The following is a 124,298-nucleotide window of genomic DNA, read 5'->3' on the forward strand; positions in this document are numbered from 1 at the left end:
TGCCACATTGATCAACCTTCATGGGAACCCACGGCATAGTGGGTTGTCTCCTCCACATCATGTTCTACAAAGCTCTCGTAGTAAGGCTTCACGCGATGCCCATTCACCTTGAACTCTTGACCTGTTTTGAAACTACGAACTTGGACTGCACCATGAGGAAAAATATTAGTAATAACAAAGGGTCCAATCCAATGTGAACGTAGCTTACCCGGAAATAGACGAAGACGAGAATTAAACAACAACACTTTTTGTCCAACAGAGAAGGACTTGGTGCGAATCATCTTGTCATGAAAGGCCTTCATCTTTTCCTTGTAAAGTCGAGCATTCTCGTAAGCTTCATTCCGTATTTCCTCAAGTTCATTCAATTGAAGCTTACGATGAATTCCCGCCTCATCTACATCCATGTTGAACTTCCTCACGGCCCAATGGGCCTTGTGCTCCAACTCCACAGGTAAGTGACATGGTTTTCCATACACAAGCCGAATGGGGGACATTCCTATGGGTGTTTTGTAGGCAGTCCTATAAGCCCACAATGCATCTTCTAACCTCAAGTTCCAATCTTTTCTTGTTGGCCCAACTGTCTTCTCTAGAATCTGTTTTATCTCCCGATTCGACACCTTGGCTTGCCCGCTTGTTTGAGGATGATAGGGTGTCGAAACCCTATGTGTAACGTTGTACTTCTTAAGCAGTGCCTCGATTGTGCGATTACAAAAATGTGAACCTCCATCACTTATAAGAACTCGAGGCATTCCAAACCTAGCAAAAATGTTAGACTTCACAAATTCTGCAACCACTTTGGAATCATTAGTCCGGGTGGCTTTTGCTTCCACCCATTTGGAAACTTAATCCACCGCCAACAAGATATAAAGAAAACCATGTGATGACGGAAAAGGACCCATAAAATCAATTCCCCACACATCAAATATTTCAACAGAAAGTATAGGGTTTTGTGGCATTTGATCCTTAGCACTTATATTACCCATTCGTTGACAATGATCACATGTAAGGCAAAATGTCCTAGCATCCCTAAAAATGGTTGGCCAATAAAACCCACATTCTAAGACTTTAACGGCAGTACGTTGGGTGCCAAAATGTCCCCTACATGCATATGAATGACAAAATGTTAAAATAGATTGAAACTCAGATTCATTCACACAACGGCGTACAATCTGATCGGGACAAAATTTCCAAAGGTATGGATCATCCCAAACATAAAACCTAGCATCCTTTTTAAGCTTATCATGTTGATTCCTATTAAGTGTGCTAGGGATATGTTTAGACACCAGGAAGTTCACCAAATCTACATATCAAGGCTCACTTACCTGAATAGACATTAATTGCTCATTGGGGAAGGTTTCAGAAATTGGCGATGCTTCCTCATGCACCATTCGACTTAGGTGGTCAGCCACCACATTCTCCACGTCCTTCTTATCCCGAATCTCAATGTCAAACTCTTGTAGAAGCAACATCCATCGAATTAGTCTAGGCTTGGCCTCCTTTTTCGTGAGCAAATACTTGAGAGCTGCATGATCAGTAAAAATAATAACTTTAGTACCAAGTAAGTATGATCGGAACTTATCTAATGCAAATACCACAGCAAGTAATTCTTTTTCAGTGGTGGAGTAATTTAATTGAGCATCATTTAGTGTCCTAGAGGCATAATAAATAACATGAGGTTGTTTGTTCTTTCGCTGCCCCAAAACAGCACCAATCGCATAGTCCGAAGCATCGTACATCAACTCGAATGGAAGGCTCCAATCTGGAGGTGTGATAATGGGAGCCGAAGTAGGAGTTTCTTTTAATTTTTTGAATGCCGTGGAGCATGCATCATCAAACTCGAAAGCCACCTCTTTTTGAAGCAATCGACATAGTGGTTGTGCAATCTTAGAGAAATCCTTTATGAAACGCCTATAAAAACCTGCGAGACCAAGAAACAAACGAACCTCTCTAACCGAAGTTGGAGAGGGTAAGTGACGAACAAGGTCTACCTTAGATTTATCCACTCCAATGCCTTCTTCAGAAATAATATGTCCTAGAACAATACCTTGCTTAACCATGAAGTGACATTTTTCCCAATTAAGCACAAGATTCGTATCAACACAACGTTTCAAAATTAAGGTCAGATTACTCAAGCAATGATCGAATGAATTACCAAACACGCTAAAATCATCCATGAATATCTCAATAATTTTCTCCACATAATCAGAAAAGATACTCACCATGCATTGTTGAAATGTCGCAGGGGCATTGCACAAACCAAATGGCATGCGCCTGTATGCAAAGGTGCCAAAGGGGCACGTGAACGTTGTCTTTTCTTGGTCCTCCGGAGCTATCACAATTTGGTTATATCCGGAATATCCATCAAGAAAGCAATAAAATTGATAACCGGCTAACCTTTCTAACATTTGGTCCAGGAATGGCAACGGAAAGTGATCCTTCCTTGTCATGGCATTTAACTTCCTGTAATCAATACAAACACGCCAACCGGTCACCACACGAGTGGGTACAAGCTCTTGTTCTTCATTCTTCACTACCGTGACTCCGGACTTCTTTGGAACAACCTGCACGGGAGACACCCAACGACTATCAGAAATAGGGTATATAACACCACAATCAAGCAATTTTATAACCTCCTTCTTTACTACTTCCAACATGGGTGGATTAAGGCGACGTTGAGCCTCCCGAGATGGCTTAGCTCCCTCCTCCAAAAGGATGCGATGCATGCACGTGGTGGGACTAATGCCTTTGATATCCGCCAAGGTCCATCCAATGGCAGATTTGTGCTTCTTTAACACCCTTATCAACTTGTCTTCTTCTTGGGCCGTGAGTGAGCTAGATATGATGACGGGTAATGTCTAATCTTCTCCCAAGAAAACATACTTCAAGTGACAAGGTAATGGATTCAACTCCAGTGTAGGTGGCTGCACAATTGATGGAAGTAACTTGTTAGCCAAAACCGAATCTAAAATTGAGAGTGGAGACTTACCAGATTGTGAGGGTAACGACGCGAGGGCCGCGACCATTTCAAATACTTCACCACAAGGGGGCACGTCAATATGATCAGATTCCATGCCGTGGGTTGCAAGGATTCCCCCACCCTCATTTCTTGCTCCTATGCCGTTCACTAAGGCTATTTCAAGTGCATCGTCATTCATTCGATCCAAATGTACCTGTGCCAAAGAATCAACAATGTCAATAGCAAAACAAGAATGGTCCTCAATTGGATATTTAATGGTTTCAGAAAGATTAAAACGAATAATGTCCCCATCAAACTCCATGGTCAATGTTCCTATGAACACGTCTATCTTTGTTCTTGTTGTTTTCATGAATGGTCGGCCTAGCAAGATTGGCAATGATGGAGCATGGCTCGAATTCTCCATTTCTAAGACATAAAAATCTGCAGGAAAGATAAGATGATTGACCTGCACTAAAACATCCTCAAGGACTCCCTTGGGATATGTGTTAGAACGATCGGCCAATTGAATTATAACACCATCCTGTTTTAACTCACCAAGGTTCATTGATGCATAAATGGAATATGGCATAACATTAATAGACGCACCTAGATCTAACATGCATTGTTTAAATCTAGTGTTTCCAATTATGCATGGGATAGTAAAGCTCCCTGGATCCTTACACTTTGGAGGTAACTTTCGTTGCAAAACCACGGATACATTTTCACTTACTTTCACAACTTCTTTAGTTGAAATTCTTTTCCTAGTTGTGCATAACTCTTTTAAAAACTTTGCATACCTGGGCACTTGCTTAATAGCATCAAGTAAAGGAATGTTTACTTGGACTTTTCGAAAGGTATCCAAAATGTCCTTTTCGCTTTCTTCCTTCTTCGATTGTGCAAATCTGCGAGGGAAAGGAATATTTGGCAGATTAGTGTTCGAAATCACAACATTTGGGACAATCTTACCTGGGGTGGACGGATGGGAGGTCTTAGATGGCTGAGGCATGGGTGATGCTACCCTTGCCGTGGGGTAAGTTTGCTCCTCTTCTTCAATTTGTATCTTCTCATCTTCCTTGTTTCTCACTTCTTTTCCACTCCTTAGTGTGATAGCTTTTGTAGATTCGAAACCACCATTGGGATTGACCACCGTAGTGCTTGGTAACTTACCATTTTCACGGAATTGTCCCAAAAACTCGGCCATTTGGCCCATTTGCTTCTTTAGCTCATTAACCTCCTTTGCTTGGTTCTGCATTCCCTACGCCAGTGTGGTTAGTAACTGATATGTTTTATCGTCATTCATAGACGTACCTGTGTTGGGTTGGGATGATTGTGCTTGAGGAGGTGGTTGTGGTGCCATTGGCCTCGGAAAGAAACCCGGGGGTTGTCGGAATCCACTTTGTTGGCCATATTGTGGTGCATCTCTCCATCTGAAATTGGGGTGGTCACGCCATCCCGGATTGTATGTATTAGAGAAAGGATCACCCCTTGGTTGGTTTTGATTCCCATAACCCACAGCATTGGCAGATTCCCACCCTCCATTCTCAATTAATTGAGGGCATTGATCAGATTGGTGTCCTTGAATGGAGCATACACCGCAGATTGTAGTTCCTTGCGCTTTGGGGCCTTCAACAAACTGCGATAACATAGACGTAAGGTTAGCCATTTGGGATTGTAACTTAGAAATAGAACTTACCTCATTTACATGATGTGTCCGTGGGGTGTCTCTTTGCCCAACACCTTCATATTGTTGTGCATTGAGTGCTCGATTAGCAGTGAGAGTTTTGGCATCCCTATGTGTCTTGTCCACTAGAGCACCTCCCGCGGATGCATCCAACATTTGTCATTCAAGTGGTAAAAGACCTTCGTAAAAATATTGAAGAAGTAGCTCCTCCTTCATTTGGTGCTGTGGACAATAAGCAACAAGAGCTTTAAAACGTTCATAGTAAGTTGGAAAAGATTCACCTTGGCTTTGCTGAATTCCACTAATCTTCTTGCGAAGAAGAATGACTCGTGATGTCGGAAAGAACTTCTCTAAGAAGGCTCGCTTCATACTATCCCATGATGTGACAGTTTCGGGAGCCAACTCATACAACCAATCCTTGGCCTTATCCAACAAAGAAAAGGGAAAAGCTTTCATCTTCAATATGTTGCTATCCACGTTCACCGGTGTCATACTTGAGCATACTACTTTGAACTTCTTTAAGTGCTTATTGGGGTCCTGAAGGAAAAATTTTGTCCTAGCTAAGAACAAGTAAGAACATTTGAATACATATGCAAACTATTAACACTTTAAAGTAGGCATGCATTAAAAAACAATTCATAAAACCCATGACTTTCAAAGCCTAGTATATGGTGAACCAATAAACTCTTTAACAACATTAAAGAGAAGTAAAGATTTAGAGTTTCTTTACCCTTGAAGCTCATCCTTGTTTACACAAGGGATTCACCCAAGTGGAGGGCCTTCAAGTCACCTCCAAGCTCCTTGGATATTCCTTGTGATTTTCCTCCTTTTAGTGCTCCTTTGCTTCTTTGAGGATTTGAGGATTTGTTCTCCAAAACACCAAAAATTTGATGTCTCTAAGTCTCCACACCAAGGATGTATCTTGTGAAGATAATATGGATGACTTAGGGAAGAAGAGATTGCTAGATGTCCCTCCCCTAAGTGGCCGGCCTCTTTAGAGAAAAATGAGAGAAAGTGTTTCACCCAATTTCTTTAAGAAAACCCTTATGAGAAATAAAGCTATAAAGTTCCTTTTATACTTCATTTCAAGTGAGTGGCAAACTTGTAATTAATCCAAGCTTGCCCATTCACCCTAATGGCCGGCCATATTAATGTTATTGGGCTAATTGCCCATTTTGTTTTAGTTGTCATACAACTTAAACATAATGGGCCTTGTGGACCAAAACGCTTTTGAGACCCGAAGCCCAAAACCAACTTAAAAGCCCAATACGAACCTTTCGTAAAATTAATTAACTAATTAATTAATCTTGACCATTCATCAATTAAACCATTTAATTGCTTATCCATTTCATTTAATTTCCTCACATACATCCTTACTCGGTGTACGATCCATTAGGTTCCAATTAGCGAGGTAGTGGGCGATTGTTACTCTTAACGATCGATTGTGAATTGAAACCACATTTCAATTCTCCCTTAATGATTAGTGTTTGCTAATCATTTAGGGCTTCCACAAACCATGAGTGACACCTAGCAGTATGTCATGGTTACCCAAGCTAAGTAGAAGTGGTTGGAGAACCTATCCAGTTACAACTACAATGCAATACGGTCCTTCTCTAATACAATACTCTTAATCACATTGTTTGAGTGATAGTTTGTTTCATGTCTACTATCCAATGTGATACTTATCTATATGATTCCCTTGAATATGATTTGGAACAAACTTCCTAAGTCATATTCATATGCTTTGGCCAAAGACTTTAGAATCATATCTTAGAGTATTCTCCTTCCACCATGGAAGGTTAGAGATCCCTTGTTGTGCATTCATATGCCTACATGACTAGATAGCTTGACCCCAACAATGTCGTGGACACTCCAATGGAATGCCATTTAATATGATCAAAGATCAAGGACCTAACCATTAGACATCTATGATGCCTCAGGTCAAAGGACTACTTTGCATATTGCAACTTTCGAGTTCTTACATGACATGTATGTTCGAACTCTCTTTTGATCGTTGTTCAGTGTACTCGATTACTCTTTCGAGCACCTATGTGTTTGTCTTAGTGTCCAACACTAAATGACTTGAGACTAGTCATACTCACGTTTGAGTCAACATAACACATACTAACCTTAGCGGATTGTCAATACCCAATTGGCAATCCTATGGTTAGGAACGTTTTAGGAATGAACATAAGAGAATGGTCTCGTTAATCTAACTCACTTAGATCACTTGTCTCTTATATCAAATACATCTCTCGGATTCCCTTATTGTTTAAACACATGGTACAATAAATAGTGATTAACAATAAGCTTTGCCCTTCATTAAACATATAAAAGTTTAATACATTAAGTATTCCAAAAAGCTATTACATCAAATGAGTGGCTTTGTGGGCATACTTCCAACAAGTCCTCCATTGATAACCTATGGAACTTGGGTATATGATGTAGCAAACTTGACTTCAACTCAAATTCATCGGTCTTCTCAGGATCTGCCCTAGGGTATTGGATGCAAAGAGGGGCTGCATTGGCCAAACCCGAGGCAAAAAGCTCCTTGATGGTTCGATTGTCTACTGCCATGGTTGGTACTTCCTCTTCACACCTTGCTGTGGCCTCCTCTTCAACCTCAACTTCTTGCTCTTCTAATTCAGATTCGGGACTAGGAGGATTAGACTTTTGCAACCTCTTTTTCCTTCTCAAAGTCCTCTCAAAATCACTGTCAAAGTCGAAGATATGCTCACGAATAGGTTGTGAGCTGCGGGTCATAAGCTAGTACCTACACACAAGAGCAAACAAAGTTAGTAACCAACTTAATAGACTCGGCACAAGTAAGGAAATAAGGTGCCTATACACGGCACAAAAACAAAACACACCCACGGTGCAAAATTAAAACAAAACAGAAACTAAAAAATTTAAACAAGACTCAAGACAAGGGATTAGCGACTTTGTCAATCCCCGACAACGGCGCCAAAATTTGTTGCGTAAAATAACTAAACACACAAATTAAACCCTATTTGTGACAATTGTAGTAATGATGTAAGTAGGGATCGTTCTAACCGGGGATTAACTAGGGGTGCTAATCTAATGTAGATTGATTCAAAAACACAAAAACTAAACTTAAAGAATCTAACAAGACTACTATGACTCAAAATAGATTTAAAGCACTCAAAACTGCCTAAAACAATCAAATTGACTAAAAAAGAAACTAGAGCTTGATTTGGACGGAATCCAAAGTGTTTATGACTCCAAATGCTTAAGAACACAAAATAACACAGATTTGAATGACTAGGACTCAACAAAATATGGGGGAATTGTGTTTGGACGAAATTAAATTAATTTAGTAGATTGTAAAGAAAACAGATTGTAAGACAAATTTGTGATGAATCAATGGATGATGGAATAGCTAAGGGTTTCTTCTCCACACATGAAATATATGCAACGTAAATCAATTTCCAGTTATCAATTCAATAAGTTATGAACCTCGACACTCCAAGTTAATTAGGTCCGCTTAAATTAACCTTCAGATTTCCCTAGAATCATTGAATTGGATGAATATGCATCGCAAACAAATTATTCCTAACAAGTTCTGTATATGAACAGCATGATAAAGACACAAGTTAGAATCATTACATTCTTTGGAAATCATAAGCATCGACAAGGCATTTGTAACTATGAAAAGCATGATACTTTGCCAAGAATCTACTTAACACGATCGTGACTAGCGACCTTCACTACTTGCGAATATAAATTCATAACGATTAGGTGAAACAAATTTATATCCTAGCACCAAATTCAAGCATGCAAATTAAGCATGCACTCTTAATCAACATGCAAGAATAAGTTCTAAATCCAACGGTTAAGCAAATTGTATTCACGACTTATGCAACGATAACTGGAAGTAATCAACTTATTTCACATATATAATCATGGTTTTGAGTACACCCTTAGCCAAAACAAAATTAGCCAATCATACTTAAAGCAAAACAAAGATTACATGAATTAGACATTAAAATCCAAAGAAAGTAAACACCTAGAATGCTCCAACTTGGCAGCAAGTGCATCCAAGATTTCTCCTTTCCCTTGCTTGCGGCAGATTGGTTTGTGGACAGGTTTTGGGTAGTTTTATGGTGTAGAATGGATGGGGAATGGTATGGAAAGGTTTAGGGTGAGTGTGGAGGAGTGTTTGATGGTTGGAGGGTGGTGGAGAACTCGGCAAAGAGGGTGGAAGAAGGTGGAGTGGCTGTTATGTTTTATGGGCACTAGAATTGTGTTTTTAGGGTGTTTTGCTGCCTAGGGTGTGTATGGACGAATTTTCTGTGATGAATGATGAATATGGGAGGTCATCCCTTGGCCAAGGGGTGTTAACATGTATATATAGGCCCCAAAAACCCTAGAGAATCAGGTTAGGCAATGGAGGAAGTGCACAGTAATGAGGGTGAATTTGTGGTGTGCAATGGTCCAAGGATGAAAATGAAGTAATGATGCAAAGTATGGAGGGTAAAATGGAGTGGTGTTGCAGCTAGGGAGCATGAATGATTGTGCATATTGCATAGAAATGAAAAGGGAGGGGAAAAGTTTCAGAAATGAGTCAAAGGTGCAGCAACATGTGTTGCACACGGCATGGGATTCCAAAGGTGGCTGATGGAGCATCAATTGGTGCATGTAATGGTTGTGAAAGTTGTATGAAATCTGATGGGTGAAGGGAACAAGAGGTATGCAGCAATTGAGTGTAATAATTAAATGTATTGAGGCATGAAATCAGAAATAATGTAGGGGACAAGGGTGATTAAGCATGGCATGGGAATCCAAAGGGAATACAATGGTGATTGCACGGCAAGGAAGGTGCATTGTCGAGTGACACCCTTTTGTGGCTGAGTTCTTTATCCTTTGTACAATAATTCTTCACATTCTTAGCCTCTTTAGTCTTCAATTTCGTCCATCCACCTTTCTCCATGCATTTGCTATCTATTCCAAACCCAAAACTGCTCCAAAGGCCTCCAAAATGCATCTTCTTGCATACTTTGTTCTTAGAATCTGAAAACACACAAAAATGACTTTAAACACTAAAATAACTAAGAAAACACAACGTAAATGCGCAAGAACAAGCTAACTAAGTCGCATAAATATGCTCCTATCACAAGCTTCCTTCCTTCTATCCCGATCTACCCCTAATATCTAGTGAGAATAATATAGGGTCGGGCAAACTTGGTTCCTAGATCTCTTCCTCTTCTAACTGACTGGTTCCATGCTCCTCATTCTTTTTCACCTATCATTTTTTTCCTCAAGCAAGGGAAACAAGGGAATCACTAGCTTTTTCTCAAGACTTGCCTTTCTCATCATTTCGTTAGCATGACCATCTTTTGGGGTAGAGTACTCCAACTTTAATATCCTATACTGACTCCCTGTTAATGAACAAAGTCTGCTGACCTCTCCTCTAGCCTCCAGAGAGATCTTCTCCATGCTTTTCAATACTTGCACCATGGTCGTTTGCAAGTCTTCATTTGTAACTTTTCCGCTTGACTTCTCAAAAGAAGTTGGGCTTTCTAGAATCACAAGGCCTCGTAGGGAAGGAAAATCTTCCGGGTGATCTGTCATGTCTGATCTTGTTAGACAATGGGGTGGCCATACTCTGTATTCCACCTGAAATTTCGCTCATTCCTTCTTCTTCTTGGTATAGAAGACTATTAATCCCACTGGGCATGCCAAAACTATGTTCAAGGCAAAGATGGATTGTCTTTTCGCACAGTTGCCCAAGGGTATTGGCACCTGGTTATCAGGCTTGCACTTACTGCTTGGTGTGTTACAATATAAGCTTAGAATTAGTTTGAAAGGTGCCTTTGTGGGGCCTTAGGTGTAGGCCTTGAGGCTCCCAATCAAAACTAACAAAGTGTTAGGTGTGCCACTGTTATCTCAGTATAATAGATGTTGAACATATATGATTTAAGTTGATTACTTGCGCCCCAAGTTACTCAGACTTCTTGTTATCAAAGGATTGTCACATATGGGTTAAGTATGCATTGAGTTCTTTTTCTTGCCTTGTAAACAAGGACTTTTAGTTCATAATCTTGTATGTCGGAAACAAAAGGAGTTCAGGGCCCTTTAAACCATTTCCTTGGTCACAGTTTATTTTAATGAAAATAGGCTGATTAACTTAACCACATTTGAATGTAAATGGGATTCTCAGGTAGAAAACAGTTGGAAATGACTTGAATATATACTAAAAATTACATGAAGTGACATATCTACTAAATGAAAGTACAAATTAAGAGACTCGGGCAAGATTTAACCTTGTCAGCCAAGGTTGAACTTCTTATAGCCACTCTCTTTGGGTTTACAGAGGTTGTATGCTAAAAAGGATGGATGGTAAATAGGCTTTACACGAGGGAATCCATACTACAATACTACGGGAAGGTAGTAGAGCTTTTACACTAGACAAAATATAGCTTTTCTAAGGGAACTATTGCTAAAATGACTGAATCTGGGCGAGTTTCAGCTTTTTTGGGTATGAATTGGCTTGAGAGCAGAGTTTGTATGTTGATTGATTAGTTGTTTGAGTGTCCTTATCTTTGTTGTCCCTTTCCCCTTTTATAGGCAGTTTGGCCTGACTACCTCGGCTTTGTTCTTGGCCGATAACTCTCATAGGGCAATGAGTCATCATCTATTTACTATTAGTACCACTAGAAAGTGCTTTTTGGCTGATAGTGAGTTGGTCCCTGTCAGTTTTCACTTCAATCATAGGCACATGGCCTATGCTTTGGTCGGAAAGGCTTTAGTTTGCTTCAGGCTTCATTGTTGGGCTTTGGGCAAGTTCACTTGTTTTGGGGCCTTTAGGCTTTCCTTAACGATCATCATGGACAATGATTTGAAGGTCTCCAAATTATTATTTAATCAAAAGGGCTTAAAATTTAAGGAAAACTAATGAAAATGGCTTGAAAACTTTGAGTTTTAATGATAAGGACAAAATAAAGGGTAAAGTAAATAGTACCAAGTTTGACTTTTTAGTGTAAAAATGTGGTTTTTCGTTAAAGTGAACAGTAACGTGAGCTTTTCGTTAAAACTCCCTAAAATTTAATCATGAGGAACAACTATTTATGTATCAAGCCCTACAAACATAACAACTCATGGACTGCATTAAAAATTCAAACAAACAATAAATATTTTTTTTCAAACTTGCCCCTATCAGAATCCAACCAAGCCCGTTATCCTATTCAAATCCAACTGTGATCGAAAATTAAATTCCATTTGCTTTTTCTATGACAAAGCATTAATGTTTACCTTGGTTTTTACACCATCTCTTTCTCTCTTTTTTTTTTTTTTTTTTTCTTCTCCAACCATCTCTTCTTCTCCATGAATCTGCATAAACTTGTCACCAATTTGTTTTCATTTTTTGAAAATTATTACACAATTTTGGAGCAATTTTGTTTTTCATGCCCAACAATCTAGAGGTTGCATAAAAGGATTATCATGTTGCTGGTGGTTTTTCGATATATAGAATTTGAAGCATGGAATCTTGGTTAGTTTTTTGGGAAAAAAACAAAAGTTAAGTTTGTAAATTTGACACAGCAACCAAATTCTTCTAGGCTAATCATGTAACTCAAGTTGCTGCTGCAGGGTTTAAGATGCTTCAAATTTTATCAAAACTAATCAAAATTTCCATTTGCTATGGTAGATGGAGAAGAGGAGAAAAAGAAAAAGGACAGTAGGAAGAGAAGGCATGAAAATAAAAGAAAACTAAGAAAAAGAAAGTTTGTCCGTTGACTACTTTCTTTTCAGACTTCTAAGGTTGAATTGATTTTTTTTTCTATACTATTATTAAGAGAACCTTCCTTGTAAATATTAATATAACTAGAACTTTGATTGCTTCCTTTTCAATTTATAGGGTCTTTGTGTATAAAATATCTTTCAGGTAGAATTGACTCTCTGGCTTTTTTTTACTCCTTTCGACCAAAAATAAGACTCAATTGACTGAGGCCAAAACAATTTAAAAAGATAATCGAATTTGAAATTAGTTGGGGTGGACATTTCAATACCATTAACATTGTGTTTGGGAGGGAAAAGAAATCGACCGATAATCTTTTAAAAGTTAGAGCCTATCATGTTAGTGGACTGAGGATCCTCTTCGGATCCTCAAATCGTGTCCGTTTATCGTACATCGTGCGGTTAAAAATTATTTTAAATACTTTTATTTAAAATTAAATATGAATAATACCTGATAAAAACTGGCCGCACGACGTACGATAAATGGACAGGATTTGAGGATCCCAGGATCCTCACAAAGAGGATCCAGAGAGGACCCTCATTCATGTTAGTGCATTCACCATCTTTACCTAATATGAAAAGGTTAAAGTTTTACCCTTCTAGAATTTCCTAATTTCACTATGAAACTGAATGTGCTTTCTTTGTAATTAAATCCAACATTGTACGTTCTATTTCCAAGAAAAGCAAATTCCACATCAAGCAATAGTGTGGATTATTTTGTTGTAGTTTCAAAAATAGTGTAAGTTATTTTGTTGTAGTTTCAAAAATAGTGTAGGTTATTTTGGTTCAGCTTTCAGAAATAATGTGTAATTTTGATATAGTTCCAGAAATAGTAGGTTATTTTGGATCAGTTTCAGAAATAGTGTATGTTATTTTGTTGTAGTTCCAAAAATCATGGTTATTTTGTTCTCTTTCATAAATAGTGTGAAATGTTTTGGTTTAGTCTTTAGAAATAGTATGTAAGTTTGCATTAGTTTCAAACATAGTGTGAGTTATTTTGGTTATGTTTCACAAATAATGTTGGTTATTTTGTTGTATTTCAAAAATAGTGTAGGTTATTTTGGTTTAGTTATTTGGCTATGTTTAAGAAATAATGTTAGTTATTTTGTTGTAGTTTTAGAAATAGTGTAAGTTATTTTGGTTCAATTTCAGAAATAGTGTGAGTTATTTTGCTGTGGTTCCATAAATATTGTGAGTTATTTTGGTTATGTTTCAGAAATATTGTAGGTTATTGTGTTGTGGTTCCATAAATAGTGTGAGTTATTTTAGTTGTGTTTTCGTAAATAGTGTGAGTTATTTTGGTTATGGTTAAAAAATAGTGTGTTATTTTGTTGTGGTTCCATAAATAGTGTGAGTTATTTTGATTATTTTTCAGAAATAGTGTAAATTATTTAACTGTATTTCCATAAATAGTGTGAATTATTTTACTGTATTTCCAGAAATAATGTCTATTTTGTTCCCTTCTAGAAATAATATGAGTTATTTTGGTTCAATTTTCAAAAATGGTGTGTACTTGTGTTGTAGTTCCAGAAATAGTGGGTTAGTTTAGTTCAATTTCATAAATAGTGTGGTTTATTTTGTTGGAGTTCCAAAATAGTGTTTATTGTGTTCCAATCCAGAAATATTGTGAGTTACTTTAGTTCAATTTTCAAAAATAGTGTGTAATTTTGTTGTAGTTTCATAAATAGTGTGATATGCATGAAACAAAAACACAATTTTAAGGACCCACAAATGCAAAACATAGGTTTCCTTCATAAATCCATATCTTTGTAATTTATCAGATCCAAGAAAAAAAGTCTTACATGAAAAATAACCAACCAGAAGTAATCAACTTTTGGATCAATCTATATAATGCTGCAAAGTTCTACAACAAATGTACATATGTGATACATGGTTTCCTCTCACAATAATTTTTCTACGTAATTAGTTTAAAAGACGATTAGAATGTGATGATTCAATTCGAAATTAATTGAACGAAAGACTAAAGTAGAGGGGTTTCTTTACCTATTGTGTTTTAATTGCACGAAAACACTAAACTCACCACAAATTAACATACATGTCTTGAGCCAAATACTATAACTTTATTTTTGAATATGAGTATACAACCGACTATTAAAATTAATAGTAAAAAATCAACTAATCTTTTTTTCTTGGTCAGAAAAACCAACTAATCTAAACACAAAAAAATTGGATCACTGACATAACATATAGCTATCTACGTGAACTTTTTTACATTTCGGTGAAGAATTCGCAAAAGCTTTAGTCACATCAAATAAAATTTCTCCATAAAGGTTAATACATTGCACAAGATAATGAGGACGTGTGGTCTTGATTCCTGTTATTCTCCAAGGTACCAATCACTTATGCCCAACAGCTTGGCAAAAGTTAATCAACAATAAAATGAAAAATCAAACTAGCAACTTTTTATTAATTTAAAAAAAAAAAAAAAGACAAAATGAAAGGGAGATTGCTGGAAGGAGGTTTTTGACAGCTTAATGGGACGACTCTGCAATCGTCTGCAAGATTCAAGCCAAGGCTTCAACAATCGCGGGATGAGACTTTTCGAAACGACGACGTCTATTGTTGGAGGCCGTCCTTAAGAATCGGTGTTGTTTACGACAGAAGACAACGAGTCATGATTGCTGTAGAAGAGAAGGGATTGGAGGTGGGTGATCGGAGAAGAGAATGATTAGTGTTAGGTCACTGGCAACGATCTCTCCTCTTCTTTCCTCTTCTTCTTCAGGAGGAGATCATATGCCGTCAGTCATGCAGAAATGGGGAAGACACAGCACAGCTGAGATATCCATAACGAACAAAGGCTTTCTGTTAAGGATAAAATAGAAAACTCATTTTTTGGGCCATTTTAATTGGACTAGTTTAGTGTTGGGCTTTGTCCTAACCATTAAATAAAGTTATTGCATGATTTTTTGTTAACATTCAAAGTTTTCAAGTCTTTTTCATTTGTTTTATTTTTTTTTACCCATTATAAGTACATTTGACATACATTTCCGTATTTCAATATTTTTTAAGCCCTCGTACCATTTCAATAATTAAAATTATCGTTTACAAATAATATTTTTAGTTGTTATCAGTGTACGTAATATAATATATTTGCTAAGAATTAATTTGTTTACTAACAAAATACCTCTCGAATTCTTGTGTACAAGATCTTCATGGATATGATTCGACACCTATTGAATTCAAATTAACTCACGGTTACAATTTCCATTCAAATGTTTTTTTTTTTTGAACAAACGATATTATCTATATTAAGGGGGTGTGAATTCAAATTAACTCACGGTTACAATTTCCATTCAAATGTTTTTTTTTTTTTGAACAAACGATATTATTTATATTAAAGGGGTGGGGGAGTGGGCTAAGCCTCACAATAATGTGGTTTAAATTCGTCTTTGGCGAGAATCGAACATAATACCTCTCACTTACTCTTGAAGAGGAATGCCACCTAATAATTATTATAATATATCTCCCAACATTATCTACACCTGATACTACCCTAACATGATGGATCGGCCATACGCGTCAATTGAAATTAAGGTTTCATCTTCGATTTCTTCTTCTTGGCGAGGGTTGGCTTCTTAACAGTTACCTTGGACGTCCGGGCACTCTCACTATCAGGTGCAAGAGGTTGCCTCCGCAGTGAAGCAAGAACGCGACACTGCGAACGGCGTCTGAGCCAACAGTCTTTACTAGGACGATAATATTGTCGGCTTTTCGGATCTGAACAGACCCATTATTGTAGCCTAATTTTTTTCATTGATATTTTTAAAAATAAAATTTATGTAGATTATCCTAATTTATTTTTATGAACATTGTAATATAAAATATTTAAATTCCAATTAAAAAATAAAAAATCACACAACCTACCTCATTCTTACACATTCCAATCATAATAAGTACAAGTTCATATACATATGCACCTCATGAAACATGAAAGTCTTGGAACAACATGAAACACATGACACTCATGCGCATAAAGCTATATCTTCATCACTTTGACCAGTAGGTCTTCTTACATGATCTTTGGCATTTCGAAAAATTTGGAGATGGGAAGAAATAATTTTGAAAGTGGGTAGAAGAATAATGGAAGAATTGTATGAAATAAGTAATTTTTGTATGGATGTTTGAACATACACATAGGTATTTATAGAGTTTTTAGGGTAGAATTTGAGTTAAATTATTATTATTATTATTATTTGTTTAGCAATTAAATTTAAATTAGGGCCGTTGAATATATATATATATATATATATATATATATACACTGTTAAATTTCATCTCAATTTAATTATAGTTGTTGGATTATAAGTAAAAATAAATAATATATAAAAACAGTTTGAAATATGACCGTTGGATAGACTTGTCATTCATGTCGTGTTTCTCGTGTTCGTATCGTTTTCGTGTCATACCCGATAGCTTAACGGATTATGTCGTGTAATATCCGTTAAAATAAACGGGTAATATGACCCAATCCGAAATTGACCCGTTAATACTATCAAGTAATATGACCCGACCCGTTATCCGATAAGAAAAATATATTCTTACATAAACAATTAGAGTAAGAGCCATGCTTTGTGTAAGTAGAAAGCAAAAGGCAACATGAGAATATAAAAACAAGGCTAACAACTTCTTATGGCAAAAAACTTAGTAAATGAGTGCAAACAGCAGTCCCGAATCTCAACCAGTAAATTGACCATGCTTCCACACGCAATGTATTGCAAACCTAAAAAAAGGTGGAGAGAATTAAGCCAGGACCCTTATTCATAATAACAAGAACTATGATGAACAATTAACCCATCTTAGAGACCAGATCTCCTAAACAAAAAAGAAGAATTCTATACACACACGTCCTGGTCACACCATATACACTATAAGTGGAAAAACTCTAGTGCTCAGAGGACACAATGGCAGACAGGGATTCATCATAATTCAACAACGTAGTAACATGATTTGGAAATTTATAGGAAAACTTAGATAGTTTCTTCTTCGTTTCTTTTCACCGCCTTTGAGCTCTGCATTTCAAAAACATTTGACTACAGTAATCAGCCTAGATATCTAGGGTCCGAACATAATCTATCAAAATACGATTGAACACTTGTGTGTAAAAGCAAAAACTATGCTTTCAACGCTGAGAGCAAAGCCAATGCTGCTTCTGTTGCTACTGCTGATCTTCAATGTTGAGGACGACCAACCCTCTCTGCTTCTCTATTGATCTCGCTAGCCAATTTTCAATTGGGCTGTGGTATTTAGGTTTTCTCCGAACGGTGAAAAACTCGAGACGAGCTTAGTGGGATGGGTGAAGCGAGGAAGATGAAGCAGATGGAAGGGGTAAAGCGAGGAAGATGTGGAGATGCAAAGACGTTGAGATTCCGTCCCTCTACCATTACGACTGCGGCTGTGGAGTATGGATGTGAAATGTGATGAGATTATTGAAGATTAGGTTTTTTTGGGATTAGATGGTGAAAATATTGAAAAGGGGAGGGGTATTTTTGTCCAAAAAAATATAATAATATAAGTGAAATAGAATTCAATGGTAAGGATTTAATCTCACATAAATGAGATTAAATCTATGGCTATTGTTTAAGTAAGGTTTTTTAATTAATGTAGAAATCTGAAAAATATAAAAAATATATATATACAAATGCTCGTAATGACAAGCTTTACAATTTTCATGAAAGACTCAACTCCGAAATAAGCCACTATAATCACATAAACTACAGATCTAAATTTAATCATTGATTATCGTTTACATTTATGCTCCATTCTTCTCACCAAATTTTTTTTTTTTGGATTTTCTTTTTTGAAAACATGATCTCTAAGAAGATGCAAGAAGATGAACGGTTCGAATCGTTGATATTACTTTCAGAGTTTTACCATTAGTGAAAATATAGCTCGAAGTTTATAAAGTCTTTAGAAACTATATAACATCAACTCATATTTTAGTTAACCATAAATATCAGAATGTCATATCAACGATCTGAACCGTTCATTTTTCTACATCAGCTTAAAGATCACTTTATAAAAAAGAAAATCTAAAAAATGAAATTCGATGAGTAGAATAAAGCGTAAACAACAATGGACGGTTAAATTTAAATCTAAGGTTTATGGATTATGGTGTCAGATTTCAGAGTTGACCCCTTCACGAAAGTTGTAAAGCTTGTCATTATGAGTGGTTCTATATTTTTTTTACATTTTTCACACTTCTACAATAATAATTATTAATTTTGCACTCAAATAAAAAATACTATTCATGAGATTTGGAGGATTTTAAAAATCTAAACGACCATGTAACCATCGTTTAAGTACATAATGCAATTATGAGCATTTAGTTTTGCTTTCACGTTTTTCAGACTTATACATTAATGATTATGAATTTTATTTATTTTGAACTCCCTTAAAAATACTATTCATGAGGGTTTGTGTGGTTTTAAAAATTCAAACGATGATATACCCATCCTCAAAGCGTAGAGGATGCAATTACAAGCGTTTGCATATTTTTTTTCACATTTTTCGCACTTGTAAATTAATTATTATAATTTTTTTAATGTGTTTGGTATTTTAAATTACTTTATATTTTTATTTTTAATGTGTTTTTTAATTTTTTAATCTCACTTTTTGCCTATAGTATACTATAAAATAAATAAATAATTTTAAATTTTAAAATTTATGTAGAATAATAATAGAATAATAATTAATAAACAATATATACATATCCAGTATATCTATTGTATTTTATAGTAATTGTTTTAAAGGAAAACTAATGAAAATGGCTTGAAAACTTTGAGTTTTAATGATAAGGACAAAATAAAGGGTAAAGTGAATAGTATCATGATTGACTTTTTAGTGTAAAAATGTGATTTTTCGTTAAAGTGAACAGTACCGGGTGCTTTTCGTTAAAGTTCCCTTGTTTTAATGGTTTAAAAAATTAAAATCATCAAAATAACTTTTTTCTTATCGTGTCGAAACAGGTTATCCGAGTGTCATCATCGTGTAAACTTGTTAAGGACCCGTTATTATCGGGTTCTTATTGTGTGACCCGATAACGACCCGATTAGTTATCGTGTTGATCCGAAACCTGTTATTTTTGTGTCGTTTACGTGTCGTGTTAACATATCGTGTAAGAAATTACCAGGTCTACCGTTGGATCAACCAACGGTCATATTATTTGGATCATTGGTTAGCCGAAGAGTCATCAGCTCTATTATGGAATGGCCGATAGGCCTGACCCCATGGGCTCACCATGCTTTCATCGTGTGAGTGTGAGGCGTTTGAGGTCAAAAGCGTAGGCCCACGCACGTTGGTGGGTTCGAGTGAGATATGAGTGAGATAAGGGTTTGTGTTGCAACTGACGTTTGAACATTATGTTACGGGATAAGTTTGTGTTGTGACTAGGGTTTAAGTTATCACAGCTATTACATACATTTCTTATACAACTCAACCAATAAAACATAAAAAACACACATACAAACAAAAAAATCAAAATCGTTTAAGCCTTCATTTGAGAGCAGTTTACATGACACAAATATATTGTTAATCTAACTTTTGGTGTTACTTATTTGGTTGCCTGACTAAACTTACGTTATTTATTCAATTGTTTGTTCCTTGGCTTAAGTGGGATTTGGTGATCCTAGTTGATGGGTAGGTATCTATTTTGACATAAAAAAGTAGACAAACACAAAAGATATAGATCAACACGTTGCGCTAATTGCCATATTATCGGATATCCTTTTTCTTTATGGGATTTTGAGATATAGATAGCCCTATTTCTGGTTTTTGTTGTTTTCAATGTCACATATAGTTGTCACGGGGCCTAAGGCTGCATTGTGGGGCTGGAGGTTGCATGTGAGTTGCGGCAGAAGACCAAGAACAAGAAGGCATCCCATGACCATTGAGTCTTGAGTTGTCCACTATAAACTTGCCCCTACTCCTCTTTTTTTGTTTGGGTTAGATATTGTTAGATGATTAGGTTAATGTTCATTTACTAGGTAATCACCGATTATGAATAATTATAGTAGTATGATACACATTCTCTGTTCTATAAACATGTTAGAATTTGAACATTCAATAGAAAAATATATGAAGAGGATTAAAACTTTATATTGCGATTCAATGCAATAAAATATACTTTTTCCTGTGATATACACACTTATTTAAATTTAAATCAAGTATGCAAACATGGGCGTAATCGAACTAGCTATAGCTATTTGACACTCTACATCAAAGTTAAAATCTCCTCATATAACTAAGAATAATGCTAATGACGATCGTCCACAAAATTTTCGGGTGATTTAAGACTATTGATGCATTGTGCGTTTTAGATGCATCATGCATTAATGATGAAAAGCCATTGAAAACACATGAGCGATTGACCGTAGTCAGCGTTCTCCAAACCGAAACATGGTATTTAGTAGTAAATGAGATTACTTATTCACCATCTCAATTGTAGGCTTGGAGCTACGGACAATATGGCCCTGCCCTTGTTGTTCGACATCGACAAAGATATTATGCATCAGTATATAGCAGAGGGGTGTATTTTTACTCACTATGTTCAAGTGCGGGTACTACTCATCATTATATCCACTATACACAAAATTCGAAATTTAAATTTATTCAACAATAAGCATCGCCATCGGGATTGGGAGCAAAACTATTGTCATAGTATAGTACCGGGCGATCCATGTCATATGTGATTGGGTGTCCATGTGGTTACAGAAGGATTGCCAGTTTCGAAAACGGTCACAAAATTAACGGCCAAATTTTCTTAGCCATATATCCCCCGCCCGTTGTACTCAATTTTTAGGCAGCTCTGCTTTCCGTGCCGTTGAGATTCACAAACGAACGAACTTAGACACCTCACCATTTACTGCCCCAATTTTTGCAACGTCAAACCCTATTAAAAGGAAATAGATAAAAAAAAAGTTGGAATTTTTATTTTCTAAAAAAACAATTTTATCTATATTAAAGTAAGATGGGCTTAGCCTCATAACGAGCTAGTAAAAATGTGGTTTAAATTCACATTTAGTAAGAGTGGAACATAAAACATCTCACTTACAAGTGCATGGGAATATCACTAAGCAGTAGTACTAAGTGGCAAAAAGTTAGAATTTTAAACTCAAAAAAATTTGTAAATGATTGAACCAAACAATAAAAAGGTCATATTGAGGAGAGATTTTGTCATGTCACTCCATATATATATACTCACATAAATTTGTTAAACCAATGAGAAATATAAACAAAAAATGTATATAAATCCAATGATCAAAAATTCAATTGTCCAAACAGAAATACAATTGTGTGTATAATGGCAACTAATCATGTTTCCGAACACAAATTCAGTCGACAAAATTATATTTAAACTGGCCAGTAATCAGTGTCCAAACAGAAATTCAATTGTGTGTATCTGTGATGCTAGACTAACAGTGTAATCACCGCTCGATGTGATTATAGGTTTATTAACTACTTTTATTTCTAATTTAACGATTAATTTAATCTCATATACCGTTATATTGCAACATGCAAGGCATACAGTTATCATATAAAACAACCAGCTTTTACTTGGTAAGAAAAAAAAAGGACCACCAACCTCCCCTCCCCAAGAAAAAAGTAGAAAAAATTGTATAAATAATTAGAAAATTGGACCACAACATTTAAATACATATATATACCAAATTCTATGTACACGTTGTTTATTGGGGATTAGGTGTGGGAACTAGATGAACTTAACAGAACAGCTAATGAAATAGCATTCCAAATAGGGCTGGAAAAAAGACCGAAAAATCAAACCGGATCTGAATCGTACCAAAACAGACTCGAAAAAAATATCAAGCCCATTATATTGAACCATTTGGTAACCGAACCGAAAAATTCCAAAAAAATCAGTATGTGTTTAAGGATTACAGACACGTTAGTTGGGGAAAACCGAACTAAACATAATTTAATAATATATATAATTTTAATTGGAAATTGTTATTGACACATTAAAATTTTTATTTTGCACTTTAAACTGTCTATATTTAAAAAAAAAAACATTTGTAAAGAGCATAATGAGATTTTTGAAGAACCAACCCTTTTTATTTTATGATAATTTATTATAGTCGTCAGATTGGTTGTGGTTTACTCTCAACCATTGAATTAAACTCAACTCTCTCTCGACCTCACCTCATAACTTGTGATCTTCTCTCTCGACTTAACGACTTCACCCATCTCTCTCTCTCTCTCTCTCTCTCTCTCACCCAATCACGACTACCACTCCTTTAGTTGTCTCTCTCCTTGTTCTAAACGGTGGCCAACCAACACCACTTTGTCCCGCTCGTCTCTCTTCTTCAAAGTAAGTCTAACTACGAATTGTGAAACTAAGAAATTAGGGATCTTCATTCTGAATTGGGGATAAATTTTAAATTTAAGGTTTTAATTTGGAATAAATTACTATGATCATGGGATGAATTTTAGGGTTTAAGAATTTGTGAATCGGAATTTGGGTCTTAATTTCTAAATGGGGGCTGTATTTCAAAATTTTGGATTTTAAATTGGGATAAATTATTAGGGGATGAGTTGAATTTGAGAGTTTAAGAATGTGAAGGTTGTTTCTTATTTGCAAGCTTGCAGCTAGTTGGAATCCTCCCGCAATTTCTCCTTTCTTCTTCTTTTTCGATATGCCTTTACCGAACCGATTCGATTTCCCGAATTTCTGAAAACCCAAAAAATACGGTTTGGTTTCAATACAGATTTTTAATTCTTAAACTAGTTTGATTCAATTTTTGGTATAGGTTACCAAACCGAAATTATTCTAGATAAATAATTAAGGAAAACTGTTGTAGAGTATAAGAAAATAGGATCTGAGCTAAGGATGAGGATCCTCCTGACCAAGAAGTATGGGCTATTATAATTATTATAACTTTAAAATGATCCATTGTTTGTAGCCGTTAAATTTTCATCCAATGGCGCACATTTCTTGATTAGGAGGATCCTCATCCTTAGCTCAGGAGAGGATCTTGATCCAAGAAAATAAAAACAAACCGACCAGAACATGAAAGCAATCCTTCTGCATGTCCTGCCCCTTCCAGAACCATCTCTAAAGCCATCTTCATTAAAATTATTCTAAACATTAATTAGCACTAATTACATTAGTTTCATTAACGACTATCACAAATAATATTTTTTATTATGGCAAATAATAATATTGGTATTTCTCATTACTTGTAAGTGTAAGATTTTAGATTGAATTATTGTGAAAAGCGAATTTAAACCACTTATTATTATCCCATTATAACACTAAGCATACCCATTTTTAATATAGAAAATACGTTCGTTAAAAATAAATAATAATAATAGACTGATATTATCCATCTCAGCCATAAAAGTTCGCCTTATATCTCAGCCTTTTCTTGCAACTCACAAAACCCGAGCTCTGAGTGTAAAACCAGATCACCTAGAGAGAGAAAGCTCAGCCATGGAGGGCAAGGAAGAAGATGTGAAGCTTGGAGCAAACAAGTTCCCAGAGAGGCAACCCATTGGGACCTCTGCACAGACACACAAGGACTACAAGGAGCCACCACCAGCTCCATTGTTTGAGCCAGGTGAGCTCACCTCCTGGTCCTTCTACAGAGCTGGAATTGCTGAGTTCATTGCCACCTTCCTGTTCCTCTACATCACCATCCTTACTGTCATGGGTGTCAATAGAACTACTAGCAAGTGTGACTCTGTGGGCATCCAAGGAATTGCTTGGGCCTTTGGTGGGACCATCTTTGCCCTTGTTTACTCCACTGCTGGTATCTCAGGTCTGTTCCTTCTCCCTTCCCATCTCTTCAGTTTTCAAGATTTTTCATAAAGTCGGTAACTTTCACTGAAAAAAATGCTTTCTTTTGGTGTACATTTCAGGGGTCGAATTTCTTCAGTTTTTTTTTTTTTTTTTTTTGGATAAATATTTTGTGCTTTTTTCAAATTACTTTGATATTGGTTTTCTTTATTTTTCTTCTCCTCCCTTCCCATATCTTCAGTTTTCAATTTTTTGCATGAAGTTGGGTAACTTTCACTGGAAAACATCTTTCTGTTGGTGTATATTTCATGGGTTTCGTCATTTTTTCACTGTTGGGTAATTTTTTGTACGTTTCTTTAAATTATTGGATATGGGTTAACCATTTGATTCTTTAAACTTTTAACTTGGATTTTCTACCTTTGATGCTTGAAATGTTGTGATAAAATACTTTTTGTGATAAGATCTGTGTGTTTTCAATTGCATGTAACAGGAGGGCACATCAACCCAGCAGTGACCTTTGGGCTCTTTCTGGCAAGGAAACTCTCCCTTACCAGAGCCGTTTTCTACATAGTGATGCAGACCCTTGGTGCAATTGCTGGTGCTGGTGTTGTGAAGGGCTTCCAGAAGAACCAGTATGAGCTTTTGGGTGGTGGGGCCAACCTTGTTAACCATGGCTACACCAAGGGTGATGGCCTTGGAGCTGAGATTGTCGGTACTTTTGTCCTTGTTTACACTGTCTTCTCCGCTACTGATGCCAAGAGGAATGCCAGAGACTCTCATGTCCCTGTAAGTTATTATTTTTACTAATCTTTGTTATCATCTCTGACTTATATATATGCTTTTGCAGCTTCTGGATTTGTTAATTGTTTTGCTAATTTGAATTAGAAGTTGATTATTTTTTTCATGGACCAGTACTTCTTTGAGATGGTGCTGAATCTTTTGGTTAATTAATAGTATGATGGATGAAATTGTTTGTTGATTCTTGTTTTAGCTGGTACATTCCAGAATTTGGCTTTTCTGAGATTATGTTTAAATGGGTATATAATTCCATCCAAGCTGCCCTAATGGATGAAATTGTTATTGGATCTAGTCAATGGGACTGTAAAATCTATCATTTCTCCAGTTCTGTGAATCCTGGGGAAACAATGATGCTTGCCATGTGCTTGTTTTTGTTTGTTTCTGGTGCCCTTAAGGTGGAAAATTCTGCTGTTACCCAGAAGGTTTCACATGCATGTGAGTCCCACACTGGTGTTTGGTGGGTTTTGTATTTGTATATATGTGTATAAATGAAAAAGGGGGTGTTAGGCAATGTGACCTACCATTTAAGAATAGCAACAAGAAATTATACATGTGATTGGCAATCCAATTTGTATGGTCTCTTACCTATGCTGCACAAATACTTTAAATTTGGACGAGGGTCAATATCCGATACCCACGATACGTATCGGATCGTTGTCCAAATTATGTTAAATGCAGGAGTTGACCAAATGATGACACTTTCAAACAGTTGTTAATTTTGTTTAGCCTAAGTTAATACTATATCATTCTCTGAAGCTCTGTGGATAGAAAGATCATTCCTTTGGAGTTTGGACTGTGATTTAACTTGGAGTGTATATATCTGTATGCAGATTTTGGCCCCTCTTCCCATTGGTTTTGCAGTGTTCTTGGTTCACTTGGCCACCATCCCCATCACCGGAACCGGCATCAACCCTGCCAGGAGTCTTGGAGCCGCCATTGTCTACAACAAGGAGCACGCTTGGGATGACCACGTAAGTGAATTAATCAAAACTAATTAGGCAATTTCGTGATGAATTTTCGGTTTATTAATGATGGTTTTGTATACAATCTATTCTGTTTGCAGTGGATCTTCTGGGTTGGACCATTCATTGGTGCTGCTCTTGCTGCTATCTACCACCAGATAGTCATCAGGGCCATTCCTTTCAAGTCCAGGAGCTAATTTTCTTTAACCTCTCCACTTTTAAATTAGTGTCCCATTCTCCCTTTTTGGTGTCTTCTTCGCCTCCTTAATTGATTCAGTATGCAGTACAACTTAATCAATCATGTATTCAAAGTCTGTGACATGTTTTGAATGTAGAATTTATTTTATGGGTTAAAGTTTATTTATTACTGAACTTGGCAAGTAAGTCTAGAGAGAAAATGGACCGCGTACTTTAATGCCACGCGTTAATCTCGCTTATATGATATTGTGTTATTAGATTAGGAGGTCCGTGGGAGTGTCTCCGGTCCACCTAAGTCCACCTCCAATAATTTTCTTTTTTTTTTCTTTTGGGCCAATTTTTATAATGGGTCAGCCATAATAATGCGATTCAAATTTGTCTTTGGCGATAATCGAACCTAAGACATCTCACTTAAAAGTAAAGAGAAATACTACTAGGGCATAGTACTAAGTGGTCCAAAAATTTAGATTGAAAGGAAAAACGGTGCTGCTAGGAAATATTTCCCAATGATGGCTAACCACAAACACAAGATATAATGAGGTTAACCGTAAGTTAGGCTCACTTCTGAGTGATCCAATATCAAAGTAAACAAGATTACAAATGAAGATAAAATAGGCTGTTCCTCTTAATTCACTCTAAATCTCATTGCTCTCAATTATTCTCAATATACGTATATAGACTCCGAAATTCCAACTTTGAAGCTCACGTACCCTTAGCCTCAGGTTTTCTCTTTTAAGTAACATATGGTACCCTACGAGAGACTAGGTCACTGTCTGTGGGTGACAAGTAAGAAATAGCTACTGGGTGAGAGAAACTTTTTTGAATTGGACAGGCGTTTATTAGAAAAAAATTGTGTTGGTAGAAATCTCCGGTAGGGCGCATTAAAGGCTATGAAGTAGTGAGCTTTTCAAAGCTCCTTTTTTACCATTAGCAAGAACTTGTTTCAGCTGCAGATCATAAGGAATTCGAACAACTGCTTCAAATACAGTATCAGGAAGTATTTGTGTTCAAGGGTAGGATCATTTCGAAATGAACACGGCACACTTGGGGAATTTGACAAGAACACGATTAGGGATATTAGTATAAGGGATATTACTACTTTAAATTACACTAGAATTTGGCGAAGATCTAAACCTGTGATGCAGTGAGTTCAAAAAGCAAACCATAGCTATTAAGGCAATTCACTACTTCTAACACACACGATTGTTAATTGCTTCAGTTTTTCCAAACTTGAAGAAAATACAATTATTAACTGTGTTTCATGATAATGGCACAGATGGTTTAAATTTTTAGAAGTATATAGCTATTTAGTACTATGGTTTAGTGATATTTTTCCTTCATTTGCAATAGATAAATATTAGGTTTGAACCTCATATATGTCAAGTTCGATACCAATTTATTATTCCACTTAAAAAAAGTTCTCAGAAGTATAAATTTAACTATCAATTATAATGTTAATAGGGTTTTATCATGATTTGGTCTCGAAAAATGAGTTTCACAAATCTATTTGGTCCTTCCATTAGCTTCCCGTTAAGTTTTACGTCAATTTGCTGATGTGGCACATGAGTAGGTTCCAACTATCCAATCATTTGGTGCCACATGGATTAATCCTACAAATTTTTATTTTAAGATTTAAAAGCTAAATTTGACAAAACAAAAACATAAAAGAGGATAATTGCATAAGTCGATGGAGAGAGAGAGAGAGAAAGAGAGAGAGAGAGAGAGAGAGAGAGAGAGAGAGATTGTTGGAACTAAATTCGTGCACCACCGCGTGGGGTGGAGATGCCCAAACTTGACTACTTGTCAAATAGCAAATAACCACAAAGCAACCTTGGCACTAGTGGGGTGCTGGCCAAAAACTCTCTGATAGCCAAGTTAGTAAGCAGTTGATAAGATACAACCAATAGGCAAGGAAATAAAGTATGTCATAATTGCGCTACCAGAATTGAATCCTAAAAAGGTGTACTTATATCAGTTGAGAGAAAGACCTTTTTGGATATAGAATCCATACTAAACTGGGATAATCCTAGAGGATATCTAAAAGTAAATATTAAGGGTGGGCACGGGCCAGGCCTGGCCCAAAATTAGAGGGACCAAACTAAACCAGTTTGTAAATGCAACGGGGTGGGGCGAGGCGGTGGTGGGCTTTTCAGAATCGGAACCATACCTAACTCGGCCTATTTAAAACGAGTTGTAACGGGTCAGTTCCTACGGGTCCACTGGTCTTTTATTTTATTTTTCCTTTTAATAAACATTTTAAGTTTCAAGAATTTCTCAGGCCCCAACCCAAAAGAAATCTAATAGGTGAAATGAAACGCACAAATCCAACACTTTTCAAGCATTTCTGTTACAACCACCCCCAAATAATTGTAATATTTGTAATTTTCACCCCTAAGCTGCCATGTGTTAGCCATCTAACCCTTTCTTTTCTCTCTTTCTGCCCCCCCCCCCCCGTGATCTCTCTCTTCTTCTTCTTCGTCCCTCTCTCCCGTAGCTCTCTTAACTCTCCCGTATCTCTCTCTCCCTCTGGACTCACGAAGATCATATCACCAACAGGAAAGACTCGCAACGAACCCAGGATCCCTGCCCTGTGAACTCGACGGCACAGAGCAAAGCTCCGGCGAGCTTTCTTTCCTTTTTCCCGTCGGGTAAGTCTCGAATCCCTCGTTCTCGTATGCATGTTTTAATAGTAGAAATGCATACATGAAAGACATGATTTACTGATTACGTTTTAGGAAACGTTTTGAGATAACATGCTTACTAAGGCTAGTTTGAATTATTACTATTTTTCCTATACACTATGTTCTTATAGAATATCCAATGGATGACGATATGATATTTAGAACATGTTTCGAACACCTCTTTATAGTATAGATGATGGATGACTTTATACTATGAAGTTGTTTTTCAATATATATATGTTCAGTGGTTTTGTACTTACCTAGTGGTCATTTCCTCTACGGGACGTAGGGATAGATTCCGGTCCGTCCCGGGTGATGGTTTGGTGTTGGCATAGGGCCTGGAGTGTGTTTCCTCTGGCTATTTAGCACAGGGACGGGGAGTCGGCATGGGGCCTGAAGTGTATTTTCCTCTGACTGTCTGCTCAGAGACGAGGAGCCAGCATGAGGCCTGGGGGTTATCGGACAATTCACTAGTGATTATTATATATACAAGTTATGATTTGAGACATTGCATGGCATGCTAGGTTTTGGAAAACCTATGTTTATCATTATATATGTGTTTTCATAAAACCTGGGGGTTAGTACGTGGATAACTGTTTTATTATATCTATATCAAATTGGTCCACTTATGTTTGTTTTGCATCCCCTTCAGGATTTAGAATCGAGGCATACAATCCCGGCATCCAGACACTTCCGCATTGGTATCTTCGAGTCCTCTCGGTGTAGGACCCACTTCTGTGTTCATTCAATTTTTATATTAATTCTTTTAGACTTCTAGATTAGATGTGTGCTCTGAACACGTTCCTTAAATGTATATTCCTTATTATTTTACATTTATAAGTTTTATCTATCCCTTGTTTTTAGCATTTGCACTCAATAAATGGCTTTCGTCACCCTCGGGTGTCGACCAGCACGAGCCTATCCTGGTATTCGGGGAATATCGGGGTCGAGGCATGTCAGATTGGTATCAGAGCATGGTTTGTTCAGAGCATACTTAGGATCTTCTCTTACTAAATTAGTGTGTCAGTTTTGACTTCATTTGGATGTCAGGACTTCTGGATTTTATGCCATTTGGCGTAGTTATGCAAATCTTCTTTGTTTGAATTGTCACATTCTGGTTAAAATACAAGAATTCGTGTCGGGATTGTGCCTCATTAGTGATGTGCTTGAATTATTGGATGACTTTCAGCTTCGGATCGATACTCTACGATGTGCATTCCCTGGGAATGACGGGCATGGTCGGTGTTACTTGAAGCGACTTGTTTTAGAAATCTCAATTTGAGGAAGTCTGGTCAAGACCAGCTGTAAATCTGAAATGGTGATGCCACTTTGCAACATGCGTTCCCTAGGAATGGCGGGCATATTCATATCTCTTGGAAATTACTCGAAACATTCAAAGTGCGTGCTAAATAACGAGTAAGTGCTATTGGTGACGACGGTTAGTAAGTGGTAGTTGGTGGGAGCAAATCAATGTTCTTGGACTCGTTTCCATTAAGGATATTCGTGTGAATCTTTAGAATGAATCTTCAGTGATTGTTCTATCGATAACCTTCTTGCTTATTCCAATGACGAAGTCAAGTTCACAAACCTTTGACCGTCAGCTTCACATCAAATTCTTCAAGTGTTGACTTCGTTTACATTAATTGTTTTCTTAGGAAGCTCCTCGGAAGCAGACGCTATTCTTACCAATTTCCAAATGGAGTTGCGATTCTTCTTGTTGTTGTAGTTGAACTTGGATGATGAAGACCCAAACTTGTTTGGATAAACAGACTCCTTGAATTTCCCCTGGGTCTGGTACTCGGTGGTAAACCTTAGCTCCTTGTTCACGTACCTTTCGGTAGAGGTGAACTTAGCCTCTTGCTTGTAGCTTAACTGACCAATGCTCTTGTCCATTAACTGTTCATCCTTGTAATTTTCAGTGAAATGGCTTAAGACTCTACCATATTCATCATTGTATGAAGATCGAGCTTTGCTCTAAACTTCTCTGGACTCATTGAGCTTTGGTTTACTAAAAGGTATCACTTTAAGGTAGCCAATTGTGTCACTGCATGCATACGCAGGCTGCTTCGTATCCTTCTTCTTCGTCATTCTGTTAATTCAGAGGTTTTATGTTTCATTTTTGAACTTTGAAACATCTCTCACAAAGCATTATGAATTTTGAAATGTCTTTGGCCTCGTCAAACCTTATTAAAAGTTCTTAACTATTCTTGAGATTAGACCTGTTCCTTTTGGCTAAGAAACTAGTCGACCCTATTGTGATGATTAGCCAAATAATCATAAACAGTGACTTCTATTTCTGCATCTTCATTTTCCTTCGCTTGTTTGTTTCTCAATGTGAACTGGATCATGTCGGAACAATACATCGAGGGTGAAAAAAAAAAAAAGTTTGTTCTCGGCATGATTTCTTACTCAACTAGATATCTTGTGCTATAAATTTAATGGACTTGTTTTGACCCTCAAATTCTTGAGTGTTCTTTTAGCCTTCTCGACATGGTTTCTCGCTCAATCAGTGAGGAATTCACGAATGATCGATTCGGCGGAAGTGTGCACCCAATTCTTATCGATTTGGACAGGAATGTTGGGAGCATAATATCTTGACAAGCTTACCAGACTTACCATAAAAAGTTCCACGTGGGTGTGAAGTTTGAGCGGTCTTTTAGTAAGAGTTGGTTAAAGGTTTTAGTACGGAAGGTCAGCATATTGTATCACCATCTTACTAGAATTCATAGGCATCACATCGGTTATTTTCCAACGATATGTGTCGTCTCAACGCATATTTTCACTGCTTCACTCCAAAACTCTTTTGTTGTGAGTACGTGGTTGTCGAAACACTTCTAGCAGATCTGTTTGGTGCACTCTGGGATGGCACCACAGCGTGGTCGAGGTGAGAATCAGAAGATCTTCACACTTCTCTCGAAAGGTGTGTACTCTCTTTTCTTTTTAGGTTGACCATTTGCGAGTCATTCTTTCCACCAACTTTGACCTTGGTTGACTAGAAATATGCAACTAAGCAACAATGGAGAGGTGGTTTGAGCACTACAACAGTTCCCAAGAGATACTGCGTGTTGAGGAAGATGACTTCTCATTTTCTGCTTGCTTGGTTCGAGCTTTTGGGTCTACTACTAACATGGTAGCCACTTCTCTTGAATCTCAAGGTACAATTTTCAAATGGGTTCTTTACTGGTGAAACACTAGAGTAGTTGGTCACATTTGGAAGAACTGAGGAGGATATGATGCTTGGTACTGGATGGAGTTGTTACGACGATAGTTTTTATTTTGTTGGTTGGGTACGACATTTTTGCGACATAGTACGAAAGTTTTCTACGGGCAACACTAGTTGACAGATGAGTATTGTGATCTGGTATTTGGATGATCGAATTTTCGACGTGTGAAATTGTGCACCCTCAGGAAATTACTGCTTGCTTAGCGAGACAACAATGTGTTGTCGATATTGCGGGCTGCAGACCGTTGTATCGATAACTTATTCGTTGGGTTTGTTAAGCAAGTGAGCAAGAAGATCCGTCTTCAGCAGTTGTGCGGAATGGTTATTCTTGGGACTCTAACCAAAGATTCATGTTCTCAAAGTGCGTGACGTTTCATATGCGTAGGCGAGACCCACTCTCATTTTTCAATTTTGGTTTTCAATATAAGTATTTTAACTTCCTTTACTTTAGTTATTTGTTTTTGGCGTTACAAATGTTTTGGGGGAAGTATTTCCGTTTTCAGTTTTAAGTTCAGCACGAGTTTTCGATCTATATGTTATTACTTATCTATTTTAGACGTTATCGTATTTTATGTACTTACTTTTGACCTTAAGTTATTTTGTGTTTTCGACCTTATATCTTTATAAAGTATGTTTTCTACTATTACTCTGATGGGGAAGAAAGTAGAAGCTTGGAGGCATGATAGAGGATTTTGCAACCCGCTCGCGACGGTGTGTCATATTCTCTTTGATGCACCCACTCTGACTTGATTACCCTTTATACATATATTTTCTTTCTATTTTCGAGTATTTTTCAGTGTAGTATGTTATTTTAAATTTCGAGGATGAAATTATTTTAAGGGGGGTAGATTGTTACAACCACCCCCAAATAATTGTAATATTTGTTATTTTCACCCCTAAGCTGCCACGTGTCAGCCATCTAACCCTCTCTTTTCTCTCTTTCTGCCCCCCCCCCCCCGTGATCTCTCTTTTCTTCTTCTTCGTCTCTCTCTCACGTAGCTCTCTCAACTCTCCCGTGTATCTCTCTCTCCCTTAACCTCTCGCATCTCTCTCTCTTTGGACTCACGAAGATCATATCACCAACATGTGAGACTCGCAACGAACCCAGGTTCCCTGCCCTGTGAACTCGACGGCACGGAGCAAAGCTCCGGTGAGCTTTCTTTCCTTTTTCCCGTCGGGTAAGTCTCGAATCCCTCGTTCTCGTACCTAGCATGATGCTTGGTTGTGTTTTAGGAGGTTGATCCTTCCATTTTTACGTAGGTTTTGCCTCGGGATTGTGTTGGGTGAAGCACACCCGTTTTCCCAAATTCAATTACTATTATATAGTTTTATTAATTGAGCCCTTTATGTGCTTTGGGGCAATTATAGTGGCATTTCTGTCTTCGCTAGCTGCGTGACTTTTCGACGGCAAAGTACTGTGAGTGGACCCCTTCTAAAAATGCATGTTTTAATAGTAGAAATGCATACATGAAAGACATGATTTACTGATTACGTTTTATGAAACGTTTTGAGATAACATGCTTACTAAGGCTAGTTTGAATTATTATTATTTTTCCTATACCCCATGTTCTTATAGAATATCCGATGGATGACGATATGATATTTAGAACATGTTTCGAACACCTCTTTATAGTATAGATGATGGATGACTTTATACTATGAAGTTGTTTTTCAATATATATATGTTCAGTGGTTTTGTACTTACCTAGTGGTCATTTCCGCTACGGGACGTAGGGATAGATTCTGGTCCGTCCCGGGCAACGGTTTGGTGTTGGCATAAGGCCTGGAGTGTGTTTCCTCTGGCTATTTAGCACAGGGACGGGGAGCCGGCATGGGGCCTGAAGTGTATTTTCCTATGATTATCTGCTCAAAGATGGGGAGCCGGCATGGGGCCTGGGGGTTATCGGACAATTCACTAGTGATTATTAGATATACAAGTTATGATTTGAGACATTGCATGGCATGCTAGGTTTCGGAAAACCTATGTTTATCATTATATATGTGTTTTCATAAAACCTGGGGGTTAGTACGTTGATAACTGTTTTATTATATCTATATCAAATTGGTCCACTCATGTTTGTTTTGCGCCCCCTTCAGGACTTAGAATCGAGGCATACAATCCCGGCATCCAGACACTTCCGCATTGGTATCTTCGAGTCCTCTCTGTGTAGAACCCACTTCTGTGTTCATTCAATTTTTATACTAATTCTTTTAGACTTCTAGATTAGATGTGTGCTCTGAACACGTTCCTTAAATGTATATTCCTTATTATTTTACATTTATAAGTTTTATCTATCCCTTGTTTTCAGCATTTGCACTCAATAAATGGCTTTCGTCACCCTCGGGTGTCGGCCAGCACGAGCCTATCCTAGTATTCGGGGAATATCGGGGTCGGGACGTGTCAATTTCATAGGCCCCAACCACAGATCTATTGAAAACAAAATCAACGGAAAATAAAATCATACAGAAATCAATTGAAAACAAAAGGTCCACTTGATAATCCACAAAGCCACAACATACAAATAGCAATATTGAATCCCTTAATCGAATAATTTAGCAAATTAACCCCTAATTCCTAAATCCCCAAATTCAAATTCAAAAAATAAAACTAAAATTAGGTGGCGAGAAGAAAAGAAGCAGGGGCCTATGAGGTGGTAAGGGCAAAGGTTCGATGGAGCACTAGATTCAATCAACAGAAGGAGGATGAGGAAGCAGCGGCGGCTGCGGAGGACTTAGTACTTACAGTTAAAGAGCATATCTGACGAGAAGGCTGGAAACTCAGCGCCTGGATTCGTGGACCAGCGGAAACACTTGACTGTCGACTATCGAGATTCAAGAATGAGGGTTGAGGAGATTTAGTCTGGGTTCATGAAAGAGATTGTGAAAGTGAGAACTGAGTTAGTGAGAAGACCCGTGTGAATTGTATGTGTGTGATACGGTCCAGGCAGGGGGCCCTTGTATTCAGAAGTTTGGATCTGCCCCACCCTACTATTTACTTGAACCCACCTTGCCCCGCCCCATTTTCTCTATAAATTATTTGGACCTACCCTGAACCCGCCCTGTTTGCCCACCCTAAGTAAATATTGCATCGTCTTAAGAGTGTGATTACTTGCGGCGCACACCAAATCCCTAGATTGTAGGAATTTCAAAGAATATAGAAACCTTATTTACTCCATACTAGATCAGGTCTATGTATTTTGCGGAACAAGAATGATCAATCTCAACAAAGTCGATGGACTTCACCCACTTATTCGGAACATGATGATGTTGGCATCGCTAATTCATTTATACAGCTCGATGAGTTTAGAGCTATTGATCAATTACTGGACTTTTGAGGTGTTGGAACCAAATTTGTGCATCACCGTGAAAGGTGGAAATGTACAAGCATGGTCAATCTCAACAATGTCATTGGACTTTGCTTACTTATTCTGGAACAGGATGATGGTGGCATCGTTGCTCTGTGTATTCAGCTTTGCAGTGGAGCATGTCGAGTCCATAACCAGACTTCAAAGGTACTTGTATTCTGATCCACCTTACTCCGGCCTTAGAACATTCTCGCTTCTCATATTAAGTTATAGCCTTGCACACCATGCACGCCATATGCATATAATGGAAAAAATTTCACAAATTTTTGCAATTGGACACTTGAAACAGAAATTGGAACATACCCAGTATTCTAGCATGTCAAAAGGTAATTTTTTTTTTCCACAACCTATAGGCCTCAACATGAAACACAAACCCTAATTTAACTTCTAAGTATTAGTTCATCTTAGAAACAACCCATTTATTCCATAAATTATTGATATAGAAACTTGGAACTAAACACCCTACCTTACTATGCCCGCTGAAGCTTCAATCGTAGGAAAAAATGGAACTTTCCAGACAAAACAGAAAATATGGCACAAATGTCCTATCTTTAAGTATGGAAGAATCTATTGTATTTGGTTATGGAAGAATAATACACATAGTTCACAGATCTAAGCTCAAACCCAAAACCCCTGACCTGACCTTACTTTTTTTCACTTCTCTCTTGACATCCCTATGCTTGAAATTAGAGCTATGAGCTCAACCCAAAATCCAGCTCACTTTTCCCATCTCTCTCTCGACTTCCTTCTCTTCGAAATCAAAGTTCACACATCTGAGCTCAATCCAAAAGCCCACACAGCTCACAGCTCTCCCTTTCTCGACATCCCCAACTTCGAAATCGAAAAATGGCACAATGAGCTGTGACTTTTTACAATTTATATGTGGTTATTTTTGTCATTTCACTTTTGTGCATGGTGTGCATGGCCGGTTTGTCCTATTTTGGTCCAAAGATTAAGAAAATGGCTTATTTATGTCAATTTCCATTTTTTTAAACTTATATAGAATAATAATACAACAATAAATATTTAATGTCCATTATATACACTGTGACTCTTGTATTTTATAATAAGTTTTTTTAGTAGTTTAACTTTAAAATCATCAAAATAATTTTTTTTCTTAATGGGTTGAAACGAGTTACTCACGGTAACTTGTGTAAACTCATTAATGACATGTTATTAACGAGTGACCTGATAATGACATGATTAGTTATTGTGTTGATCCGAAACCCATTATTTTGGTGTCGTGTTAGCGGGTTGAGGAATTAATTGCCATGTCTAAAACACATCATTTGGTTTATACAATTTGGTTTTAAAATTTGATCTCCCTAATATTACCCAAATTATTGAACCAAATTTTTATAAACCAGATGATGTGGATGTTGATGATTGGATTACTTCCTATTAGTGACACATCATTTAGTTTGCCAATTTGGTTTAAGAATTTGGTCTCCCTATTATGTTTTGTTTAAACAGTTAAGTCAACTAATTGTCTTTCCTTTGTAAACAAATAATTGCTTACAAATAATCAATTCCATAAAACACAAATAATTGCTTATAATAAATAATAATTGCAAAATGTATAATTATAAATGTTTTTACAATCAAACTATTTATATATTTAACGAATTTATAACGAATCAAATTGAATATCGTACTGTCTATGTGTACTCTGTGACGAATGATACTATAGTTACTAAGGAATTCCGTACCCGAACGAATCGCGAACTCGAACCGTACTCCGTATTTGGCAACAAACCGTACTCCATATTTGGCAACAATGGTTCGAGACTTAGTTGAAGCTAAAATGTTGAATGATCAAGTAAAACTTATATAGGCTATGGCCGAAGCCTTGTTGCCTTGTAAGAAAGCTGTCAGCATAGATATAAGCTGCTTTCTTATTAATCCCTTTGTTTTTCTTCTGATTTCCTTGGTTATTTTTCAATTAGATTATTTGCATTACCATCTATTAGTGATGAGAGATATTAGATACATAATTGTATACAATCGATAACACTGCTAAGAGCACTATTGACAGCCTTTCTTCAGGTCGTTTAAGACAAAGGTGTAAGCCTAGAAACCCTTTGTGGTACTTTGGCAGGGCGAGCGGCCCTTAAACTGAAAAGGGTTTGAAAACACCTCAAGAATCTCTTAGTGTAGATTAAAGTAATAATATTGCTCGTAATAAAAACGAATGTCTTATTTTTTAAATAGCAGAACAACATGACAAACAATATTGCTTAGGCTGGCTAAACAATTAGATAAAATTATTTAAATTAAATTTGGTATCTATAACTAGTGAGGCACACCAACCATAGCTTTGTCTTTGACATTCGCTGTAACTCCAAATCTCGTTGAAAATAATTCAAGAAAAAAGAACTCCATCACCTATGTTGCCAATTATTACTTCATATCATCGTCTGCGGAATCAATGGGTGGGATATTTAGCAAGAAAGGAGAATCTGGATTCTCTGTCTCTTCCACCGCGGAGAAAGTTACTCAAGGGATTGACGGAAGCGGTCTTACCGCCATTGTTACAGGCCATGTTCTTCTTTACGCTTTCTATAATTAACTTCATTGCCTGTGTCTCTCCAACTAAGGTTGTAAGGTTGCTAAATACTTTAGTGTGCGTGAACTTTGTTTATATTTCAGGAGCTTCAAGTGGTATTGGCGTAGAGACATCGCGTGTTCTTGCAGGGATTATGGCAACTCCATTCAAGCTCTCCAAAGACAACATAAAACTCCATATCGCAACTAACCATTTAGGTACGCTCCCTAACATGTCTAATGAATTTCTTCCATGAGGCCAATGGATCAAGTTTTTAACAAAGTTTCTTTCATCTTGTTACTTAATATTATTACTAAAACCATCCAATGTGCAGGTCATTTTCCCCTCACAAATCTTTCTTTAGAGACCATGAAAACCACATCACGAGAAAGAAAAACAGAGGGAAGACTTGCTAATGTATCATCGCTAGGTCATCGATATATATACCGTGATGGATTTTGTTTTGACAAAATTAGTGACGACTCAAGGTATACTTTTGTATATGCAGCATCATTTTGAAGAATTTAGGGTATATATATTCTGGTTTAATAAGTTGACATCTGTTTTTTTGTTTAATTGTTCGAGCCTTCGAGGTGTATGTTAGATAATGATCAACAATCTTCCCTTTTTACTTGCTAATTTTTAGATACCAGAAATATTATGCTTATGGACAATCCAAGCTTGCTAACATATTGCATGCTAATGAGCTTACAAGGCGTCTGAAGGTATTGAATTCCTTAAAATCATCAATCACCATGTCTTTTATTTCAGCATATATATTCATATAAGTTATTAATGCACTTTAAAATGACTCTTGATTGATACGGTAACTTATTTTCAAAACAAACTAAACAGGAAGAAGGGGCAGAGGTAACAGCTAATTCTCTTCATCCTGGAACAATGCTCACCAATTTTATGCGCTATGATTGCTTTTTATGGTGTAAGTTTCAGCTCCTATACCCTACAACTTTGATCACTTTTGAATGTTCTCGACAGTGCAACTTTTGTCTGGTTTTCGACTGATCAATTTATGTTCTCTTTGGCTTGACACAGGTCTGCTTAAGGTGCTGGGCATATTGGTCTCCAAAACAGTTGAACAGGTACTTCTTTTACCTTGAACTATTTATGTAGTATGTAGCAGCTGATTTTATTTTTCAGGCACAAACTACACATGTAATAACATTTTATATCATCTATGCTTAAAATTATTTCTTGAACATGGCTGTACGTGTAGGGTGCGGCAACAACATGCTTTGTGGCGCTCCATCCACAAGTAAAGGGAGTAGGGGGCAAATACTTTGTAGACTGCAACGTCACCAAACCGAGCTCTCAGGCAAAAAATGCAGATTTGGCTGCAAAACCCTGGGATTTTAGCTCGAGTTTGACCAATCCGGAGTAGCAGGAGTTAATGTTCTTTCTGAAGTGTCGTGAAATAAAATTGTCAAATTGTAAACTGCAATCAGATACTGGATCCAGACTAAAGTTCAGATTTGTACTCAATTGTCTTTAAAATTTAGTTATCAGGCATGTTACCATCAGCCAATCCTTACAAGATATGCTGAAGCAGCTTCATTGTATTTTGGTTGTCTTTTCATATATTTGGCATGACCTGTAGGGAGCAGCAACTGAATGTTCCGTGGCGTTGCATCATTATATTAAGGATTTCAACGGTGAATGTACCATGGACAGCAACAAAGCCGATCTGAGCTCTCAAGCTAACGATGCCGAATTGGCAAAGAAGCTTTGTGATTTCAGTTTGAATCCTGTAAATTTAGGACATAAACAGCAACAACTTTTTCCTTAGGATTGACTACACACATTGACATTTAAGTAGTGATGCTGAGAATGAATCCAATATTGATTGAAAAAGGAACATTGCATGCATCAGCGTATACACAATGGGTTCAAATAAACTTTCTCACAAAAGATTTGGGGCAGTTGCCAGTAGGAAAAAATTGGAAAGTGGATCTAAACCCGTTCAGCATTTAGTCTAGTTGAATTTTTTTTTTTTCCTTAGTTGTTTGAAAAGTCGGGAGGATATTTTTCGGGGACTAGAGTGGTTTGACTAGGTTGTGTTTCTCCTTTTTTGTCATATTGTCTACACTTTCTTCTTCATTTTTTCTGAAAATATGACTTTAGCCCCTGAAACTCAAGTTTCTTTACATAAAACCCGACATAGTCTTTTTATCTGAATAAAACCTAATGACTAGGCTCCACATAAGCAAATTCATTAATTTTGTTTGCCTTTACACATTTTACATTTTGCAGATGCCTAAAATACCCCTAATTACCGTTTTAATGTAAACATTTAAATCTATGCAAATTTGAAAGGAGAGATTAATGGAAAAAAATGCATTAATGTTTAAAATAATAATATGTCATAACAAATTGTATGTTAAGGAAAAAAAGAACTAATAATGTTATACTTTCCTTCGTAATTATTTTTCAAATTTGCATAAAATTAGACAATTTTAATTTAATCTTGTCATTTTCTTACCAAATGAAAATATGAAAGGGCACTATAAAATAATTTAGCTATATTTAAAAAATATAGGTAAATTATTTGGACATGTGTATTAGTAATAAATTTGCCCTGTATATGTAATGATACATGTAAAATAATTTACTTATAAAATAAAAAATGTTATTTGATTTCAAAATAAATTTATCTATATTTTATATAATAATATAGGTAAATTATTGCACACATATATATTAGTAGTAAAATGTGCCCAATATATATAATAATGCATGAAAATAATTCACCTACAAATAAAGGAAATTTGATTAAAAAATAATATATCTACTACTTTTTGTTTATAAATTTCAATTTCTTTTTTTTATATTACAAACATAATGTACCTACAATATAATTTACCTATTGTTTAATCCTAAAAGAAAATAATGTATCTACTGTTTTATTTTTTATTTATTTTTTGTCGAATAGCTACTGTTTTATTTTAGTAGAGATAATTTGTCTTGGTTTAATTCTTACGAAATAATTTAGGCACTGTTTAACTTTACCAAAATAATGGAACTACTATTTTAATTTACCTACAAAATAAATGCTATTTGATTCAAAATTAATTTACTTATATTTTACATATAAATATAGATAAATTATTTTTAACAAGCATATATGATAACAAACAAAAAATGCCTAATGTATGTAATAATCTAGGTAAAGTAATTTACCTACAACATAAAAGAATATTAATTGGTTCTTTATTGTTTTTTATCCAACAATATTATTTGATGCAAAATAACTGATTGTACAAAGGATTTTTTTTTTCATATGAAAAATTTGCCCATAATTGTTTATGAACATGGCTAAATTAATATATATATATATATATATATATATATTCCTAATATTTACCATACAAGAAAGGTGAACTTTTCCATATGGGGTTAATTACTAATCATAATTAGGGTGAGTAATAATATTTATTGACATAATTAGGGTTTTGTGGCATAAGTTGTAAATATGTGATAATAATTGGTTACATATTTGTCTACATGGTACTCTATTTGAAATTTGGGTTTTATTTGCATATTTAATATTAGGTGGGTTTTTGTTTGGAAAATAAGAGTTTCAAGGGTCTTTTTCTAAAGAACCCTAATATCTTTAGATCATTCGTGATCTATTTTGACCACATGGTCATCAGGTGATGAGTTGTGTAGCTATCTTCGGCTGTAGATTTTCTTTATAACTTGCAGTGTTTTGCTGCCACTGTTTTTTGTGCTTGAATCTGGAACAAAGTTTCAATCTTTCTCCTTCGTTTTTCCACAGTTCTGCTGTTTTTTTGCATTGAAAGTGCAAAATTTTATGTGTTTGTATCAAAACCTCAAGTTGGTGAATTTAAAATCAAGGGAAAAACCAAATTTCTTTATATACAACGATATATGTATATTAAGGAATGAGAAAAATTAAATGATATCAAAATCACAATTCACGACTCGCGACCCTCATATCCCTTTCTTCCCCGTTGCGCTCTCTCGCAATATGCGTTGACTCCATTGGAGCACGCAGGGTGCGTCAACAGCATGCTGGTTGTTTTTTTTTTCAAAGTCATGTGAAACTTGTCGAACAAAGGATATCCGAAACTCTATGGCTGAAAATCCAGAATTGGCAAAGAAGCTACAGAATTTCAGCCTGAGCCTGACTGATCCAGACTAGTTCGGAACTAGGCCGGTCCTGAGTTTTTGGGTGTCTAGTGCGAAAGCTCAAAATGTGCCCTTTTTTAATACGGAAACATATGTTAAAAAAAAAAAATATTTAACGAGGGTTGGAACCCAGTCGAAGCTGGGGGGCTAGGCCCTCACGCCCAAATTATATTACTTGAGAAAATATACAACGGGGGGATATAGTACCTAAACCCCGACAATCAAAAATACAATCATATACAACCATTCCTAGCAAAGCTCATTGAAATTTAACCTTTAAGAAATTGTCTTCTGGCATTTTTTGAAGCAAAATCATCAATTATATCATTATACTCCAAGTCTTCAATCTCATCATTTTCAATGCATAAGATTGCTAATCCATTTAGCCTATCTTGAGTAATAGTGGTCCGCAAGTAAGATTTTAATAATTTCAATTTTGAAAAACTTCTTTCTGCAGATGCCACAGTCACAGGTACAGTCAACAGTACATGATAAGCAATCAAGACATTAGGACACATGTCAGTTTCTTTTACAAAGTTTGCTATTTCCATGGATGTCCAAGGGTTATTGGAGAGAAATGCTTCTTCAGGTAACATCATTTGCAACACATGTAATTCGGAACATAAATCGGCTCCATCTACATCCATGGTATTTCCATGTTTCAAATGTGCTTCAAGATTCCTACAATTTTCTTTTAGCTGTTGCTTATCCAATGAAATTAACTTCGGTGCATCAAACAAGCCAAAAATAGATTCAAAAGCCTTTAATTGTTCAAACCTGTGTTTCAGTTGAGAAAAAACAATATCCACTATAACTAGAAAATAATCTGTTCTAAATGATTCTTCAGCAGACTGTTGTTCCCTCTCATTACCATCAACTTCATCATGATGTTTTTTTTAGGTCTATGACGTTTAGTTTGAAAAACAAGGTCAATTTCCGAATCAAGTGCAATTTCTTTAGCATCACGCATGACAGAAGCAAAACCAGTTTCTCTGTAGTTTTCAAAAAAGGTAACAAGTGCTTCCAATGCCTTTACAGCAACATCAAGACGCATGTCCTCAGATTGTAATTTTATGCTCACCATGTTAATCTTCAACAAAATGTCATACCAAATAACCAAACTTAATACAAAATCAAAACTAGAAAGTTCTCCTGATGCTAAACATCCTGCATCCCTACTCAATTGGGGATTCTCAGTAATTTCCACCAACGTAAACAAAGCATTTCTAACTTGAGCTACTTGGGATTTAATTGCTTTAACACTTTCAATGTGACTTTCCCATTGAGTAGTTGACAATGACTTCAAAGTTAAATCATCAATATGTTCAAGCAAAATATTCCAACGCTTTGTAGAGTTAGAAAACACCGTATATATGCATTGACATACTCCAAAAAAAGATTTTTCTTTAAGACATGAACTTGCCATATCACAAACTATTAAATTAAGACAATGAGAACCACATGACATGTAAAAGGCTCTGGGATTTATGTCTAGCAATCTTTTCTGGACACATTGGTGTTTCCCTCTCATGTTAGATCCATTATCATAACCTTGTTCCCTCACATTATCAATATCAAGATCAAGAGACTTTAGAACATCTTGCAACTCATTAAAAAGTCATTGTCATGATGTATCTTACGCACTTAAAAACTTCATGAAATACTCCTTTATATTTATTGACCTACTTGACAAGTCAACACATCTCAAAATTAAAGTCATCTGTTCCACATGACTTGCATCAGGAGTACAATCAAGAATGATAGAAAAAAATTTGGCTTATTTTACTTTTTTAATGATTGTGGTTTTGACTTTTGAAGCTAAAGTAGCTATCAACTCATTTTGGATTTTATGGCTCAAATAGTGGTGATGAATCTCTTTATTCTCAATGAGTCGAAAATGCTTTTTCATTATTGGATCAAACTCCGCAATCATTTCAAGTAAACCTAAGAAGTTGTCATTAGAGTCTTTATAAGGTCTTTCATTTGTTCCACGAAATGCTAAATTACGTATGGCAAGACATTTTACAACAGCAATAATTCTAAGCATCACTTGTTTCCAATGATTTGTCTCTTTCTTGATTCGCATTTGAAATTTTTATCAATTGTCTGATTTTTTTGTCAATCTACTTTTCAACTCAACCCAAGTTCTCTTATTAATGAGATGCTCTTTACAATTTTCATGTTGGTCAAGCTTCACACCAAGATGTCTCCAATCACTAATTCCATCTTTTGCTAACTCACTTTTTGAGGCAATTGTTTAAAATAATTTACAACAAAAGCAAAAGACTTTATCCAACTCTTTTGAGTACACAAGCCATTTCCTATCATAAATTTCACCCGTTGGTAATTTTCGATCATAGAAGTGTGAGGAAAATTTTCTAGAGAGTTTGTCCTTAGGATAAGTGAAATTAGTTTCTCGAATTGGTCCCTTTTCTTGCATTAAGACCATCCCAAACTCTTGGATCATAAATGTTTAAATGGAAAATAGGTTCATGAGACTCAATAGTTTCCTCTACACTAATATGATCATCATCAACATTTAAATCCACATCACCACCATTTTCATGGTCTTGAGACTCATCACCAACATTTTCTTCTAAATCACTACCATTTTCATGATCATGAGACTCCCCAACAACATTTTGTGACTTTTCACCAACATCATTTTCTCTCAAATTTTCAACTGACTTATTATTTGTAGAGAAAAATTTATTAAGAGATATCTTAAACTTTCGGCAATTTCGTTATCCCTTGCCTTTTTTTTCATTTTCATATTACCAAAGAGTTGTTTCCTAAAAAACATGGCTTCGATAATTTGTTTGCAAAAATTACCTACACATTATATAACAAAAATTTCCTATCAAAATTATCATTCCAACACATATTATATATTATAAAAACACTAACACATAGTCTAACATATTATAAAAATTGAACCTAAAAATTGGGTTTGAAATGAAATCAAATAATTCAATTCATCAACAACAACAACAATTCTATACCTCAATTATCATATAATTCTATGTCACTTGCAAAATTGTATATTAAATTATGAATTGATAATTCAAATTTTAAAAATTAGTTTACCTCAAAACTCAAAAGGGCTGATGATGATTGGTGAGTGAATGCCCTTGGTGCTGAGCTGAGGAGGAGGGACAGCCGGACAAGGACCTCATGTGCTGTTTGTCTGGGACTCTGGTTGCGTGCAGTAGCGTGAGGGGTAGGGATGGTAGGGGAGGGAAGAGGGGGAATTGGGGAACAAAGGGGGGGGGGGGTTGGGGAAGCGGGAAAATGGGGTAAGAGTTAGGGTTAAATGGGACCAAGTGGCCCCTCTAATGTTTTTGTTTTTTTATTTATTTATTTTTTGTTGTAGTGCCCAATACCAGGACCAAGTGGTCCCTAATGTCTTTATTTTTTTATTTTTTTATTTTTTGTAGTGCCCAATACCAGGACTGAGTGGTCCCTAATGTCTTTTTTTATTTTTTATTTTATTTTTTGTAATGCCCAAAATGTGGGCCTTTTTTCATTTTTCTTGGGCTCTTGCCCTCCGGCCCCAATTTGGGCTTTGGACTTTTTTTTAATATATATAGTTATTTGGTGCCCCCCTTCAGCTTTGGGCCCTGGACAGTTGTCCATGTGGCACTGGGCCTGGGTCGAGCTTGTTCTGAACAATAGGTTGGTCGTCAAACTAAAAATCTATTGTAAAATGCAAGTGCCTTTTACCGTTACATAATTTTCCTTAACGAAAGCTTATGACCTTGTTGAACCATATATTTTCACAAAGTAAAAATAAATAAATAAAAATATAAAAGAAGTAGAGTAGACGTGGAGATTTGTGGGGATTGCAAGTGCCTATTTTTAAGGAGTGAAAACAATATGGAGGTTGTTGATTTTTATCCCTAATATATATATATATATATATATATATATATATATATATATAAGGGATAATAAAACCACTTCACAACTGAAGGCGTGGGTGGTTTTCTACGGGTATCCCACTATGCAGCCTACATGGTAGCACTCACCCACTAACCATAACTTCCGCTTCCATTGTCGCCTATAAAAGGCACTAAGCCAAAGCAAGGTGGGGGGGAAGTGACAAGAAAATGCTGCAGAAATTGAGGGACAACAGAGAAGAACAGATGGCAGAAGTCTTGAGAGAGTTGGAGAGAAATCAAAGAAGTGAAATGCTATGGAAATTCAAGGAGACAAAGGCAAACAAAGAAGTGGATACACGGCAAAGGAAAGCAACGAAGCATTCAAAGGTACAAATCCATCATTCTAAATATTTCTTTGTTTGGTTTCTCTCGGCTCTACAGGAAAAAGAAAAAGAAGCAATTTGCTTTGCTCTCCGCTCCTCGCCGCTGCCAACTGCATGAATTTCTTCGGGGTGGTCTAAACCACCCCGTGAAGTTCCAACCAAGTCTAAGTGATCCAAGCTCCCCGCCATTGCTGTTAGTCCCATGAATTTTTTCGCGGTGGTTTAGACCACCCGTGAAGTTCTAATCAAATCTGAGTGATCGATGCTCTTCATCGTCCATGCTCCGTCCCTAGAAAGAAGTCGTCTGCGGACCTCGATTTTCACCAGAAAGTAGAAGGCGACTTCAAGTTTGGTCATCGATTACTGTACGTGTTTTGAGAAAGCTCGCATAAAACTGTTGCATAAAGGACTCTCTGGTTGCCTAGCGTTCGATGAAGTTCGTCGCCTTCATAAGCAGTGCCAAGCTTCAGACACGGCTCTTTCACAAGAAATCCGTAGCAAGAACAAAGACCACTAACTTCTTTCTCACATGTTGATCATTGCCCTAAATACCAAGACATGTTGCTGCTTTAAAGTTGAAGACATGTTGTTGCGGTTTTCTTATAAAATTTCATCAAAGACTTTGGAGCTTTCATAAGGTCCATGAAGAACGAAAGTGCAACTGTGCAAATGGCAGGTGTGATGGAATTTTTTGGATCGCCAGGCCCGCCCCACTCTAACGACACCGATATTGTCCCCAACTTAACCACCTACACAATCCTCAGGTGTGGGGTTTTACCACAAAAGGCATCGGTGTTAGTTAGAGTGGGGTAATACTATTTAAACCCCTTTGGTTTTCTTACACTCACCGATGTGGGACTTTAACACTCCCCCTCATGTGTAACCTCATTTAGTGGTTCACACATGGAGATCCATATCGGTAATTGAAACTCAGAGGTCGGCTCATGTTGGGCCCACTTGTTTTCAATGGAACTTAGCTGTCGTCTTTTTGTTAAGAGTTCAAACTTGTTTCCTTCTTGGTGACAAGCTTATTGGCTTGCACGGGCCAGCAACCGTGGGCTCTGATACCATGTTGGAATTTTTTGGATCGTCGGGCCCACTCTAACGACACCGATATTGTCCCCAACTTAACCACCTGCACAATCCTCAAGTGTGGGGTTTTACCACAAAAGGCTTCGGTGTTAGTTAGAGTAGTGTAATACTATTTAAACCTCTTTGGTTTTCTTGCACTCACCGATGTGGGACTTTAACACTCCCCTTCACGTGTAACCTCATTTAGTGGTTCACACGTGGAGATCCACATCAGTAATTGAAACTTAGAGGTTGACTCACGTTGGGCCCACTTTTTTTCAATGGAACTCAGCGGCCGTCTCTTTGTTAAGAGTTCAGACTTGTTTCCTTCTTGGTGACAAGCTCATTAGCTTCCACTGGCCCGCAACTGTGGGCTCTGATACCATGTTGGAATTTTTGGATCGCCGGGCCTGCCCCACTCTAACGATACGATATTGTCCCAAACTTAACCACCTACACAATCCTCAGGTGTGGGGTTTTACCACAAAAGGCCTCGGTGTTAGTTAGAGTGTTGTAATACTATTTAAACCCCTTTGGTTTTCTTGCACCCACCGATGTGGGACCTACTCTAACGACATCGATATTGTCCCCAACTTAACCACCTGCACAATCCTCAGGTGTGGGGTTTTACCACAAAAAGCCTCAGTGTTAGTTAGAGTGGGGTAATACTATTTAAACCCCTTTGGTTTTCTTACACTCATCGATGTGGGACTTTAACACTCCCCCTCACGTGTAACCTCATTTAGTGGTTCACATGTGGAGATCCACATCGGTAATTGAAACTCAGAGGTCGGCTCACTTTGGGCCCACTTGTTTTCAATGGAACTTAGCAGTCATCTCTTTGTTAAGAGTTTAGACTTGTTTCCTTTTTTGTGACAAGCTTATTGGCTTGCACGGGCCCACAACCGTGGGCTCTGATACCATGTTGGAATTTTTAGATCACCGGGCCCGTCCCACTCTAATGACACCGATATTGTCCCCAACTTAACCACCTGCACAATCCTCAAGTGTGGGGTTTTACCATAAAAGGCCTCGATGTTAGTTAAAGTGGGGTAATACTATTTAAACCCCTTTGGTTTTCTTGCACCCACCGATGTGGGACTTTAACAAGGTGGTGAAGAACGAAACAAATTGGGATGCCATGCACCTCATGGTGAAGGAGGAAGAGTTTGGCATGCCGTCCGTTTTCGTCAAAAGTCAAGATGGATGGAGACAAGCAGCAACGGCATAGAAGTGGTGTGTCATCCTTCCGTTTTAGCGGATGAACAAGCAAAGGCTGATGAAAAAAATAAGGTTGTTGTCTTCCTTTCATGAGTCTTCGATACACTGCATATTTGGAATAAGAATTAGGTCTTTCAAAAAGAATTCAAAAGACTTTGGGAGAGCTTCAGCAACAAAAACAGAAGGTGTTTAAATGCCTTTTTAGCTCGTATGGCATGAATCCCATGATTGTGGGAGGGAAATAGATATGTGTTTATTTTTCTCAAATGTAAAGTCCTACCGGACTTGAAAGAATTCAAATTCATAGAGAAGCAATAAGGGCTTGCTGACAACTCCCTAAGTCAAATGGAAAAGACACTCACGTGGCAACTTTAAAATGCCATAGCTCTCCATCATAAAATCATGTGGTTTCTCTTGAAAGAAAGTCTGACTATAAAAGCTTGACAAAGGTATTTATGAAAAAAGAGGTGCTTTGCCACTTGCTTTTATTAAACAATATGAAAGCAAACACTTGTTGTGCTGTTGTGCAAAGTTAAGAGGCGATAACAAAGTGACAGGCATGACGACGAAATGGGTTTCAAGACAAAGTAAAGGAAGGCAAATAAAAGAAAGAAATGATGCTCATCACGTGGGAGTCTAGTTCTCACCCTAAATGTACTAGGCTTTGAAAAGACATGGGTCATTCTTGTCAAAACCCATCATTTCATTTTTGCCAGTCATCATCTTTTGGGCACCTTGCTTTTGCCAAAATCTTAAGCCAAGTCTCCGAAACCCCAAATCAATGACAACAACACCGCTCTCATCTCCTTTGCAGCCTCATTGCCACATCAAATAGAAGAAAACTTCGAACCACTTCAAAATCCGTAAACGTGAACCACATCAAAGCACCAAGCTCGGTGAATTTACTCTACATCAAATTTAATTTCAAATTTCCAAAGTGGTCAAATGGCATGAAGCCAAGACAAAATCTCAAATGGCACAAAGCCACTCTAAATTCAAAAGGCACGAAGCTGTATCAAATATTAAATGGTACGAGGCCGCAACAAGTTTCAAATGACACAAAGCCACATCAAATGCTAAATGGCACTAAGATGTATTAAATTTCGATGGCACGAAGTTGCGACAAATCCCAATGGCACGAAGCCGTATCAAGTATCAAATGGCACGAAGCTGTAACAAGACTTAAATGGCACGAAGCCACGTATTGCTCCAATGGTTCAAAATCCTAGCTCGCACGAGCTAAAACTGCATAAGGCATCAAGTACTCCTTGCCTGCACGAGCTGAAACTACACAAGGTATCAAACCCCAACAAATACATAAAGAACTACGAGTGACTTAATCCCTCAACGAAGGTACGTAGGCAATCCAAGGCTCTACCAAGGTGGAGTCACAAAATCAAATAAACACCCAAACCCCAAAGTTACAATTTATTCATATTGGAATAAAATGGTATTCCTTTCCCAAAAGAAGGGTTGTAATTAATAGGCGCGTAGCCTAGAATGGCTCGAACTCAATTTAATAAAACTCTCTTAAAAAAAATGAACGAGGGTGAAATTGTGTCGAGTATTTGTTTACATATTGTGTACAATTTTTGCTCAACAAACCTATAAGCACTTTCAAGGGTTTTTTTGCTAAACTTAATAAAAATATGCGTTTGATTGTGAGATAGTTTTTCATCCTTTCCGCAAGATGCCTTTTCGTTAACTTTCTGCAAAGAGAGCTACTAGATCCATTTCATTCTCTTATTTCTTCCCCTACATTATTAATATATACGCACATATGAAATTATAAAATTGTCTTTTAAAAAATATAAACAAATAATTTATAAAACTAAAATTAAGTAACAAAAGCGAGCAAGAATCAAAGGGAAGAGAGCGAGAGATAGGAGTGTCCAAGGAAAAGTCTTCACTGACGTCAGAACTGAAGCTTAAAATTGCAAACAAGTCATACAATTGAACTTAAAATTGCAAACAAGTTTTACAATAGACCAATAAAAAATGAGAAACTTAAAAATTTTGGACAGCCACTGCACCAACTTCAATTTTCATCAAGCTCCACGGTCTATCTAATTATGGCAGTATTCCCTAGAATGGATATGAACTATTGTATACGAATAATGTACGGAGTAGCCCATTCTAAAGACCAATATCTTTTCCAGTATGTTGTTATAGGAGTAATTGGATGACATGGTTTCAATAACACCTGCATAAAAATACATTTATTTTATAAGCTAAGTTAAAGTAAATGCATTCAATCTTATAAGAACAGCAACAAAAAAACCTTCCAGCAATACAATCATTCAATGAAAAGTCATATTCTAAGTCCGTTGTGGTTGTTGTTGTTTTTTTTTTTTTTTTAATTTATTTAAATTTTTTATTTATAACTTTTTCTAAATGAAAGGAGATGGGAAGATGAGTTAGGATTTAAGGTAGATAGAGCATGGGAGTTATCATGCCCAAATGTTTTTGGGAAAACTTGATATTAGACCTGGCATTCGTGTCATGTTTTCCGTGTTCATGTCGTGTAACACCCGTTAAAATAAACAGGTAAAATGATCCGACCCGAAATCGATTCGATAATATTAATAGGTAACATGACTTGGCCCGTTACCTGTTAAGGAAAATATATTTTAAACCAATAAATAATCAAATGAAAAACATAATACTAAATAAGTATATACATATCATATTGTCACATCCAAAACATAAAAACACATTTTTCTTTTAAGTATATTTTCACTTACCTAAAGTCCTTAATAGTTTCTTAATTAATGTAGAAGTGTAAAAAAATATCGAAAAAATATATAAACACTCGTAATGACAAGCTTTACAACTTTTATGAAGAGCTTAACTTCGAAATTCGCCACTATAATCATATAAATCATAGATCAAAATTTAACTGTTGATTGTTGTTTACATTTACGCTTCATTGTTCTCATCAAATTTTGTTTTTTCAGATTTTCTTTTTTGAAAACTTGATCTATTAGAGGATACAGGAAGATGAACGGTTTGGATCGTTGATATTATATTCAAAGTTTTACGATTAGTGAAAATATTGCTTGATGTTTATAAAGTTTATACAAACTATATGACATCGACTTATATTTCAGTTAACCGTAAATATCGAAATGTGATATCAAAGATCTGAACCTTTCATCTTCTTACATCCGCCAGATGATCATGTTTTCAAAAAAGAAAATTTTAAAAATGAAATTCAGTAAGAAGAATAAAGCGTAAATGGCAATCGATGGTTAAATATAAATTTAAGGTTTATGAATTATAGTGTTGGATTTTGAAGGTGACCCCTTCATGAAAGTTGTAAAGTTTTTCACTATGAATGATTGTATATTTTTTTTTACATTTTTTACACTTCTACAATAATTATTATTAATTTTATTAATTTTTCCCTCAAATAAAAAACATTATTCATGAAGGTTTGGAGGATTTTAAAAATCTAAACGATAATGTAAGTGTAACCATTATCTACTCGTGGAGGAATAATGATGAATCACTAGTGTTTATATATTGTTTCACATTTTTCATACTTGTATGTATGTCTTCTTAGTTCTTGCCTATACAAATACTATAATAGTTTATTTTAATTTTGGACAACAACATGTTAAGTAAAATTTATCCTAATAATGATAATAAGGAACTCTCATAATAAAAATAAATAATGACTAAAACTTTTTTTTTTAAACTTATATTGAATAATAATACAAAACTATATATTTAATATAGAATATATTGTATATATTAATATGGTTATTGTATTTTATAATAAATCTTTTAGTAATTAAATTTTAAAATTATCAAAATAAATTTTTTCTTAACGGGTCGAAACGGATTACCCACGTGTTACCCGCGAGTATACCCATTAAGAACCCGTTATTAACGGGTCACCCGATAAGTTATCGTGTTAATCCGAAACCCGTTATTTTCGTGTCGTGTCAAAAACTGCCGGGTCTATAAGTCCAATTTTTTTAGCCAATAGTAGGAATAGTCCAATTTATTAAAATAAGTCAAATTCCTTAAATTTAATTATTTAATTATCAATAATTATCTATTCAATGATAGGATTTATTATAAAAATCAAATTTCTTCCTAATTATCTCTTTGATTATTTCTTTTTCTTTTTCTTTTTTGTTATTTCTTGTTCTTCCTCCTGCTTTAAACCCCATTTATAGATTTTATTTTTAATTTTTATAATCAACCTATATCACAAGTTAATTATTTTTATGTATGTATATGATAGATTCTTTTTTATAATCAATGTATCACAAATTAATGCGTCTTGCTTGTAGGTATATTATGTTTTTTTCCTACCTTTTAGTTAGGTTTCATATCTCACTTACAAGTATAACATATATTCATATATTTGTTACTTGAGTTAAGGTAGAATATTTTGTAGATAATTTATGTTAGTATATTAGTTATTTTTTGTTGTAAGATATTAATTAGATTTTTTGGAGTTGAAAAATGCATAATATTAGAAGATTTTAATTGATTTTTAATATTTTAAAAAAATATAAAGTGAGTGTCACATCTTGGCCCTGGTCCACCACTTCGGAGCCCGCTCTACCACCGTAGCATGATATTGTCCGCTTTGGGCTTACCATTCCCTCACGGATTTGTTTTTGGGAACTCACGAGCAACTTCCTAGTGGGTCACCCATCCTGGGAGTGCTCTGGCCTCCTTCTCGCTTAACTTTGGAGTTCCTACGGAACCCGAAGCCAGTGAGCTCCCAAAAAGCCTCGTGTTAGGTAGGGATGAGAATATACATTTAAGGATCATTCCCTTGGGCGGTGTGGGATGTTACAGTGAGTATAAAAGAAATAAAAACATGTAATTAAATAACTGGACTCACTTATAAAAACCATCTATGTTTTTGGACCTAGATCTAAAAGCCCCTTTTTTTTAACGCAAAAGAGGGTAATTAATGTCCTTATCAGTCAATTTACAAATGAACAAATTTGTAATTAATTAAAATTTTTATAAAAAGATGGGTGGGAAAATAAGACATTGAAGTGGGAATAATACCACTCTTTGCAAAATAGTTTTTCGTTTTGCAAATGCCAAAAAAAGTGCAAAATGCATTAGGCAGATTGTTTTGTGAATACAAATTTAAAAAATGTAAAATGCAGAAAATACTATTTTTGCCTATCTTTTGTAAATGTCTGTTTTTCAAGAACTGATTTCAATATAATAGAAAATAAAATATACAATACAAAACACATTTACTCTTTATTTCAATTGAAATTTAAACTTGAAAGACTAGAAAATATCTTTCGAGCTCCCTACAAAATTTATATTCCAATCATACTCTCCGATTAAGAAGTCATAATGGCTATGACCAATAAAAATAAAATTTGAAAAATGTTAAGAAAACTACATTTTTTGTACTATATTGGTGTACCATGTGATCTAACAAGTAATATGTACAAGTTATATTCCTATGAGTTTACCTCATTGGAAAAGGCCACGAAGACCACATTTATAGAATAATACTTGAGTACTGAATGATAAATAGACTTGGCAATTTCTTATATGACATGTAAACTCGATCTGAAACGACATGAAAATAATGAGTTTGGGTCAACACGTTAACTAAGCCGGTCATTATTGAGTCACACGTTAAGCTGGTTTACCCATGAGTAACTCATTTCAACCTGATAAGAAAAAATTTAGTTTGATAATTGTAAACTACTAAAAAAACTTACTATAATAGCAATAGTATTTAATGACCCATAAGTGAGATTAAAAAAATTCTAAAGCACATTAAACATTCATAATAATTAATTTACAAGTGTGAAAAAGAGTGAAAAAATATGCAAACACTTGTGATCGCATCATCTATGCTTTGATGATGGGTACATAGTCATTTGGATTTTTAAATCCTACAAATCCTTGTGAACAGTGTATGTAGGTGGAGTTCAAAATAACTAAAATTCATAGTAATTAATGCAAAACTATGAAAAATGTGAAAATAATACACAAACACTCGTGATTGCATCCTCTACACTTAGGGCTAAAAGGTCTACTACTTTAACTCATGTTTTGAAAATAGATCATTTGTATCTAACTGTTAAAACCATCCAAATTCTCATGAATAGTGTTTATCGTTTGAGTGCAAAATTAATAACAATTATTGTAAAAGTGTGAGAATTGTAACAAATATATACAATCAATCGTAATGAAAATCTTCATTAACTTTCATGAAGGCGTCAACTTTGAAGTTCGACACCATAATTCATAAACCCTAAATTTTCATTTAACCATCGATTATTGTTTATGCTCTATTCTTCTCACCAGATTTTGCTTTTCAAATTTTCTTTTTTGAAAACATGATCTTTTAACGAATGCAAAAAAAATGCATGGTTTGAATCCTTGATGACATTTCGATGTTTACTGTTAACTGAAATATAAGTCATTGTTATATAGTTTCTAGAAACTTTATAAACTTCGAGCAATATTTTCACTAACTGTAAAAATTTGAACGTGATATCAACAATCCGAGCCATTCATCTCTCTGCAAGCATTAGGCGAAAATTATATTTGAAAGTACCCTTCAACCTAAATACTGATTTAAGTTATTCACTAATGCGAGTCATGACAATTTTAAATCTATATGTGACATAATCCCTTCCATGAACCACAACACTAATAAATTACTCAAAACGGTCAATTAGTGAGAAGCAAATACGAAGGTCTAATAATTTCTTTGTTAGGGACTGTTCCTGTTATCATACATTCAGTCTCATACGTGTACACATATATTGCAAAACAAGAAATTTCGACCCGAGGATGAGACGATGGAGTAGCTACATGTAAGTACATTTAATTCATATTGTCCTTACACTTGTAAGTAGTATATAAATTAATTAAATATTAATTAATTATTAATAAGTTTTGTCTTATTATTACAGGCAGCGATGGTGAAGAAGAGTTTGGTTTTTTTTTTTCAAGAGGTCACATCACAGCTTCCCCGGACACCTTAATCTAGGCCGTGATTCCGGTCGAGGATGCGGGGTTCCAAATCCTCACAGAGACCCTTGATTAAACATTCGGTGAAAGGCTGGAAAATGTTTGTTGACGATGGGGAATGCCCGTCATCGGGACACTGCACCTTCTTCTTCCAAGCAGGCCAACGGCCAGGTCAGCGCGTTGACGCATGAAGTGGCTGACCTGAAGCAGCAGCTCGTGACCTAGAGGAGTCAAATCACGCTGATCTTACAGGCTATTCACTTGTCTGGCATCCATCTCCCACCAGCTTTTCAAGAATCGTTGACCTCTGAGTCCCTCTACCCAAAAGAGGCCCAGACCACCGACGTCGACGTAGTAGACCTTACTACACTTTTTATGTATTTTTTTTTTCTTTTCCAGATATTATAAAGAATTGGGTAAGTTACATCTTACTCCCTCAAGTTTGAGTGCAATTGTAATCTCACGCAACATCTTTAATACATTTCAATCACATATTCATCATTCATTTCAATATCATATAACCGTTAAAAAAAATCTGTTAAGTTAATGTTAAGTGATAACATGAAAAATATGGAGTTCATATTTACACTAATGTGGCTGCCAACTTTGCAATCAAATAAAAAAAATATTAAAAACTTTAAAAAAAAAAAAAAGAGAAGAAAAAAATAAGAGAGTTCATCCCATTCCACTCCCCCGTCTCACGCCCCACCATTCTTCCTCTCCCATCGTCCCACCAACGCCGTAGAAATTTCACTTCCCTCTGTTGAACTCGCTTGAGTCCCTCCAAGATCTTGGTCTCCGCCACAAACCCGCCACTGCTCTTTTGGCTTCAAACATTCGAGGTTTTTCGTATGTCGGTAATGTACAATTTCTTCCACAACTTTAAATTTCAATCGAATCAATCGTTGTTTAATGCATTAATTTCATACCCAAATAGTAGATTGGTATAAGAAGAATCATGGTTGTGATGTAAAGCCGCTTTTAGTGACTCGAGACTCACCTGGAGAAGTAATGTTGAGGGAAGCCCATTTGTCCCAAGCTTTATGCACAAAACCCCAATCCATTCTACACCGCAATTCGTTTGAGTAACAGTTTGAAACGGTTTCGATGGCTCAGATTCTTGATCAGAAATCGATTCCCTCTCCGATGCAATTTGGGAGGCGCTGATAGCGAGGCTCCAAAATTTTGGTTTTCCTTTCCCAATACATCCCCAACTCCCTCATCTACATCTCTCCCTTACTTCTGTGTTCAGGTAAAAGGACATTTTTCTTAGAGTTCTCTCCTCCAATAAGAGCTCTTCTCTCCAGGAGAGTCTTTCTCACCGTAGTGTGAGTTTCAGCTTTCTCATCCGTTTTCCTATGTAATCGCCTGCCCTGCTCTATGTTACATAGACACTTCGAAACATGCCCTGGACACGGGTTGGACACGGTCGAGACATGTTTTGGACACAGCCGTCGAAATTCCAGTGATTTTGGTATTTACAGTGAAATATCTGTCTTCTTCTTCAGTAAAAGATCTTCAAATTTGAGCAATTTAGGCCCCTGCTATGGCCAGGGTTGGTGGAAGTCTATGCTAAGGTTTTAAATGACGCTAGACGATAATCAAGCGGCAGGTTTGGGCTTAACGCTGAAGTGGAATAGGCAGATTTACATATATTTATTTATATATTATATAAATAAATATCTATTTATATTTAAAATATAATTACATTAAAATTTCAAAGAAAATAAAATACAAAACAGAAGAATACAATTTATTATCTTCAATATTAAAGATTGATTTTGTACCAATCTATGAAAACGCCTACAAAATGCAAAAGAACCCAAAGAGTCCACAGTGTTCACTACCTAAATAGTCCTACAACTTAGAGCAACTCCAGCGGATGCTGGTTGCTCGGGCGACAGGGGAGGAGAAAGGGCCTGAGGGTTGGTGGGAGCAGCTCCAGCGGGGAAGGGCCTGAGTGAGGGTGGGAGGCCAAGCGAAGGGGGGGTGGGGAGTCGACGGGGCTGTGGCCCGAGTGCTTTGCAATTTTTTATATTTTTTGTGTCAGAGAGAGAGAGAGAGAGAGAGAGAGAGAGAGAGAGAGAGAGGTTTTTTATTATTTAAACAAACAAAAAAAACTATTATTTTGATTGCTTATTGACAGGGGGGAGGGTTCCAAGGGTGGAGATGTAAATGGCAATTACTGTTCATTAATGGTAGTTACTATTCATTTAAGGCAGTTACTGTTTAATAGGGTGGATTGAATAGTGGATTGCCAGAGGGAAGGGCTCCATGGGTGGAATTGCTCTTACAAAATGCTTTATGTCTAAGTGACTTAGCACGCCATTTAGTACTATATTTTAGTGGTATTCCTCTTCATTTGTAAGTGAAAGATCATAAGTTTGACTCTTGCCAAAGACGAATTTGAACCACATTATTACTAGTATATTATGAGGCTTAGTCTAACCCTTCCCCTTTAGTTTAGATAATATCTTTTGTTGAAAAAAAAAAGCGACTTAGCACGGAAACTAAAAGGACTTGCATATTTTATTAGGATTCCATATGATTATCCACACCAGTTTAGGTCTGTATCTAGCAGCAACTATTAAAGAAAACAATAAAGAAATGTAAAATAAATAACATAGAAGATGGTGGGGACCATCTTAGTGAGAAACTGTGTCATTAAAGGAGTCATCTTCTTCCCCACGCAAGACTGGCTCTACAACAAGAGAATTTCTAGATTTCGATGTACTGCGTATACACCCACCTAACCTTCGTCTAATCTACCCAACTCTGCCCAGCTCTACCTAATACAACCTAGTTTCGCCTAGTCGTTTGCCTAAAATGCTTTCCGATTTTAGGACCGATTACAAGTTAAGTTAATCGCGGTGGTAACTGACTGTTTTGCGCCTAGACGCATCCTAAGCGGCTGCTTAGGTTGATTTTTAGAACAATGGTCCACACTTTTCCTGTGTTTTCTTCTTTTCTTTTTTCCTTTTTGTTGTCTGCAATAAGCCCACCCCATTTTTTGTCCTTATCTACACCCTTCTTGCCATTATTTTCACCATTTAGATCCCAAATTCCATATCTTCCTGATAGACGCATATTTATGCGACTTAGTTAACTAGTTTTCTTGCATTTACGTTATTAGTTCTTAGTTATTTTAGTACTTTAAGCCATTTTCGTGTGTTTGTAGGTCCAAAGGGCTAAGGTAGCAAGAAAGTGCATTTTGGTGCATTTTGGAGCAGTTTTGAACTTGGAATGGATTACATATGATATGAGCAAGATGGATGGACGAATTTGAAGACAAAAGAGGCTAAGAACATGCTAAAAATCTGGTGAAACAAATACAAGTTGCAAGAAGGGATAAATTTCTAAAAGGATTGGCCAAAACTTCACTCAAAACCATGCATACCCCATAAAATTCATCAATGCCGTGGCCTTCCCTTTGTTTTACTTCCACCAGATTTTTTTAGTGATGATGCAATGCCTATCTCACTATGACATTTGAGTGGATGATGTAATGCTTAACTCACCATGACATTTGAGTGGATGATGCAATGCTTAACTCACCATGACATGTGAGTGGATGACTCAAAACCTACCCTCACCAACAATTCTCCACCTTGCCATGCCTTACCTACTTCATTCCACCAGATTTTTGCATTAAACATGTCCATCCTCTTCCTATAAATACCATGGCAGCAACCTCATTCAAATCATCCAGAAATTAACCATTCTCCAAGCCTTTCCTTGCCTCTCCTACATATATAAACCCCTTCCCATCCATTCCTCCAAATAACCAACCCTTCAACATCATTCCAACCTTGTTGTGGCGGCAAGGAGAAGGAGAAAAGTCCTTGGACGCGCTTGCTATCCAACATGGATCGTTGGAACGTTTAGGTGCTTTCTTCCCTTTGTTTTTCAATGGTTAAATTTGTTTATCTTTGTTTTGTAATAATGAGGAACTAAACCCCCCTTGGCTAGGGGGGGATTCAAAACCATGTTTATGCTTGCTATATGATTTGATTACTTCCAATTGCGTTTCTTGAATTGTGAATTCAATTTACTTATCCGTTCGTATAAAAACTAATTTGTGTATGTTGGTTGAGAGTGCACGCTTAATTTTCATGCATGAATTTGACGCTAGAATATAAGGGAGTTTCACCTAATCGTTATGAACTTATATTCACAAGTAGTGAAGGTTGCTAGTCACAATCACGTTAAGTAAATTCTTGGCATAAGTTTCATGCAAATCATAGTAACGAGTGCCTCGTCAATGCTTATGTTTTTCATAGAACTTAATGATTCTTGCTTGTATCTCTATTATGCAATTCATGTAGGGAACTTGTAGGGAATGTTTTGGGTTGTCGTATGCAATCATCCAATCTAATAACTTGTTGAAAAACTGAGAGTTAATTAGTGCAATTCACGGTTAATTTGGGGCGTTGAGTATTCATAACTTATCGAAGGGCAATTGGAAATCATTTTGTATGCAAGCAAGACATGTGTGGAGAAGAACCCCTTAGCTAGCCTTCCATTATCCATTCAACCCAAATTTGTTTAAAATCTATTTAAGTTTTTAGTTTATTCGTTTTTACTTTCAACTTCACCAAACTCAAATCCCCCTTTTACTTTCTTGTTTTAAAATCTTTTGTTTACATTTTTAACTTTGTTTCTTTTTGTTTTTGAGTCAGTATAGAGGTTTTAGCAAGCCCTCCTAATCCCCGGTTTAGAACGATCCCTACTTACATACTTTGCTACAATTGTCAAAAGAGGGTTTAATTTGTGTGTCAAGTAATTCTCGCATCACTTCCCCTTCCTATGACATCCTTACCATTTGGCCTCATCATCTTTTACTGTCTCAATTCGATTTGCCTACTTTTCCTTGCGATTTTTCACATTTTAATGCGAGGGTGCATAGAGCTTTGGTTCGGGTGCCCACACCATCACCCTTGTTGACCTTTGTTGGTCTTTCCTGGTGTTCGCCCTTGTTAGTGATGTCACTCATCAGATATTTCTTCCTGCAGGTTTCCTTTGTTTCTGGGTGGCATTCGTTTTGGTGGTTTGTGGATAATGGTGCAACCTTCTTCTTCATCTTCAACTTTGGTTTTCTGGATGGTGATAAAGGTTGGCTTCTAAGCTTCGTTCTGAGGTGTGTATGCGGTGGAGGGAGTTTCTATGGTAGCTTTAGAAATTTAGGGTTGTGTTTTGTGTGTGCTCGACTACACTATATACTTGGGGTTGTTTGTTTTTTATTTTTTGAGGTCCATGTTGTTTTTGTAACTATTGTGGTTTCCTTGTGTATAACGTTTCGGTGTAATATTTTCTTGTTGGTAATAAATTTAGCTTTTCACTTTATAAAAAATTAAAAAAAAAAAAAAAAAAAAAACCTTTATGTTAAGGTTCCTATAGAAGAAGGTGGGTGTCCCCATTTGTTTTAATTTAGTGTTATTTTTATTCATTTTTTAATATTTAATTAATTTTATTTGCCACATCGTTAAAATATGTGAAGTTTATATTTGTCACATCCTCACTTAACTGTCAAATTAACGATTTGACAAATGAACATATGAAATTGTAATAAAATAATAGTAAATGTGCAATATTGAATTGTTTTAAAGATTTATGAGGTTGCAATTGCACTCAAACTTGAAGGATTAAAATATAATTTACTTCTAAATTTTTTTGCCTTGTATGTACATTTCCATATATTCTATAAATAAATAATAATTTTTATTTATAATTTAATTAATATAATAAAAAATATAATTAGTATATATTTTATTAAAAATTGAAAACGAACAAAAAAATAATAATAAAATAATATAATTGAGATAATTTTTGGGGAGAAAACTTGATATAAGTCCAATTTTTATAGCCAATAGTATGAAAGTCCAATTTATTAAAATAAGTCCAATTTCTTTAATTTAATTATTTAATTATCAATAATTATCTCTTTAATGATAAGATTTGTTATAAAAATAAAATTTCTTGCGAATTATCTCTCTGATTATTTCTTTTTATTTACTGTTTTGTTATTTCTTGTTCTTCCTACTGCTTTTGATCCCATTTATTAGTTTTTATAATTAACTTATATCACAAGTTAATTATATTTATCTACCTATGTGGCAGATTCTTTTTTATAATTAACTTGTCACAGATTAATCTGTATTGCTTGTAGGTATATTGTGTTTTTTTTTCTCTACGTTTTATGTTTATTTATAGATACAATATACATTTATATTTTTGTTATTTGAGTTAGGGTAGAATGTTTTGCAAATATGTTTATGTTAGTATATTAGTTTTTTTTGTTATAAGATATTCAAAGATTTTAATTGATTTTTAATATTTTTAGACAATATAAAAAGAGTATAAAAGAAAGAAAAACATGTAATTAGATAACTGAACTCACTACTAAAAACCATCTATATTTTTTGATCCGGATCTAAAAGCCCCTATATTTATTAAAATATGAAAACCAAACAAAAAAAAGTTAAAAATAACCTTTCGCAAAAGATTAAATGCAAGAAAGGTTGTCATTACTATAAAAATTAGTCGAATTGTATTGCATAATGGTTTACTCGACAGAGACCTTTGTCCCACGACGTCTTACCTAACGACGTTTTGTTGTTGCCATGAACTCAACATGACAACATAGTTTCGTACCCTTGTTATCTGCGCAACAATAGGCTTCGTTTCTTTACATTTTATGCGATGAATACCATTACTTCGTTGTGCAAACAATTTTTCACGAGCTTTGCCCAACGACTGCTTTGCGACGAAGTTTTTTAACCTGTGAATGCGATGGAATATGACTTTATGCAACAAAATTGTCTTTGTCGCAAAAAGTGTTAGTTGTAGTAATGTAAGTTGGGTGTAGACTAAGGTTATATGAGTTCAAATAAAATTTCCCTATTAAAATTCATATACATAGGGAAAAACAAATTATTCCCATTGATATACGGAAAAAACCCCAAAAACATAGAATAACAAAAATTGACCAAAATATATGCAATATTGATTCAACGGATTCATAATATCAATGACACACCCCGACCCAGAATGTCCACTAGGAGTCCGAATCAAGTTGTGCCGGTCGACACCTGGAAGGTGACGAAGCCATAAAGTGTGATGGTGTGGAAAATTGTGAATAATTTTAAACCTAAGAGTGCCTAAATACCAGAGTACACTGGTGAGCGGGAATGAACCCACTTCACACGTGATGTTAGAGTATAAGCAAGTACAGAAAAATGATATAAGAATCGTACCCTTGAAATAGTCTCCGATACTAAGAATCGCCATGAGTCTTTGGTGATAATAAAACTCAGCTAATAATACCTGGAGTGTGAAGACAAGACAAGACAAGGGTGAGTGGCCATGTAAGTAAAATACTAATAGAAAACATATAACACATGTAATCCCTCGTTACAACACCTGTATAATTTCTAGAGAAATCATAATGTACCACAACACAGCATCTCATCAATAATATCAAATAATCATGCGATTAATAACACATAATAGTACGCAAGTCGAAGTCACCTCTAGTGACCTATACGACATAATCATATCTCATCAATCATGGCTAGCATATAAGTCGGAGTCATCTCTAGTGACCTATACAACTTATTCATATCTCATCACATATCTCATCAATCATGGCTAGCATATAAGTCGGAGTCACCTTTAGTGACCTATACGACATAATCATATCTCATCAATCATGGCTAGCATATAAGTCCGAGTCACCTCTAATGACCTATACGACCTAATCATATCTCATCACATATCTCATCAATCATGGCTAGCATATAAGTCGGAGTCACCTTTAGTGACCTATACGACATATTCATATCTCATCACATATCTCATTAATCATGGCTAGCATATAAGTCGGAGTCACCTCTAGTGACCTATACGACATATTCATATCTCATCACATATCTCATCAATCATGGCTAAAATCGTATACTTGCTTGAATTTACTTAAACTTACCTGAACTCACCTGAATGTCCTACGTTCACCTTTGCACTTTAGAGCGCTCAGCAACACAATTATATATAATGCATCATATACCAATTCATATATGAATTATAAACTTATATGCATGGCATTCAAGGCATAATCTCATTTAAACATATTTCTGGGAAAATATCAAGTATATAAATATATACTGAAAACCAAAAGCCCATACACATTGCTCAATTCCTTAAACAAGGCTATGGTCTCAATTATTTAATCTCATTTCTTATATGGCTGCATCTAACGTCTTGTTAGACTGCTTATGTATCCTAAACAGGGATCAAGCCATTCGTAATTCGCAAAAATCATTTATAGTGATACGCATATGGATAGATCACGATGAAATCTACCTCAACCATTTCATAGTATTTTATAACATATATATATGTCATGGCATAAATTTCTTAGTTTTATTTCAAAACATTATAGAATTATCAATCATGAAACATATGATGAGCAAGGAAAGATCCACTCACCTAGAGTCCGTGTTACAACTTCCTAGAACAACCATCGGGGAGTCCCGAACGATCGGCGCCTACGGCCAATTATTAACCACATATCAGAATCCTCATCAATAGAATACGTAATTCACATAAAACACATCCTCAAGGACATTCTAAAATAGTTTGAGACCCATTGACCATAAGTCAATCGTCGATCAAAGATCGACAGTAGGGTCTACAACCCTGTATAACTCGATCCAGAAGATCTGCATATTAGATTTTCAATCTGTAAATTCCAAAGATACACATTATGCTTCTAGAATAACATACTAAAATTTCATTGTGATCCAACGGTCGGATCTCCGACAATTTCCCAAAACCAAGTGGCGGTTAACATTTATTTTATAAACTTACACATCCAATTCGGGATGATCCGTACGTCGGATTTCTGATCTATAAGTTTCTATGGTCTTTAAATATTACGTAATATAATGCATTAAATTTTGGTGACGATCCAATGGTCGGATTGTCGATTACTATTCTAATTAAATGGTGGACCTTAATGGGACTTTGCCTGAAATCTGCAGATTTTGCAGATTTCCTAAGCGATCTTTGGAACTCCATATCTCACTTGTTTTTCAACCAAATTTAACCTATAATATACCAAATCGAAGCTAGAGAAATTTAGAACAAAATTATACCAACTTGGAGTCCAAATGGTGGCCAGAGGTTGTCGGAAAATGGTTTGAAAGGCAGCTGTCTGTGAGAAAACTGGCAACTCACCGGAATTTCTGGGCAACCTTTCAACGTCCATAACTTTGTCAATGCTCAACAAAAAGTGATTCAAAAACGAAAATCATTGTTCTTAACGAGACGAAGAAATTGGTCTTACACGATGGCTATCTCGTCGTGATTTGGCCGGAAAACGCCTTGAAAGTGGCGGAGGTTGCCGGAAACTGGGCAAACATTAAATCGTTATAACTTTCTCATTTATCCACCAAATCACATGATCCAACATGAAAATTCATCTACACAACATGAGGAATCGATTTATACCTATGACCAAGGCCAAATAGGCCGGGAAGAGCTCCAATTTCACTCAAACCCGTTGGAACCCTAAGATGGGTGTTCTTTGATTCGACTTCCTTAATGTTCCAACCACCCTACAATTGATTGGGTCTTGTTCTTAGGTCCATGATCGGATCATATTTATATATATTTTTACTTCGAATTCACTCGTCTTTTCTTGGTTAGTTCCTTATATTTTTGAGCTATTTACGTTATTTTTGTGTTTATAGGATCTGTTATGCAATATTACCTTTTATTGTCACATGATAATATTAATTTACATTTTATAAACAAGGTTTGTCCCTCTCTATGTCTATATGTTGAAAGACAAGCAAAAAAAAATAATAAAAAGAAGCTGCCCAAGACAGCTAAGGGGAGAATTGAAAGAGGAATCCAAGGAGGGCAGCGGGAGATTAGGCAGACAAAGAAAACCTTTGCAGCTGGCGAGAGAAAGAGGAAATGAGAAGACTGCGACAAAGGGAATCCAAAGAAGAAAGCAGGATAATTAGAGGGGAGGAAATAAAAGGAAATCGGAGGTATGTAGAGAGGGGGGTCTTGGAGCGGGAGAAGGGAGCTGCCCTTTGGGCAGCTCGCAGAAGGACGAAGAAAAGAGAATAGGGGAGAGATAGGAGGGACTGTCAGCGAGACAGTCAGAGGAAGGAACGGGGCGCAAAGGGTCAGGAGGAAATGTGAGGTACGGGCTGCCCTTGGCAGCTGGGATAGACACGGGAAGAAGAAGCAGAAAGCTGCCTTGCAGCAGAACACGCGGGCAGAGGAGAGCATGGGCGCAGGGGCGTAGACAAACAGAAGCACAGTGAGGGCAGAGAGCAAAGCTTCACTTCCTTTTCTTTCGGTTTAATCTTTCCAAACTCCTATTTTATTTCTATTTTTAATAATGTGTAAATAAATTGATTTTGGCTAGAGGTTAATTCAAAGCCATGATTATATTTGTAATATGAATTGATTACCATCAGTTGTGAGTTATAAGTTGTGAATTCAATTTACTTATCCGTTCATATAAAAACTGATTTGTGTATGTTGGTTGAGAGTGCACGCTTAATTTACATGCATGAATTTGATGCTAGAATATAAGTGAATTTCACCTAATCGTTATGAACTTATTTTCACAAGTAGTAAAGGTTGCTAGTCACAATCACGTTAAGTAAATTCTTGGCAAGAGTATCATGCTTTTCATAGTTACGAATGCCTCGTCCATGCTTATAGTTTTCACAAAGTTTAATGATCTTTGATTGTATCTCTATTGTGCTTTTCACGTAGGGGACTTTTGAAGAATGTTTTGAATTGTTGTATGCGTTTTCCCGTCCAATTCAATAACTTAAGGAAAACTTGAAGATTAAAAAAGTGCTGTTCATGGTTAATCTAAAGTGTTGAGATTCACAATTTATTGAAAGAACAACTGAAAATCAATTTAGGTTGCATATGTGTCATGTGTGGAGAAGAACCCTCTAGCTAGTCCGTCATTTATCATTTTACCTTAATTTTATGTTTTTATCAATTCTGTAATTTAATTAAGTTTAATTTACTTTTCATCAAAACCAAACACCCATCCATTATTAATTTATATTATTTAGTTAGTTTTCTTTATTGTTAGTCTTTTAATTCAATTTCCGTCCATTTCAGTTCTTAGTGTTTAATCAGATCATTTTCATTATTTTGAGTCATCCTAAGTGTGTTTCGAGTTATTAGAGTTTTTAGCCTAGTTTTGTATCATTGAGTCTTGTTTAATATTTTTAAATTAATTTAGAATAGATTAGCAATCCCTCCTAATCCCCGGCCTAGAACGATACCCTACTTACATCTATACTACAATTGTCAAAAAGAGGGTTTAATTTGTGTGTCAAGTAATTTTGCGCATCAGTCCAGGGGGAGTTGATTAAGGGTGGTGGTAGATGAAACTCGCCGGAATTTGTTCGTGTGGGTGCGCGGGCATACGGACGGGAGGGGAAGTTTGTTTCTTCCTTTTATTTTCTTTTCCTCCTCTTCTTAATTGGTTGCTTCCCCCCCCCCCCCTTCTTAAAAATCTGATTGGCCCTCTTTTTAATAAACTAACTTAACCTTTAACCCATATGTGGGAATTAAATAATTCACACAATCTATAGTTCACAACTTCAAACGTCTGTATCTATATCGTTATAATTCGGACTTGCAAATGGTTTTCACCTATGCGTTCGTACTAACGACTATTACACAGTTACGCCAAAAGAATAAGTCATATGTTCCTTTAGACGATGGTCAACAAAAGTCAAAATCCTCGCCTTTAGGGCATATTTGTAATTTCACATTTTTAAATTTATAAAATAATAAAATTTGGGATGGGTTGTCACAATCAAAGTTTGGAATTGTTAAGAAACTTCTCTCGCCCATGAGAGACCTTCCCTCTGTTTGAGGGCGATTCTCACCCTTTCATGTGAGTGTTTTTCCATCGTGTTCTAGTTTGTTGCAGTCGATCCTGGCTACAGTTGGGATCGGTGGGTGCTCTTTTGTTTTTGCTTTGGTCTCCCTCTCTTCTCCCCTCCGATGCTTCTTTCCCCTGCTTCCTGGTTCGATTTACCCTCTTCTCCTCCCATTGCTGTCTCTCTTTCTCATTCCTCTAATTTTTGATTTTTGGTCAAGTTTCGTCGCTAGATGCGGCTTGTTGAGTCGGTATGCTCTAATCTGGTGCATGCACTGGGTCGAGTGTTCCAAACACCCCCACCTTCTCTTTTCTGTCTGCCTTGGTTGGCAGTGTTGCTCGTGGATTTCCATGCGCTTCTTTATCTTTCTGCAAGTTCGTGGTGATCTGTGGCTGTGTTTAGACTGAAGATTGGAATTGGTTGCTGGGTTTGCTGTGGCGCGGCTCAGTTGGGAGATGAGCTTTGGGTGGATCGACTAGCACTGTTGTGGCAGTGTTGGTTGCAGCGAGGGTTGCATCGGTGTTTCTAGTTTTCTGTTTTCTTTAGTTCCAACTTTTGGTTGGGCTTGTTTTGGTGTGTTTGGTTGGCCCCGTTTTGCTTTGTGTATTGATGTGGTAAAAACACAAATTAAACCTTTTTTAGACAGTTGTAATATGAGTACGTAGGGATCGTTTTAGGCCAGGGATTAGAAGGGATGCTAATCAACACGAACTGGACTTAAAAATTGTAAAATAGACTAAACTAACACAAATAAGAACTAAGGGGTTTATTTTTTTTATGAATTTTAAACTAAAACAACTAAATTGCAGAAACAAGGTGAATTTGGACGAAAATTGGGTGAAAGGCTAGCTAGAGGATTCTTCTCCACACATGAACCATATGCATACAAATCGATTTCCAGTTATTATTCCTATAAACCATGAATGACAATGCCCTAAATTAATCGTGAATTGCACAAATTAACTCTCAGATTTTCCTAAGTTCATTGAATTGGACTCAGCGACGCAACCAAATTATTCTTATCAAGTTTCCTATATGAACAGCATAATAGAGATACATATCAAAGATCATTAAGTTCTGTGAAAATCATAAGCATTGGCAAGGCATTCGTAACTATGAACTGCATGATACTCCTGTCAGGAATTTACTTAACTCAATCATGACTAGTGACTTTTACTACTTGTAAATATAAGTTCATAATGATTAGGTGAAATTCCCTTATATTCTAGCATCAAATCCCTGCATGCAAACTAAGTGTGCACCCTTAATCAACATAGAAGAACAAGTTCTTAATAAAATAGATAAGTAAATTGCATTTACGGTTTATGAAACAATAACTAGATGTAGTCAATTCATATAAAACATATGATCATGGCTTCGAATTCACCTCTAGCTAAAAAGAAACTTAGTTATGCATGTTCGTCATAACTAAATAAAAACAATCTAAATTAAACATTGAAATCAAATAAGGATAGAAAGAACTCTGAGACACTCCAACAATGGCAGATTCGGCTCCTCCTCTAGATGGCAGAATCGACTCCTCTTCTCCTTGCAAGCACGACTCAAAATCTCCTTCTCTCCTCCATAAACTTGCGGCACTCTCACCAATTTTCTCTCTCAAGCTCCCTCAAAGCTGCGGCAATAACTTATATTTATAGGGCTAAGGCACAACCTACTTTGTGGTGGAAAATGATTGAGTTGTTTGCAGTGTTTTAGGACTCTTTAAATCAAATTAGAAGTGGTTGAATGTGATAAGGAAACCCTCTTGTAGCTGGAGATAAGGTAAGGTAGGATTAGGATATGATAAGATAAGATAAGATAAGGTTGAGATAAAACAGGACTGGATAAAATAAGGTAAGTTTGGATAAGGTCTCCTTGTTTTTAGCTGATTCCTTGTCTTCCAAGCCTTAATTTAATTCTTCCAGATTTGTAGCACATTTTTAGCATCATTTGTCACCAAAAACGTCCATCCATTATGCTCCATACGCATGCTATCCAATCTAAGTCCAAAACTGATCCAAATTGCTCCATTTAGCCATTTATTGTCATCTTTGCCAATTGGACCTACAAACACACGAAAATAACTTAAATCACTATAATAAATAGAAACTAACTCACTAAATGCAAAGAAACAAGCTAACAAAGTCGCATAAATATGCTCCTATCATGTATCTGTTTTGGGCCTTGGTTGTAAGCATGGTCTAAAATATCCATAATATCCCGATATTTCCATCGAAATTTCCGTGTTTTTTGACTACCGATATTTTTTTGGACTACCAATATTTCCGATATCATCGATATTTTAGACCTTGCTAAGTCACTCATGTATCTTACCATGCAATGTTTAAAGTGTAAAATATTATACTAATTCATTATATATAAATGATTATGGTGTATTTAAACTTCTTTCATTAATTATTACATATTTTCTACACTCACAATGTTTGCCAACTTGCTATATAATCAACTTAAATCAGTTATATCTATCATGCAATGCATTTCCTTTCAATTTTTTGTGATAAACTAATAGATAATTGACTAAATAAACATCCTGCAAAGTTTCAATAAAAATTTCCAAGTTTTTCTTACAATTTTTATCGATATCGATAATATCCCGATATTTCTATCGAAATTTCCGTGTTTTTGGATTACCGATATTTCCGATATCATCGATATTTTATACCTTGGTTGTAAGTTTGTGTTGCAATGAATGCTTCACCATGCTTTGGCATGGTGTTTTTCCAAAAAAAAAAAAAAAAAAAAAAGCCTGGAATTGTTAAACTATTATTTAGTCCAAACCAATACGGTGTGTGTACCCATGTGATGGATTCAAAACCAATCAAAAACCAATTCCTTATAGAGCTGCCAAAACATTATGCGGCTCAATCAATCTGGTCAATTATTTTGACTATATTCGATAAAGAAAAATCACGGGAGTTCTTAATCATGCTCTGATACCACAAGTAAAATTTTTCTTTCTTTCTAACAAGTAAACTTAAAATTAGGTAAATTTATAAGACCTAATCCATGAACCAGGATCTTGAACACCATGAACTTCACAAACGATTGTTGTAGAATACATAAATTGCAAATCTCTATCTTGAGCAATCCATAGGTGAGATGTTGCTGTGAAGGAAATTAGCTTTCTATCTCTAATCTTGCTTGCACGTTAAAACCCTAATACGTGTTCTTCATTAGTATAATACATAGGGAATAACAAATTATTCCCATTCATATACGGAAAAACCCCAAAAACGTAGTATAACAAAAATTGACCACAATATATGCAATATTGAATTCAACGGATTCATAATATCAAAGTATGGAATTGTTGAACTATTATTTAGTCCAAACCAATACGGTGTGTGTGCCCATGTGATGGATTCAAAACCAATCAAAAACCAATTCCTATTAGAGCTCCCAAAACATTATGCGACTCAATCAATCTGGTCAATTATTCTGAATATATTCGATAAGGAAAAATCACGGGAGTTCTTAATCATGCTCTATACCACAAGTAAATTTTTTTTTCTTTCTTTCTAACAAGTAAACTTAAAATTCGGTAAATGTAACCCAATCCATTAACCAAGAACTTGAACACCATAAATTTCACAAACAATTGTTGTAGAATCAAGGTTTTAAAAGACGTTAGGTGCTAGTCGGGCAGCATGTTGGGGCCTAGCGCCTAGGCGGGCGACTAAGCGGATTTAAGTAAATATACTATATTTCTTGTATATAAGTGTCTGTTTATACTTACAATATATATAATTTCATCATAAACTACAAAGTAGAATGATATATATATATATATATATTTATATTATGAAGTGTTGGAACATAATGAAAACATGGAAAATAAGCATATAATGTGTGTTCCATTAAGTATATAACAAGTCCCTAATAATTTATTGTAAAATATAAAATGCAAAATGAAAGTTATCTATTTTCTATCTAAGTGAGTCGCAACCTAAGTGGGTCTGGGCAGGCTAGGCGGGCACCTTAGCAGGTCTAGGCGCCATTCTTAATTTTCAAACGTCTAGGCATTAATCGGGGTGATGGACAGCCGCCTAGTGCCTAGGCGGGGCCTAGGCGGCTCTAGGCGTAGGCACTAGGCGGCTCTAGGCGGGGATTTTTAAAACAATGTGTAGAATACGTAAATTTCAATTCTCTATCTTGAGCAATCCGGAGGCAAGCTATTGTTGTGAAGGAAAATAGGTTTCTCTCTCTAGCCTTGCTTGCACATTAAAACCCTAATACGTTTTTCATTTGTGTACACATATATGGATATATCCACTATTATAGGCATGGAGAGGGCCTATTTCCTCTTGAAGCACATAATTAATTACCACCCATCATGGTAATAAAATAAGAAACCAATTATTATAATTTGACCAACATGATTGCTTCTAAAACATTGCTTATTAACCAGAATATATCACACATAGACCATGTCATGTGCACCACACTAGAATATTAAAATATTCTTACATATATCTCACCTCATATAAGGAGATCGTGTCATAACTATTTTTACATTGAGGAAAACTTTCTTAAATATAGATAATGTCACGCCTACAAGATGAATTTGGGTTTTCTATTCTTTAGTGGGTAACATCTCTCTAGAAAAAAAAATTCTCTCTTTGCTTAAACACCCAACCCAATATTCTCCTTCGTTGTCAGCCCTAGCCTTTAGCTTGGGTGCTGGTGGCAACCCACCCTTATTCTCTTCTCCTTCATTTTTTCTCACGGCCTGCTACACCCTCCCACTTTTCCTCCTCCTTCCCTCCCATCTCCTCTGCTCTTTCCCTCTTTTCCTCCCTTCCCTTCTCTTCATTTTCCCTTTTTTCCTCCCCTCCCATCTCCTCTGCCCTTTCCCTTTTATAGCTTCCCACCCTATCTTCCTTCCTACTTTCCAATCTTCTTTGAGCTTGTCTCAAATTTAAGCTTCATTCCCCTTATCCGGCATTTTTCGCCTATTCTTACTACTTTATGTCTATTACTTTTCCTTCCTCCCTCTTCTTTAGCTGTGATATTCCATCTCCCCTATCATGAGCTCGGATCTGCATGCTTCGATCCGAAATTGGATATTAGATCCATTTCCCTCCCTCACTTCAACTCCCACAATCGGTCTGCTGGAGCCCTATTGAGGCCAAGTGTTTTGTGGCCTCTATCACAGTAAGGGTATTTTACATACCCTCTTAGCTTCATTTTCTATCCATATGGTACGTTTTTTGTATATATTTGTAGGAGTTTGTGAAGGAGATTTGAATCTGGTATCTACTTTCTTGGTTCGGAGTTTGGCTTTCTTCGAGGATGTGGTGGCGTCAGTGGTTTGGTTTATGCTGCTTCAAATTAGGGTTTTTTGTTGTTTATTTTTTCTGCCTACAGGCCTAAGTTTGTGAGGCCTCCCGTTGTATCTTGGGTTGCATATCTTATTTTGTTTGAGCCTTTTATTTTACCTTCTATTGTTTTATGAGAGGTTTTTTGGTCTCTATTCTTGTACTAGTTTTTAATGAAAGTAATTTCATTTGACGAAAAAAAAGAAGAGAGAAAGTGGAATAATGTCTTTAAAGTCACGCCATAGTGGATCATTTCGTAAATCCCGAAAGTAGAGAAGTACCACTCCAAAATGCGAGAATACCTATTGGGCGAACGACACAACGTACCTTGATCTGATATGATTTGTAAGGAGTAATGTTAGAGAGATTAAATTTATTGATTAAATTTTGTAAACTAAATGATATGGAAATTAATAATTGGATTATTACTTAAACGTTGATAAACGTGCTGATTTTCTATTGGTGACACATCATTTAATTTAGAAATTTAATCTACAAATTTAGTCTTCCTAGCATTACATGACTTGTAATAGCCCTTGTCACAACACGATGTACCTTGATTTGTTTAGATTAACCACACGCCTTACAATGGAAGACCAATTGTTGTTTATGTCATAGCATACACGAATGGTTAACTAAATATTCAAGTATAACTTAATTCTCTCTTATTCAGGAAGATTCACTCTAGCTGACTAATAGAGCAATTCCTTTATTTAAAATAAAATAAAATAAATAAAACTACTATTTAATCTCTTAGAGTATGCAAGAAGAAAAAGAGACCAACCATCTATAAAATGATGAATGAGAATATAACGTCTCTTCAATCAACAAAAGACGAACGAGAAGGTTTACTCCATTAAACATTAATCAAACCTTTTATTGTAATGACACGCTTCTATTAGTTGTACTCTCACTAATTCGAAGGTATTTATGATTTAGGGGTACATTTCTGTTAGTTGTTCTTCGATTAAGCCAAGCATCAAATATATAACAACGCCTTTTAATTTTACCGTTGCGTCATGCATACATATGATTTATTGGCTTTTTTCTAAGCATTTCAATCGAAAGGACTATGGATGATTTTCGGAAGAATGGGATCGGAAACATTGTTTCCAATTATAATTCCAAAATTTCGAAATTAGATAAGACCACAATATTTAAATTCACAATTTTCAGAATCTGAGTATTTTACAGAAATTTCGATACATAATTAAAAAATTCATATATTTTTTAAGTTTTTCAATATTCTCGAACTTTTTCATACCTTTTATTGTTCAATTCTTAATATTTGGTATATGCTTTTATATAAATCTATTTTTATCACATTACAATGTTATCTGCATTAAAGGGTGGGGAAGTGGGTTAAGTCTCATAAAATCGGTAATTAAACCTAAGACCTCTCACTCATTAGTGAAGAACATCATTATACTGTAGTATTAAGTTCATGTATTATACCGTAGTACTAAGTTCATGCATAAATCCATTTAATTTTGTTGTATACTAGTAAGTCTAGTATGTTTATTGTTTTTAATATATAAGTTTATGATTAAAATAAAACAATCGAGAAAACATGTATCCAAAACTAACAATAAAATACCAAAATTAATTAAAAAAATAAATTTTAGAAAATAACTTTAAAGAATCGGAATATTTTGAATTTTTTATCAGAATAAGTCCAGAACACTTTGCAAAATTTTGGAAATTTTGCCCTAGGCACAACGTCATTTCTTGTAACAATGCCAAGAGTTTTTGCGACGTTAGACATGGGATAGGAACAACAGCAAGAAAACAGTTGCCGACTTGGTGGAGTAGGGATGTCCATTAATCAAATATATCCGTTGTCCTCACGTAATTGGCAGTTATTTTCGTTGCCAATATCTTAAGATTACAACTCTACTATGTTAGCTTAACTTTCTTAGCATTCAGTTTGTTGTAATTTTTGTAATTTCATAATCGTCTGCAGAATTAAATGGGGATATTTAGCAGGGAAGGAGCATCTGGGTTCTCCGCCTCTTCGACAGCGGAGCAAGTTACTCAAGGGATTGAGGGAACTGGCCTTACTGCCATCGTTACAGGTCATCCTCGACTCTAAATTTCGTATAATACATGTGATAAAGTAAACTACTAATTACCGGAAAGTTAAAGGACTCTAGATTTTTTGTAAGTAGTTGGGCTACTCCACTAATACCCATTTGATTTTGGAGTGGAACCTGTGAAAACTCCACGGTAAATGTGCCAATTGATTTAGAGGTGGAACTCAACTTCAATACCTTACTTTTATGTGATAAAGGTTTTTCTCATGTAAGAATGCAAAAAGGATATAGAAGAAGGTGATTTTTGTTGGTATTTAGACAATCTTTCATCATTAATAAGGCTTGAATAAAATGATAAAGATTGAAAATCAAAGAAACAGAGTGCAGAGAGCTTTTGAAAACAGAGGTCTGATATTTTCATTCACATATTTCTAATATATATGGCTCAATACATAAGCCGACTGAAGTAATTGGGTCGACTGCTAAAGAGAATGGGTCGACTGATAAAGGCAACAGTCAGCCCTTTTACACAGAATAAGTTTCAGTAAAGCAGAATCAGTTTAAGTAAAGCATTAACTTTTAACACTCCCTCTTAATGCTTTGCTGCTTCACTCCCAAAAGTTCTCTTAAGTAGATGAATCTGTCCTTTGGTAATGCCTTGGTGAAGATATCAGCAACTTGATCTTCTGTCTTGCAGTAGACCACATCCACTTCCTTGTCTTCCACAGCACCTCTGATGTAGTGATGCTTCAGAGCAATATGTTTTGATTTACCATGATAGACAGGATTCTTGCTCATGGCAATAGCTGACTTATTGTCACAAAGGATATGAGTTGCTGATTCTTGTTTCTCACCAAAATCTTGCATAATTCTTCTCAGCCACACTGCTTGAGAAGTTGCAATTGAAGCCGACACATACTCAGCCTCTGCCGTTGACAGTGCAACTGATTTCTGTTTCTTAGATGCCCAAGAGAATACACCAGTCCCTAATGTAAAGGTATAGCCAGATGTGCTCTTCAAGTCATCCACACTACCTCCCCAGTCATTATCACAGAACCCATACAATTTGGGCTTAACATTCCTTTCATACATAATACCAAAGTCAAGTGTACCTTGTATGTATCTTAGGATCCTCTTTGCAGCTCCATAGTGAATGCAAGTAGGCTTGTGCATAAATCTGGACAACAAGCTTGCAGCATACATAATATCGGGTCTAGTCGCTGTCAAATACAACAAACTCCCAACCAGGCTTCTATACACAGATTCATCAGCATCACCACTACCATCTTCTCTTTGAAACTTTTCATTCACAACTAGAGGTGTTGCAACAGGCTTGCAACCAACCATTTTGAACTTTTCTAGAAGTGTTTTTGCATATTTCTTTTGAGTAATAAAGATACCATCATTTGATTGAAGGATACTAATTCCCAAAAAATAATGCAACATGCCTAGATCACTCATCTCATATTTCCTCATCATGTCATTCTTGAAATTCAAGATCATATTATGACTACTTCCAGTAAAAACCAAATCATCAACATATAAGGAAACAATAAGGATATCTGAAATACCTTCTGTTTTGACATAGAGGGCAGGTTCATTCTCACTTCTTTGAAAACCTCTTTCATTGAAATATGAGTTGATCTCTCCATACCATGCTCTCGGAGCTTGTTTCAGGCCATAAAGTGCCTTCTTAAGCTTATACACCTTGTGCTCTTGTCCTTTAAGAACAAATCCTTGAGGTTGGTCAACGAACACCTCTTCTTTTAGGACTCCATTTAGGAAAGCCGACTTGACATCAAGTTGGTGTAGAAACCACCCCTTCTGAGCAGCTACGGAAATAAGGCCTCTGATTGTTTCATGCCTAGCTATCGGTGCAAATGTTTCTTGGAAATCAATTCCGGGTTTCTGAGAATAACCCTTTGCTACCAATCTAGCTTTGTTCCTTTGAACGGAACCATCTTGATTGAGCTTAGTCTTATAAATCCACTTCACTCCAATGACGGAGTTGTCACAAGGTCTGTCCACTAGTTCCCATGTCTTGTTTTTCACAATGACATTTATCTCCTCTTGCATTGCAGCCTTCCAAGTCTCTTCTTTCACTGCATCATCAAAGTTTTCTGGTTCTTCAACACAAAAATTGCAGCTTTCATAGACTTCATTTAAGCTCCTTAACCGAACCGGCGTTGAACTTGGACTTGAAAATGTAGGAGAGTGAGCTTGAGGACTGTTTTTAGGTGATAATTGTGGAATTTCTGGCTCAATTTCCTCTTCATTTGGTTGATTTTCTTCTTCAATTCTGATTTGTGCAGATTCCTCTCGGATGGTTGCTTGATTCCAATCCCACGAAGATTTCTCACTAAAAAGAACATCTCTACAAACCACAACTTTCTTTCTTTTTAAATTGTAGAGTCTGTACCCTTTTGTGTATGAAGCATAGCCTACGAAAATGCATCTTTCACTTGACTCATCAAGTTTTTGTCTTAGTTCTTTCGGAACATAAGCAAAGCAGATTGACCCAAACACTCTCAAATGATTCACGGAAGGCTTTCTGCCACTCCATGCCTCAAATGGTGTCTTATCTTCAACTGCCACTGTTGGATGCCTATTCATCAAGTAGACCGCTATATTAACTGCCTCACCCCACAAATATTGAGGTATTCCTTTGTCATGTAACATTGACTTAGCCATTTCGACTATGGTTCTGTTTTTTCTCTCAGCTACTCCATTTTGTTGTGGAGTGTAGCTGACAGTAAGTTATCTTTCCAAGCCAATATCTTGACAAAACTTATCAAATTCTGTGGATGTATACTCTCCTCCTCTGTCACTTCTAAGAACTTTGATTAGATACCCAGATTGTCGCTCAACCATAGCTTGAAACTTCTTGAAGATTGAGAACACTTCTGATTTCTGTCTTAGAAAATATACCCAAGTCATTCTGGAATAATCATCCACGAAGATTAGGAAATACTTGTTTCCCACTTGAGTAGAGGTCTTCATGGGTCCGCAAACATCTGTATGAATCAATTCCAATGGAACTTTTGCTCTCCAAGCTTTACCATGTGGAAATGAATCTCTATGATGCTTCCCAAGTGCACACCCTTCACAGATTTCTTCATTTTCTTGGATACTCGGCAACCCATGCACCATTTCTTTTTCTTGTAGCTTCTTGAGACTTTGAAAATTCAAGTGGCCAAGCCTTTTATGCCATAGCTTTGAATCTTCTTGCATTTCCATCTTGAATGCAGATTGAGTTGCATACTCAATTGTGAGTGGAAAACTTCTACTCTTCCTCATCTCAATCTTAGCCATGAGTTGTTGACGATTCCTCCTATCATATATCTTGCAAGTATTGTCTCCAAAATATAAGTAGTAGCCATGCTCAATGAGTTGTCCAAGACTTAGCAAATTTTGCTTCAAATTAGGAACTAACATGACATCCTTGATGAACATCTTTCCATTCTTCGTATGCACGGCAATAGTACCTCTTCCCAATGTATCGACTAGCTGCCCATTTCCCATCTTCACTCGGGTTAGGTTTGTAGTGTCAACATTATGGAGAATGTTCTTATTCGCCGTCATATGATTGCTACAGCCGCTGTCCACAAACCAAACTTTAGCTTCTTCTTGGACGGTTGTATCATGACCAACATAAAACATATTGGTCACTTCATCTTCTGCTTTGGTGTAGTGAGCTAGCTGATTATCTTTGTAGGTACAATCCTTTTGCATATGCCCGAATTTGCTACACTTGTGGCATTTCACTTTTCCTTTGAACCAACATTCACCGGAATGAGCTTTGTCACAAATTTTGCACTTCGAAACATACAAACTCTTCTCAACCTTTTTCTTCTCTTCAAAATTACCCTTTCCTTCCCACGCTTTGTTTTTGCCTTTCCAATTCTTGTTGGAGTTGGCTTTGCTTTGACTTGAACTAGCTTGAGTTTTTGGATTCACTGTAAGTGTTTGGAAAGCATTTTCTACATCATTGTTGTCATGCCTAGATAATCTCTGGGCAAAACCTTTGAGAGAACCAATCAATTCTTCAACACTCAAAGTTGACAAATCCTTAGTCTCCTCTATGATTGAAACTATGTTGTCATACTTTCTTGGCAAGCTAATTAGATACTTCTGAACTATTCTCTCATCAGACAAGATTTCACCATAGCTTTTCATTTGATTAATAATCTCAGACAATCTACTCAGGTAATCATCTAGCAATTCATCATCTTTCATTCTTATATACTCAAAATCTCTTCTCAAAGATTGGAGTTTGACAGCCCTTACCTTAGTAGAACCTCTGTAGACTTTCTCCAGCACATCCCAAGCTGATTTGGCACTTGTCTCATTTGAGATTCTCGGAAAAATTTCATCTGAGATAGCATTTTGGATGACCCCAAGAGCTTTTGCATCTCTCTTGATGTTTACCTTCAACTCCCTTGTTTGAGTCTCTGTCAAAACCACAGTGCTTGGAGGTACAACATAGCCATCTTCAATCAAGCTCCACAAATCATGAGATACAAAAATTGTTCTCAACTTTGTCCTTCAGAAGTCGTAGTTTACTCCACTGAAGATAGGAGTTCGAATCTCACCACTGCTACTTGAACCAGCCATGAATTTGAAAAATTTTGATTCTAGGGTTTCACTTAGAATTTTCCCCCTTTTTGAGAATCAAAAAAACGCCCCACTCTTTGATCAGATTAGCTCTGATACCATGTTGGTATTTAGACAATCTTTCATCATTAATAAGGCTTGAATAAAATGATAAAGATTGAAAATCAAAGAAACAGAGTGCAGAGAGCTTTTGAAAACAGAGGTCTGATATTTTCATTCACATATTTCTAATATATATGGCTCAATACATAAGCCGACTGAAGTAATTGGGTCGACTGATAAAGAGAATGGGTCGACTGATAAAGGCAACAGTCAGCCCTTTTACACAGAATCAGTTTCAGTAAAGCAGAATCAGTTTAAGTAAAGCATTAACTTTTAACAATTTTGACTAATTTTACTAATTCTGTGATATATGCCAAAATGAGCTCGAATGGGTTATATTTTAATTTACATTTATTTAAGTACTTCTGTGAGTTTGTTGGATGATCAATTTGTTCTTATATAATAAATTCTTTTGTGAAATATAGAGAGATGTCTCTTCTGGGATATATTATATCCATCGGTTTTGGTTCTAAATTATCATGTCTTCCTCGGTAATATATAAGGTTGTATGAATTTCATTGTCTAAACTCTCTTCAATTTCAGGAGCCTCAAGTGGAATTGGCGCAGAGACAGCGCGTGTTCTTGCCTTGCGCGGTCTTCATGTAGTTATGGCAGTAAGGAACATGGATTCTGGCGCGACCGTCAAAGAAACAATCCTTAAAGAAATTCCGAACGCAAAAATTGATGTCAGGCAGTTAGACCTCAGCTCTTTGGCATCTGTAAGAAATTTTGCATCAGATTATAATTCCTCCGGCCTTCCACTCAATATCCTAATGTAAGAGCAACCACCTTATTAATTTTTTTTTCCTTCAGTTTATACTTTCACTTTGTATGTATTGTGCTAGAGATATATACCCTATTGGAACGTACTAGTTTGAATTCTATCTGCACGTTGCGAACGCACTGACTTAAGTATTACACTTTCTTCTTTGTTGGAAGTAACAATGCAGGGGCAGGGGCAACTCCATTCAAGCTTTCTCAAGACAGCATAGAACTCGTGTTTGCAACTAACCATTTGGGTTAGTTGCCTAACAACTTTTTTCCAACTCTGAACTGTCGGCCAACAGATCAGTTTTGTACAATTTGCTTTAATTTTATCAATGCATTTGGCAACTTGCTCGAACCATAAAATGTGCAGGTCATTTTCTTCTCACAAATCTTTTGTTGGAGACCATGAAAAGTACATCGCGAGAAAGCAACAGAGAGGGGAGAATTGTCAATGTATCATCACTACTTCATCAATATGGATACCGTGAAGGAATTCGTTTTGATAAAATTAATGATACAGCTGGGTATGCTGATTTAGTATTTATTTTCCGTTTTTAACATTCTGTGGTGTATGTTTTGGATAAATATATGCCAATAATCAACTGTTTTGTTTGCTACTACACAGCTACAACAGATATTTCGCCTATGCACAATCCAAGCTTGCTAACGTTTTGCATGCTAATGAGCTTACAAGGCGTATGAAGGTATTGAACATTTTAATTAGGTCACCCAGTGCAATACACTGCATATATCTATACATACAGCTATTATTGATCTCCAGAAATTCTTGGTTCGCATGGTTACTTATTTTTTAACAGGAAGAAGGGGTAGAGATAACTGCCAATTCTCTTCATCCCGGAGCAATTGGCACCAAAATTACCCGCAATGATTGCTTTTTTCAGTGTAAGAATTCGTCTTTTGTACTTTACCAGCGTCATATTGTTCCAATGGGAGGGTTACCTTCATGGATACATGATTCATCATTATACATATTAGCTCATAACCAAAGTTCTTGAATACTTAAGCAAAAGATTTGTAGCTCAAGTTGCTAAGAACATTTTGTGTTGCATCCAGGCCCTTGTTCGGTTCTCCCTCCCTCAGTATCTATTGTGTTGACACTGAGTATTTGTTTGGTTTTCCACTGATCAACTGACTTTTTTTTTAATGGCTTGACACAGGTTTATTCAACGTGTTCGGTATATTTACCGGTAAAACTATTCCGCAGGTATGCACTTCTTTATTTTCCACAAAGTGTGCCTATATATAATCTTTTGTTATACTTTTGGGACTACTGCCACATGCATCATATTTGTAGACCACATCATTGAAGAGGTGAGATTCAAAAGTATAAGCTGGACTCACTTCCATTAGAAATGCGATCTACAATATGATGCAGTTAATTTCTTTGTTTGGTTGGTGGGCGTTAGGAATCTTGTATCGCTGACATTTTATATAGCCAATGTGGTTAAATAATCTCACTGTACATGGCCGTGTAGGGTGCGGCAACCACATGCTTTGTGGCACTTCATCCACAAGTAAAGGGAGTAAGCGGCGAATACTTTGTAGACTGTAACATTGCCAAATCAAGCTCTCAGGCAAAAGATGCAGATTTGGCTGCAAAACTCTGGGATTTTAGTTTGACTTTTACCAATCCCAAATAATGAGGGGTAATAAACTTTGCTGGTACGTCGTGTTGTGGTGGCTTCGTTACCATTGACCAGTTTTTGTGTAGTGAAATCAATTGCCAAATTTTAAACTGTGATAAAACGTTGGACAACTCACACTTTAAAGTTCCCGTTTGCACTGTATTTGTAATTTAATCAGTTGGACTAGAAACTGGAGTATATAAACTATATGAAAGGACCTAGAAAACTAATAAATATTATCTTATTCCATAATGGTAATAGGGAACTGTTATTGACATTCTAAAAATCTCATTTTGTGCTCCTCATAAATATATTTTTCTTTCTAAATATAGAAAGTTTGGAGAGCAAATATGAATTATGGAGTATCAATAACAATTTTCATTATATATTTCATAGACCACATGACAAGGGGGACATCCAATAAAAAAAATGACAACTATTTAGCTTCGATTTTCCTTCCACGTCACAAGTTAAAAAAATGTCCTTATACATGACCTGTTTTTGTAATAAAAGCTATTATATCTAGCTGCAATTTGTCAGGTATATACTATCTTGCATGGGCATTGATTTGTGAAGGAAGTTTAAGTTTCACCATAAAATCATTTAATAATATGAGAAGTGGATCAACCTACTTTAAGTTCATACAAGGTTATTTTTTTCATCAATGTGAGATTGATTCTCAAAACTTTGTTCAATGATATAACGCCATGTGAAGAAAAACTTACACATGTTTGTTGGCAAAACACTACGGTAATTACATAACTGTATCATAAAAGTCTTTCTTCTCAAAATAAGATTGTTAATTAAAGACTAAATATTTTTGTAGCGTATAAATTTGTTTAATACCAAGAGGTGCAAGTGGCATTGGGTGAGATCACATCACATGTTCTTCGGAGTCTTTCAACACTGTGAAATAGATGCACACTCATTTTTCTTATTTTTTGTGTGCAACGTATTGTTTTAAGTGTCAACACGAACGTTTTACGATTGTTTCATGCATGCATATGATTAACTTAGATTACTATCAATCTATTGGTGCTGAAGCTTGGCGGCAAAGAATCAGTTTAAATGTTTTTGTTTTAGTTTAAATCTGAGCCATTGCATTATAGTTCATATGGGAGCTCAATCTTGTTTCTAGCTTAAGTGATAGATTAAGACAAGTGGCATCATCTCATAGGGTCATAGCAATTAAGGGTTGTGATTGAATCTAGTGTAGATGAGTGAAGGATCTCCCTTCCTATTTCATGTATAACGGTAACAAACCCCACATGTTTTGTAGTGAGGTATTCCAAACTCAATGCAATCATCTTCTCTCTGAAATTCTCTCTACATTCTCTTCAATTCTCAAAAGTTGCAGAAGACCTCCATTGAAATATACAGAAAACATAAAAATGCTATCATGGCCTCAGAGCCAGGTTTCATCGTCTAAACTGGGCGTGAAATCTGTGAGTGTGAGTAGTGCCAAGCTTAGAGCTTCAGTTTTCAATGGAGAGAACTACGAGGTTTGAAGGATTCGTATGACAACTATACTGAAATCGTATGATTTGTGGGAGTTGGTTGAAAATGGATTTGAACTTCCATATTCGAAGACTGAGAAAGTTGTGGTCGATGAGACGAAAAAGGAGACACCGGAGGTGGTGTCATTTAGTGAGATCCTGATGAAGGATGCTCGTGCACTTGGAATGATTCAAGGCGCTGTCTCGGATCAGATCTTCCCTAAAATTATGAATGAAGAGACATCCAAAGGAGCCTGGGATGTTCTGAATGGTGAATTTCGAGGAGATAAACAAGTAAGAAATGTAAAATTGCAAGGGTTACGTAGAGATTTTGAGTATACTCGCATGAAGGATAGTGAATCTTTGTCTATGTATCTCTCTAGATTGTTTGATATTATTAATCAAATGAGAAGTTATGGAGAATAACTATCTTGGGAGAGAATTGTGCAGAAATTACTAATTAGTCTTCCAAAAACATATGATGCAATCTGCACTGTGATTGAGCATTATAGAGATCTCAAAACTCTTGAGGTCCAAGAAGTTGTTGCTTCTCTCAAGGGATTCGAGCAAAGGCTTGATTTACATGCTGAGTCCTCTACTGAGAGAGCATTTGCAAGTTTAAATGTTGCAACTAAAGGTTCCAGAAGTGGTGGATTCTCTGGGAATCAGAGATCTCAAGAGAACTGGAAGCCAAGAGGGAGAGGTTGGGATCACAAGCCTAACTTTGTCCATAGGCATAATAACACTGGGAGAAATTGGGATCACTTGCCTAATTATGCTCAGAGGTAGAATAACACATAGAGAAATTGGGATCATAGGCCTAATAATGCTCAGAAGCAAAACAACACTCAGGGAGATTGTAAATGGTGTGACAAGTTCCACTATGGGAAGTGTTGGTACAAGGGTAAACCAAAATGCACAGGCTATGGCAAACCAGGTCATGCTGAGAAAGATTGCCATGAGAATAAAGAAGTGCAAAAGGTTAATTGTGCAAGGCAAATGGAAGAGACAAGATCATTATTCTATGCCTGTAATGTAGTAACAGATGTGAAGGTGAACAACTCTTGGTATATTGACAGTGGTTGCAGTAATCACATGACAGGTGATGAGAAGTTGTTAGTCAATATCTAGAGAAATTTGACTTCTAAAGTGAAGATGGGAAATGGAGAAATTGTTCAGGTAGTTGGAAAAGGAACTTTGGTGATATAGACCAACTTGGGAAGAAAACACATACAAGAAGTGATGCTTGTTCCTAGACTCGAGGAGAATCTTCTCAGTGTTGGACAAATGATGGAGCATGGCTATTACTTGGTGTTTGGAGGAAATGTAGTGAACATTTTTTATGGCTGTTCACTTGACAATTTGGTAGTAAGAGTACATATGACAAGTAACAGGTGTTTTCCCTTAACAATGATGCCTGCATATCAGCTTGTTCTAAGAGTAAATGTCACACAATGCTTCCAGATTTAGCACGAAAGGCTGGGGCATTTGAATGTGAGAAGTCTCAACTGCTTGAAGAACAGGAAATGGTGCATGGATTGCCTCACTTAGAAATGTCTATAAGTGTATGTGAGGGTTGTATGATGGGAAAACAACACAGGGACTCATTTCCTTCTGAATCAAGATGGAAAGCCAATGATCCATTAAAATTGATTCACACAGACATCTGTGGTCCAATGCAAGTTGAAACTCATTTTGGAAACAAGTATTTTCTGTTATATATAGATGATTGCACTAGAATGACATAGGTGTACTTTTTGAGGTATAAGTCTGATGCATTGGTGTGTTTTAAGAAGTTCAAGGCAATGACTGAATTGCAATGTGGATATAAGGTGAAATGTCTAATAAGTGATAGAGGGAGAGAATTTCTTTCTATTGAATTTGACAAGTACTGTAGTGAGTTAGGAATTCAAAGACAGTTAACTATGGCCTAGACTCCCCAACAAAATGGAGTGTCAGAGAGAAAGAATATGACTGTGGTGGAAATGGCAAAGTCAATGTTGCATGAAAAGAACCTTCCATATGTATTTTGGGCAGAAGTAATGAATACTGCAGTTTATTTGCTTAATAGGTGTCCTACCAAAGCATTGAAGAAAACAACTCCATTTGAAGCCTACAGTGGCAGAAAACCAGGGATAGCTCATTTGAAGGTTTTTGGTTCACTTTGCTATGTGCACATCCCTTGAAATCTCATACACAGGTTGGAAGAAAACAGCCATAAGTGCATCTTTGTAGGCTATTGTGCTAGTGAGAAAGGTTACATATTGTATGATCCGATTTCAAAGAAGATCATTCTATCAAAAGATGTTACATTTGATGAGAATACTTCATGGGATTGGAACTGCACTACCAGCAATGAAGTGAGATTTCCAGTTGTCACTGAGTATCAAAGTGCTAATGAGATCTGTGAAACTGGTGAAAGTTCTCATTCAGAGCAACCTGTTACTTCTTAAAGTGAAAGTGTGATTGACAGGTCTCAAGTATATGATTCTAGACCTAAAAAGTGGAAAAGTGTGAGTGAAATAATGGCTCAGTGCTACATGTGTATTATTGAACCTGAAAGCTATGATGATGCAGCTAAAGATGAATCATGGAGAAAGGCAATGGAAGTTGAGTTGGAAATGATAGAGAAGAATAATACATGGCAGCTTGTTGAGAGACCATTTGACAAGCCTATGATTGGTGTCAAGTGGGTTTATAAGACCAAACTCAATCTAGATGGTAATGTGCAGAAAAATAAAGCTAGATTGGTGGTTAAAGGCTATTCACAAAAGCCTGGAATTGACTACAATGAAACCTTTGCCCCAGTGGCAAGGTTGGATACTATTAAAACCTTGATTGCCCTTGCTACACAGAAGAAATGGAACTTGTATCAACTGGATGTGAAGTCTGTGTTTCTCAATGGAGTGTTAAAGGAAGAAGTGTATGTTGAGCAACCACAAAGCTTTGTGAATGAGAATAAAGAAACTAAGGTGTACAGATTGCACAAGGCACTGTATAGATTGAAACAGGCACCAAGGGCCTGGTATGGTGAAATTAATGCTTATTTCAACAGTGCTAGTTTCAAGAAGAGCTTAAGTGAAACAACCTTATATGTGAAAACAAGGAAGGATTCAGGTATCATTATTGTCTCCTTATATGTAGATGATATTGTATACATTGGTAGCAATCCACAAATGCTTGAAGAGCTTAGAGATGAAATGATGAAACACTATGAGATGAAATATTTGGGATCGTTACATTATTTTCTTGGAATGGGAGTATTACAAACTGAGAAGAGTATTTTCATACACCAAAAGAAGTATGCATAAAAGCTGATTGAGAAGTTTGGGTTAAAAGACTGCAAAACTATGGCTACTCCACTTGCAGTGAATGAGAAATTGAGCAAAATTGATGGAAGTGAAGTTGCAAATGAAGAAGAATAGGCAGCTTGTGGAAGTCTTCTCTATTTGACTGCAACTAGACCTGATGTGATGTTTACAGGAAGTTTATTAATAAGGTTCATGCATAATCCTACCAAGAAACATAGGACAACAAAAAGGGTGCTGAGATACATTCAGGGAACAATTGATTTTGGAATTATTTTTGAAAAAGGAAGGACAACTACTCTAATTGGTTGCTGTTATAATGACTGGGCAGGAAGTGAAGATGATATGAGAAGCACTTCAGGGTATGCATTTACACTAGGATCTAGTGTATTTTCATAGGCATCGATCAAACAAAGCATAGTGGCATTGTCCACAATAGAAGCAGAATATGTTAGTGCTGCAGAAGCTACTTCTCAAGCAAAATGGTTGAGGTTTGTACTTGAGGATTTTGGAGAAGAACAACTAAAAGGAACTTATATTATGTATGATAACACATCAGGCAAAGAATCCTATCTTTCATTAAAGAACAAGACATATCAACAGAAAATTCCATTTCATTTGAGAAGCAATTCAAGCCAAGGAGATCAAACTAGTATACTGCAAGGCTGAGAAGAAAGTTGCAGACATTCTCACTAAAGCTTTTCCTAAAGATCGATTTGCATACCCAAGGGAGCTACTTGGAGTTAAATCAACTAAAGGGTTAAAGGAGAGTGTTGGTGTATAACCCTTCAGCTGAAGCTTGGCGGCAAAGAATCGGTTTAAATGTTTTTGTTTTAGTTTAAATCTGAGTCATTGCATCATAGTCCATATGGTAGCTCAATCTTGTTTCTAGCTTAAGTGATAGAGATTAAGACAAGTGGCATCATCTCATATGGTCATAGCAATTAAGGGTTGTGATTGAATCTTGTGTAGATGAGTGAAGGATCTCCCTTCCTCTTTCATGTATAATGGTAACAAACCCCACATGTTTTGTAGTAAGGTATTTCGAAATCAAAGCAATCATCTTCTCTCTTAAATTCTCTCTACATTCTCTGCAATTCTCAAAAGTTGCAGAAGACCTCTATTGAAATATACAAAAAACACACAAACGCTATCACAATCATCATTGATTATGATGTGTTAAATTGCATTTATAAATTGCTATTGCATATCCTTAATTAGTAGCATCGGTTGTCACTCTATTCTCGTTGACACAATATATCAATAGTACTATAACTTCAGTCTTCTGGTGCCTTTGTTGGCACTCTGCTTTCTCTGTATTGCAAATTTTTAACTTCGTATCATCGTCTGCAACATCAATGGGTGGGATATTTAGCAAGAAAGGAGCATCTGGGTTCTCCTTGTGGTCGACAGCTGAGCAAGTTACTGAAGGGATTAATGGAACTGGTCTAACTGCCATTGTTACAGGTTCATTCTCTAACTTTAACTTCATATACGATTGTATCATGTGATAAAGGATATAGGCAAAGTGAGCTTCAGTTGGTTTAAATTTCAGGAGGCTCAAGTGGTATTGGGGCGAAGACATGTCGCGTTCTTACACTGTGCGGTGTCCATGTAGTTATGGCAGTAAGGAACACTGCAGCTGGGGAAAGCGTTAAAGAAACGATACTTGAAGAAATCCCTGGTGCAAAGATTGATGTTAGGGAGTTTGATCTCAACTCATTGGAATCTGTAAGAAAATTTGGACCAGATTATTTTCTTCCGGCCTTCCACTGAACATTCTTGTGTAAGAAAAGCAACTGTTTTAGTTTATTTTTGAGCCATACTAGATTGAATTAGACAATATAGATAAGGTTCAATATTATATTTGCATACAAACAGATTTAAATTATACAACGCGTACAACTTAGATCTGATACCGTATTACACAACCATTCAATTTGAACCAAAACATTTAAAATGTTATATTATGAATCAATCAAGATGAAGACAGAATTTACTAACATTTGTTTACCTCATACAATGCTAATATGACAATTATACGTAATGCAATCTCTTCTTTGATGTAAGTAACAATGTAGGGGTAGGAGCGCTCCATTCAAGCTTTCCAAAGACGACATAGAAATGCAATTGCAACTAACCATTTAGGTTTGCTGCATAACAATTTTTTTATACCTTAAACTGTATACCAACGGATCCTTCTGTTTTTACCAATTCATTTGTTACTTGAACCATCCAATGTGCAGGTCATTTTCTTCTCACCAAACTTCTGTTAAAGACCATGAAAAGCACGTCAGGAGAAAGCAAAATAGAGGGGAGAATTGTTAATGTATCATCGTCACTTCATCCAGATGGGTACCGCAAAGGGATTCATTTTGATAAAATTAATGATGAAGCGGGGTAAATCTTCTTTCAACTATGCTGATTTAATACTTTAGCATCGGTTTTTAATATTTCGAAGTGCACGTTTCTAAGAAGTTTTCATTAATAATCTAACTCTTTTGGTTGCTAATATACAGATACAACAGATATTATGCCTATGCACAATCCAAGCTTGCTAACTTGTTACATACTAATGAACTTACAAGGCGTCTCAAGGTATTAAACATTTTAAGTCATCCAATGCAAATCTGCAGTAATTCTTGGACGTTGACTTGGTAATTAACTTGTTCTGTTAACAGCAAGAAGGGGTAAAGATAACTGCGAGTTCTCTTCATCCCGGTATGATTTTGACCAATATCGGGTGCCATGATTTATTGTTAAGTTGTAACCTTCATCTTCTTTACTCTACTTATCATGATTTTAGTAATAATGTTTCCTTCAGTAAAGAACTAGTAATATGCCTGCGCGATGCTGCAGGACTTAAATGCACCAACTTTAACTACATGAATAAGACACATTTTAGTTGTTGATGCACAAAATCAGCGAGGATTTTGGTACAATAGAAAGTGTTAAGTTTGTGACATTCGCTAGATTGCTCCGGTCACTAGTATGGATAAGTATGTAAATGGATAGTGATGCGAAATATATAAGCACACAAATTAAACCCTCTTTTTATCAATTGTAGTAAAGTATGTAAGTAGGGATCATTCTAGGCTGGGGATTAGGAGGGATTGCTAAATCACTTGGAAACTGACTTGAAAACGTAAAAACAAAGTTTAAAACACTAACTAGACTCAAAGAATGCAAAACTATACTTTAAAACACTAAAACAAACCAAAAGACTCAAAACAGCCCCTAAACACTCAAAACTACCTTAAACACACAATCTGGGCAGTTTTGGGACTCTAACACAAACTTGGACGAATTTTGGTTTTCTAATGAACTAAAACACTTAAAAACATAATCTAAGACAAGTTCTAATTAATATGACTCAAAGAAATAAGATGGGGTTGATTTTGGACGAAAATAATTAAATTAAGACAAGAACAAAGTAAACAAATTCTTAGACAAATTTAAGTGAATCAAAACAGATTGTAAAATGAATTTGAATGAAACTTATGAATGGAAGGCTAGCTAGGAGGTTCTTCTCCACACATGTCACACTTGCATACAAAACGATTTCCAGTTGCTTTTCGATAAGCTATGAATACTCAACGCCCCAAATTAACCGTGAATTGCACTAATTAACCCTCAGTTTTTCCACAAGTTATTGGGTTGGATGATTGCATACGACAACCCAAAACATTCCCTACAAGTTCCCTACATGAATTGCATAATAGAGATACAAGCAAGAATCATTAAGTTCTATGAAAAACATAAGCATTGACGAGGCACTCGTTACTATGATTTGCATGAAACTTATGCCAAGAATTTACTTAACGTGATTGTGACTAGCAACCTTCACTACTTGTGAATATAAGTTCATAACGATTAGGTGAAACTCCCTTATATTCTAGCGTTAAATTCATGCATGAAAATTAAGCGTGCACTCTCAACCAACATACACAAATCATTTCTTATACGATCGGATAAGTAAATTGAATTCATAACTTATGAATCACAACTGGATGTAATCAAATCATATTGCAAGTATGAACATGGTTTCGAATCACCCCCTAACTAAGAGGGATTTAGTTCCTCATACTCACAAAGCAAAGATACATAAAATTAGACATTAAAATCAAAGGAAAGAAAACACCTAAAATGCTCCAACTTGGGTAGCAAGTGCATCCAAGAATTCTCCTTTGCTTGCTTGCGGCAGATTGCTTTGTGGACGGATTTTTGGGTAGTTTTATGATGTAGAATGGATGGTGAATGGTATGGAAAGGTTTAGGGTACGTGTGGAGGAGTGTTTGAGGGTTGGAGGGTGGTGGAGAACTAGGCAAAGAGGGTGGAAGAAGGTGGAGTGGCTGTTATGTTTTCTAGGCACTAGAATGGTGTTTTTGGGGTGTTTTGCTACCTAGAGGTTGTATGGACGAATTTTTTGTGATGAATGATGAATATGAGAGTGTGAACCCTTTGCCAAGGGGTGTAAACATGTATATATAGGCCCCAAAAACCTTAGAGAATCAGGTTAGGCTAGGGAGAATGCACGGCAAAGAGTGTATGTGGTGTGCAATGGTCCAAGGGTGAAAATGAAGTGATGATGCAAAGTGTGAAGGGTAAAATGGAGTGGTCTTGTAGCTAGGGGGCATGAATGATTGTGTACATTGCATAGAGATGGAAAGGGAGGTGAAAATGTGTCAATAAATGGGTCAAAGGTGCAGCAACATGTGGTACACAAGGCATGGGATTCCAAATGTGAATGATGGAGCATCAATTGGTGCATGTTATGGTTGTGAAAGTTATATAAAATTTTGTGGGTGAAGGGAACAAGAGGTATCAAGCAATTAAGTGTAATAATTAAATGAATTGAAGCATGAAATCAGAAATTATGTAGGGGACAAGAGTGATCAAGCATGGCATGGGAATCCAAAGGGAATTCTATGTTGTTTTGCATGGCAATGAAGGCAAGTTGGGGTGACAAATTTTTGGGCTGAGTTCTTCATCTTTTGGACCATAATTCTTCACATTCTTGGCCTCTTTAGTTCTCAAATTCGTCCATCCACTTTGGCCCAAATATGTGACATGCATTCCAAGCTCCATTTTGCTCCAAAATGCTCCAAAATGCATCTTCTTGCCTACTTTGTCCATAAAATCTGAAAAAACACAAAAATGACTTTAAACATTAAAATAACTAAGGAAACACGACATAAATGCACAAGAACAAGCCAACTAAGTCGCATAAATATGCTCCTATCAGATAGAGATAGGGAAGCAAACACAAGATGTACGTGGTTCACCCAGATTGGCTACATCCACGGAGTAGAGGAGTTCTCATTAATTGTGAAGGGTTTACACAAGTACATAGGTTCAAGCTTTCTTTTAGTGAGTACAAGTGAATGATTTAGTACAAATGACATTAGGAAATATTGTGAGAGAATGATCTCTATTTATAGAAGAGACTTTCTAGTTTTATTCTGACATTGACACGTGTCGTGTTGTGATTGGCTTCTGATGTTGACACGTATCGCGCTATGATTGGCATCTGATGTCGACACGTGTTGCGTTGTGATTGGCCTCCTGGTTGTAGGGAAACTCTTCTGAGTCCTTGACGGTATAACGTTGACCGGTGCTCAATAGTTTTGGGATTGGTTAAGTATGGTACAAACAGTGCTCCCCTAAGTTCCCGAGTGAGGGAAGCTCCTCAATTGGGGACTTGCAAGATCCAAGCCATTGAGTGATCACGAAACTTCTAAGTACCGAAGTGTGGTATCATTTTCACTTGCCTTATCTGTCTCATACATAGATGTGGCATCTTTTCTGGAAGTACTTTTCCTTCATCCAGGGGTGGTATCTTTAACCAATGAAGATGCACAAGGTAATGTATCAATTTCACTTGAAGCTTACTTGTAGTTTCAGGCATGGTCAAGTGTGATACAAAACCCTATAGTAGGAGTCCCCCAAGTAGCCGAGTTAGGAGATTTGCCGAAAGAGGTAATAGACAAGGTAAGCAATCAGACTTCCAAGCAAACAACTTGGATCGGAGGTTCGACTTCGGCTTCCGGTTGATTGTTCTCCTTCTCCTTGTTTCGTAAATAGCACCAAGGATAAGGAGAAGCAAATGGAGAAGAGATGATATGAGATACTTTTGCTTTTAAAGAAGTAACTTTCCATAGGCTTATTCTTGAACTAGGCTGGAGGGTTTTCTGGTTTCCTCTAGAGTATAAGGCCGACTCAAGAATTTGAGGGTCAAAACAAGTCCATCAAATCTAGGGTACGTTCGACCCTGATGATATGTGATACTTTTACTTTTGACAAAGTAGTGGATGTATCGGCACGTGTTCTATTACGCTTGTCTCCACATGCTTCCTTGTATCCTTCTCACTTGCCCTATTTGTTCCTTAGGAAGATATGGTATCTTCTCTGAAAGCATAAGATGTTGAAGATGAGTACTCGAGAGCAATGCTAGGTAAGTAATCAGGCAAGGGGTTCCAGGTAGTCAGTTCCTGACGGGAAGCTTGATTCCAAGTGCTGACTGATTGCTCTCTTTCTCCTTGTCTTGTAGGTAAGAACAAGGCCAAAGGAAAATACAGGTAAAAAGCATGATATGGGATACTCTTGCTTTTAACCCTGGTGATATGAGATACACTTGCTGTGGTGTGGCTTGTTTGCAAAGGTATTAACGGGAGGAAAAGAAGCTGAGTATTTCGAGGGACTCTGCTGAGAGTGCCCTCTCGGATGTGAAGAAAAGTTGAGCATTTTTTTTATTTGTAGGTTTGCCTGGTTGTAGAGGATGGAGGTCGACATATATAGGAGTCTCCCTAACAATAAGTAGTAGTGCTATTCCTTTACCCTTCTTGGTCATAGCAATGTAATGGGAGCTGCAAGCTTCACGTGTTTTAACTTTGTCAGAGCACTTTGAAAAAGTGGTATGTGGTATTTGGAAAGCTGATGTTGCATGTGAAGATTGCAGATAAGCTTTATCCAAGGAAATCTGGCTCTCGAAGTTCGGAGAGCGATGCCTCTTCGATTTTCAAACAAGCAATCCTGTCGGAAATCTGGCTTTTGAGATTCAGAGAACTATGCCTTTTCAATTTTTGAGAAAGCAATCTTGTTGGGAGTCTGGCTCTCGAGATTCGGAGAGCAATGTCTCTTCGATTTTTGAGAAAGTAATCTTGTTGGGAGTCTGGCTCTCGAGATTCGAAGGGCGGTGCCTCTTTGATTTTTGAGCACGTAATCCTGTTGGGAGTCTGGCTCTCAAGATTCGGAGAGCGGTACCTCTTCGATTTTTGAGAAAGTAATCCTGTTAGGAGTTCGACTCTTGAGATTCGGAGAGCAGTGTCTCTTCGATTTTTGAGAAAGTAATCATGTTGGGAGTTTGGCTTTTGAGATTCGGAAAGCAGTGTCTCTTCAATTTTTTAGAAAGTAATCCTGTTGGGAGTCTGGCTTTCGAGATTTGAAGGGCGATGCCTCTTCGATTTTTGAGCAATTAATAATGCTATTCCTTTACCCTTCTTGGTCATAGCAATGTAATGGGAGCTGCAAGCTTCACATGTTTTAACTTTGTCAGAGCGCTTTAAAAAAGTGGTCGGTTGTATCTAGAAAGCTGATGTTGCGTGTGAAGATTGCAGACAAGCTTTATCCAAGAAAATCTAGCTCTCAAAGTTCGGAGAGCGGTGCCTCTTCGATTTTCGAACAAGCAATCCTGTCGGGGATTTAGTTATTGAGATTCAGAGAATGGTGCCTCTTCGATTTTTTAGAAAGCCTGTTAGGAGTCTGACTCTTGAGATTCAGAGAGCAGTGTCTCTTCGATTTTTGAGAAAGTAATCCTATTGGGAGTCTGGCTCTCGAGATTCGGAGAGTGGTTCCTCTTTGATTTTTGAGCAAGCAATCTTGTTGGGAGTGTTTTCTCGAATGTGAGTAAAGGTTGGGCATTTTTGCCAGTCTGCCTTGCCACGGAGCACGGAGGTTGACACACATTAGGACTTTGTAGTTATCAAGCAGTGGTGCTATTCCTTTACCCTTGTGGGTAATAGTATGGTAGCTGGACCTTCAAAATTTATGTGTCTAAACTTTGTCAGAGATCTTTGGCAAAGTTATACGTGGTACCCGAGGAGCTGATGTTGCGTCTGGAAAGTGGTGCCTCTTCGAAATTTGGAGAGTGGTGCCTTTTCGATTTTTGAACCAATGGCCCTGTTGCCCTTTCTTTTATAAGGGTACCAATTATGTGCAATGAGTACATTCAGAGTTATTGCTTGTAGGAATTTTCCCCTTACTTCAGAGATTTATTGCACCTCATTTCTCTTTCATCATTTCTAAGAATGTCTGGCCCATCCGACCGTCGTTTTGACTTGAACTTTGGTGAAGAGGCAGCCATGCCTTCTCAAGACAACATATGGTGCCCATCGTTTTTATCCCCTACTGGTCCTCTTACCGTTGGGGACTCTGTGATGAAGAATGATATGACCGTTGCGGTGGTGGCCAGGAACCTTCTCACTCCCAAAGATAACATACTACTTTGCAAACGGTCTGATGAGTTGGCTGTTAAGGATTATCTGGCTCTCAGTGTTCAGTGTGCAAGTTCTATGTCTAATATGGCTTAACGCCTATTTGCTCGAAACCGCCAAGTTGAATCATTGGGGGCTGAAGTGATAAGTCTCAAACAAGATATTAGAGGGCTCAAGCATAAGAATAAACAGTTGCACAGGCTCGCACATGACTATGCTACAAACATGAAGAGGAAGCTTGACCAGCTGCAAGAATCTGATGGTCAGATTTTACTTTATCATCAGAGGTTTGTGGGTTTGTTCCAAAGGCATTTATTGCCTTCGTCTTCTGGGCCTGTACCGCGTAATGAAGCTCCACATGATCAACCTTCGGTGCCTTCTTCTTCTGGGGTTCTGCCTAATACTTAGGGTCCAAATAATCACCCTTTGGTGCCTCTTCTTTCTAGGGCTCTGCCGACTGCTGAGACTTCTCCTGAGCAACCTTTATGAAGGCTCCCTCTTGTTTGTTTATTTTGATTCATGTATATGTACATATTTGTAACTTATCGGAGATATCAATAAACAAGCTTTGCTTCATTTCAACGTATTGTGTTAAATACACCAAGGCCTTCTTCAATAAGTTCTTTGAATTTTTCCTTTTGTTGAAGCTTGTATGTTGAAGCTTTGTGAGTGAAGCATATAGGTTGAGGTAATGCTCCCTTAATTTCCTGAGTGAGGAAAACTTCTCGTTTGGAGACTTGAAAAATCCAAGTCACTGAGTGGTCGTGAGACTTCCGAGTATCAAGGTGTAGTAGCATATTATAGGAGTCCCCCAAGTCTCTGGTCGACAGAGTTGATGAATGAGGCATTCTAAGTGGTAGCCCAAAACTCCTTCTTTATATATATTTGTTATGAAAGTTGTTAGGCCCAAAGAAGATGAGGCCTAGGCAATTTTTTTTTTGAATTTTCGAATTTTTTAATTTCCGAATTTTTGAATTTTTGAATTTTTTTGAATTTTTGAATTTCCAAAAAAATAAATAAATATATATATATATATATATATATATTATTTTTTTTTGTTTTAAAGCTTTGTAGGTGAAGCTTTGAGGTTGAAGCTTTGTTGGGCACCATGAATTGATTTTGCTTCACACTATCTTGATCAAGATAGTGTGAAGCTTTTGTAGGTGAAGGTTTTGTGTTGAAGCTTTGTAGGCGAAGCTTTGTAGGTGAAACTTTTGTGGGTGAAGCTTTGTAGGTGAAGCTTTTGTGGGTGAAGCTTTTGTGGGTGAAACTTTTGTGGGTCAAGCTTTTGTAGGTGAAGCTTTGTGGGTCAAGCTTTTGTGGGTCAAGCTTTTATGGGTGAAGCTTTTATGGGTGAAGCTTGTGGGTGAAGCTTTTGTAGGTGAAGCTTTTGTGGGTGAAGCTTTTGTAGGTGAAGCTTTTGTGGGTGAAGCTTTTGTAGGTCAAGCTTTTGTGGGTCAAGCTTTTATGGGTCAAGCTTTTGTAGGTGAAGCTTTTGTGGGTGAAGCTTTTGTAGGTCAAGCTTTCGTGGGTCAAGCTTTTGTAGGTGAAGCTTTTGTGTTGAAGCTTTTGTGGATGAAGCTTTTGTGTTGAAGCTTTTGTAGGTGAAGCTTTGGAGTTGAAGTTTTGTAGGTGAAGCTTTGGAGTTGAAGCTTTTGTTGGGTACCATGAATTAATTTTGCTTCAGTGTAGGTGAAGCTTTTGTGTTAAAGCTTTTGTGTGTGAAGCTTTTGTGTTGAAGTTTTGTAGGTGAAGCTTTGGAGTTGAAGCTTTTATTGGGTACCATGAATTGATTTTGCTTCACACTATCTTGATCAAGATAGTGTGAAGCTTTTGAGAATTTGTAGTTGTCCTCTATTGATGAAGCTTTTGTTGGTGAAGTTTTGAAGTTGAAGTTTTGTAGGTGAAGCTTTGGAGTTGAAACTTTGTAGGTGAAGCTTTGGAGTTGAAGCTTTTGTTGGGTACCACGAATTGATTTTGCTTCACACTATCTTGATCAAGATAGTGTGTAGCTTTTGAGAATTTGTAGTTGTCCTCCATTGATGAAGCCTTGTTGAATTTCCCTTTTTTTTTTCTTTTTTTTCTTGGGAAACTAGAAATTTGAAAATGTGGGAGAGACAACATATACAAATTTTGCTTCCACACTGTTGAGCAAGAGATTCTGATGCAAGCCACACCTTGTAGTAGTCGAAGGTTTGGATGAACCATATAAATTGAATTTGCTTCGAAGGTCTGAGAATTGTAGGTGCCCTCCTCCATTGATGAATCTTTTGTTGGCACCATAAATTGGTTTTGCTGCACACTGTCTTGATCAAGAGTGTGTGAAGCTTTTGAGAATTGTGGTTGAACTCCTTTGATGAAGCTTTTGTTGGCACCATAAATTGGTTTTGCTTTACACTGTCTTGATCAAGAGTGTGTGAAGCTTTTGAGAATTGTGGTTGCCCTCCATTGATGAAGCTTTTGTTGGCACCATAAATTGGTTTTGCTTCACACTGTCTTGATCAAGAGTGTGTGAAGCTTTTGAGAATTGTGGTTGAACTCATTTGATGAAGCTCTTGTTAGCACCATAAATTGGTTTTGCTTCACACTGTATTGATCAAGAGTGAGTGAAGCTTTTGAGAATTGTGGTTGAACTCCTTTGATGAAGCTCTTGTTGGCACCATAAATTGGTTTTGCTTCACACTATCTTGATCAAGATTGTGTGAAGCTTTTGAAAATTGTGGTTGCCCTCTATTGATGAAGCTCTTGTTGTTGGCATCATAAATTGGTTTTGCTTCACACTGTCTTGATCAAGAGTGTGTGAAGCTTTTGAGAATTATGGTTGCCCTCCATTGATGAAGCTCTTGTTGTTGGCACCATAAATTGGTTTTGTTTCACACTATCTTGATTAAGAGTGTGTGAAGCTTTTGAGAATTGTGGTTGCCCTCTATTGACGAAGCTCTTGTTTGCACCATAAATTGGTTTTGCTTCACACTGTCTTGATCAAGAGTGTGTGAAGCTTTTGAGAATTGTGGTTGAACTTATTTGATGAAGCTCTTGTTAGCACCATAAATTGGTTTTGCTTCACACTGTATTGATCAAGAGTGAGTGAAGCTTTTGAGAATTGTGGTTGAACTCCTTTGATGAAGCTCTTGTTGGCACCATAAATTGGTTTTGCTTCACACTATCTTGATCAAGATTGTGTGAAGCTTTTGAAAATTGTGGTTGCCCTCAATTGATGAAGCTTTTGTTGTTGGCATCATAAATTGGTTTTGCTTCACACTGTCTTGATCAAGAGTGTGTGAAGCTTTTGAGAATTATGGTTGCCCTCCATTGATGAAGCTCTTGTTGTTGGCACCATAAATTGGTTTTGTTTCACACTATCTTGATTAAGAGTGTGTGAAGCTTTTGAGAATTGTGGTTGCCCTCTATTGACGAAGCTCTTGTTTGCACCATAAATTGGTTTTGCTTCACACTGTCTTGATCAAGAGTGTGTGAAGCTTTTGAGAATTGTGGTTGAACGCCTTTGATGAAGCTCTTGTTGGCACCATAAATTGGTTTTGCTTCACACTGCCTTGATCAAGAGTGTGTGAAGCTTTTGAGAATTGTGGTTGCCCTCAATTGATGAAGCGCTTGTTGTTGGCACCATAAATTGGTTTTGCTTCACACTGTCTTGATCAAGAGTGTGTGAAGCTTTTGAGAATTATGGTTGCCCTCCATTGATGAAGCTCTTGTTGTTGGCACCATAAATTGGTTTTGCTTCACACTGTCTTGATCAAGAGTGTGTGAAGCTTTTGAGAATTATGGTTGCCCTCTATTGATGAAGCTCTTGTTGGCACCATAAATTGGTTTTGCTTCACACTGTCTTGATCAAGAGTGTGTGAAACTTTTGAGAATTGTGGTTGAACGCCTTTGATGAAGCTCTTGTTGGCACCATAAATTGGTTTTGCTTCACACTGTCTTGATCAAGAGTGTGTGAAACTTTTGAGAATTGTGGTTGCCCTCCATTGATGAAGCTCTTGTTGGCACCATAAATTGGTTTTGCTTCACACTGTCTTGATAAAAAGTGTGTGAAGCTTTTGAGAATTGTGGTTGAACTGCTTTGGTGAAGCTTTTGTTGGCACCATAAATTGGTTTTGCTTTACATTGTCTTGATCAAGAGTGTGAAGCTTTTGAGAATTGTGGTTGCCCTCCATTGATGAAGCTCTTGTTGGCACCATAAATTGGTTTTGCTTCACACTGTCTTAATCAAAAGTGTGTAAAGCTTTTGAGAATTATGTTGAACTCCTTTGATGAAGCTCTTGTTGGCACCATCAATTGGTTTTGCTTTACACTGTCTTGATCAAGAGTGTATGAAGCTTTTGAGAATTATGGTTGCCCTCTATTGATGAAGCTCTTGTTGGCACCATAAATTGGTTGTGCTTCACACTGTCTTGATCACGAGTGTGTGAAGCTTTCTACGAGTTGTAGTGTTTGCATTGTTACAGAGGGGAAATGTTTGAAGCAGATGCAAGAAGGCTGAATAGCTTGATCTTTGTATGCCATGCACTGAAGTTGTTGTTGGCTTGCAATAAGACTTTTTTGGTGACTATAACTCTTGTTGGGCATAAGTGCTCCCCTAGTTGAGTTATCAAGCTTGAGGGTTTTTGATTATTTGTGAATGCTAGGAGTTCACATGTACAAGTTGTACCACTCGTCTTCTGGTAGGTGGAATGAATGGTGAGTTGATTTCATCACTTGGTTGGTGGTACAAAGGTGAGTTCCTTCTTCCCCTGGTTGGTGGCATGAATGGCAAATTGCCAAATGATATTAGAGTATGGGTTGTACATTTCATCACCTGGTTGGTGGCATGAAGGAGAGTACATGTTGTATATTTCATCACCTGGTTGGTGGCATGAAGATGAGTTCCTTCTTCACCTGGTTGGTGGCATGAGTGGCAAGTTGCCAAATGATATTAGAGGATGTGTTGTACATTTCATCACCTGGTTGGTGGCATAAAGGAGAGTACGGGTTGTACATTTCATCATCTGGTTGGTGGCATGAATGGCAATTTGCGAAATGATATTAGAGTACGAGTTGTACATTTCATCACCTGGTTGGTGGCATGAGTGGCAAGTTGCCAAATGATATTAGAGTACGGGTTGTACATTTCATCACCTGGTTGGTGGCATGAAAGAGAGTACGAGTTGTACATTTCATCAACTGGTTGGTGGCATGAATGGCAAGTTACCAAATGATATTAGAGTACGAGTTGTACATTTCATCACCTGGTTGGTAGAATGAAGGAGAGTACGGGTTGTACATTTCATCACCTGGTTGGTGACATAAAGATGAGTTCCTTCTTCACCTGATTGGTGGCATGAGTGGCAAGTTGCCAAATGATATTAGAGTACGGGTTGTACATATCATCACCTGGTTGGTGGCATGAAGGAAAGTACGGGTTGTACATTTCATTACCTGGTTGGTGGCATGAAGATGAGTTCCTTCTTTACATTTCATCACCTGGTTGGTGAGAATAAAAGCAAGGTGTCTAGGCACATTGTAGCAAGTGTCGAATGACACAAAATATGTTGAACCCTTTCAAAGCACAGTTGGCTTATGTATGAATGTTTTGGAATGTATGATTCAACGAATATACTGTGAAGCTGTTCGTTTATTTGTATAGTCTTGTTGACATATACTTAGACTTTGTTTCATGTTGGAAGCATTCATGTTGAAGCTTTGAACCCGAGTGTTTCATTGCTAGGAATGTAAGAGGATTATGATCGAGTTGTCTAAATCACCTCTTTATTGAATTCATGCCAAATAGTCTTCGTTACATAGGATGCTGAACGGCTGAAGCTTAACACTTATACAATGTGAGTTTACTTGTAATAGTACTTTAAGTGATCAGCGTTCCATGGATGGCCAAAGGTCTTGCCATCGGAGCTTCTAAGCTTGTAGGAGCCAGGGCGATTGATGCCAACAACTTCAAACGGTCCATCTCAGTTTGGATTAAGTGTTCCTTCACTTGGGACTCTGTCGCAGAGTAATCTTTTCTTCAATACCCAGTCCCCCACTTTGAAACAACGAGGTTTGACCCTTGAGTCATAGTAGTTGAAGATACGCTGCTTGTAGGTGACATTCCTCAAGTGAGCTTGGTTTCTGTGTTCCTCGACTAGATCTAAGTTAAGGGTAAGTTGTTTGTCATTTTCGTTTTGAACGTAGTTATAGACTCGGAACGTTGCTTGCTCAAGTTGAACTGGGACAACTGCCTCTGTACCAAAGGCAAGTGAGAATGGGGTTTCTCCTATTGATATCCGATACGAAGTGCGGTATGACCAAAGAACTTGGGGTATAAATTCTGGCCAACAACCTTTAGCCTTGTCCAAGCTGGTTTTCAAAGTTCGCTTGATTATTTTGTTGATGGCTTCAACTTGTCCATTAGACTGGGGATGAGCTGGGGAGGCAAAACATAAGTTGATGTTGAACTTAGAGCAGAACATCCCGAACTTATTGTTGTCGAGCTGTCCCTCGTTGTCAGTGACTATCGCATTGGGAATGCCGAATATGCAAAGGATGTTCTTCCATACGAAATCTTCTATTTTGCCTCAGTAATGGTTGCCAAGGGTTCTACTTCGGCCCACTTTATGAAGTAGTCAACTGCAATGATTGCATAGCGAACCTTGCCCTTCCCTGCAGGCATTGGGCCGATCAAATCAAGTCCATATTGGGCGAAGGGCCAAGGGCTGATCATAGGAATGAGCAGCTCAGGAGGGGAGTGAAGAATAGTTGGGTAGCGTTGACACTTATCACATAAGCGGGATATTTTGATGGCATCTTGGTGGAGTGTTGGCCAGTAATATCCTTGGTGAAAAGCCTTGTGTGCTAGGATCGAGATCCAACATGATCTCCGCAGACTCCTTCATGTATTTCCCGAAAGACAGTTTCTACCTCTGCGGGTGTAAGGCATCTTAGGTATGGTAAGTTAAAACCCTGCTTGTAGAGTTGGTCATTAATGATCAAGTAACGGGTAGCCTTGTATCGAATCTGCTTAGCTTGGACTTTGTCATTTGGAAGGGTGCCATGAGCAAGGAATCTATAAATTGGGGTAATCCAACTATCCCCTATTGTAAGTTGCACACTTCCGCAGACATGGTGCTGCCAACAATTCGACCTGAATTTTTCTCTCAATCTTGTCTTCCATTGCTGAGGCGAGGCGAGCCAAAGCATCTGCATGACTGTTTGCCGCTCGAGGAATTTGGGTGATCTGGTAGTGGAAGTGCTTAAGCAACAATTGCGTTTGTGCCAGATATGCAGCCGTGGAGCTATCCTTAGCATCAAAGTTGTTGGTGACCTCGTTAACCACCAATTGGGAGTCACTGAAGATATCAATTCGTTTAACCCCAAGGTGTTTGGCCAAACGTAAGCCTGCTAGGAGGGCTTCATATTCGGCCTCATTGTTCGACGCCTTGAATTTGAAATAAAGAGCATACTCCATCGCCACTTTGTCAGAGGTCGTAAGGACTAGTCTTGCTCCACAACCCTGTTGGTTGGACGAGCCATCAACATATAGACTCCATGTTGGGGCAATTGGTTCTATTTTTTTAAGTTTCTAAGGGTAATAAAACCACTTCTTTAGGTGTAGAAACAATGTCAATAGGATATGTGAAGTCGGCAATGAAGTCTGCCACTGTTTGGCCCTTCTTAGCTGGCTTTGGTTGGTAGGAGATGTCAAACTCACCCAATGCTATCGCCCATTTGATCATTCGCCCAGAAGTGTCAGGACTTTGGAGTATCTGTCGAAGAGGATGATTGGTAAGCACGATGATGGAGTGTGCTTGGAAGTAAGGGTGAAGTTTTCGAGCAGACATGACCAATGCTAGAGCCAATTTCTCAATGTTGGAGTATCGTGTCTCTGCATCTTGTAAGGCCTTGCTAGCGTAGTAAACAGGCCGTTCGACATTACCATCATTTCGAATGAGAACAGAACTTACTGCTGAAGCCGATACCGACAAATAGATAATGAGAGTGTCACCAACCTCAGGTCGATGGCTTATCATGAAGCCTAAAAATTTGCCAGAGCCTACGCCGAAGGCACATTTGTTGGGCTTCAACCTCATTCGATACCTCTTCAGAATGGTGAAAGTTTCAGATAGGTGGGTGATGTGTTGGTCAGCATGTTTGCTCTTGACTAGCATATCATCAACGTAAACTTCCATGCTTTTCCCAATTTGTTCGGCGAACATTGAATTGACCAGTCTCTGATAAGTCGCTCCTGCATTATTTAAGCCAAAAGGCATGACTTTATAGCAATATAGTCCTCTGTCAGTAGTGAAGGTTGTGTGTTCTTGGTCCGGAGGGTTCATGAGGATTTGGTTGTATCCTGAGTAAGCATCTATGAAGCTCAGAAGTTCACACCCTGCCGTAGAGTCTATAAGTCTGTCTATGAGAGGAAGAGGAAAACTATCCTTCGGGCATCCTTTGTTTAGGTCGGTGTAATCGACACACATTCTTCACAAGACCTTTTGGAGCAAAATACTTTCCTTGGTCGGATTCTTCTTAACAAAGACAACATTTGCTACCCACATTAGATAATTGACTTCGCGGACGAAGCCTATGCCTTTGAGTTTTTCAACTTCTATCTTCATTGCCTCGTACCGTTCAACGTCATAAGATCTTTGCTTCTGTCTCACTGGCTTGGTCTTAGGGTCAATACTTAAGCGATGACAGATGATATCGGGAGAGATGTCTGGCATGTCCTCGTATGACCAGGCGAAAACCTTAGTGTTCTCTTGCAAAAAAGAGATCAATGCCAACCAAATTGGTGGTGACAAAGTGGTGGCAATCTTCACCATGCGATTCGGATAATCTTTTGAGATAGAGACCTTCTTCAACTGTTCAGTGGGTTGTGTTTGCTGGGTGAAAGAGTCATCTCGAGGATCGTCAAGTTGACTGTTGCCACCGTGAAGATCCAAGTTGGCTTCGTCTGGGCTGGTCTTTATGACTTGGTCATGTATAGAAAGGGTTTCCTTGGGCACATGCAGGTGCTATTGCTTGGCTGAAGTGTTGTAACATGATCGTGCACTAAGTTGATTTCCTCTGATGTAACCATTGCCATAGGGGGTTGGAAATTTCATCAACAACATATGTGTGGATACCATGACCTTGAGATCATTAATGCCTGTGCGTCCGAAGATGACATTGTATGCCGTTGGGCAATCAACCACCAGGAAGTTAGTGGTAATGGTAGCTGTGTAAGGGCTTGTACCAATGGTGAAAGGTAAGTGTATGCTCCCCAAAGGTTACACGATATCACCGGATAAGCTTATCAGAGGGGAAATCGAGCGATCGAGCAAGTGTTTAGCTACATTAAGTGCCCTGAAAGCTTCAACAAACATGATATTGACCGAAGCCCCGTGTCTACCAGGATTCATCGTACTTTAAAGTTGGCTATGTGAGCTTCCACGATCAGTGGGTCGTTGTGAGGGTAGATGATACCTTTTTCTTTCTCAGGGTAGAAACATATTGGATCCCAGTTAAGCTTTTGATACTTACCTCCCCTGATGTCTTCCACGTGAAACACTTAGTGGCCAGACCTTAAAGCTCGTTCACTATTTTTCATGGCCCTGTTGGAAGATTTAGATATGGGTGTGCTACCACTTATGGAATATATCACATTTACCTGGCGTTGGTTACAGTTACCCTTTGCAGGGTGAAAGAGGAATTGATTAATTTTTCATTCACATGCCAAAGCTTCAATATGATCACGAAGAGTGATACATTTCTTGCCGTCATTGCTGTTATGCTCGTGGTAGCAGCAAAACGTGCCCGTGTTCTTCGTGGGCTTGTAATCCGTGTGCCTCAGCTTTGGCTTCGGTATCAAGTGTGCTATGTTGGGGTAAATGGCCATGCATATTGTTGGAAATGTGCTCTAAAGCCAATCATATGATGATACTTTACGGACATTTCACATGTTAAACTAATCTAGTTTACATATAAAGGGCAAAGATTATTGTTTGAGCCGTCTCATATAAATGTTATATGCTTAAACGATAAAGTCCAAGGAATATGTGATTGGGAGAATGCAATCTAATGAAGTTAGATTAATGAGACCATTCTTTCGTAGACACATCCTAAATGTTCCTGATCATAGGATTGCCAATTGGGCATTGACAGTCCGTTAAGATCAGTACGTACTGTGTCTTCTCTCAGGGAGAGTGACTAGTCTCGAGTCATTGGTGTGTGTGACATCAAGACAAGTACGTAGGTGCTCAATAGCGAATGAGTTCACTGAACGTGATCAACGAAGAGTTCTTATATTCCATGTCACATGAGAACTCATGGTTGGGATAATGCAAAGTAGTCCTTTGACCTGAGGCATCACAGTTGTCTTGTGGTTAAGTCCTTAATCTTTGATTATGTCTAATTCACCCCCTCGGGGTGTCACGGCATCGTTGGGGTTAAGCCACTTAGTCATGGAGACAAGTGAATGCGCAACAAGGGATCTCTAACCTTCAAACAGTTGAGGGAGAATACTCTATGATATGATTTGGAATCTCTGGCCAGAGTATGAATGAGATTGTGGAATGTGTTCCAAATCACATTCAAGGAAATCATATAAGCAAACGATTCACATTGGATAGTAGACATGAACAAATAAACTATCATACCAAACAATGTGGTCAAGAGTATTAGATTAGAGAAAGACCGTATTGCATTTGTAATCCCGAACTGAATAGGTTCTCTATCCTCTTCTGATTAGCTTGGGTAACCATGACATGCTGCTAGGCGTCAACCATGGTTTGTGGAAGCCCTATACGTGTATAACCACTAAAGGGAGAATTGAAAATAGTTTCAATTCACAATCGATGTAAAATGGTTTTAATCGCCCACTACCTCGCTAAAAGGAACCTAATGGATCGCACACCATAAAAGGTAGAGATTGAAGATTAAACGGAAATGAGTAAGAATGATTAAATGGTTTAATCATTTATTTATGGCAAGGATTAATTAATATGTTAATTAATCAAACGAATTAGTTCGTTAAAGACTTCGGGATAGTTTTGGACCTTAAGGCCCAATGGGCTTCGAACGTCAAGCCCATTAACTTAAGTTGTATGACAATTTAATGAATAAAGATTCATTAAAGCCCAAAAGCCCATAAATCCCTATATGGCCGGCCATGAAGATGAATTAGGGTTGTTTGGTTATTTAGGTCACTTAAAGAAGTGACTATATAAATGACTTTATAACAAAATATTCATTAATGTGATTAAGGGTTTATTTTGGGTGAAAATGGGTGAGAATTGTCTCTCCATTTTCTCTCTAAAGAGGCCAACACCTTGGAGGGTACATCTAGCAATCCTACTACTCCAAGGTCACTCATTTCTTCTACAATCAAACCTTGGTGAAGAGACTTAGAGGTTCCCTATTTTGGGAACTTGGAGAAACCTATTCTTCCATCCAAATCCATGGATCTAAGAAGCAAGGAATGAAGGCCCCTATCTCTTTGGGTGATTAGCCTTTGCTTATGCAAAGAGGAATCTACAAAGGTAATAATTTCAACTCACTTTGTTTTGAGTTGATTATTGGTTCACCAATCTACTAGGCTTTGAATTTCATGGTAATGTTTTGTTTTTGAGTGCATGCAAGCATGATTCCGCCTTTTAATTGTTAATTGCATGCTATATGATGTTGCTCAAATGAACATGTTTTTCAAAATAAATCCTTCACATATGGCATTCAAAGGTGTGTATGCCTCATACCTCGGGGTAGTAGCTGTCCTGACACATGCTTGACCCATTGTGTTGACTGCCTAGGGTCGGGGATTATCATGGCGATACCCTTAGTTATCGCAGTAGCGTCCCTTACTCCTTTTACTAAAATGAGACTGGTAAGGATGGAAATCTTTCCTTTTGCCCTGAGATTGATATGTCTGTTGACTTGGCAAAGTATTAAGTAAGGCAAGGGGAGGCACCGCTGCCGTTTGGAAGGTCGAGGTCTTCTCATTTGGTTAGATATGGCTTCCACTCCTTACTTGCTGATAAAGGGTGGTTGTGGGGGATTTCCCTTGAGATGTCCTTGCCTTGGCAGAGGAATGGTTGTAAGCCTGTGCCATCACCTCATAGTAAGTCTTCCAAGTGTTGGCATTGATCATGTACTTGAAGAAACAATCACGTAGGCCTGCCGTGAAAGCCTTGATGGCGGTCTTGTCATCTGCTTCAGCGCAGCGAGAATACTCATGGTTAAAACGACCAGCATACTCTCGTAGTAACTCGTCCGGCTTCTGGCGAATAGTGTACAAGTCATCTGCAAAAGCAAACGATTGGTCTGGAAGATGTGTTGAGAGATAAATAGTTTCCTCGGTTCCTCAAATGAGTCTACTGTCTCAGGTGGAAGACGGCAATACCAGTTTAGAGCTCCACCAGATATGGTGGAGGGGAAGAGAAGACATCGCTCTTCGTCGGTGTGCATCTGATATGCCATGGTGGACTCAAAGAGGTTAAGGTGTTCAATTGGGTCTTCCCTTCCAATATAGAGTTGTAAACCAAGCTTTTGTTTTGTCTTCGCTTGAAGGGGGTGTCAAGGATCCTCCTTGTGAGAGGGCTAGGCCTGGGTTGGTTCCAGTCAGGTATCTCGGCCTGACGTTCGGCCTTTAACTTGTTTACTTCCTCAATGAGCTGTAGGACAATGGGGTCTTGAGTAGAGTCATGTACCACTGGGATTTTCTTTCGTAAGTCTCCATCACCTCTTGGAAGTAGGAAAGTTTGAGGAAGGGCGTGTGATTTTTCCTTGGACTCACCATACTGACTTCTAAGGCGAGTCTGTTGGAATACCTCAGAGTCCCATGTACCTTCATGTTCCTCTAGGACATGTCGTTCCTTCCCTAGATTGGCAGCTGGCCTGAGTCGTGGGAGATGACTGAGTCTTTCAGAAACCCTTGGGTCATTAATCTTCGAGCATATATGGAGGGGATTCTCTCGACGTTACTTTAGGAAGTCTCGGTAGTCACGATAAACAGCTTTTGATCCTTCCAACCCTTCTGCAAGGAGGTGTCTTCCTCCACTTCTCCTGCTTCGGGTCGAAGCAGCTGGGTTGAGAGAAGTCTCATGTTGATCAATGTTTTGATGATTAGCTCGCTCCTCATCAGGGATACCCATGTCGAAGAAAGGTGACCCTCCGTGTTGGGGGGCACCCAGATGATGGTTGATGTCCACAGGGGCAATAAGCTCGCGTGTTTGAGTACGCATAGTTTCGTGGAGTGTCTCAAAGAGCTTCTCATACTGCTCCTGGAGGACCTCATTCTTCATTGCTATCTTGTTGTTTTGAGTTTCTAGCTCATTGACTTTAGCTTGAAGGGCAACCCTCTTTCATTCCTTCTTTCGTTGCTTCGCACTAGGTGGAAGAGGGGTGTCATTCTGTGTGTTGTGGCTTCCTTCGTTCCCCATGTTGGAGAGCGATGCCTGGTCAAAAGAGAGTGTACGAATGGTGGAAACCAGCTTGACAAAGCTGAAGAAAGTGGGAATAAGTGTCGTTCCCACAGACGGCGCCAAATGTTGATGCACAAAATTAGCGAGGACTTTGGTACAACAGAAAGTGTTAAGTTTGTGACCTTCGCTAGATTGCTCCGGTCACTAGTATGGATAAGTATGTAAATGGATAGAGATAGGGAAGCAAACACAAGATGTACGTGGTTCACCCAGATTGGCTACGTCCACGAAGTAGAGGAGTTCTCATTAATTGTGAAGGGTTTACACAAGTACATAGGTTCAAGCTCTCTTTTAGTGAGTACAAGTGAATGATTTAGTACAAATGACATTAGGAAATATTGTGAGAGAATGATCTGTATTTATAGAAGAGACTTTCTAGTTTCATTCTGACATTGACACGTGTCGTGTTGTGATTGGCTTCTGATGTTGACACGTGTCGCGCTATGATTAGCTTCTAATGTCGACACGTGTTGTGCTGTGATTGGCCTCCTGGTTGTAGGGAAACTCTTCTGGGTCCTTGACAGTATAAGGTTGACCGGTACTCAGTAGTTTCGGGATTGGTCAAGTATGGTACAAACATTAGTAAACTAAACATGGTAAATACCAAAAATATATATGATAATATTTGGGAATTTCTTATATATTCATTAATCTCCAAAGTGGAGTATATATAGGAGTTACATTTGGTATTACATATGTACTTTACTAATGTGGGACAATAAACTACTATTTACACTTTAACTAATATATAACTCGCAACACTCCCCCTTAAGTTGGTGCAAAGATGTCACACATGCCCAACTTGTCAAGCGAGTTGGAAAACACACTATTAGACACAACCTTAGTAAGAACATAAACAAGTTGATCTTCAGATCCCACAAACGGAAACATAATAATTCCAACATCCAATTTTTCCTTAATGAAATGTCGATCAATCTCCATATGTTTTGTTCGATCATGTTGCACTGGATTATGAGCAATCTCAATAGTAGCCTTGTTATCACAATGAAGTTTCATAGCACCTTTGGGTTTAAACCCAATATCTCTCAACAATTTTTTTCAACCATAACAACTCACATACACCATGAGACACACCACGAAACTCAGCTTTTGCACTTGACCTAGCCACCACTTTTTGTTTCTTGCTTCTCCAAGTAACTAAATTACCACCCACAAATGTAAAGTATCCAGATGTAGATTGCCGATTAGTGATAGAACCTCGCCAATCTGCATCTATATACCCTTCGACAATCAAATGACCATTCTTGGAGAAAACCAGGCCTCTACCAGGAGCCATCTTCAAGTACCTCAAAATACGGGTTATTGCATCCATATGAGCTTCACTAGGTGAGTGCATAAACTGACTTACCACACTAACTGCATAAGCAATGTCAGGGCGAGTGTGAGACAAATAAATTAATCTCCCCACAAGCCTCTGATATCGTTCCTTATGAGTAGGAACTTGATCTGGAAATAAGCCCAGACAATGATTCTGCTCAATCGGAGTATCAATAGGTTTGCAATCTAACATACATGTTTCAGCTAACAAATCAAGAACATACTTCGGTTGAGATAGAAAAATACCATGCTTGGATCGTGCAACCTCGATTCCAAGAAAATACTTCAATTCACCCAATTCTTTCATCTCAAATTCAGTAGCTAGGTACTTTTGAAGGCGTTGTATCTCCTTCTGATCATCACCAGTCACTATCATGTCATCAACATAAATAATCAATGCAGTTAGCTTACCATTTTGTCGTTTTAGAAACAAAATATGATCTGAATGACTCTGGATATACCCAAACTTCTTCATTGAACTTGTACACCTCCTAAACCACGCACTAGGAGATTGTTTCAAACTATACAAGGCCTTTCGTAACCTACATACAACACCTTTTCCAGGAGATGTTCCAATACCAGGTGAGAGATCCATATAAACTTCCTTCTTAATATCACCATGAAGGAAAGCATTCTTAACATCAAACTGAAACAGAGGCCAATCCTGGTTTGCTGCTAAGGACAGAAGAACATGCACAGTATTAAGTTTGGCAACAAGAGCAAAAGTCTCCTGATAGTCCACCCCATAGGTTTGAGTATAACCCTTAGCAACTAATCTGGCTTTATACCGATCAATAGAACCATCTGCTTTGTGCTTAATAGTAAACACCCATCTACATCCAATGGCTTTCTTCCTATTTAGTAAAGGAACCAAATCCCAAATAGAATTCTTTTCCAAAGCTTTCATCTCAACTTTCATGGCATTAACCCACTTACGGTCAGACAAAGCATCTTGCAATTTTGTTGGAATTGATACACTAGATAGCTGACATATGTAGGATGAATATGGTTTGGACAAACGATGAGTAGACACATAATTGTTGATAGGATATTTGGCTTTGGCATGCATATCAGACTCATATTGTACTTTAGGTTTTCCACGATTAGCTCGAGGAGTTAATTGATAAGTAGAAGAATCGTCAGAATTTACCTCATGTATGCCACCATCTTGTACCAAACTGTTAGAAGAATCATCACTGGACGAACCATCATCAGGCAACTCGTTAGACATATCAGCAGCAGGCAACTGATCATCATAAGGTAATTTGTTAGACATATTAATAAGCAACTCACTGGGCACATCTGATCTGTCGTCAATAGAAATAGTTCTGGGAATGACAGGTGACCGATCACTATCTGTAGCCAATTGATTAGTATCACGCAACATAATATGTTATGTTCCCAACTCTGCCTGTAACACATCATCCATACCATCTCTTCAAATCTGCACTTCACTCCCCTTCTCCCCCTGAAGTGGAGAGTCAGAAGATGGCTTCACAAAATACGAAACTTCCTCATGGAAGGTGACATCCATGGTAATATAAGTTTCTTGAGTCAGAGGATGATAACACTTATAGCCTTTTTATTGTTAGCATACCCAATAAAGACACACCGGAAAGCACATGCATCAAGTTTACTCCGCTGATGGGAGTAGACATGCATATACGCAATACACCCAAATACTTTCGGATGAAGCTTTCATACAGAAACAAGAGAAACATGTTTTTGTAGCACATCAAACGGTGTCTAAAAATCAAGAACTATACTTGGAGCACGATTAATCAAATACACAACAGCCAAAATAGCATGACCCCACAAATGATTAGGAACACATTTATCCAACATCAAGGAGCGAGCAACCTCCATTATTTGACGATTTTTCCGTTCGGACACACCATTTTGTTGGGGTGTAAACGGAGTAGTCGTCTAGTGAATAATACCATGATCACACAAAAAAAATGCCAAAGTGTGATTCACATATTCTCCTCCGTTATCAGACCTGAAGACCTTAACTTTGGTTTGAAACTGAGTAGACACCATTGTAAAAAATTCTTGAAGAAGTAACGGAACATCACTCTTATTCTTCATCAAGAACACCTAAGTTAACCGAGTACAATCATCAATAAAAGTAACAAACCAACATAATCCATTAGAAGTAACTTTCGCCGGACCCCACACATTAGAATGTATCAAATCAAATGGCAAAGTAGCTTTAGAATCACTTACAGGAAAGGAAGCACGATGACTCTTAGCCATGACACATGTTTCACACTTGAACTCCGAATCACTACAAGTGCGAAACAAAGAATGAAATAGATGCTTCATATAACTAAATGATGGATGTCCTAATCATCGATGCAATAACCAAATTTGATGTCTGTCATCCACTTTAGCACTTAAAACTTAATGATTATTTGAACCGGAAACAACAATGTCCTCCATAGTCAAGATGTACAAACCTCCTATTCTTTTACCATGACCAATTATCTTCTGAGTTTGAATGTCTTGAAAATAACAATACGTAGGGTAGTAGTGAGCAGAACAATATAAGGTATCAAGAAGTTTTCCAACCGACAAAAGATTGCACTTAACATCAGGAACAAGTAAAGCACGGACCAGTGATAAGGTTGAAGTCAGAGAGATAGTGCCTTCACCCTTCACAAGGGAAAGTGCTCCATTTGCACTAGTAATATACGGATCATGAACATAGTTACATAACTCATCAAAGACTTTAGGGTTACTAGTCACATGATCAGTGGCCCCAATATCAATTATCTATTTATTTGTTCCACCAAGATGCATAACAACGCTATGATTATATTGAGCCATTGAACAAAATCATTAACAATAAAGGCACAAAAGATACGAAGCAGAATGAAAACAATTTACCAGAACACTGTAGCAAAATACTGTTCACGGCACTGTAGCAATCACTATTTACGGCATTGTAGAGGATCACTGTTCGTGCACTATTTGTACTGTAGCGCGACACTATTCATTTTTTTTTTCACGAAGGAAATCACGGAAAATGTGGGCACAAAATTAAAGCACACAGGTCAACAAGAGCGAATTGCTCTAATACCATATTAAACTAAACATGGTAAATACCAATATTAAACTAAACTGGTAAATACCAAAAATATATATAACAATATTGGGAATTCTTTATATATTCATTAACTCCAAAGTGGAGTATATATAGAAGTTACAATTGATATTACATATGTACTTCACCAATGTGGGACAATAAACTACTATTTACACTTTAAGTAATATATAACTCGCAACGCATTTAACCTGAAAAACATTCAACATAATCATGAACGAACAAAAATGATAGATCTAGGAAATTATTAAACGCATTGTAACCGTAGTTCCAAGAAATTATAAAAATCCATCTAGTCAAGAGACAATATAATAGTTGTGGGAATGTGAGTATGCAACCAAGAATCTAAGATATACTTGACTTGCAATTCCATTATAATTTCACACATCAAATTTTGATTGAAACATCAAACAAAACAATCTTATCTATTACAGATTGAACCAACTAAATAAACAATATATCGATATGATTTTCAACCTAACTAAGAAAAAGAGCTTTATAACAACGCAATCAAAATTATTTGAACTCACCTAAAAAGAAACTAATTGCATGTTATAAATTGCATAGGTAATTTGATTTTGCAGATTAAAAAGAGTTGAAGAATATTGAAAATTACTAAACCTCATCATAAAAAACCCAAACCCATACCTCCCTTACCTGTTCCCTTCAACCCTAACAGAAAATCCTCCTATCTCTCTGTCTGTGCAAATTGCAGAAAACAAACCCTAAAACAATATTCAGACATTTGCACGACTAATGGTGCACTAATCGAGTTCCCAACCTATAAGGATGCTAACTTCATCAAATAGCACTATAGGGGGTGGAATTTTAGTTTTATAATACAGACCTAGTCATAGCCTCCCACATGGCAAAACCAGGTGGTTTTTTGTAGGGCTGTTTACTTATTTAGGGTTTAGTGTCATAACCTTTGACTCATCATCCCATACGTAATAAACTAACGACTTCATCTTAAATACCCTCGTTTTGAAATTAAGTGGTAGGAATAACTGAATGGAACCACCTCTTCGCATGGAACATTTTGTAAAGAGGTTAAACCTTCGTTGTGCCACGATTGGTCGTCCAATCTCAATTATGAAGTCCTTTCATTTCCTTTAGGCGCGTGGTGTGGCCTCTTTGTTTCCATGCACAAATATTTGCAATATTTGAAATCATTATTTGCTTGTTCATATTGTTCTGCCACTTTTATCCTTTATTTGTTGGTGGTGTTATTTGTGCATGACATAATCTCCCTGCTCTTTTTTCATTCAAACTTGAAACTTTAAATCGTCACTTACTCTCTCACCCACCTCCCCCAAAATTGCTTACAACTTCCTAGTTGTTGCTACTCATCCCACCTTAGAAGATCATTCTCCAACCCCATGCTTCATTTCTGGGCAAACTCATTCCAATTTCTAACCCTAGGGAAGCTTTGATTACTTTTGAAACTTACAATTGTAAGTTTTGGAAAGGGGTGTGACAAAGGTGGACACCAACCAGGTTTTCACCATTAACATAGAGCATATAAAGGCTAGGGTCTTAATGGAAAAATGTTTGGGAAACCTTTCGAGGATGAGTTCATCTACAGGGAGCTCGCTCTGAGTTGGAAATGTTTGTTTTAAAAACACATTTTTCGCATACTATTTCGACCATAAGTGGTTTACCCTAGTGTTCACTGCCAAAGATGAAGTTGAGTCTGTGATGCACAACCATCACTGGTATGTGAGAGGACAAATTTTTCATTTTGAAAGATGGAAGGTGGAGTTTAGGGAATCTAACCCTATAACTTTGTTGACTATATGGGTCTAAATCCCTCAGATACTTATCCAGTTTACGGACCCGGAGATCATCAAGAACATCACTCTACCCAATGGTAGGCTTGTAAAGGTTGATGATGGCTTTATTAATTCCTTTAATGCAATAACTATTAGAGTCTGAATAAAAATTGATGTTTGTCTGCTGCTAAAGCTGGTGCTAGTGGTGAATGGGGACGAGAAGTTATGAAAAACAACTACAAATATGGACAAATATTTCTAAAACATCCCCAATCAATCATTCACCATTAGCACCCGCTTTAGTGGCAGACAAACAACGTATTGAGGGATGTTTGTCTACCTACTTTCTTCAATTATGAAATTTTTTTTGAGGTATGCTTCTATTGTGGGAGATGAACAGTTAAGGGATATGGATGCCATCTGAAACAGCTAAATTATTGGTTCTAGTTAATAAGATGCTTGAGGATGAGCCAAACGTGTTGTATGGGGTGTTAAGGATGATTGTCTAATGACACCAAGTCTAGAAGATGATCTAATCATTTGCTTCCCTCAACCAAATAATAGAAAGGAAGATGGTGTAGGGGATGAGTTATGACTTGGTCTGGACCACAAGGAGAGGACAGTCATTGGGGTGTTTCCAGGTCCTCCCAAAAAAATAAAAACAAATGTGTTGGCTGAATGTTCATGTAACAGTCACTGTATGGGTGACAATAAATGATGATGGAGTTGAGAAGTTTCAGAATTTGGATGGTTGTTTAATTTTAAATTTTAGACACTTTTGTGGGACCATGATTTTCAAGGCTGGAGTAAAGCGCATCCGAATACTGTTATCCCAGAAGCCTGGTCATGGACTCACCAACTCTAAGCGGAGCTATATCAGACGGAGTAGGGTGCCACCATCACTCAACTCTAGGGTACTAGGTGGAGTCCTAGCGACTCCACTGGATGACCATGCTTGTTCCGCAAGACACTCGATTTGACTTGAATATGGACACAATCATATCCTATATGTTTTGAAGTCCCTACAATCTAGGGATAGATGTGCTCCATAAATAATCACAACTCCTAAGAAGATGTAATATCTACACGCTAGATATCCTGTAGGATTCTCCTGCTTAGAACGAGGATTCTATCCTAACAAATCTCTCCAACATTACAAATACACCCATATAGGGTTCATCTATGGTAACACAATCCATACATTTGAATTCTCTTGCCCACTGCTTGAGTCTCAAATTATTCACTAATTTGACCGTCGGAGAGCCTTCGGCCAACCACATCCCCCTCTCTCTACGCTGGCGGGCCTAAGGTTATCTTGCGGTTGTTTTATTGTATTGTAGGTTACTTAGAATTACAATGATTTGTGCTCAACCATCGTTTACGGAGGTGCATAGATTTAGTTCCAATAGTTTTAATTAATGTTTCTTGATGTTCTAGTAGTAGTACTTTATGTTTCTTGTTTGAGTTTCTAGCTAGCTTAGACGGTTGGATGGTTTTATACTTTAATTTATTTTTTTTTGTGAAATTTCGTTTATTTGTGGGCAATGCAACCTTTAGTATTTGAACAATTATCTTTACTTAATATATTTTCTTTGGTGATCGCTATATGTCCTTGTTTGCTCATCATGTTGTTTGTGAATGAGCCTTTGCTAATCCTCATTGGTTAAACATATTTGCTAATTAATATGTAGAAATATGGAGAAACATTGGTTCAACATGTTTACGAATTCATCTAAAACAACTACAAATATAGATAAATATTTAGAACATTCCCAATCAACCAGTTGTCCAACACATTACATACATCTAAAACAACTGCAAAATGTGTTAACAAATTAAAAAGTTGTCTAACACCACATATCAACAATATAGTATTTCTTCCCCTACACTAACATTGTTCATTACGGTCATTCTACACTAACACTAAACTTGTTAATCACCAATCATTCTACAGATTGTATACCCCATGCAACATGTCAATTGTCATCATGAATTGAAATGCAGGGACGTTGGACGGCGTTACTACATCTAAAGGAAGGTCGGCAAAAAACAACTGAATCACTTTTAAAGTGAAAATACGACAATCCCCCATGTGCCATACAACAATTCAACAACTTTCAATAATAATTCAATAATTTGACTAAATGCACTAACATTTCAACTCACTCTTTGTCTTGTTGTGAGGACCTTGGACTTACCATGATTGGCCAAGGTTCTTGCTTCCCTTCCCAGAACTGGCTTTTGAGGACATCCAGTAACAGGTGAGCAATGCCAATTTTATAGCCGCTTGGCGCTAGTGGGTTGCCATATTTAATGAGTCATACATAATTATTCTCTCAGCTTTAAGATTCATCTTGATGGCAACCCAATGGTGATCAAGGTTCAGGGGCATGTAGACCCTTGTCACAACGTCCAACCATGATCTAGTAAACTCCACCCCTACCCCATCATTGTTTTCAATAGCACCAACCCAAATCCTTTAAACACAATGCATTTCCGGTCTCTAGTTGATCTTTGAGTTGTCCTCGCATCATGGTAGCGTTCATAGTAGCTCTATCCACAAGTGTAAAATAATTAGAAAAAAACATGTACAACACTTTATCGATACGAAAAGACACTTAACATCATAATTTCCATAATTTTTAATATTAGGAGAAATTAAGTGCGATACACTACTAGAAACTAGTCTGTTTTGTTGCCAAAATCTTCTTTCCACCACCTTGGACAACTCTTCCACTTTTGTCAGCACTTTCTTGTCTGAAATCTCTTTCCCTTGGGTCAATCGCGCCAATGACACCTTCAAATCCTTAATCTACAGTTTCAACTCACCTACATCATTTGTGTCAGGAGTGAGGTTGTCAGGCATCACAACATCGACTTCATCGACCCACATCCAATATGCTTTGTTCCTCTCCGCTTCAACAGGGACAATCTTTCATATCTCCACGGCCTTCTATTTAAAGTCACTCATCAGATTTACATTTTCACACATTATTCATAGACATTCACTTTCGTTCATAAATTTCAAAAGTTTTGAAATACAGTGATACTACTATGCTCTCAGTTATGTACAACTTCAGTTGTTCATGGATAGGCTACTTCTTTGCTGTCTTCCACCATATATTTCTCGGTGTAGCTCCTGGATCCATCATCTTACAGTAATGTAAGGACATCTTAATTTGGGGATTTTTTTTCGTATGCCTACACTTTCACAATTAATTATTATTCAATCATAGTAATAAAGTCAATATTACCAACGAAAGCAGCACATAATACCTTAAAAACGTATGAACATCCTTTGCAGCCCTATCCGAACCGCTACCTTCTCTTAGTTCCCTAACTTCTTCTTCTTCTTCTGCCTCCTCATCTTCTTAACTATCATCGTCAACTGTACCTCTACATCTCCTAAAAGTAATGTAGGAGAGGCTGTCATGAAGTTGTTCAAAAAAGTTAGAACCCCATGAAAAACTGTTGAACCTATACATATTTTCCACGAGGTGGAGGTAATCTAGATTCACAGCTACATTGGATGTTGTCTCAATCAACATAACCTAAGCAAAGTAGACCAAACCTAGCTTGAAGGCATCATTCTTGTTCTTGCACTCCATAAAGACCATTTCAAGCTCCCAGCAAGTCAAATATATTTTTTTGGTGACTTTCTTAGGGGTGACCTTTGTTTTACCTATGTCCTATTCTTTCCTCCCCTTCCTACTTTCACCTACCAACCTTAATTTCCTAGGAAAAACTCCTTCAATAGCCTAACCTTTTCTGGCTCAACCTCTACGTCATGGAGTTCGTTACATCCTAGCCCAGTAATGAGGCAGAAACCCTACTTTGTGAACTTGGTCATTTGACAGCCTATTAAATAGGTCAGTTACTCAAGGTTGCCAAAGCAGGTTGCCCTATAGGCACAAAGTTGTGCCTCATCAAACTTCTCCTTATCAATCCCAACGCATGGGGCTTGGAATAGGTTGTTAACCTTTCTCTTATAAGAATTTTCTTCTTTGGTTACTAGTTGAATACTATGGGTTAGCATATCCTTAAAATAAACAAATTCAACCATATATACCCTTACAACAACCTATCAACAAAGTTTCATAGCTATACATCTACTATGAACAAAGCACCACTCATCGAATTTGAAATCAACTGTGGAGAATCAAATATGATGTCCATTATGACTCTGAACCCAACTTGAATGAAGCGAAAAACACGTCTTTTATGTGGAACCAACTTGACACCCTTGAACAAAACTCCCCTGATTTTTTTAACTGTTGTATGTAAGTGCAATGAGGCTGGAGAAGACAAGCATATCATAAGTACCACTAGGTTTGGAACAGGAAACAAATTTTTGAATGGGATTCAAGTTTTTTGAACGGGAAGGAAATTTGAGCGCTTATTGGAGACGGAGAGTTTGGGAGGAGAACACAAATTTAAGAAGGTTACTGTTGTTGTTAGGGATGGGGAGAGTTTAAATCCAAAAAAATTTAAATTGTTTTCGAACCTGTTTTCATTTAATGACGAGTCATTTATGACCCGGTTTCATCGCAAACTCATTTTGATGGATTGATTTTTAGCCTGTCAGATTTGATCTAATGGACCACATTCAATTCTCACCTTAGAAAATGTGTAGGTTTAATAGGTGACCCAATTAGCCCATTTATTTTGAAAGTGATACCAAAATAAAATGCAAATGGATTATAACAGAGCATCTAGATTTCTTCAAAGACTGACCTTCACAACTTGAGTTTCTTCTAAGGTTCTGGATGAACCACCCTTGTTAACTCCAATCCAAGCGCAACTTCAATTAACATGAAATTGAGCGTTCACACCCTTCACCAACTCCATCTTTCTGTCTCTCTTTCCCTACGAATACACACACTCATCGAACAATTTTTTTTTCAAAGGTATATATAGGATTTATTGGGTTGCAATCAATTCACCTAAAATCGAACACTCTCACCCTTCACTAGCTCCCTATCTCTGTATCTTTTTCCCCACGAAGACAACCCTAATCTCTCCATCTCGCACTGGAAAAAAAAAACAAAAAACCACACCTAGTGGACAAAAAAAATTAAATGTACAAGATTACCAGGTCACAGTCGCAGTGGAGCTTCAATCCACCTGAAATCGAATCTTCACCCCAGCTCCATTTCTTTGCCTCTCTTTCCGTCTTCCAACACATGAATAATCCCTCAGTTCCCTGCATCCCCCTTTCTTTTCGACAAAAACTACCCAATAAATAAAAAAATTAAAAGTTTTTATTTACACTAGGTCATAGCAGCCTGGTTCTACCGTGAATTCAGCAAATCACGACCATTGAATTCTGATCCGCACCACCTTAGAAACGCCCTTTAAACCTATTGGTTGACAATTTAATATTAAGCATGAAAAGGCCCAACTCAATCACTTGGAGTTGGAGAACAAAAAGACGTTCAAAGTACTTCAAGTAAACTAAAAACATAATATTGCCTTAAATTTAAACCAAGTTATAAGATTAGACTGACATTGCCTCAAATTTAAATTAAGTGAAATATGTGCACCAACAAAAGTCTTTTTTCAATGTTGAAATAGATCTCAAGTTCGTATTTCCTCCAATAATAATATTAAAAAAAATTACACAACACAATTTATAAAATCTCTTTAATTATCAACCTAACAATAAGTTAGTATATGCTTGTGAAGCCAAAAATAATCAAGAAAATTATGGAGGCGACACATGTACTTTTTGGTGAAAAAGACAAAATTACCCTCGAGGCACACTGGGATTCTGACGCGCATGCAACGGACAATAACGGCTCAATCAAGAAAGAGTCAAACGTGATCAAAATGGTATTATTGAAAACCCTCTCATCACTACTCATCAAATCCTCACTCAAAAGGTAACTCCTAATTTTCTTATTCAATTTGGAATTAATTGCCAAGTTAATTGCAAGATATTATTTCACATTCCCCTATGTGGCTGACCCCTATTCTCCAAATAGGGCCGATCATTCCCCTATAAATATCCATGTTTTCTCACTAAAATGCTAGGTCATTCTCTCCCCAAAAATTCCTAAGCACTTTCTCTCTCAAATTCCTAAACACTTTCCCCCATTCATTGTGGCCGCATAAGGCTTTTAGCCTTAATCTTAGGTGTTATTATTTTGCAGGTGCATTTTCGTCAAAGGTGAACACTGCGGAAATTTGCATCCACAAATTGGTGCTTTCATTGAGAGCTTGATTCACACGCTCAAAGAAGACTCTTGCATTCAAAGTTTTCCATTTCTCATTCATTTGTAGATTTTTCGTACATTCTTATTCCTAGAATTTTTTATAAAGTTCTTTGAATAAACCGTAGAAGAAAAGTACAATGACTAGAAATTTGACAACCATAGCGAACATAACTTCCTACGTTTAAGGATTTGGACCAAGCAATAGAGATTAAGGCATAGCCCCACCACGAAGATCCGCAAGGCTTAACATAAGGGCTAGTGGAGCGGCACCACCCCCAAAGGGCACCACCGTGGTAGCTGTAGGCGAGCCCTCTACCTACAGTGAACAGGTAACCATGTAGTAGCAAGCCCATGCCCGCGCCACCTCACAACAGCAGACCCAGGCTCACACTACAAGACCGCAAACCTAGCGCGAAGCAGCCCAAAATGCTGATCCTAGTAAGTCTAAGAGATGTAAGCCCAAACCCAAGGCAGCTGCAGGACCAAGGTAACAGTGCCCAGCACTACTCCAGCCTATATGGGCCCAAACCCAAGGCGAGCTAGCCTAAGCCACGCAAGAATCAGCTAGAGCTGTGACTTAACGCAAGCCCATCGCAATCCCAATTCACCATCGGCCTAACGCCAAGCAGACCAGGCTGCACCATGCCCACCTGCCCCGCATGCGGGGCAGTTCACGCAAGTTGCCCAGCCCATTCCCGGTCTATACAATCCCAACCGGTCCAAAATCGGTTCAACTGTCCGTCCCGGCTTCAGATTTCTAGATCGACCAATGAACCGAGGGTATTTTCCTCTGCAGATTTGACAAATCCCATCTCAAACCTTGAACCCAGAATCCATTACACTTCCACTACTCAAGGAGACATATACCGTCCAAGCTCTTTCCACCTAAAATGGCGAACAACACTTACCTCAACAAGTCATAAACTTGACAAACGCCTTCGCGTAATAGATTACCTTAGTAAATTAGCTCTTGTAGCGTGCCCTAGACGAGATGTGCCGAAGTAGGACAATGGCAGATGACGAACCTTTCCAACAGCGTTCCGGTAAGCAGCCACTTGACCAGTCACGAACCAAGTGTTTTGGCAGTGTACACTCCCGACTGGGCCCCCGAGATAGTGTATACTCTCGTCTTAGCGCGCTGAAGAGCATGCACTTTTGGTTAGGCCCATGGATGAGCATACATTCACAGTTGAGGCCACACTCTGATAATCAACATGAGCAACCTTTTACAAGTGAAGTGTTCATTCGCGACTAGGCCCGCAAGAAGCATCATTCACCTTACATTATAATAGGCAGCACAAAGGACGGTGATAAGCAGTCGCATAATCTGACTTAAGTTAAACTAGCAGCCTGCGAGAAATTCGCTTGCCTGTTAGGAGTATACCACATGCACCGCAACTGCGAAATAAACGAGTCAAACACATGGAAGAACAGCCTAGACTAGCATGTCACAACCAGGGGCAGCCAAGATCTCCGTTACCCCAACAAAGGAAAATTCATGTAAAAAGGTTTCTGACCGAGCGATTACGCGATTTCCAACGCATCAAAACTACTAACAAAGCTTTCCGATTAGACATGACCAACATAAATAGGTAACATTTCATTAACAAGATCGAGCAAACAAAACCATCTCATATACACTGAAGGATACAATGATTTCTTCTGTTCCGACAAACGCAGCAACCCAGCCTAATAGCTCATATAGGGACAGACGAGTACCAGAAGAACACACTAGCCCAAACCGGTAGCATGTCTTGTTCTCATTACTCCAGAATACTAGAGCAACATATCACTAGTAGGTGAGCATCCAGGACCTAGTAGCCCAATTCTTCCTACTGTTCACAACCTAGTCTGTGCCGGCCCCAGCTTCGCACTTACAATCATGCCTACTTGCTCCATGGCTCCCGACAACCCTTAATCTGTCACCATGGCTCATAATCGTGCCTATCTTGTACCACGGCTCCCAACCTTACCGATCTTGCCTTGTGGTTCCTAATCGCGCCGACCAAGACCATAGCACTCCAAACTTCCAAGCATCCAATGACGGAGTAAAAGACAAGACTTTATTAGTAACCTCTGCTAGCTAAATACTTAGCGATGAAGAAGCTTGCAATCTATTCTCAGCTGATCACCAAACAAGCCTCTGAATAGCACATGACAAAACATCTAACAATGGCGTAATACTTGAAGAAAGTCTGGGATGAGCTCGCTGCGCTTCCCACTTACACCTTTACGTGGGTTCCACAAGCAATTTGAAGTCTCAAGTAGATCGCCGAACAAGACTTCACAACTAATGATTCTTTCAGTTGTTTAGCAGTTCAGTTTTCCTCAACTGCACTCACAACAATGACTTCCATCATCTCCAGTGCGAGAGGGTAAACTAATTCCCCAACACTCATCTGGGTATGCTCTCCAGTGTGAGAGGATAAACTAATTGCTCTTCAGTGCGAGAGGGTAAACTAATTCCCGGACACCCATATGGGTCTACTCTCCGGTGCGATATGATAAACTAATTGTTCTCCAATGCAATAGGGTAAACTAATTTCCCGACACCCATCTGGGTCTACTCTCCAGTGCAGAGGGTAAACTTATTCCCTGACACCCATCTGGGCTTGCTCTCCAATGAGAGAGGATAAACTAATTACTCTCTGGTGCGAGAGGGTTACCTAATTCTCCAACACCCATCTAGGTCTACTCTCCAATATGAGAGGATAAAATAATCGCTTTCTAGTGTAAGAGGGTAAACTAATTCCCCGACAACCATTTGGGTCTGCCCTCCAGTGCGATAGGGTAAACTAATTCCCCGACACCATCTGGGTTTGCTTTCTAGTGTGAGAGAATAAACTAAATGTTGTGCAGTGCGAGAATGCCACACAGCTCAAAAGATCAAATACTCAAATAGTAGCTAAGTAGCATATGGTCAGGGAGCAGCAGCCACTTCACACTCAACAGTTCGCTCATCTGACACTTCATCTTTAGCAGCTCCGATCTTAGCAGCTCTGCCTTTGATTGCTCTATCTACGGTAGCTGAGAAATCAAAC

The 124,298-nt window shown here is 37.3% G+C and overlaps 3 protein-coding genes and 1 pseudogene across 6 annotated transcripts; all 4 read left to right on the top strand.

Moving 5' to 3' along the window:
• Positions 1-23,773: 23,773 nt before the first annotated feature.
• On the top strand, positions 23,774-26,280 carry LOC126599260 (aquaporin PIP1-3-like). The gene is made up of 4 exons (XM_050265610.1): positions 23,774-24,187; positions 24,656-24,951; positions 25,794-25,934; positions 26,027-26,280. Exons 1-4 carry the CDS (start codon positions 23,860-23,862, stop codon positions 26,120-26,122), a joined length of 861 nt encoding a protein of 286 aa, XP_050121567.1. The 5' UTR covers positions 23,774-23,859; the 3' UTR covers positions 26,123-26,280.
• An 11,457-nt stretch (positions 26,281-37,737) lies between these two features.
• Positions 37,738-39,491, top strand: LOC126599259 (short-chain dehydrogenase TIC 32, chloroplastic-like). Of its 4 annotated transcripts, XM_050265609.1 has the most exons (7): positions 37,738-37,929; positions 38,042-38,155; positions 38,272-38,425; positions 38,584-38,662; positions 38,793-38,877; positions 38,991-39,037; positions 39,172-39,491. In XM_050265609.1, exons 1-7 carry the CDS (start codon positions 37,821-37,823, stop codon positions 39,334-39,336), a joined length of 753 nt encoding a protein of 250 aa, XP_050121566.1. In that variant the 5' UTR covers positions 37,738-37,820; the 3' UTR covers positions 39,337-39,491. The 4 variants fall into 4 exon arrangements, with proteins under 4 accessions (XP_050121566.1, XP_050121563.1, XP_050121564.1 ...); XM_050265606.1 differs by having other exon boundaries at positions 37,738-38,155; XM_050265607.1 differs by having other exon boundaries at positions 37,738-38,155; positions 39,217-39,491.
• Positions 39,492-74,885: 35,394 nt separating this feature from the next.
• Positions 74,886-82,257, top strand: LOC126599258 (short-chain dehydrogenase TIC 32, chloroplastic-like). The gene is made up of 8 exons (XM_050265605.1): positions 74,886-74,991; positions 80,209-80,440; positions 80,605-80,684; positions 80,804-80,957; positions 81,059-81,137; positions 81,252-81,336; positions 81,612-81,658; positions 81,930-82,257. Exons 1-8 carry the CDS (start codon positions 74,886-74,888, stop codon positions 82,092-82,094), a joined length of 948 nt encoding a protein of 315 aa, XP_050121562.1. The 3' UTR covers positions 82,095-82,257.
• Positions 82,258-88,241: 5,984 nt separating this feature from the next.
• On the top strand, positions 88,242-89,795 carry LOC126599044 (short-chain dehydrogenase TIC 32, chloroplastic-like; annotated as a pseudogene).
• Positions 89,796-124,298: the final 34,503 nt, after the last annotated feature.

Source organism: Malus sylvestris, chromosome 14, assembly GCF_916048215.2.
Source record: "Malus sylvestris chromosome 14, drMalSylv7.2, whole genome shotgun sequence".
NCBI classification, from domain to species: domain Eukaryota; kingdom Viridiplantae; phylum Streptophyta; class Magnoliopsida; order Rosales; family Rosaceae; genus Malus; species Malus sylvestris.

What these genes read in the sequence shown, in the direction of transcription:
- LOC126599260 (XM_050265610.1), top strand. Translation starts at nt 23,860, where the DNA reads ATGGAGGGCAAGGAAGAAGATGTGAAGCTTGGAGCAAACAAGTTCCCA. An exon ending in CTCCACTGCTGGTATCTCAG is followed by an intron (nt 24,188 to 24,655) that starts GTCTGTTCCTTC and finishes TGCATGTAACAG; the next exon opens with GAGGGCACATCAACCCAGCA. An exon ending in AGCACGCTTGGGATGACCAC is followed by an intron (nt 25,935 to 26,026) that starts GTAAGTGAATTA and finishes TTCTGTTTGCAG; the next exon opens with TGGATCTTCTGGGTTGGACC.
- LOC126599259 (XM_050265606.1), top strand. Translation starts at nt 37,780, where the DNA reads ATGTTGCCAATTATTACTTCATATCATCGTCTGCGGAATCAATGGGTG. An exon ending in CTATGATTGCTTTTTATGGT is followed by an intron (nt 38,878 to 38,990) that starts GTAAGTTTCAGC and finishes GGCTTGACACAG; the next exon opens with GTCTGCTTAAGGTGCTGGGC. An exon ending in TCTCCAAAACAGTTGAACAG is followed by an intron (nt 39,038 to 39,171) that starts GTACTTCTTTTA and finishes CTGTACGTGTAG; the next exon opens with GGTGCGGCAACAACATGCTT.
- LOC126599258 (XM_050265605.1), top strand. Translation starts at nt 74,886, where the DNA reads ATGGGGATATTTAGCAGGGAAGGAGCATCTGGGTTCTCCGCCTCTTCG. An exon ending in CCTTACTGCCATCGTTACAG is followed by an intron (nt 74,992 to 80,208) that starts GTCATCCTCGAC and finishes CTTCAATTTCAG; the next exon opens with GAGCCTCAAGTGGAATTGGC. An exon ending in AAAATTAATGATACAGCTGG is followed by an intron (nt 80,958 to 81,058) that starts GTATGCTGATTT and finishes GCTACTACACAG; the next exon opens with CTACAACAGATATTTCGCCT.